This window comes from Sinohyriopsis cumingii, chromosome 9, assembly GCF_028554795.1.
Source record: "Sinohyriopsis cumingii isolate HCF-2022 chromosome 9, ASM2855479v2, whole genome shotgun sequence".
In the NCBI taxonomy this organism is placed as follows: domain Eukaryota; kingdom Metazoa; phylum Mollusca; class Bivalvia; order Unionida; family Unionidae; genus Sinohyriopsis; species Sinohyriopsis cumingii.
In genome coordinates, this window is record NC_142969.1 from 6939624 (window position 1) to 7048181 (window position 108558).

The window sequence follows — 108558 nt, forward strand, 5'->3', positions numbered from 1 at the left end:
GAAAGAAGAAGAGGAGGAAGAGAAGAAAGAAGAGAAGGAGAAAAAAAAGAAGAGAAAGAGTGTTGGAGATAAAATAAGAAGTTGGTGGAGGAAAAGAAGAAATTAGAAGCAGAAGAAGAAGAAGAAAACCCAAAGGCCCTTTTCAGGGCCAGCCATATTTCTCGAAAAGAGATAGTCTTTTGAATTGCCTACCCCTTTTTTAAATTTAAATTTAAATTTAAATTTTAAAAAAAACTTTTAAAAAAAAAAAAAATCCCATGTTAAATTTCCCTTGTACGTATAGTATCCCACGATTTATTCCCATGTTAAATTCCCTTTGTCCGTAAAGTGTCCCACGATTTATTCCCATGTTAATTCCCCTTGTCCGTAAAGTGTCCCACGATTTTTCTCCATGTTAAATTTCCATTGTCCGTAAAGTGTCCCAAGGGTGTTTTTAATGCTAATTCCCATTGTCCGTAAAGTGTCCCCCTTCACTACTCATATACAGGAAATAAATACACTCATTACTAGGGTTGCAGCGAACAAAAAAGATGTGGACACGCATATACAGGAAATAGGAACGATTAAAACTGATGTTGAAGCGATTAAAGACGGACTACCGAGAGTAGCAGAGCAATTCGAAAAAATAAAAATCCCTCATGAGAACATCATCAACACAGTATACACAATTCGGCATGGATCATTCGATTGGACTCCTACACAGAATACAGTAAATATTACCGCAACTGTTAAGGGCATTTATCGACTGACACTGGTTTCAATGATGCAGTTTAATATATTATCGTCGAGTTCATCCGGGTTTAACAATACAATATCAATAATTATAGACAGGAACGCAACTGAACAGTTTACAATTTATGCCGTTGATAGAAATCTAGCCCGGGCAAACATTACATGGTATGTGGAATTTGCAGCGAATCTAAGTAATTAAAAACATTAGCTCTTTTAAAATAAAAATGACCACCAAGGAAATTGAATCAGAGGTATCACCGACGTCACATCAATATCGATTCGATACCGCAAAAGAATTTTCCGCGAACTTGAAAACGCTTTCCGAACAATACCGTGCAAAAATAAAAAAATACCGCCGAAAAATAACCGCCATCGACGCGGTCGTGTACTCGGTGTCGGGTATAGTAGCTGGCGCCGGTGTTATTTTATCCACGGTAACCACGATAGCCCCGATCGCTGTTCCAATCGCTGTCTCCGCAATGACAATAATTGCTGGAGTCGCCAACGCAATCACTAGGAAGATATCATCGTGTTTTCAGAAAAAACTCGACGAGTACACAGTAAAACATCAAATAGTATCCGACGCGTACTCGAAATTATCCGGGTTGATCTCGTTATCGATTGATAATTTGTTCGTATCCGATGTTGAATTCTCCACGATGGTCCAGTTGTATAGCTCCGCGATGTCAAAAATCGAGGATTTTCAACTGGAAGCCGGAACCACCTCAATGGGCTCTGGTTATTAATATTAAACACTAAAGACAACAAATAATAATAATGTCGCTGAACCCCGAAGGGTTTCAATTACTTCAGCGGATCGCGGAGAACACCACTCCGGTACAAACAAATATGATATCGATAACATCAACGAAACCCGAATTCAGTGTAAACTTTCCATCACCGGTTCCAGTGAAGGAAATAGCGCTGGCAAAATTGCGAGTATATCACAGTTGGCCTAATATTCGAGCGGACGCATTTAACGGACAACAACCTAATAACTCGCTGGTTTTTGCACGGAAAAATAAACCCGATGGAACCCCAAACTGGGAGGAGGTTACAATACCAACTGGGTGATACCAAATAGAACAAATCAATAAAGAATTTCAACGCAGGATAAAATCGATCACAGGAAAAGAATCAAAAATCGCTATTACGGTTCATGAACCGACGTTATCGTCGACGATTGAAATAAGCACACCGGGGTATATGGTTGATATCTATAACAGTTCAATAAGAACCATACTAGGTTGGCCTAAGAATCCACCTTATGAAAACCCCGAGGGCAAACAATCGTATCATGAGATTAATCCCAATTATCGAGATGTTTTGTTTGTTATGAAAAACTCGTCACCCCCCGACTGGTTTACATTTCAAGACAGGAATACCATGTATTGGTATTTTAGGTACGAGAAAACTCCTGGATCGGTCGTCGAGGCCGAAGTTAATTTAAATGATATCGATAGGTTTTTTATCGAGATTAATCGTATTTACCAATCACAACTAGAACAGCTACGGGAAACAAAAGCACAAAAACACGTTGAGGTGTTAAATCAACTTATATCAGACATGGAATATATCAATGAAAGAATCATCGGGGTAATATCCACTAGCAGAATTGATAATAAACAAAAATTCCTAACCGAGTATAATATCGCAGAAGCCGATTTACCCGATTTTAAGTTTCCAAGATACAACACGCCAGAACTAAGAAAGTCTCTTAATGATTTTATCGGTCCATCAACTTATATCCTCAGACACGATAACGGGGATGATGGTAGGCATATTGCTCCATACAACGTAAATATCGCATCGGTGATAGCAATCAATCTAGTGTGTGATGTTATCGAAGGGAGTTACCAGGTAGATACCAATCAATCAAATCAAGCTCAACAGGGATATATCCTTTATTCATTTTCACCAACAGCCCCTCCGGGATTTTTAATCGTTGAGAATCCGATTAATCCGGTCTATATGCGATGCCATGATCGGTTTTTAACGAGAATTAATTTTAAACTCACCGATCAGTCAAATAACCTAATTGATCTACAGGAGGAGGAGTTAGTGATCACTCTGTTTGTAAGATCATTGTAAATAACCACTTAGCAGCAGAGGGGGCAATGACATCGACGCGGTCGTCGATGTGCTTACCGGACGCTGACGACGCTGGGGATCGGCGCGCAGAAGGTGTTAATTAAACCAAATGACGTCACCATCGTGTAGGATGGACCGTCGTCTTTTTTTTTTTACCAGGCGCTGACGACACTAGATCGTTGAGTGCAGAAAGTATTAATTAAGCAAAATAACGATTGGACAAAATGTCCGATTCGCCCCCCCTTGCTGCTACACAGCACTCCCTCTTAATGACCTTAATTATAGCATTGTCCTCTCTATAAAGAACTTCATTATAACATTGTCCTCTCTATAAAGAACTTCATTATAACACTGTCCTCAATATAAAGACCTTCATTAAGAGGTTCGTGTTAGGACTGGTCGGCCTGGTGTCAGGATAATGTGACTGGGTGGGACATGATGCTACATGTCTGCAGCATGATGCCCATGCTAGACATCACTATAAACCGCCACATTGCAGACATCGTAGCGATATGACTGTACAATTGTTAAAGCTACGTTAAAAATCCAAATCACATACATACACAGTCTCTCTCTCTCTCTCTCTATCTCTCTCTAAAAACCTTCATTATAACATTGTCCTCTCAACAAAGATCTTCATTATAGCATTGTCCTCTCTACAAAGGCCATTCATTATGAAAGTCCTCAACAAAGACCTTCATTAAAACACTGTCCTCTGGTTATGTTTAGGCTCTTACAAAATGCAACAAGAAAGGAGTGAAGACAACAAGCTTTGTAAAATTTAACAAATAATTTATTCCCTAGAAAAACAAGGTAAAAATGAGAAAAAGAATCTATGGTTCAACAAATCAAATCCAAAAATAATCCAAGAATTAAAAAATTATAAGTCCTAGTAATAAAATGTCCTAATGAAACCGAGTTCGAATCCCAATGATATCCAAAATGGAAGGTTATGACATATGCTTTGGTCAGAGTTGTACTGATGTGTCAACAGTTCTTCGTTGAATCACATTAAATAATATTTCAGTGTTTGAATTTTGTGTAAATTTTGATAACTGTCCTTGTTCAAGAATTAATTTATAGCAATAGTATTTCCTGGGAAAACATTACAATAGCATGTAATGGAATAAAAAAATTAAACAAACAAAGAATTAAGTTGAATCAAATATGCATAACACTCTTTATAAAGACCTTCATTATAACATTGTTCTCTCCAAAAGGACTTTCAATATAGTAATGTCCTCTATATAAGGACTTTCATTATAACATTATCCTCTCAATAAGGACTTTCATTATAGCATTGTCCTATAAGGACTTTCATTATAGCATTGTCCATTCTATAAAGACCTTCATTATAACATTATCCTCTCTTTAAGGACTTTCATTATAACATTGTCCTCTCTATAATGACCTCCATTATAACATTGTCCTCTCTATACAGACCTTCGTTATAACATTATCCTCTCTATAAGGACTTTCATTATAGCACTGTCATATCTATAAAGACCTTCACCGCTCCGGTGGCCTTGTGATTAGAGCGTCCGCCTCGGAAGCGGAAGGTCGTGGGTTCGATCCATGGACAAGTCATACCAAAGACTTACAAAAATGGTACTAACAGCTTCCTCGCTTGGCGCTCAGCATTAAGAGGTTAGTGTTAGGACTGGTCGGCCTGATGTCAGGATAATGTGACTGGGTGGAACATCATGCTACATGTCTGCGGCATGATGCTCCAGTGCTAGACATCTCTATAAACTGTCACACTGCAGACATCGTAGCAATATGACTGAAAAATTGTTAAAGCTACGTTAAAAATCCAAATCACATACATATAAAGACCTTCATTATAACATTGTCCTCTCCACACGGACCCGGGGCCCCGAGTGGCCCAGTGGTCTAAAGCGCTCACCGTTCCAGTTCACTGCCATCTCACCTCTGTCTGCGTATGTTCGAGTCCAAGGCTCGGCTAGCGTGGGTACGTGGGAAAGCCTGCCAGTAGCTTCTCGTGGGTCGGTGGTTCTTTCCTGGGTTTTCCAGGGTTCTTCCTCCACCAGTTATACTGGCCGCCATATTTGGCCTATCTTGTGCTGAAAAATGGCGTTAAACCCTAGAACAACAACAACAACAACAAATCTACACGGACCTTCATTATAACATTATTCTATCTACATATTTTTCCATACCATTATTATACAGGAGTCTTTCTTTCCCATTGGACCAATTTCTATCGCATCAAGGTAAGCATGCTTCTTCCACACTCAGTTTCAACAGCAATAAGTAGTAAATATTCAAATCATCACTACCCCATATAAAAGTTTGAAAATCTTCATTTTATTTCATAAGTGAACAAAGTTGCAGGACATCTGTCACAATATAAAATAGCCGATTGTAATTAAAAACTTTGCTAGCATTATTTTCATGAGGAACGTTGTGGTAATGGTATAGTCCTTTTCACTTTGTCACAAGCTTGTAAGGAACACCCTTTCTTCAAGATGGTTCATGTCAAACAACCTGGCCTGCACGGAATGGAATTTTTCTTCATTATCTGAATTGCCTCCATGTTATATACTTGTGGTACTGCTATGTCGAAAGATGTCAAACACTCCAGAATAACTAATGTCAACACGGTGTTTGCAAAGAATGAAATGCTCCACCTGATTGAGCCTTCATCTAGAAGTTCTAAAATTATTTTGCTGGACTTTGCTGATAGCTTATCCTTTCCCAATCATAACTGTATTCAACATTCTACCTTCAACAAGTAATCACACTTTTTTTAAAACTATTCCAACTATTGAAATAATCATGATTTGTGTTTTATATATGGAGCAAAATTTGACATCAAGAAAGGTTGCTACTGTCCACAAACTTGACAATAATCCATAATAATTAATCTGATACAAGGCAATGATTGTATTAACTTCAGTTCATCAACACACATCTCTTTGTTTTACCCAACTTCATAAAAAATTGGGTTGTTCCACTTTGTGTACTTACCTATACGAATGAGACTAATGGATTCCCTCACAACAATGTTAAAAGGACTTAACAAATCATCGCCTTAGCCTATGTCAGCTAATTAAATTTTGGTTGTTGATCTGGAACCAACTTACATTTTAATTGCCTCTATGACAATTACCTGTATAAACTGCCTCAAGGATACTTTTACACAAGCTTCTTGCAGGGCTGTTTACAGTATATTCTTACTAAATGTTATGGACATATACCAAGGTCATCAAGAAATTTGTTGTTTTGTTTCCTAAGATAACTGAAATTCATATTTTGCAAAACACGACCATGTAAGGTGGTCTGAGAGTTAAATTTTGTGTTTTTAGCATGGCAAGTCGTGTTTTAGCTGGCATGTAATGACTACAATATTTCTGTATAAAGGTTTTCTGTACACTGGTAAAATATGTGTGTATTAATATTTCATGGCATCCAAGCACAAAAATGCCCATACAGAGCCAACTGAAAGTTCTAACAATGTAAATCTGAAGAACTGCACAAAACATTTAGAGGGGGCCCTGAGTGGCCAAGTGGTCTAAAGCGCTCTCCGTTACAGATCACTGCCACCTCACCTCTGCATGGGTTTGACTCCTGGATTCGGCCAATGTGGGTATGTGAGAAAGCTTGCCAGTAGCTTCTCGTGTGTTGGTGGTTCTTTCTGGGTTCGTCCTCCACCATTAATACTGGCCACCATGTATAGCCTATTGTGTGCTAAAAAATGGCACTAAACCCTACAACAATAAAAAAACAACAAAACATTTAGAAGAAAAACCCTTTCCAAACAATTTAAGCATGAAGTATGCAGTAAAATATTAATGATAACTCATTTTAAATTCTGATAAATTTTTTATATAAACTGCATTCCCTCAAAGAGTCAAAGATTTTCTCTGCCAGTACATTCCACATTTCATTCAGTTCACTTCAAAATACCTGTGTCTGACAGACTGGAAATTGACATATTTGACAAGATGTATGCAGGAGTGAGGCATGCATGTCCAACAAATGAACAGCACAGTTCATCTATACCACCTCATCTGTCAATAGTTTTACAAGAGGGATTCCACTCTCCATACAGGGTTTCATTTTCTGAGCTTGTTTGTGGAATTCTGATTAGACATATTTTGCTGATGCATGAAGAAGAAGCTGATTTATATTCCATTTTAGGTCAGAATATGGAATCTTAAATTCAGAAATGGGTGACAGTATCTGCCCCTTTATTATTCTAAATGTCAATGTGATCAGGCAGCTTTGTGTATACTCTACATGGTCTTCTGGAACGTCAGTTTTTTAATGCTACCACAACAAAGTAATAGCTGTGGTTTCATACTTAGTAAAACAAAATTAAATTAAGGTTACCTTTGTATTGCAGAAAAGTTTTGAAGTCTGCACATGCGGATGATACTTATGAACTGGGTAAAAAAAAAAGAAGAGGGTTTCATGTTAACTTAAAAACCACATGCATTGTTTGAAGTGAGGTTTTCTAAAACCTGCAGCAAAGACATGTTATGGTTCTAACACTAAGTTAGATAGTGACAACCCTACAAATGAGAACTGAGTAACTTTACAAGTTTTTATTAAGGTTAGATGTATAAAATGATATCATCCAGATACTTTCTGAAACACTGCAAATGTATTGAGCACAATTACAATACTGCACACCATATTTTGCTACCCAAATGTTATGCCAGAGTATAAAAAATGTATAACAATAATCATAAAAAGGCCCACTTTATTAGCTATTTTGTTTTTCTTCACCTCTCTGCCGGTATGCTTTCAGATCTTTACCACCTTTGTATATATTTCTAATCTTATGGTAAATGAAACTGAAGAAAAATAACAAATTATCATATTCTCCATGATAATCCGCTGCGATGAATAGCTCATGATAGTCCCGCAGAAAATAGTAAATAGCTTCAATCGTAGAAAGATAGGTATCAGGAATATCTTTCTGATGACGCCAAAACCTGGACTTTCTGGACATAAGTTCCACACGTTTCAGACCTAAAAAAAAGAATCAAAGAAAACACTGTAATGATAGAATGTCTGTTTTTATTTATTTAATGTACAGCACATTTAATGTACAGCTTGTATGACAACCTATTAATGTTCAAGCTGTTATTGCAAATTTGCATTCAAAGACTATGGGTCAGTGTGCAGTTTTACAGGTATACTGTACTACAGATGCCACTGTACATTATCAGTGAATCGTTTTTGCAGTATTTCTATAACTAGTATAAGAATAGAAATTCCACTTCATCCTTCCTTAGTTTAACTGTAATTTTGTCTCCTTTAGCACTATTTGTTCTAAACCCCAAAAAGATTTCCAAAAGATACAATGTTTTAACTACACATTATATCCCACATATTGCAAAGTAATGGCCCAAATGGCAGACATGGACCATACACTATTGTATAAGTCAGTGTCTATTAAAGAGGCTGAAACACATATTTGGTTAAATTCTCCAAAAAAAGAAAGAAAATTAATTGATAAACATCCCATTTATTACTCATAAAGCAGATAGGAAGTCTGCAGGTGGAATGGCATCATCCCATCATCAAAGACCAATAAAGATGCAAATTAGACAGAAGCCTGTCTCATGCAGCTCAGACTCATCCACAAGTAAAGATATTACACACAGTTCAGTTAGTTAAAAAATGACGGTGTTCAGTTAGAGAAATTTAAAATAAATAGTTTGTTCCACACAGCATAGCAAATGACTCTCTCATTGAATATTCATGTCACACATAGCTGCCAACCTTCCAGGCTCATAATTAGTGAAAATAGGGATAAAAAGTCGTGAATTTGGACATGAATTCGTGAAAAATACCATGACAGTAACTCCATCCACTCTGAACACCCGATCCACTCCGACCGTCAATACTACACTATATCAAGTTTGCAAAATAAAAATAAAACACTACATATATGCAGAAATAGTTATTTATCAAGACATGATACTGTGGCAGACTTGAACTTCCTCAACTGCCTGACCATAAATTTGTTTTCTAAACAGTTCTGACTTCTTGCCTGCTGATTGATCTTGGGGACTAAAATTGCTGACAAATTTTCTGCAGCTAAGGAGGCCTTAAGTCTGTCTTATTTTTCCTCACTAAAGAAAATACTCTTTCGCTGTCACTTTTGCTGTGAGGAATGCACAGGATCTGCAGCATTTTTGGTTCTTCCATAGGAAAATTTGGAAGCAATTTTTGAGTCCGGGAACATTTGTCAGAACAAATGTTTAGCATGGTCTCCAGCTGATAAAGGTAGATTGTGTTCGACAGGAAACCTCACAAATAATGATTCAGCATTGGTAGCCTGCAGATCTTCTGCCAATGGTTTAAAATATTCCAGAGCTGAAATCTGCGAATTCTTAATTTTCCCAACTTCTACGTGTTTTTTGCAACCGACATTCTTCCTCACATCGTCTCTGCAATGGCACACTGAGTGCAAAAAGCATGAATGAATATCAATGTTTAATGGCAGAATGCACGACCAATTTTTGATATATTCCAAATTAAACTTCACTTTTTGAGTAATACATTTCTTTTTCCTTGGTGGTGAAGACATTTTCAACATCTTACATGCGATGCTGAACGGTAACTCAAATCAGTGTTTTGACGCATGCGCGGAGCAAATTTCCGGTTAGGCCCCAGTTTCTCTCAAAAGCATTTGTAAAACTACTCTTATACATATAGATTAAAATAGGCTAAAATGCTTGCTACCGGGCCAACTGTACTAATCGGCTGTAGATCTACTAATATCATGACCAGCAGTACCGGACCGTTTCGGCAACTGCGAATATCACGACTAGCGCTTAACGGGAAATCGGTTATTTTATTAAAGATTTAAAATAATTGAGGATTGGAAAATTCATGAATTTTTGGCTTACGGCATGAATCCATGAATCACTGAAAAAGTCATAAAATTCACACCAAATTCATGAGGGTTGGCAGCTATGGTCACATCTCAAAATGTAGCTAAAATTACAGTATTCATTTCGTGCATGAATGAATTAAACATAACTCATACTGACATACGGGGCAACACCAATCATTCAATACATGCTGATAAAGACTGGTCTATGTACATGTAATCTGCCATATTTGTCCGGAGTTTTGGACAAGTTAACTTTTGATACTGCAAAGAAATCAAGGGGAGGTAACTACATTATGATGAATAAGACATCAGATCACTCCTTAATAAACAAATCAACTCTTCCACAGGCAACATAAAAAATCTGATTTACATAGACAGACCTCTCTGTTTCTGCATGTAATGAGTAGCAAATGTTACGCTGTTTGCTGACAGAAATGGTGTTGAAATACGTGAAATGAATTAAGTAAAGATGATGACATGATAATTCAGTGAGCTTCATACACGGATATCATTTGCATATTATTTTTCACTTTACTCTGATCTTCCCAAAATATTGCAATGAGATTGAAACTGAAAAACCTGGAGAAAACAACCAACCTTCAATGAGCAGCCATATACCCTTTCAAAATTTTTAACCTTGGAACTGCATGTGCCTTAATGATAATGAAGGCATAATTTTCACTGTATTATTTCATTAAAGTTCGCAGTATGCAAAAACTAACTGAAACTGATGGGTACAAGCTGTATTCCATACTCTATTTATGAAAATACTTATGAAGGTCTGACAAACAGTTTATTTAAGCTATAGGCAAAAACAAAGTGTACCAGCTATTACTGTCCCACTGAGACTACCAGATGATTCATGCATGACATAAACTGTCCCACTGTGACTACCAGATGATTCATGCATGGCATAAACTGGTTCAACCTCAAAAAGTATTGGACTAAATCAAAAACTAAAAGTACTTTCTCAACATCAGGAAAATCAGCACAATTTTCAAAAATTCTAAATCACTGAGCATAATTAATGCTACAGTTTAGTCTGCAATAAAAGAATCAAAGAAGAACTACACAAACTTGATAGGAGGGTCATAAGACAATAATTTTAAATAGTATAAACTGCACAGAGCATTATCAGTTTAAAATCGGTTCTGAGAGGGAATATATCTATTCATATTCATTTATCACAAAACTATCAATTATGGCAATGGATTTGTTATTAGGTTGTGTGTGTGTGTGTGTGATTAAGATTTTTAATGTAGCTTTAACAATTTTCCAGTCATACTGCTATGATGTTTGAAGTGTGGCAGTTTAAGGTGATGCCTAGCACTGGGGCATCATGCCACAGACATGTAGCATGATGCCCCACCCAGCCACATTATCTTGACACTAAGCCAACCAGTCCTAAAACTAACCTCTTAATGCTGAGCGCCTAGTGAGGAAGCTGTTAGTACCATTTTTAGAAGTTTTTGGTATGACTCAGCCAGTGTTTGAACCCACGACCTCCCGCATCTGGGGCAGATGCTCTAACCACTAGGCCACTGGAGCAGTGATTAATTATTAGGTCTGTTCCATTTAAACATATATGGTACCATGGGAATACAGCTAGAGGGTTGTTCCAGCTAAACAAACATGGTGCTCTGGGAAGACAGCTAGTAGAGCTGTTCATTTAAATATACATGGTGCCCTGGAAAATCAGCTATTAGGGCTGTTCCATTTAAACATACATGGTGCCTTGGGATACATGGTGTCCTGGAAAGGCAGATCTTTAGAAATATATACCAGGGTATTATGATTACTCCGAAACGATATGAAAATGACACAACATCCGTAGGTGACTTCTCAACACTGAACATGCCTCCACTGCATCCATTTTTAGTGGAACAGCCCTTACAAAAGTCAATTCATAACTCCAAACATTTTCTTCAAAAATCAAACATGCTTTTCTTGTTCTGAAAATTGACCATCTATGATGAAATGTATATTCATATTTAGATAATGTACCCTTAAGTCTCTCATCAGAACAAATTGCACTAGTCTGGTTCCATGTACTGTCTATGAAAACAACTCTGTCAAATGACGCCTTCATATCACAGGAACCAATCTGTCTTGAATCTTTCTGGAAATGTAAATATATTTGTTATAATTAGTAAAAACCAGTGACCTTAAAATAAACATAAAACTGCAAAAAGGAATGAGGTCTCTAGTAACAATCCTTTTCTTTTTAAAATCTTCAACTGATTATGTTCTTTAGACTTTCAGCTGTGATTTAATTTTCAAGTAAATATCATTATGTATACATACATGTATGTTTAGAAAATATCAAAATGAGTAAAATATAAAGAAAATAATTTTCTGGTATCTCAGAAAATATGGAAGTATTATAGGCTATCTTGGCAGTGCCTCAATAAGATAAAAAGAACACAATTTTGTCCTGTTCATTGAATGTATTTCTTCTTTACATGCATACCAAGTATGTATCACTCAACAGATGATTCACCAAGACCTATAAATCTTTTCTGTAAAACTGAGATAAATAAAATGGTCCGATCCTTTTGTAGTTGATTAAGTGCTTGAACTGAGAAGAAAAAGACAGTTGATTTTGTAGGGGGTTAATTACTTTAACAGAAAAGAAAATGACAGCTTGTTTTGAAGGGTATTATTTGTTTTAACAGAGAAGAAAATGACAGTTGATTTGTGTGTGTGTGTGTGTCCTTTTGAATTTTTAATGTAGCTTTAACAACCTGACTCATATCACTATGTTGTCTGTGGTGTGGCAGTTTATCATGAGGTCTAGCATTGGGGCATCATGTCTCACCCAGTCACATTATCCTAACAACAGGCCAACCAGTCTTGATAATTACTGTGGATAAATACAGATATGTCTCATCACAGTGTGTCAGTCTGAAACCCAACTGGTTTCATCCTGGTCAATGACCTTTCTGGGGGCGATGTCTATACTCGGCCACCTCAGATACAAATTCTACCAGCAGCTGACGCATGCCAGTAGCTTCTCGTGGGTCGGTGGTTCTTTCCAGGGTTTTCCCGGGTTCTTCCTCCACCATTTATACTGGCCACCATGTATAGCCTATCTTGTGCTGAAAAATGGCACTAAACCCTACAACAAGAACAACAGCTGCTGACACAAGCCCCACACAACATCTACTAGCAAACACTACATTAGTAATTGAACCCTAATGTTCTCAAGATAATAGCTGAAAATGTTTATTCAATGTGTGGAGTTCTAATGTTTAATATCTCTGAAACTTAATAAACATGCATGTAAGCACACATTTGTTAAAATGAATAATTTGGGGTTATGCAAATCGTTCCATACAACAAATGCCTCATTATGTCAAAGTATTCTCTCAATGTGGGTGTACATTATATCAAGGAATTCATAGCAGCAAGGATTTACTCATTCTGTCATGATTCAAAGGATATGATATTCAAAAGGCTATATCAACAAAACTTTTTGGATAGCTGACAGTAGTAGTGCAGCCAGGCTGGCTCATGCACAAGTCTGCAGATAAAGTTGTTTTAATGCCATTATGACAAAACTATATACAAGGGTATGTCATACAAATGAATATAAAACATTTCTAGAGTTTTGATTTTGTTATAGATTAACTTTATTGTGTATTATCTTGATTCAGTGAACATGGAAAAATGGAAATTGTAATGAGAGAAGAAAAAAAAAATACTGATTTACAAGGATGACAATAAAGATAAAATCCCTACCTTATTTTTCTTTTCATTTCTTGACCATAAAACTATACAAACATTCAGCAGTGATTTTCTAAATGGGTGAAATGGATAACAGTGTTCTAGGTCAAACCTACATACATATTTAATATTTCTAGCTTTTTTATTACAAATATCATATTAGACACAATTCTCATATACATGCACACCTCTCATTTTGGTCAAAGCTTGCCAAAAATATCCAGTGATAAACATAAGTACTTTGCTCCCAGCATGTCTCATGGGAGGGAAGTTACAAAGTAGTTGCAAAAACCTGATAAAAAAAAAAAAATTTCTTTCTGGAACTGATTAACTTGCATGCCCTGTGCATAAAATCAATCTCAATAGTGAATCTTACACATGCTTTATTCCGATGACAATACTGTGTGAGAGAAAATACCTTCTCAGTGGTGAACTCCTAAAATACATAGTTGGAATAACACTTCAAGCAAGTACATACATGTGATATTATTTATGACTCAGTTTTAACCTCATTAAATTGACTCAAATAATTTATTACCATACAGGTCAAATATATACCATATTAAATTGACTCAAACAGTTAAGTACATTCGTAGTGCAGGTCAAGTATGTGCCTCATTCTATTGACTCAAATAATTTAGTAAATTCACATTGCAGGTCAAATATGTGCCCCATGACAAGGGACTCTTTAGAAATTACAAGATAATGACATTTACATATCCGAGGACCCAAGTAGTGGATTTTACCATCATATAGTGGAGTTTACCATCACTTAGTGGAGTTTACAATCACATAGTGGAGTTTACCATCACATAGTGAGTTTTACCATCACATAGTGAGTTTTACCATCACATAGTGGAGTTTACTGTCACATAGTGAAGTTTACCATCACATAGTGGAGTTTACCATCACATAGTGAGTTTACCATCACATAATGAGTTTACCATCACACAGTGAGTTTACCATCACATAGTGAGTTTCACTGGTGGTGCAATTTGGTACAGAAGCAAATGATATAACAAAAACTGTTTTGAGTGTGTAACCTGCAGGACACGCTCTAGTAAATTTCTTTGAGTGTGTAACCTGCAGGACATGCTCTAGTAAATTTCTTTGAGTGTGTAACCTGCAGGACACGCTCTAGTAAATTTCTTTGAGTGTGTAACCTGCAGGACACGCTCTAGTAAATTTCTTTGTGTAACCTGCAGGACACACTCTAGTAAATTTCTTTGAGTGTGTAACCTGCAGGACACGCTCTAGTAAATATCTTTTAGTGTGTAACCTGCAGGACACGCTCTAGTAAATTTCTTTGAGTGTCACAAATAATTCCTGAACAAATCAATAATAATTAAATTCTTAATAATTAACCTCAGCATGTAGCTTTTTACATCCATCTCTCTCTGGTTCACAATCCAAATTCTCCAACGCCCTCTTTCTTCCTCCATATTCTTTCTCTGAATCTAACGGACCAACATGCACACATTTTTCACTATTGTCCACTTCACTTTCCGTAAGAGTCTTCTGTAAGTCATTTGAAAGGTCTGAACAAGTTTCCTCCACTGCTGAATGGCAAGTCACATTATTCTGGTTGTGGACTTTCTTAGTCAAATGCACGTCTTTGGCAAGATCCTTTAAATCTGTTGAGTCAGCTCCAGGAAATATGAGTAGTACCTGACAATGACAAGTAGGAAATATGAGTAGTACCTGGCAATGACAAGTTGGAAATACGGGTAGTACCTGACCAATGACGAGAAAATCTATAGTATTCACCTACCCACCCAGCAGTTTGTACCACACCGCCAATTTTAAAAACGAAAAGCATGAAGGATATTAAAAATATGGAAATACGAGCAGTACCTGACAATGACAAGAAAATCTATAGTATTCACCAGCAGTTTGTACCACATTGACAATTTTAAAAATTAAAAGCAAGAAGGATATAAAAAATATGGAAATATGAGTAGTACCTGACAGTGACAAGTAGGAAATACGAGTAGTACCTGACAATGACAAGAAAATCTATAGCATTCACCTAGCCATCCAGCAGTTTGTACCACATTGACAACTGTAAAAATGAAAAGCATGAAGGATATAAAAAATGCAAAACTTTAGTCATTTCGTTCAATAATTTATAATGTCTAACCTTACTGCCAACAGGGGGTCCCTAACATTTACATACTGTTCATGTTTCCAACCAAATAGGAGTTTTCAGTGTAAACAAAGAGTGTGCCCCCTCTCTATTTTCAGTTGCTGGAAAAGTCTAATCTAAGTGATGTGATGAGGTTCCTAGGACTACACATGTATACCTAACCATATAGAAAGTAAAATATCTGCAATGTCTTGTTTTAATATTTTTTAAATAATCTGAACAAACTAAAAAGAGCAAGTGGCATGAGTCTGTGTACATGGGTTGAAAGGGACGTGCTTATTTGGAGCCTATCAAAGATGATAAACTACATCACTTCTGTTGTCTGAAAAAAACATTTGCCGAGTCATATATGGATGCTATGTTGGTAATGTTGTTGATGTTATTGTTGTCTGGCATTTAATGCCATATTTCAGCATGCTATAGGCTATACATGGCAGCCAGTATAGCTGGTGGAGGAAGAACCTGGGAAAAACCCTGTAAGAACCAAAGACCCTAAGGAAGACACTAGCAAACTTTCTAACATACCCAACCTGGCTAAGCCTGAGACTTGAACCCATAAGCACAGAGGTGAGATAGCAATTATCGGTAAAGGTGAGCACTTTATACCACTCATCCATCCGGCACCCCGTGTTGGTAAAGAAACTCCTGTTTCATTTGAAATACAAACTTCATGACAGTGTTTGGGATCTCCTGGTGACAATCAGGTTAAATATTATAAATGAATTGATGAGAGATTAAACTTTGTGCACATATCATTGAGGCCTTCATATTTTAAATTAGTAGTCTGGGTACAACCTGCTGGGGGGTGGTTTGAAAGTTGCAAACAAAATTGCTCAGAACTTTTTCCATTTGGTATATTTAGAATGCATTTTGGTACATATTGCTACCCGCATTCAGCTAATAAGTGAACAGGAAATTTTCTATTGAACTAAATTTCTCAAAGAATACTCACATGATCACACGATGTTAGAAAATAAATGCAGCTAATTCTTGAACTGAACCAGAATATGTTACTGCATTTGTACGGAGAAAATATGGAAAAGAAATTCAGATGGAGTACTGCACAACCTTGGGAGTGAAGTATATCCATCCGACAAAACAAGTTCATATTTTCCCATACAAATGCAGTAACCTTTTTATTATATGCTCATTTTCTTATTCTACCTAAGGCTTAATTATATAAACAAAATAAACTACAAGAAACAAAGTAACTAAATGTATGCCGTATTCTAAACTAAATACACAAGCGCAGATTCATCATTACACAACAACATTATTAATGTGCACATAACTCCACCCAGATAAATTTGAACTTAGTCGTGCACTAGACATAACTTTTGAAAGAAAATGGCGTTTGGGTCTACTTAAAATTGAAATTTGGGGTCATATTGTGAACGAATGCACATTGCAATAACTTTTCCATTTGATATGGAATTAATAGATTTTGGTATTTTTGTAGATTGTATGAAATTTTGTGAGGGAGAAGCATGTTGACATCTGCAAGTGTGTTTCTGTTCTGTCACTGAATATTTGAAATCATAATGTTGGAAAAATATGAAGTCTTTCAACTGCAATTATCAAAAAGATGCTATGGAATTTAATGTTTATTTCCTTTTTGAGTGCAGTAAAGAGGATGTAATTGCACTTGGAATATAGTCAAAATTACAGTACAATTTCGAAATGTGTAATCAAGCATGAGAACCCATGACATGGCTCAAGTAATTCACATTTGCAGAACTAAGAAAGTACATTTTGAGGAAATTCAGGATGTATAACTCTGTAACTTTATTTTTTGCCATTCTTATTTCCAGCTAAAGAAGACAGTGTATGTCTTGTCACTTGCATGTTATTTGTAGGTACCCAGCAATTTTATGAAATCTGGCATCTATTACCCAACTAAATCTGAAACATTGTATCAAAAACGTTGATATGTGGCAGTCCACGAAACATCTGCTTTAGTTCATTCAGAAACAAATTTAATCAACAAAACATAAAGGGCCTACTATGTGAGTCTACATGATTTGTATACAAATCAAAAGTGCTGGCATCTGTGTCCAGTGTTTGTTTACAATAGAAAGTAGTTCTTTTATGAGTGCAATATGAATTGTGTGCATGAGTTCAATATCGTAAAATACTGCACGATTCTGACAATGCAAAGTTAACAGAGAAAAAAATGAGCATATAATAAAGGTGCATATGTCATATAAACAACGGGAAGATACAATTCCAAACTACCTCTCCATTCACCACTGGGTGGATACCCATATAAGGATGCATTCTATTAACATAGAGAGAATAGGTAACTGGAGAAAGAAATGCATTAGCATCCAACCTCTTTCATGGATACCCTTCCAAGCAAATTTAATGTTGCTGAAATCCCTATATGAAGGATAGACCTTTCCCCTAATGTGAAGGCAGTATAAATGACTGTCATGCAATACATGACCGAAGTACACCAATAAGTAGAAATGATCAGCATTTTCTTAGAAAATTTTTTCTCCAGCAAATCTAGGAAAAAGTATAAATCAATGCTCATGAGGAAGTTGTGCTGCTGTGAATGGGGTCTACAGTACTTTCTCTGCAATGCTAGATCTTGCAAATATGAATTTGAATACTGTGTATGTCAGTTAATGACATCAATGATATCTCAAATCAGAATGATGCTTTCATTCATAGGTGTACAAGGTGCAAGCATGTTAGCTGCGAGAAGGTATATACTAGATCAGAAAAAAACATCACAAAAGTCATGGTGAAGTCTGCAAATTAATCTAGTCTGTAAAAGCCAAATTTTAAGTGAGTTGGACTTTACTTTTGTGAAATCAAACAAGCAAAATTGAGACAGATGTTGTCTTTTCTCCATGTTGGAGAAACTACCAATGTTTAGCAACTCCTGATACATAATATCCAAGTGACCCAGTAACTGAAAGAACACTGAAAATTCATAATCTTGGACCAATATTTATGTGGAGACTTGAGCTTTAGCTGTTTTATTTTGGTTTGGTGCTTTACTGAAACACAAGTAGGTTATTTATTGCTGAGGCCTTGCACAAAGACACAACATAGTAGCTGACCAAGCCTGGTCCAATGGTAGGCTTTGAACCCAAATTCTTTTGATTGTGATAATATGGTCATTTCATTAAACAGGTGTCAATTGTGTGGCATAATCAAAGGAATTTTAAAAAAGCTCCCACAGTTAACTGAATATATAACTCTGCATCAAAATGAACACATGCCAAATGTGTGGCATAATTAAAGGATAACCAAGAGGGAAGATAAAGTGAGTGCTGCCTTTACAAGCTAAGACATTAAGGTCAGAATTATCAAATTATTGGCTAAATCAAGTTTATAGGTAGCCATCAAGTGGTGGAAAGGATATATGTAGTTTTGACCCCTTGGACTTTATCCAATAGGGGTTCTACGATAGAAAATGTTTGAATTTGCCATTGCAAGTCATGGAAGTTTTAAAAACATTTCTGTACCATATATCAGCTTTTTATGGCACAGCAACACAGAAGGTTATTTAGCACACAGGCAACTGGAGTAAAGTGCCTTGACCACACACTATGATAACTCTAATGAGGACCGCTCCTGTGACCTGGCGGTTAGAACATCTGCCTCGGATGTGGGAGGTTGCAGGTTCGAGCCCCAGCCAAGTCATACCAAAGACTTATAAAAATGGTACAAACAGCTGCCTCCATAGGCGCTCAGCATTAAGAGGTTAGTGTTAGGACTGGTCAGCTGGTGTCAGGATAATATGACTAGGTGGGACATCATGCTACATGTCTGCGGCTTGATGCCCCAGTGCTAGACATCACTATAAACTGTCACACTGCAGACAACGTAGCGATATGACTGAAATTTTTTAAAAGCTATATTAAAAATCCAAATCACACACATACACACAACTCTGATGAGGACTTGATAAAGCAATCAATAAATACAGACGATCAAATGGATGAAAAATACCATATGGTGCAGATATGTGTACAAATTCATCCACATCATCAAAATAAGCCCAATAAGAAGAGAGTGGAGTCTGTAATTAAGATGACATACCATACATTCCTACTCGTTATATAAAAGGAAAATGCAAAACTGGCTGCTAAGTGGGGAAAATATGTTCTCTGTGTAAAGAGAGGTGACAATTATCGGAGACTGATTTGTACAACACATGATGAGTCTGTTAATAATTTACCCTATTTCTATCTTCATAATCTGGAATACAAGGATATGTGTAGATGGTCACATAATCAGGGGAAATAACTCCTGCATGAGCAGCTGTACTCTTTCCATCACATTCACTGGGATGCTTGATAATGTCAACCTGAAGTGGTAACTGTAAAGTAAAAATAGAACAATTAATTTTGTACGACCCTGTATGACATGAATATCAATACATGTAACTGTAGATAAATGTTTTTAGTGCTAGTAAAGTAGATCACTATGACTTCAACAGTAGGTCACTGAAGCAATTAATATTCCTACAATAAATAAACCCACAAACTTTCATGACTAACATAATCAAAGAAACTGAGCTAAATGTTAAACCTTAACATAATCAATGAAGCATGAGAAACAGGATCACTGTAACCTACTTTTGCTCATAATGACTAGTAGTTTTCAAGCTTCATCAATAGTATCAGATAAATGAAAATAAAGGCAAAAATATAATATTATTGCTGTAGCATATAAATTAGATTAGTGACCTATTTGTGCCAATGGTCAGTTGCAAGGTGAATGCACAAATTAAGTTTCATGACTGTTCATAAAACTGTGTTGCAGAAACTGAGCTAAATGCAAAATCTTAATTGAGTCACTTGAGAAAAGTAGGTCACAATGAGCATTGTTGTTGTTGTTGGGTTTAACGCCATTTTTCAGCACACGATAGGCTATACATGGCGGCCAGTATTAATGGTGGAGGAAGAACGCATGAAAACCCCGGAAAGAACCACCGAACCACAAGAAGCTACTGGTAAGCTTTCTCACATACCCACATTGGCTGAATCCGAGACTCGAACCAGCGCAGACAGAGGTGAGATGGCAGTGATCCGTAACGAAGAGCGCTTTAGACCACTCAGCCACTCGGGGCCCCCACAACGAGCCACTTTTGTTCATAGCAAATAATATCAAAGATCAACATAACTATCAGATTTCATGACTGTACATGCAGTGCCAAAGCAACTAAACTAAATGCAAAGAAGTCAATGCAATCATCTTGACCTATTTTTGTTTTAGGTGGAAAGTACCTCAAAGACTGAATAATTAATGACTATATATACAAGTGTCTAGAAAATTGAACTAAATACAAAAACAACACTGATGCCTATCAGAACAACACTGATGCCTATGACAACACCAATGACTATGACAACAAGACTGATTCTAATGGTAACAACACCAATGCCTATGATAAACACTGATGCCTATCATAACAAAACCAATGCTACTGATAACAACACTGATGACTATCATAACAACACCAATTCCAGGGGAAATGTTTTTCACATGTCTGACAAAAATCAAGGACAGTAATAAGAAAGTATTATCGTTTCTGCAGAAACTAAATAAATTTAATATCTAAATGTCTTTGTGTAAAATGAATTGCAAAATAAATCATTAATGAACAAGGAAAATAAAAACTAAAGTGGGTCATAAGGAGCAAGAAAAATACATCAGCATAAAAACAATGTTTTACAGATCTGTTGCAATGCCTGCCGTACCTAGGTGTATTGCAGTGTTATAGTGATATGACGCCACCTTGCCTAGGTGTATTTAAGTGTTATAGTGATATGATGTCACCTTACCTAGGGGTATTGCAGTGGTATAGGATATGACGTGACCTTACCTAGTTGTATTGCAATGTTTAAGAGAATCTATGTTAGGATTTGCACTGAGACATGGAAATCCCCGTGAAGGGGTTATATTATTTGTCTTCCCATGAGGCTCTGTCAAAGTGGGGGGGGGGGAGACAAAAATGTAATCCCACAACTGTGATTTCCTTGTTGTGGTACAAATACCAACATAGATTACTAGTTATAATTGTTATGTGTTACATTATGAGCATCTCAAGCCACATGCATTTATTTTTGGAAACGGGTATTAATACAATTATGTTAATGAGGGCAACTATAAATACAAATAACAATAAGTAATAAAAATCTTTTATATGGATAACTTTTAAGTTTCATCAGCTCTAGTTTGGAAAAAGTGATATGTTGGGCATTGGTAAATTTGACATCAAGTGATTTCTTAGTAAACGGAACCATCAAACTAAGTATAACCAATTTGATTTAACTTTACCTAGTACCAGTTCTGTGTATGTATTTCCCAGCAACACATTATGTTGTTTTACATCTAAATTACCCCAAGCCATATAATTGGATTTCATAATATTTGATAATACATTCATGTTAGGAACTCTGTTCTCGAGTCCTTGCACTGAGACATAATGTGTACTATTTGATAACTTCACTTTAGGAACTCTATCCTCTAGTCCTAGTACTGGGACATAATGTGTAATATTTGATAACTTAACTTTACGAACTCTATCCCCTGTACATTGAGATAACAAGTGTAACATTTGAAAATACCTTCACTTTAGAAAATCTATCTTCTAGCCTCAATATGGGGCCAAAACTTTTAACATCTGATAAAACCTTCACTTTAGGAGCTCTTTTCTTTAGTCCCTGTACTCAGACATAGCTAAAGTAAAATTTGAGAATGCATTCACTTTTGGACTCTGTCTTCTAGTACCACATATTGGACATAACAAGTGTAACATATGAAAATACCTTCACTTTAGGAACTCTATCCTCTATCCCCTGTACTGGGACATAACAAGTGTAACAATAATACTTTCTGGACTTCTGGCACTTGGGACATAAACTTCTTCCACTGAGGGAATCCAGAAAATCAGCACTAGAGATTTTTAGGTCTTTGAATGGATTTTCCTCCATGATCTGAAAAATAACAATATATGTACACATACCTCTGTTGTGAGAGATAAAGTTCTCTAAGTGAAACTACATAATCAATGGTTACTACTCTAAAATGGAAAACACTAAAAATTGAATTACTAAAAAATTATTGTTTTTATTGTTTAAATTTTCAGAAACTGACTTTTCTGAATAACTCTGATATTCACATTTTCATTTTAATTATTTGGGAAATCACTACAACATGATCACCAAATTTCTTGATAATCCAAGTGCAAAAGCTATGATTTTATCTCTCAACAGTTGAGACTAATATACTGTGTTTATGTTGGTCCTTGTCCCTGGTAGTTTTCGAGTCAAAAAATGATGGAATGGATAAATTGTTCTTATAAATAGTTGTAAGGAATTACAAATGTGAAAATGTATGATTTTCATTTATCTATTGGTTTATTGCTTCCTTCTACTTTTCAGAAGCAGCGGCATAACTTAAACACTGGATTATTCCAGAATTAATTGATAGACAATCTGGATTATTTTGTTCCTTACTAAAGACTACCTGAGGGTGTTCATACAACATCCAAATGAAAGCACATACTTCACTTTTAAATTTATGTAATCTGCATAACTTACTATTCAACAGAAAATGAAAAATTATCCTGGAAAATTTATTTTATTTACAGATTTCAATAGTTTCCCCATTTTCAATTTTTTATGCAATAAATCCAGGCTTAAGTATATGGTAAGGGAGACAACTCTTGAATGTATCTTGTAACTGAAGCAGATTCCTCTAAGTAATTGTTTTATGTCAAATTCATAATCTGTGAACCTAATAAATGACAAACCAACCTTACCCAAAGACTTCAAGCAAATGACAGAAATTGGCAAGTCTAGATGGAAAAGAACCAGTTTTTAACCCATTTTTCTTTTTTCCAGTGACAGTTACCTTGACCTTCAACCTTTAAAACTGAAAAGTGATGATAAGGTTCTTCCTTGACCCAAATGCACGCCATCCACAAAGTTTGGTAACTGTTGACAGTGAATAACAGTTATAATATGGAAACAAATTTGGTAACAGACTGGCAGATAGAGAGACTTCCTATAACCTGACTCCTCTAAAATCCACTGATTTCTTTTTTCAGTGGGTGTTTGGGGGCAGGGTTTACAGCACTTCTGACATTTTTGGACATTGTCTGCTATTATGGTACAGCAAAGCCTATATCACTGGGACTGATTAATGTGTGCTGACCTTGCCTTGGAGGCGATGCTGTTTTCCATGTATTTGTCAGCAATCCAAATCCAAGGTAAACAGCCACTATATAATACACAGGTGTTCTGTTATAAAAGTGATTAATCCTAAAAAAAGTGAGTGTTCTAATGGATTTTAAAAAATGGATCAATAAATGAGGGATTATGAATTGTGTCTTCACTAAGTTGTTCTCCGCCACCAGTCATGCCAGAAAGGAAACAAGGCAGAGAACAACTTGTTGGTCTAGATGTTTTCATATTCAAACCATTGTTTAGATTTCGTCAATACATGCATGCTCAGAACATTTGCATTTTGTAATCAATTCAGTTCTGTTTAATTAAAACTGAGAATAGTTACTCGAGTAGACTTCAATTTCCCATACTGATTCCATTTTACTATCGTATAGTGTACAATTCTAATTGTAGTTTTTAGATTGAGATTATTTACTCTGATCAAATGAACACTTTGGGAAATGTCCTTTGCTTAAATACACAGATTACTGTCTTATACGGTCAGAATAATGTAAGGAATTGTTTGGTGTTCTTTCCAATATTTGATAATTATTAACACTAATGCAACAGCCGAGTTTGGTTATTCTAGCCAACGTTGATTTACATGTGAGATGGTGCACTACAATCTGCGAATGAACTGTGGTTCCTCAAAACTATTCGTCGGCTATTTGTTGACCATGTGGAGCATCGAAAATTGGTTACAGTTCCTGAACAGCGTCAGTCCACCAAAATAAACAAATAGTTACCTCGTTGTTTATAGTTTTATATTTTATATTTTACTCTGCTCTAATCAAAGCTGTAATATATTTTGTGTTATCTCATCCGTTGTTCTCTAAGAAAATTATAAAGTGCAGTCTCTAGCGTATCGGTATTCGGGAGCACTTACACACTTCCGGAGCACTTATAAACAAGACAGAAGGCGCACCGTTCCTGACCAACCGCAATTGGCACACAAATAAATAAATTTAAAAAAAATAAAATGAAATACAAAATACCTTTGAAACAGCAACGATCACTACGACGAATACAAGGGTGATGTTTACTTGATAAAACAACATGTTGCAGAAAATAAAAAAAATAAATAGACACCCAAATAGATGCAGTAATGGAGACAATAATGTGGTGGAATCACCCATTCCTTCAATGCAGTAGCAAGAGGAGCGAGAATGGCTAAAAATACGCCTGCCTCGTGTTTAGTGTATAACCTGAAGACTATCGATTTTTTTTACCACAAAATCGATAGGGTTATCCATACCCTAAGTGCAAGCCAACTACAAAGTTTGATAACAGTAGACGGTGGATAACTCAGGAAAAAATATGCGTAAACATCATTAGTTTGAGACAGACGGGCATCATTTTAATATAATGTGCTCCACCGTATGCTGGACGTGTAACAGGCTAAGAGGCATGAAAAGAAGATCACGCTCTAACACAAACCGATGTATGTTTTTTTTAGCCCAAAATTCTTGTTTCTTGTGCCCCCCCCCCCCCCGCACTCGATCCACCTCTCATCGGTCTCGAGATCATTTATGTTAACATTTGTATCCCAAATCCGATACTCCAAATGCGATAACATTCTACAAGATCAAAATAGTGGATATATTGTTAAGAATAAACAAACCAACAGAAAGAAGATTCGAGACATAGTAAAGACTACAGCCCCTAACTCATGAGAGCTGCTTGCCTCGACCAACCCGTGTAGATGTAATATTCAGATGTAATGCACTATAATGTTATGCATCAATATCCTCATGTAGGATGATCCTTCAAATAAAATTACATTGGATACGACAACACTAAAAAAAATACGGCGCACTGTCGCTGTATAATTCTTTTGCATCAACCCATCGATTTAGCAATGCACTGTTAATATATAATTGTCAAACATAAAAACAACGAATACAACAATTCTTGCGCACTAACACAGCTAAGACACACACACACACACACACACACTTAATGTCTAATCTGTATTACACATCATAAGTAATGACACAAAGTTACACTGTATTGAATTCAACAATTTTCGAAGCAATAATATATATATATATATATATATATATATATATATATATATATATATATATATATATATATATATATATATATATATATATTCTACATTCACAATCTAGTATCAGGAGAAAACGCCTCTTTGTTTACAAGTTTGGATGGGATAAACGTGTGATCAGAGCTAGTTATAGTAGGTCGATAAATCAACCCCACACATATAATGACACTGACTGGTGCTTTTGGGAATGATATCGCCTGTTCATTCAAACCGACATAAATATGCAGATACTCTTGTCTGCACACATCGATGTACATTTTAACTAATTACCGGTATTTCTCACGGCTGTTGAGCCACCGTCGGCCTTGGGTTCTTTTGGTGATAAGTGCATACCATTTCCGGATAAAATCGTGTGTTTTGGCGACTTGTAAATCCACGTGGAATAGTACAACCCTTTGTCCTGTGGCTGTTTTGAATTTCGCGCTATGTATGTCTATTACCAAATACTGGTAAGTGTCTAAACAACACGCAGCTGTGTTCTGGAAAGATTTGTACGTAGACAAATTGCATATTTTAATAAACAGGTGACATCAGACTAACATATAGTCTATCTGTATCAAGAAAGATTTGGTTACTTGTTTTATCGGAATAGTTGTATAGATACATCAAATTAATTTAATGCAAGTGTTAATTTATTCAAAGGTTAAAATTATATACTTCAGTGTCTCCACAAAAGACGTTATTTTCACAGATTATATTTAATGATGATACTATTAAGTTAAGCCTGGTAACAATATGGCATTTTCAGGTAACAATTATGGCATTTGCTGGCAACAATATGGTATTTGCTTACAAATTAGGAAACAACCGTATTTACACCTGTATGTCTCTGCTTTCATTATATGGATGGAGTTCGACTGAGGACACACAAGTTAGATTGTTAATCTGTCTGGTCGCCTGTAAATGATCATATCCGGTTCATTAAAGGACTCCTTTAGATATGCAGTGGAGTTATTAATTTGTCAATGTTTCTCTGCATTTTTTTCCCTATATTTGGGATATCTCTGTGTATATACCCTTACCAAAAGAAAACGGTTGTTTTCAACTTAAATTAAAAATTTGAAGAGACATCGTCGATCAATAGTCATTACTTTTTTTTGTAACAAGATTTATAGTTTATTCCCTTCATTTTAAGTACCCTTGTATATCCATAAGTATGATATCCACGTTTGAGCAGATACGTTTTATAAAGACACATATACCGAACGGAAGGCTTTTGGTTGTGCGTTTACGATGGTAGATGGAAGATAAGAGATAATACTACAAGTCAGTCAGTTTGCATTACAAGGCAGTGTCTTTACTGCTATCTTGTAATTAATATTGATCGCGTGTTTATAATAATACTTAACTTGTTTAATGCTAATGTGAAACTGATGGAAATTCTTAGCATATCCAAAGAACTGTTGGAGTTGTGCATATCCAATGTACTGATGGAGTAGTGCATATCCAATGTACTGATGGAGTTGTGCATATCCAATGTACTGATGGAGTTGTGCATATCCAATGTACTGATGGAGTTGTGCATATTCAATGTACTGATGGAGTTGTACATATCCAAAGTACTGTTAGAGTTGTGCATATCCAATGTACTGTTGGAGTTTTGGAGTTGTGCATATCCAATGTACTGATGGAGTTGTGCATATCCAATGTACTGATGGAGTAGTGCATATCCAATGTACTGTTGGAGTTGTGCATATCCAAAATACTGATGGAGTTGTGCATATCCAATGTACTGATGGAGTTGTGCATATTCAATGTACTGATGGAGTTGTACATATCCAAAGTACTGTTAGAGTTGTGCATATCCAATGTACTGTTGGAGTTTTGGAGTTGTGCATATCCAATGTACTGATGGAGTTGTGCATATCCAATGTACTGATGGAGTAGTGCATATCCAATGTACTGTTGGAGTTGTGCATATCCAAAATACTGATGGAGTTGTGCATATCCAATGTACTGATGGAGTTGTGCATATCCAATGTACTGATGGAGTTGTGCATATCCAATGTACTGTTGGAGTTGTGCATATCCAATGTACTGATGGAGTTGTGCATATCCAAAGTACTGATGGAGTTGTGCATATCCAATGTACTGTTGGAGTAGTGCATATCCAATGTACTGATGGAGTTGTGCATATCCAATGTACTGTTGGAGTTGTGCATATCCAATGTACTGATGGAGTTGTGCATATCCAAAGTACTGATGGAGTTGTGCATATCCAATGTACTGTTGGAGTAGTGCATATCCAATGTACTGATGGATTTGTGCATATCCAATGTACTGTTGGAGTAGTGCATATCCAATGTACTGATGGAGTTGTGCATATCCAAAATACTGTTGGAGTTGAATAACCGTATGTAATTTTTACCCCGAATTCATAATCTATCATTGAATTTTCTTAATAGCATTGAACTGATCCGCTGTAATAGACATCATACCATTACAGTATGTTCGATCAATAAGCTCTTAATTTAGTTGCAAAGAATAGTAGCGAGAACATTTGATCATCAGTTTGCAAAACATGTTTGATTAATTCAAGTATGTTTTTGTCAGTTCCAACATAATGTTGTAGCGCCTTTCTGATGTCACTGCGCTATGGGGAATTAGTCACAAGCAAGAGGGTTTCTTCTTTTCTACCTTTAATGAAGTATGTTGCCCCTAGTTCTTCATGCTGACTCCCTGCACTATGTTTGACCTGGTTATTTAAACAATCCTAGCGGACTTCAGAGAAAACATTCCCTGAAGACCTATTCTAAACTAATATTCTGGTCTGATTGTGTTAGGTGCAGACCCTTTATCTAACTCTAATCTACATATCACAATGCACAGAATCTAAATTTTGTAATCCAAAATAAAGCCATATATGTACTCTCCATACACACTCTTTTTCCACTGATGCTGTGTGTTAGAATTTACAAAAATATTATTTTGAATATGAAATTACTTGTAAACTTTATCCTTTTGAGCAAATTACTTCAAAATTAAACTATAACTACTCAACTCTATTTTAAGCACTTTATACCTACTAAAAGAGATTCAAATTTCCCTTCAAATGGTCACTAATTTTAATGTTTAAGTATTATGGCAAACTTGCTATAATTGATTTTAATTAGCTTTACTAACACATCTTCCAACTGTCCTACTGACTCCTTTGTTTCAATTTCTCTGGACTGTAACTTGACACCATAGCATTTGAATAGCTGCTGGTAACCTAGTATTGACCCCAAATCTCTGCCTCTAAATCTAACAGTGACTGTAGAGTTACTCCTCTATCCTAGACATACTGTTATTAAATTTATGTAGAGAATTTAGAAAATTTATACACAAATATATCTTTCCTTCTAAAACTAATATAAATACCATAGCACCTGAAATAACTAAATTTAGCCCTATAATAATAATATGTTAATTCTAAAGATTTTGTGATCTTTGGCTATTATATTAAACATTTGTTAATATAATAAAACTTCTATTCATAAATCAAGTTTGAATGAATTTAAAATATGCATTAAATGAAATATTTATGTTTATTATTATATGCAAACAAGATATTCAAGGTAGAATGAAAATACAATACGTTGTTTTGCTGGTTTGAGGAACGACTCTCAAGATATACATTCTAAATAGCACTATAGGACGTTTAAATATTGTGTTACTAATCAATAACGCTTTGCACAATGTTCATTTGGAAAATATAATTCGAAGACGATATGTTTTGCATAAGAAATCAATAAAAGCCATGGTACAATTTATATGATTTAATGTTTCATAGTGTCGAATGTTGACCATACCAGCCTGATTAATGAAAGGTTTAATAGCGTTATTCAGTGATGTTAATTCAAACAACAACTTTATGTGTTCTTACTGTAAACACTAGAACTGAAGTTTTTTTGGGGGGAGGGGTTGAAGCATAATATAAATGCGATTGCTCGTATATATTTTGTTCTGATTTCGGCTATACATTTACTAAGAACTAAATTTAAAAGCTGAAAATCAACTTTATACATTCTCTTACTATGTTTGCTAAAACAGTAGTAACTGCAGACATAAATCAGGTATGTATGTTCCATTGTTTTCTTATAATATTTCACATGGTCCGAATCAACTATGGTCCGAATCAACAAGCATTCTGTTAAATATAACACATAAGTTCTAATGAGGTTTCTTTACCGGCATTAAATATCATGCACTTAAGTTTTTCGTGTGAGCAAAATTCACTGGGTGTTCGTAGCTGTAATATTTTACTTCATGCCAGGTTTACCGTCAGTCTATTAATTCTATTTTATGTATTTGACTAATGGGCATTATACAATAGTATTAACAGAGACGCATCGAAGTGGAGTGCTCCGAAGACTAAAGAGGGATTTAGTCTACAACAATAACAATGGCTGAAAATTGTAGGGGCTACTTTCTTGGATTTGATTTCAGCACACAGCAGGTTCTAAAATCATTGTCATGCATGTAAACTTTGCATACGATGAAGAGAAAGTATTAACGTTAGAATCTGCAACGAAGGATTTAATTTTAATTAAGAGATATGCACAAGCATGTGTGTACAAATTTATCGCATCATGGTTGGCGAGACAATCTTATGTGATAGTACTACAACGTAAGCCGTATCACATGATAATATTGTTTTGTAGCATGCGTTTCGTCTTACGTTGTTTCATTGATCAAATTGTAATTTCTAACCTGGTTGTTGCCAGAAAGTTAGTAACATCGCCAAACCAATCGTAGCTTTCGATGTTAACAAACGTGCAGACTGGTCTTTTTTATTTGTTTTTAGAAGTCAAAATGTTGTCTGCTTCCAACACTTGCAATGTCTAGTTTTAATATTTCTTTATATAAAATATAAAAAAACCGAACAAATAAAAGGAGGAACACTACAGTAGGGTTACTAGAAATAGCCAAATATGCTAAAAAAAACCCCCCAAATACACAAGTATTTAAAAGTTTTGGGTACCTGCAAATGTAGTGCTATGTTTTTTGTTCTAGTGATTACTTTTCAACAACTACAGTCACCCAGATCTACCGACGCATTATGTAATGGTAGATATGGGTCTATGCAGTTGTGCTAAACTTTTGAGTATATATGATAGTCTTCAAGATACACCACTTATAGGCAAAGAATTAAACTGCTTAAATGCAAAGATCTTAACAAGGTTATAAAAATATAAATGTTGAAAAGTGCTAAAATTTTATGAAGATAAACCCTTCTAAATAAAAATAATTATTTGTCTTGCAAAATAAAAGACAAAAGGTGAATGATGACAAGGTTAGGTACAAAGTATTTAAATTAAAATTGTATAATAAAGGGTAAAGATCTGTTAAATATAGAATTATAAAATTCATGGTTTATTTAATTTTGAGTAGAACTAGCCTACCTGATCCAAAACAATATGTCATCATTTGAGATTTTGAATTTATTCTCCTTTCCAGCTGAAAGCTCTTGCTGTGGATGAGTCATTAAAGGTGGTGCTTGAAGAATATGTCAAGTTTGACACAGATCTCCCCGAATTCAAGTAAGATGTTCGAGTGGAAATGTTTGGACTCTCCTTTTTCTTCCAAAACACAGGTGCAAAATGAGTGTATGCACCCTTCAGTTGAAACGTTAGTGGGAACACCAACATCTGGTCTGCTCTGAAAGAACATTTATGAACCTGTCATCAGTTTTTTTATTAACAGCTGTGCACATATTTAATACTATTTTATTTATTGTTATTTATTGTTTTGCCTAATTGACAGTTTTTGTCATAACTGCAGGAGTTTTTAAAGGGATTTTTGTATGGGTTCATAGGGACTTTGGGCCGTGTTCCCCATAAAATATGATTCAGAGTTATGCAGAATCAGGGCCTCCACTAGGCTTTGCGTTTGTCACTAAATGAGAAAAAATTTTGAAAGTGGTGCTTTTTTTTACTGACTGGCGAAAGTTGCTGGTGACAAAATTTTATAAAGTAAAATTTTTAATTTTTCATTGATATAAGCGACTTGGACCACGTAATGCCCGTTTTAACTATCTGCGGCAGCCAGTGGATCATGTCGGTGGATGATGAATAAGATGTTATTCGAACATGATTGCAGCTAACTGCAAGCTGTCAGTCGGTTTTGAGAATCGATTAAATGTGATTAGTAGGAAATAAGGAATGGCCAATGGATATACTCTTTTGTTGAACAGGTCAGCAAAAAGATTCGGTGTCATTTGCATGTGTTGTTAATTTGTGTTTATTGAAAACTGTGAGTGTAAGACACACTTGGGACCACTTAGTGTTTTAGGGATTATTTACTTACATAACACGTTTTTGTGGTCTGAACTTAACTGAGTAACAGGATTCTGCTACAAGGATGCCAGTTGTAGACTGTAAAGGGCCTGAGGTGCTTATATCAATAAAAATTTAGAATTTACTTTATGCAACAAGACTGTATCAAGAATACGGCTAATCTAGCGCTGTAAAACAAAGGTTTATATCCAGCTGCATCTGAGGCAGCTACCAGGTTACTTGTTGCCCTTATTTCTACTACAGACTGTGAGAAGGGGTTCAGTCGCCAGAATCTGATCAAAACTAACTTACAAAATTCTATGGGTATATCTACTCTGAAAAACTGAATGTGAATTTCTATTGATGGGCCCAGTGTTGAGAATTTTAATTTCAGGAAGGCATTTAAGAAATGGTCTGGGAAAAATGAGGCAGATATTGATGAAGTGTCAGTGACATTGTTCATAAAGACAAAGCAGTATTTTGTATTATCAGTAATAAAGAAACATTCTTATTCATTCTTGCTTTTCATATGCTACACATTGAACTTCACGTGTATATAATGTTATTGTTGTATTTATTATTAATTATTCTTGTCTTTGAAATGTAATAAAAACATGTAAAAACTGTTTTATTTTCATGCTTATATAGATTAAAAATAGGGTCAATATAATATTACGCATATATTTAGGTCCCTGCATCATGACATAAAATGGCTCCTTTGGCTGAAAAGTGGCACCAAATTTTTACATTTGGTGAATTTCATGGCACAAGGAAAGATATTTCCAGGCAGAGCCCTGAGAATACCCACTTATACCGATTTACTTTATAAAATTTATTCCCATCTGATCCATTTGCTTCTCAGATACTAGGCTTTTACACCATCCCCAGTCGTCCTATAAAAATCCCAGCTGATATTTTAAATTTTAGACTTTGAATCAGGGTACTGTTTTCAAGCTCTATAATGGAAGGCAAAGAAATATATTTTTTTTGCTTTTGTTTGCAGGACATATGGAGGGGTGCATATTCATGATAACAAAGTCACCATTACCTCCCCAACATCCATGTGGATAAAGGTTAGATATTCTAACATGATAAATACAGTTTATATCCTTCATCAACCATCTCTTGAGATTCTGTTAGACAATATAAAAATGAGGGTAAATCAACAAGAAACTTCTTAGAGAATATCATAGTTTTGCCTGAACACAGTTTGATAGGCTATACAAATGTATGCACTTGCTGATGATTATGTACTGGTTATTGACACATATTTTATAGATGGATCATTTAACATGTAGTCTAGGCTGCTTTTTTGGAAGATTTTCAAACATACTCACAAACATGGTCTCTTGCTATAGTAACAATGGTAAGACAGTTACCAGCATATAATGCAGTGATTTTTCCTGCAGTTACAAAAGAGGTGGATTCCCACTATGACATTGTGGGAAGGGGTAAAGGCTTTTTTGGAAGATTTTTAAACATACTCAGAAACATGGTCTCTTGCCTTATTAACATAATAAGACAGTTACCAGCATATAATGCAGTGATTTTTCCTGCAGTTACAAAATCGGTGGATTCCCACTATGACATTGTGGGAAGGGGTAATAAAAATGTCTTTATGATAAATAACTTTGAGTGAATACAGTTAAAACTTCCTATCAGTTGTTTGTCTTATTGTTTCAGTGGTAGTGATCACATCTTATGGCAGCGCACTGTGCCATATTCATTAGTACTTCACGATAGCAGAGGTATCCCCAAATAAAAGATGCTCAATTTTAAGCCTTCATACAACCTCTCCAAGTGCAACTGATAAAATCCTTGTGATAAATACATAATGAATGAAAGCATCTCATTGATAAAATCATTGCGATAAATACATGATGAATGAAAGCATCTCTTTGATAAAATCCTTGCGATAAATAGATAATGAATGAAAGCATCTCATTGATAAAATACTTGCGATAAATACATAATGAATGAAAGCATCTCTTTGATAAAATCCTTGCGATAAATACATGATGAATGAAAGCATCTCTTTGATAAAATCCTTGCGATAAATACATGATGAATAAAAGCATCTCACTGATAAAATCCTTGCGATAAATACATGATGAATGAAAGCATCTCATTGATAAAATCCTTGCGATAAATACATAATGAATGAAAGCATCTCATTGATAAAATCCTTGCAGTAAATACATGACGAATAAAAGCATCTCACTGATAAAATCCTTGCGATAAATACATGATAATTAAAGCATCTCATTGATAAAATCCTTGCGATAAATACATGAATGAAAGCATCTCACTGATAAAATCCTTGTGATAAATACGTGATGAATGAAAGCATCTCATTGATAAAATCCTTGCGATAAATGCATAATGAATGAAAGCATCTTGATAAAATCCTTGCGATAAATACATGATGAATGAAAGCATCTCATTGATAAAATCCTTGGGATAAATGCATAATGAAAGAAAGCATCTCATTGATAAAATCCTTGTGATAAATACATAATGAATGAAAGCATCTCATTGATAAAATCCTTGTGATAAATACATAATGAATGAAAGCATCTCACTGATAAAATACTTGTGATAAATACATAATGAAAGCATCTCACTGATAAAATACTTGTGATAAATACATAATGAATGAAAGAATCTCATTTATAAAATCCTTGCGATAAATACATAATGAATGAAAGCATCTCATTGATAAAATCCTTGTGATAAATACATAATGAATGAAAGCATCTCATTGATAAAATCCTTGTGATAAATACATAAGATGAATGAAGGCATCTCATTGATAAAATCGTTGCGATAAATACATGACGAATAAAAGCATCTCACTGATAAAATCCTTGCGATAAATACATGATGAATGAAAGCATCTCACTGATAAAATCATTGCAATAAATACATGATGAATGAAAGCATCTCCCTGATAAAATCATTGCAATAAATACATGATGAATGAAAGCATCTCACTGATAAAATCATTGCGATAAATACATGATGAATGAAAGCATCTCATTGATAAAACCCTTGCGATAAATACATAAGATGAATGGAAGCATCTCACTGATAAAATCGTTGCGATAAATACATGATGAATAAAAGCATCTCACTGATAAAATTCCTTGCGATAAATACATGATGAATGAAAGCATCTCACTGATAAAATCATTGCAATAAATACATGATGAATGAAAGCATCTCACTGATAAAATCATTGCAATAAATACATGATGAATGAAAGCATCTCACTGATAAAATCATTGCGATAAATACATGATGAATGAAAGCATCTCATTGATAAAATCCTTGCGATAAATACATGATGAATGAAAGCACCTCATTGATAAAATCCTTGCAATAAATACATAATGAAAGCATCTCACTGATAAAATCCTTGCGATAAATACATGATGAATGAAAGTATCTCATTGATAAAATCCTTGTGATAAATACATAATGAATGAAAGCATCTCACTGATAAAATACTTGTGATAAATACATGATGAATGAAAGCATCTCGTTTATAAAATCCTTGCGATAAATACATGATGAATGAAAGCATCTCATTGATAAAATCCTTGTGATAAATACATAATGAATGAAAGCATCTCACTGATAAAATCCTTGTGATAAATACATGATGAATGAAAGCATCTCATTTATAAAATCCTTGCGATAAATACATGATGAATGAAAGTATCTCATTGATAAAATCCTTGTGATAAATACATAATGAATGAAAGCATCTCATTTATAAAATCCTTGCAATAAATACATAATAAATGAAAGCATCTTACTGATAAAATCCTTGCGATAAATACATAATGAATGAAAGCATCTCATTGATAAAATCCTTGCGATAAATACATAATAAATGAAAGCATCTTACTGATAAAATCATTGTGATAAATACATAATGAATGAAAGCATCTCATTTATAAAATCCTTGCGATAAATACATAATAAATGAATGCATCTTACTGATAAAATCATTGTGATAAATACATAATGAATGAAAGCATCTCATTGATAAAATCCTTGCGATAAATACATGATGAATGAAAGCATCTCACTGATAAAATACTTGTGATAAATACATAATGAATGAAAGCATCTCATTTATAAAATCCTTGCGATAAATAGATAATAAATGAAAGCATCTTACTGATAAAATCATTGTGATAAATACATAATGAATGAAAGCATCTCATTGATAAAATCCTTGTGATAAATACATAATGATTGAGAGCATCTCACTGATAAAATCCTTGCGATAAATACATAATGAATGAAAGCATCTCATTGATAAAATCCTTGTGATAAATACGTAATGAAAGCATCTCACTGATAAAATACTTGTGATAAATACATAATGAATGAAAGCATCTCTTTGATAAAGTACTTGCGATAAATACATGACGAATAAAAGCATCTCACTGATAAAATTCTTGTGATAAATACATAATGAAAGCATCTCACTGATAAAATACTTGTGATAAATACATAATGAATGAAAGCATCTCTTTGATAAAGTACTTGCGATAAATACATGACGAATAAAAGCATCTCACTGATAAAATCCTTGCGATAAATGCATAATGAATGAAAGAATCTCATTTAAAAATTCCTTGCGATAAATACATAATGAATGAAAGCATCTCACTGATAAAATCCTTGCGATAAATACATAATGAATGAAAGCATCTCTTTGATAAAATCCTTGCGATAAATACATAATAAATGAAAGCATCTCTTTGATAAAACCCTTGCGATAAATACATAATGAATAAAAGTATCTCATTGATAAAACCCTTGCGATAATTACATAATGAAAGAAAGCATCTCATTGATAAAATCCTTGCGATAAATAATGAATGAAGGCATCTCATTGATAAAATACTTGCAATAAATACATAATGAATGAAAGCATCTCACTGATAAAATACTTGCAATAAATACATGATAAATGAAAGGATCGTGTTGCTCAGATGCAAAAATGTCCCTTATTAAGTGCTTGATTTTGGCAGTTAACCTAGACATAACTTGCTTACAGATGACCTAAGCTGAGATATAAGTAGAAATTTTGTTGTGATCACAGGAAATCTTCAGGGTGTGCTTTTCATGCACATGGAAATAGCAATGGGACATCACCCCACTATTACTTGAACCCTTATGGGACATAGCAATGGGACATCACCGCATTATTACTTGAACCCTTCTGGGATGTAGCAATGGGACATCACCCCATTATTACTTGAACCCTTCTGAGACATCACCCCATTATTACTTGAACCCTTCTGAGCATAAATGTAAGATTCTTATGAATGGAAATAAACAGATTTTGTTTTGATTTCTTTAAGAGCCAGTTAGTGAAGTAGTTGCTGATTATATATTTATTTTATATTAATTTTCTTGGGCATTGTTTGTCATTACTAATTACTCCAAAAATGTACATTCAGATTTCAGTAATGATGTCAAACTTACTTTATCATTTAGGAAATGATGTCACACTTACATCATGATATAGGTAATGATGTCAGACTTCATCTAGGTAACAACGTTACTATTAATTCATCATCTAGGTTAGATTGTCGTCATTTATGCACGTTATGGCTCACATTAACTTTATTGTTAATACCCACTTCACAGAAAGAGGCAGTTATTAATGTTTCATTATTTATTCAAAATAATAATGGAGACTGACTGACATTTCAGGCTTTGGATTTACTACTTGACAAGATGAAGAAGTCTGGATTTGATTTTTCCAAAGTAGTTGCTCTCTCTGGGGATGGCCAGGTAGGTTTATTCACTGTATGTATGAATAAGAATGTTAAGGGCACAAACTTTTGACCATTGTATTATCATATTTTTACTTCATACTTTAAGCCAAGTTCTATTCATTTTGCATGAAAGTAACTGCTCAATATTTTCCCACATTGAACATAGGTAAGGCCATGTTGTAGCCAAGTCACTATTCATTATTTTCTCATATTGAACATTGATAATATTATTCTGTAGGCAGACATGTGCAAGTATTGTTGTTAATTATGTGATTGCAGAAAATTTTGGTGTAGCAAGCAGCTGATGATGCAGGGAGAAGCTAATGACAGGAAAATCAAATTCAGGATATTTTGGAGTATGAAATTTTCACTGCTATGTCGATTAAGCAGCAGAGCTGTTAAAGTGGGTAGTATAGATAATAGTGCATACTGACAGTGGTAATCTTATCTTGTGCTTATTGACAGAATGGCACTTGTGTTGATTGACAGTGACAGTACTGTACTTATTGACAGTAATTTGTAGTTATTGATTGACAGTCTTGTGCTTATTAACAGAATGACAATCTTGTGGCTATTGACAGAATGACACTCTTGTGTTGATTGACAGTGACAGTGCTGTACTTATTGACAGTGATTTGTACTTATTAATTGACAGACTTGTGCTTATTAACAGAATGACAGTCTTGTGGCTATTGACAGAGTGACAAACCTTTGGATATTGACAGTGACATTATTTTGATCTTTGACAGAGTGGCAATGTTATTTTTAATTTTTCTGATAAAAAAAAATGAAATTGCAAAATCTTTAGAAGTTTTGTTTGAAAGGACAGAAGCACATTTTGTGTAGACTAGAGTTGTTTGTGAATCAACAACTAGAGAGCCCCTGTATGAAATAAAAAGAATATGTTCAAATAATGATAACACGGTTAATTCAGAAATGTGAACTCTTCGTTGACAAAACTAGAAGTAGTGCTGTTATTTTTGCTATCATGATAACTTTACCAGCAATGCCATGTAACAGTTCCATTTATATCGCCATTACTCTTGGTAGCATACAAATGGGGTGGTGGGGGCAGATGGGGCAGTTGCCCTGGGCACCAGAGCTCTTGGGGCATCAAACCACTGGTGGCTAAATGTTTTGGGGTGCCAAAATCTGTTTGGCCCATCATCATCACCATTTACTCTTAGTACAGCGCTTGTTGCTGTGGAATATCACATGGTTTATAGTATTAAATAAATGGGTTCAGTTTGTATTGAAAATATTTGTTTGGATTCTTTGATTTGGCATTGCTACACAAATATTTCAAGTACAAATTCAATAACCCATATATACCTCACTCCCAACTCCAGACAACGTAGGTTCTGGCACCATATTTATAACATACAACCCAAATTCACATCAGCATAGATCCAGATCCCATATTGTTAAAATCTTTTGAACAGGAACAAAGCCCCGATATCAGATATGATACATTGTGAGTCGGCACTTATTGCCACAGAGAACCGGTAACCATATGATCGTTAGCTGTTCTAAATTCTATTCGGTATTTTTGTTTCGGGCATAATATATACCTTGTGTTACGTGCTAACATTTCCCTTTTCTAGTTCAGAATAGACCACACTGATTTAAGAATAATAGAAAAAGGTTGCACATAGTTCCCCAAAATTTGGGAGGCTAGCAGAAGGACCCAATTTAATTCTGCTTGAAGCCACAGATGGTCAAAAGTTTAACTTTTCAGGCTTGAATTTCTTGGTTACAAATTTTATTATGCAGAGGGGGGAGGCAGATTTATTGCATAAATTGGTGCAAGTTAGGGTCTATCTTATTCTTATGATGATTTGGGCTTTTGCCTTTTTACAGTTTGGAATATAAACGGGTAAATTCGGTGGACTATTACCTATCCTGAGTCAAACCAATGCTTGTGGGAAAAAACAAAGTGAAATTAAATGTAGTCTCAACAGCATTGTGAGCACTAACAAAGGAAAATGAAAAGTATTTCTCCCAGACTGTTATCTGCGAATTTTCTGCAGAAGGCAGTCTAGATAGGCTGAGACTAACCATGATCTTACTTAGGGACCTTATATACACAGTACCATATAGTAAAATAGAACATACAAGGTACTGTATAGTAAAATAGAACATACAAGGTACTGTATAGTAAAATAGAACATACAAGGTACTGTATAGTAAAATAGAACATACAAGGTACTGTATATTACATAAAAGATACAAGGTATTGTATAATACAAAAAATATGCAAGGTTCTGTATGATACATAAAAGTTACAAGGTACACCACTCCCTCGATAACTTGTTCCCTGATAACTTGCAAACCCATTTATAATGTGGGGTCAGGTGTGGATCCCGTTTTTTAAACCAGAAAATACCCCGAAAATTGACCACTATTTGTTGAACTTGATGGAAATCATGGTCAAAATTGTTAATGGAAACTTTGATATATTGTTCGTTTTATCGTCAAAAACAGTAGATAGGACCTGAAATTTTAATCAGCATTATGAAATATCAAATTTAAAAGTAGTTCATATAATTTTGTACATTTTATTTCTAAACGACATTCCTTGTACACTGCAATTAACAATATGTAAGGAAATTTCAGTCAATGAAAATGTCACTTATGCCTAGTGGAATCAGTACTATAATAAATAAATACAAATTAAATGATTTTTTTTATCAATTGAAATTTGTGTTCTAGTTCTATCATTTAGTTCCTTTTAACTGTAATCATCATAAATGCAATGTGTCCTCTTGTAATTAAATGCAAAATGTGTCAAGCTACCATAGTAGCTATGTCCATGAACATTTCTCTGAGAACCTAATTGTGCCAACCGTGTTTTGATGACTGACTTGCAGAAGTATTTTGTTGTATTGTTGCACTGAATTAAAAGCTGGCCTACTTTGTTATATCGCATTAATTATTTCTTTTGAATCAAATAAAGGAGGTGGAATAAAAGAAAAGTTAAAAGGCACGAAAATCCTACAAACTTAAAATATAGCGGCCCCGGTTGTATGTCTAGTGAACTCACTTCATTTGATCAATCGAACACTGTTATAAATATTATTGTGTATGTAACATAAACTACCTTCAATTAACCGAATCTTTCATAACTGTGGTAAGAGATAGCAAGGCCTCCAAGCGAAGTGAATACTTTGTAAAATAAAGAGCTTGATTTCACAGATATGGACGATTGTGGGCAAGTGAGTTTCAGAGAATTCTTGAACTGGCACTTAGAGATAACCTCAAGGATGATAAGAAATTTCATTATTATTTCCAGTGAAATCAGGACATCAATATTTACTAACTGAACAATACAAAAATTGAGTTTCAGCATAGGTGATTGTATCTCTAAATAAATGTTGCGTGTTTTTGAAAGAAAGGAATCTTGTTTGCTGGTGTATCAACAGTTTGTCTAATTCCTTGTTCTGGGGACTGCTGATTTGCCAGGATACTAGGTAAGCACCACTATGGAAACCAGACTCATCAAGAAAACAAAAAATAGTGATGTAATAAACAAATTTTTCGTGTACACGTGATGGTTGTTGAAACAGTTGGAACAACCTTTCACGTGTTGGAAATTTGGATTGTAAAATGATGATTCAGTCATTAAAATTTTGGAGGACCCTTGGTTACTCATGTCCTCGCTTATATTGCAGTTTATGCTTGTGGACCCCATTGTGCGCAAGTTATCGAGGGAGAGGTGTACTGTATAATACATGAAATATACAGGTTACTGTATAATACATAAAATATACAGGGTACTGTATAGTTAATAAAATATACAAGGTGCTGTATAGTACATAAAATATACAGGGTGCTTTATAATACATAAAATATGCAAGGTGCTGTTATAGTACATGAAATATACAAGGTACCATATAGTACATGCAGTATACAAGGTACCATATAGTACATGCAATATACAAGGTATACAAGGTACCTTATAGTACATAAAATATACAGGGTACTGTATAGTACATAAAATATACAAGGTGCTGTATAGTGCATAAAATATTCAGGGTGCTGTATAATACATAAAATATGCAAGGTGCTGTATAATACATAAAATATACCAAGTGCTGTATAGTGCACAAATATACAGGGTACTGTATAGTACATAAAGGATTGATTGATATAAATTGGGCTCAACAACTGATAACTTTGACAAACCATTGTAAGGGGAAAACATAAAAATCTTTGAGTTTCATTTTAATTGGTAATTAATTTCATAAATTTAATTGGTAATGAGTTTCATGAATTTCATTGATAATGAGTTTCATAAATTTCATTGATAATGAGTTCATAAATTTAATTGGTAATGAATTTCATAAATTTCATTGATAATGAGTTCATAAATTTCATTGGTAATGAATTTCATAAATTTCATTGATAATGAGTTTCATAAATTTCATTGGTGATGAGTTTCATAAATTTCATTGATAATGAGTTCATAAATTTCATTGGTAATGAATTTCATAAATTTCATTGATAATGAGTTTCATAAATTTCATTGGTGATGAGTTTCATAAATTTCATTGATAATGAGTTTCATAAATTTCATTGGTAATGAATTTCATAAATTTCATTGATAATGAGTTTCATAAATTTAATTTGGTAATGAATTTCATAAATTTCATTGATAATGAGTTCATAAATTTCATTGGTAATGAATTTCATAAATTTCATTGATAATGAGTTTCATAAATTTCATTGGTGATGAGTTTCATAAATTTCATTGATAATGAGTTCATAAATTTAATTGGTAATGAATTTCATAACTTTCATTGATAATGAGTTTCATAAATTTCATTGGTGATGAGTTTCATAAATTTCATTGATAATGAATTCATAAATTTCATTGGTAATGAATTTCATAAATTTCATTGATAATGAGTTTCATAAATTTAATTTGGTAATGAATTTCATAAATTTCATTGGTAATGAGTTTCATAAATATCATTGGTAATGAGTTTCATAAATTTCATTGATAATGAGTTTCATAAATTTCATTGGTGATGAGTTTCATAAATTTCATTGATAATGAGTTCATAAATTTCATTGGTAATGAATTTCATAAATTTCATTGGTAATGAATTTCATAAATTTCATTGATAATGAGTTTCATAAATTTCATTGGTGATGAGTTTCATAAATTTCATTAGTAATGAATTTCATAAATTTCATTGGTAATGAATTTCATAAATTTCATTGATAATGAGTTTCATAAATTTCATTGGTGATGAGTTTCATAAATTTCATTGATAATGAGTTCATAAATTTCATTGGTAATGAATTTCATAAATTTCATTGGTAATGAGTTTCATAAATTTCATTGATAATGAGTTTCATAAATTTCATTGGTAATGAGTTCCATAACTTTCATTGATAATGAGTTCATAAATTTAATTGGTAATGAATTTCATAACTTTCATTGATAATGAGTTCATAAATTTAGTTGGTAATGAATTTCATAATTTTCATTGGTAATGAGTTTCATAAATTTCATTGATAATGTTTTGCATACATCTGATAGGTAATGAGCAGAATTTAATTTTATTGATGATTTTCTTCATCAACCAGTAAAAACTTTTTAAGAGTTGTAACTCAAATCATATGATTGTTTATGTGATTAACTTTTTCAAATCAAACTTTGTAGGTATAGTTTTCACTGTCATGGGCAATTAAGTAAAATCCAGTTTGTCTTATAAAAGTATATGGGACAAAAATGGTGAAGGGGAACTACAGTGGTGCAGATGGCCTTTCATGTGGGAGAAAAGTCTGTACTTTGGAATTGGAATATTGTCTTTATATGAAAAAGAATTTTAGTGAATGTGTATTAAGATTCAATATGTATCAGAATGTTAGCATATTATAAACAGTATTAATCAATATTGTTTGTAAATATATGCAACACACATTTCATTTGTTTGATGATAATGTTTAAACTTCAAGGTCTGTTATTAAATTGTATTTAATAAATGCATAAGATATTCTTAATGATATTTATATATATAAAAAAAGATTTGTATATAAAAAAGAAAGACACATATTTGACAAGTTTTATATATGACAGTGCCAGATTTGTTTTATCTCACAATACATAAGCATCAGTGGTGACAACTTTACCTGTCTTGTACACTTTTTTTCAGCAACATGGTAGTGTGTACTGGAAGAAAGGTGCTAGAAATAAACTGACCAGTCTTTCACCAGATAAGCCTTTGTATGACCAACTCAAGGTAAGAAACTGACCAGTCTTTCACCAGATAAGCCTTTGTATGACCAACTCAAGGTAAGAAACTGACCAGTCTTTCACCAGATAAGCCTTTGTATGACCAACTCAAGAAACCGAACAGTCTTTCACCAGATAAGCCTTTGTATGACCAACTCAAGGTAAGAAACTGACCAGTCTTTCACCAGATAAGCCTTTGTATGACCAACTTTAGTTAATGAATAATCTTCTTCAACCAGATCTCTTGTGTGGCTCCATGAGGTCTGTGCAAAATTAGGGTCTGGTAAAAGAAAAACAATAATAACTGACTTTTTGTTTTAAAACCAGAATGAGGCTTCCCCCAAAAATGTGTAAGAGTAATTTGATTGGCTTATGATCTAAGATGACATTATATATGATTGTGATGATGACATCATGTTTTGCGTAAACATGGACAGTTTCACTGGCTGATTGGGAAATGTCAAATTGAAATCTGTTAAATCATGTTTAGTGATATCCAATAAAGCTTGAAAAAGCAGAAAGTATGTCTAGGTATATTGTGAGACAAAGATAAATGTTTTTGTTTTACTTATATGGTAATTTACTAAATCACTTTCCATTAGTAACAAAGACCAGTGAAGCATTTTACCAGACCTTGGTATGACAGAGACCAATGAAGCATTTATCTAGCTCTTTGTATGAAAGAGATCAGTGAAGCATTTTACCAGACTACTGTATGACATAGATCAGTGAGGGGGCACTCACCATTTATTATGTACGTTTGAGAGAGTGACATATGTAAGGTGAAGTTGTATACATTTAAAACATGCACAGTGGAGATAATGTTGGTATACCTCTATGCTACTTTAATGTAATGTGGCTGACATTTCATTGGATATTGTACTTATGGAAATTGTACATGATCTAAGCACACTGCTAACTAAAATGACTGCTCTCTTGTGCTAAAAAATCTCCCTGAATTAATCCAAAGTACATTATCTTTAGCACCTATTAAAATAGGGAAAATTAATTTTGCCCAACAGGACAATGCCAGCTTCTGAAAATGCAATGAATAAATTATCAAATATATAAAATGTAAAAAAAGTTATCAGCTCTTTTTTCCACAATTAACCTCTGATGTCTAGGAAGTGAAAATGACCAAGTGGAGCTAGCAGTGGTTTGAAACATGCACATCTGGAGTAAGGCCAAACAGTATACTCTATAACCAATATTACATCCTTCATTGATACACCAGAGTAAAGGGAATTAAAAGTTCTTTGAACAGTACCTAAGATACACAAGGTCTTTTTTAAATAGCCATGATAACCAGTGAGGAAACCCAGGGCAATTCTTTTAAAAAAAAATTCTAACACTATGCAAATTACAGAACTTTAGAGCGCCACCTGTATGACAAATCTATTACAGAACCGTGTGAGAGTTGGGTTGAATGGGACTAGATAAGGGAAGAAACAATTAGGTATACCATTCAATGAGAGTACTTTTTACTCATGTATATCCACACACAACTTTGAACAGCTTAACGAGATTTGCCATTGCTTAATTGCTTATATTAATCATTCCAAGTAAACAACATAGACTTTGATCTGCTGGCACATTATGTGAGGTCTGATTTGAGATGATGCTGTTATGTTAATTATTTCAGCCAAACAATGTGCACTTTGAATTATTTTACGTCAGATTTGAGTTGATGTTGTTAATTATTTAAGCTGTTACAAATCCTTTTAAAATAAATACCACAAAAGAGTTACAAGTAACAGGCTTTGTAAAATTCAACAAAAAATTTATTTTCCTAAAATACAAAGTGAAAATACAAATAAAGAATATACAGTATTGCAAATTGAATCCCAAAATAATCCTAGAATTACAGACACCAATCCTAATAATTTAAAATTCTGAATAAAATTGAGTGGAAATCCAAATTAAGTCCAACACTGAAGTGTTGATGTGTCAGTGAAAACCTGTATAATGCTGATGTGCCAAACATCTTTGGTTAAAACACAATAATATAATTCCAGTTTTGAATCCAAATCTCTGTTTCTAAGAATTTTATGAGAGCACTTTTGTATTTCCAGAGAAAATTCACTTCGAAGAATTTGAAGAAATAAATTCCAGCCCAAATGAAAACTGAACACAACAGTAATACAAATTGATTCTGCTAGATGTTAAGAGCGAATAAATATTTTTTCCAGTGACAGGATTATATAGTCTTCTACTTGGCTTCAGGTCACAATTAACATTTTCTAAAAAGAAAACATTACCTTCTAGAAAGTTCTTAATGTTTACAACAAGCAATTTTTTTAAACCTATAATTAGCAGTCTCATGCAAAAATTATAATGTATACCCTGGACAATGTCAGGTACACCAGGTAAATTGTAGAGGAATCCCAGTAACCTAGACCCAGACCAAAAAAACCATTTACTTCTACTAATAATGACCCTTATAATAAACCCATACATATAGACAAAATTTGAGCTATATATTAGTTGTTTACAGAATAAAATAAAAAAATAATCAAAATTTAGGTCAACTAGAAAATAAAGTTGATTTTGGACAAGGTCAAGTCCAACATACAATGTTACATTACAATAGCATCTGATGAAATAAAGAAAAAACTTTACAAAAAACCCAAACAACTAATTAACAAACAGTGCAAATTAAATATACATATCAAAGCCCAACAATGTAGACTTTGATGTATTGGCACATACTATGAGGCCAGATCAGTTTTGTGCATGATTGCAGTTGATTATGCATTGCAGACAGGTATGTAAGCTATATAGGGAAAAAGTTAAAAACTCAGAAGCTAATACATAGAAATGGTTATTTGTGTGGAGCCTGCACAGATGGAAGATCAATATATTGCTCACTATGTCATCAGTTTATGTGTCTGTGTGTAATCTGTGCATACAGCAAACCTAAATGTTAAAACAGTTTGCATGTCTGTGTGTAATCTGTGCATACAGCCAACCTAAATTTTAAATCAGTTTGCATGTCTGTGTGTAATATGTGCATGCAGCCAACCTTAATGTTAAAACAGTTTTCATGTATGTGTTTAATCTGTGCATATGGCCAATCTAAATGTTAAAACAGTTTGTGTGTCTGTGTGTAATCTGTGCATACAGCCAACCTAAATGTTAAAACAGTTTGCATATCTGTGTGTAATCTGTGCATACAGCCAACCTAAATGTTAAAACAGTTTGCATGTCTGTGTGTAATCTGTGAATACAGCAAACCTAAATGTTAAAACAGTTTGCATGTCTGTCTGTAATTTGTGCATACAGCCTAAATTTTAAATCAGTTTGCATGTCTGTGTGTAATCTGTGCATGCAGCCAACCTTAATGTTAAAACAGTTTTCATGTATGTGTTTAATCTGTGCATACAGTCAACCTAAATGTTACAACAGTTTGCATGTCTGTGTGTAATCTGTGCATACAGCCAGTCTAGATGTTAAAACAGTTTGCATGTCTGTGTGTAATCTGTGCATACAGCCAACCTAAATGTTAAAACAGTTATCATGTCTGTGTGTAATCTGTGCATGCAATCTAAATGTTAAAACAATTTGCATGTCTGTGTGTAATCTGTGCATACAGCCAACCTAAATGTTAAAACAGTTAGCATGTCTGTGTGTAATCTGTGCATACAGCCAATCTAAATGTTAAAACAATTTGCATGACTGTGTGTAATCTGTGCATATAGCCAACCTAAATGTTAAAACAGCATGTCTGTGTGTAATCTGTGCATACAGTCAATCTAAATGTTAAAACAATTTGCATGTCTGTGTGTAATCTGTGCATACAGCCAACCTAAATGCTAAAATAGTTTGCATGTCTGTGTGTAATCTGTGAGTACAGCCAACCTAAATGTTAAAACAGTTTGCATGTCTGTGTGTAATCTGTGAATACGGCCAACCTAAATGTTAAAACAGTTTGCATGTCTGTGTGTAATCTGTGCATACAGTCAATCTAAATGTTAAAACAGTTTGCATGTCTGTGTGTAATCTGTGCATACAGCCAACCTAAATGTTAAAACAGTTAGCATGTCTGTGTGTAATCTGTGCATACAGCCAATCTAAATGATAAAACAATTTGCATGACTGTGTGTAATCTGTGCATACAGCCAACATAAATGTTAAAACAGATTACATGCCTGTGCATAATCTGTGCATGCAGCCAATCTAAATGTTAAAACAATTTGCATGACTGTGTGTAGTCTGTGAATACAGCCAACATAAGTGTTAAAACAGTTTGCATGTCTGTGTGTAATCTGTGCATACAGTCAATCTAAATGTTAAAACAATTTGCATGACTGTGTGTAATCTGTGAATACAGCCAACATAAATGTTAAAATAGTTTGCATGTCTGTGTAATCTGTGCATACAGTCAATCTAAATGTTAAAACAATTTGCATGTCTGTGTGTAATCTGTGCATACAGCCAATCTAAATGTTAAAACAATTTGCATGACTGTGTGTAATCTGTGCATACAGCCAGCATAAATGTTAAAACAGAGTACATGTCTGTGCATAATCTGTGCATGCAGCCAGTATAAATGTTAAAACAGTTTGCATGTCTGCGTAGTCTGTGAATACAGCCAATCTAAATGTTAAAACAATTTGCATGTCTGTGTGTAATCTGTGAATACAGCCAACCTAAATGTTAACAATTTGCATGACTGTGTAATCTGTGCATACAGCCAACCTAAATGTTAAAACAGTTTGCATGTCTGTGTGTAATCTGTGAATACAGCCAACCTAAATGTTAAAATAGTTTGCATGTCTGTGTGTAATCTGTGAATACAGCCAACCTAAATGTTAAAATAGTTTGCATGTCTGTGCGTAATCTGTGAATACAGCCAACCTAAATGTTAAAATAGTTTGCATGTCTGTGTGTAATCTGTGAATACAGCCAACCTAAATGTTAAAATAGTTTGCATGTCTGTGTGTAATCTGTGAATACAGCCAACCTAAATGTTAAAACAGTTTGCATGTCTGTGTGTAATCTGTGCATACAGCCAATCTAAATGTTAAAACAGTTTCAGTTTGCTTTTATTTCAGTACCATTTTATCACACCCAGCACATCAGATTTAAAATATACCTTTTGGGCAAGATTGACATAAAAACCATTGCCAGCTTATTGTTAGCACCATATTCAAATATGTTCCAAAATGTCAACAGCTGTGATCTTAATGCGATGTCATGTTATGGCAGTGGTATTCACTCCTAATCATTCATATGCCCTGATACGTACATGCATTATGTGGAGGCAAATTTACTTGTGCCATACATGTCAATACATATCGATAAAGAGCATACATACATGACTAGGGGGATAAAAGTTACAAAGTTGATGCATCAGAGTGTGTAAGTTTGACAGAATGATCACACAGTGTGCATGTACACGCCCTTCCACACCTTGATTATGGTCAGTATTAAAGTTGTTTAGATGAAGTGCCTCGGGTAAGGTCTTTTTTTCTACCTAAATAAAAGACAGACTGGATAAAAACGGAGTCCCTTTGATGATCTTTGTGAATGAGTGAAATCACCAAAAGTAACTATGGAGACATACTTTGGTTGTGGGTGTTCAGCATTTCTGGTCTGACTTTTCTATAATTTTGCAACATGTACTTGCACTTCCCTAATGCCCACCACATGCATTGTTGGGTACATAGCATAAACTTTCTTTGAACATTCACTAATTACGTCATTCTGTTTGCCTAATTAACTTTGTGTTCTAAGATTAGAAAAGGAAAGCCATTCTTTGCAAGTGTTTGCATGATAGAAACATGTAGATGGAATATCATGTCATGTCATGTTATGTAGATGTAATGTCATGTCATGTTATGTAGATGGAATGTCACGTCATGTAGATGGAATGTCATATTATATAAATGAAATGTCATGTCATGTTATGTAGATGGAATGTCATGTCATGTAGATGGAATCTCTCATTATGTAGCTGGAATCTCGTGTCATGTCATGTAATTGAATGTCATGTCATTTATGTCATGTCATGTAGATCGAATATCATAAGAATAGTTTAATTCATCACTGTGCACATGTTGTATGAATTATTGTCAAATGGTATAAGAAATCCATGGGACAGTTTGTTTACATTTTTCATCTAAAAAAATGCGGACCATACAGAAATTACTCAAATCTCACCAGTCAGAATCTCCAGCAAGTAAACAGGGCCTCAAAATGCTACTGGTTGTGTCCATAACCAACCAGTTGTGTATTTAATTATACAAGAGGACAAAACGAAATCAACGACTCAGTGTTAAATGCAAGTAGACATGAACATCAGCCCTTAATAAGATTATTTATATGAAAGAAAAAAATTGCAAAAAAAGAAAAACACAAAATAAGAAATTTATATATCAAATTCATGAAATTTTATTAAATTCAACATAATGTGGCCACTGTTTATTGCTAGGATAGCTCTGCTAACTGTCCAGCTGACTGAGATTGAGTCAATAACTCATCTAGAGGCAGGGCATCAGAATCTGATGGTGCCATTGATGACCAGTATGAATCATAGTAACAAACAGGAATCAGCTTCCTCATCCATTGACTGGTCATCAGTGACAGGGCTAGGCACTTCAGAGATGATGCTGTTGTATCCAAGTAACTGGTGTCCATGAAATTTGGTCAGTAGAAAAACGAGTTCCAACAGTGAATTAAGCAAGCATCTGTTGTGTAAAGATTATATGAGAGTTATTTCCCTTTTCATCTCACCCAGCATGACTTGGATCACAATTATTTTTCCTATATAGTACCTGCATTTGCTTGTCGGTACTGAACTTTCCACTGTGTCCAAATGCTGTCAAATCTTATGTTAATTTATCTTCAAAGAAGATCTTGTGATGAAGTTCTTGTCATAGGTTATATTTTTGGAGAGGCTGGACAATAAACAAAGCAATGTGTATTGTGTCACATATTTCATTTCCAGACCAGCAAAATTGTCTCATTACTCACTGTGCACTGTTGCAAAAATTCACACAGACAACCAGACCATAACACTCGTATTCTAAAGTAAAGACAGTTTACTTTAAATCAAAATCTATGTAATTCCTAAATCTAACACCTGTATCACCACCAGAAAGAGAGAGGAAGAAAATGATGTAAGATTAGACTGGGACTATATTCATTGGTACTGTCCAGGAAGTGATAACTATGTGTCAGTCCATGATGAAATCAGCTGGTATCATACTGATGGGCAGGCAGCAGTTTTGCACATCAGATCTCAGACTGAGCAGTACTCTGAAAATATCACAAGAATGTAATTGTTTTCATTATAAAAAAGTAATGAGTACATTGGTCCTTATTTTTATGACACCATTGTGTCTGTATTTAAAAGATTGCTGTATGTAATACCACTCAAATGTAAAAATATACTTTACTTGTGTTGGGCAAGATGGCCTCAGATGAGGGGTATGGGTGGGAGTGAGAGAGGTCTCTCAAGGTTTTTGGCCACCAAGGTGTACTAATATTAGATTTAGTTTTTATCTCATTCTTATCTTTTAAACAGGATGAATTTAGTATTCCTGAGTCTCCTATCTGGATGGATGCCAGTACTACCAGACAGTGTCGGGAAGTGGAAGCTGCATTGGGTGGGGCCATGGTGAGTTACTAATCATGTATTTAAAGATCCAGTGAACAGCGATCCTTCAATAGAAACAAGGGAACCACTTTAGCAGTCAACAGATTTAAATACAGACAAAAGATGTAATTTTGCTTTCTGAAACCACATCAGTTAATACAAATAATAATTTGACTACCCACCCCCAGTTTTAGTACTAAAAATAATAAGTTGAGTAGTTAGATCAGTATTTCTTACTGCAGACAAGCAACTGGATTCTGATAGCCCTCCTTGATAGGACAAGTCCGTGGTCCAGTGTACTTTTTAAGTTCCAAAAGATCAGATATGCCTGTTTAGAGTAATGTCTGCAAGCCTAGCGTTCAGATGTAGCATTTTGATCTCAGACATAATAGAAGCTGTTGGCTGTCATGCAGGGTCAGCGTTCTCAAATTTATGTCAGGGATTTAGGTCCACAGACAAATTTATATCTGGTAGATCCAGTGGTGGTGGTGCAGATGACAACCAGACTTAGTTAAAGTCAGTAGAGCATGATAGCTTTTCTGGATTTGCCACTGAAATTTTGTTGGTTGTGTATTCAGTAATCACCTTAGCTGGATATAGGTGTCACAGATCATGTGACCATAGGCTGTGTTACTTTCAAGTTTTGAGAGGGTTATTGTTCATATAGAGAATCCAGCCTATTCCTTTGGGTTATTGTTCATATATAGAATCCAGCCTATTCCTTTGGGTTATTGTTCATATAGAGAATCCAGCCTATTTGGGTTATTGTTCATATAGAGAATCCAGCCTATTCCTTTGGGTTTTTGTTCATATAGAGAATCCAGCCTATTCATTTGGGTTATTGTTCATATATAGAGAACCCAGCCTATTCCTTTGGGTTATTGTTCATATAGAGAATCCATCCTAACATATATCATGCCAAGTGCCGTCAAATGCCATATATCATGCTCAGTCCAGCAAATAACATATCATTCCCAGTCCAGAAAATGCTGTATATCGTGCTCATTGCCAGCAAATGCCATATATGAAGCACAATCCAGCAATGCCATATATCATGCACAGTCCAGCAAATGCCATATATTGTGTCCAGTGCCAGCAAATGTCATATATCATGCACAATCCAGCAAGGGCCATATGTCATGCACAGTCCAGCAAATGCCATATATCATGCCCAGAGCCAGCAAATGCCATATGTTATGTCCAGTGGCAGCAAATGTCATATATCATGCGCAATCCAGCAAGGGCTATATGTCATGCACAGTCTAGCAAATGCCATATATCATGCCCAGAGCCAGCAAGGGCCATATATCATGCCCAGTCCAGCAGATGTCATAGATCATGCCCAGTGCCAGCAAATGTCATACATCACATGCAGTCCAGCAAGGGATATATATGATGCCCAGTCCAGTAAATGCCATATATGATGCCCAGTTTAACAAATGCCATATATGATGCTAAGTCCAGCAAATGTCATTTATCAATCCCAGTCCAGCGCCATATATCATGTCCAGTGCCAGCAAATGTCATATATCGCACACACTCCAGCAAGGGCCATATATCATGCCCAGTACAGCAATTGTCATATATCGTGTGCAGTCCAGCAAATGCCAAATATCATGCCCAATACCAGCAAATGCGATATATCATTCCCAGTGCCAGCAATTGTCATATATCATGTGCAGTCCAGCAAATACCATATATGGTGCCCAGTGCCAGCAAGTGCAAATGTGATGCCCAGTCCAGCAAATGTCACATATCATGCCCAGTGCCAGCAAATGTCATACCTCACATGCAGTCCAGCAAGGGACATATGTGATACCCAGATCAGCAAATGCCATATATGATGCCCAGTTCAGCAAATGCCTTATATCATGCACAGTCCAGCAAATGTCATATATCAATCCCAGTCCAGCGACATATATCATGTCCAGTGCCATCAAATGTCATATATCATTCACAGTCCAGCAAGGGCCATATATCATGCCTAGTCCAGCAAATGCCACATAGCATGCCCATTGCCAGCAAATGCCATATATCAAGCCACATATCATGTCCAGTGCCAACAAATGCTATATATCATGCCCAGTCCAGCAAATGGCATATATCATGCCCAGTCCAGCAAATGCCACATAGCATGCCCAGTGCCAGCAAATGCCATATTTCAAGCCATATATCATGTCCAGTGCCAGCAAATGATGCCATAAATCATCATCATCATTATAGTCACCACTCCCATAATCATCATGCCCAGTCCAGCAAATGTCATATATCATGCCCAGTCCAGCAAATGTCATCTATCAATCCCAATCCAGCAAATGCCATATATTATGTCCAGTGCCAGCAAATGTCATATATCACACACAGTCCAGCAAGGGCCATATATCATGCTCATTCCAGCAAATGCTATTAATCATGCCCAGTGCCAGCAAGGGCCATATATAAAGCCATATATCATGCCTTGTGCCAGCAAATGCCATATATCATGTCCAGTCAAGTAAATGTCATGTCATGCCCAGTCCAGCAAATGCCATCTATCATGCCCAGTGCCAGCAAATGCAATAAACAGCATTCATACAACAGTTGGCTATGACACCTTAGAAAAAGCTGTGGATGGAGTATTTCTTCCTCACAGCTCTGTGACCATTGCAGAGGAGAAAGAAAAATGTTCTAGAGCAGAGAAATGCCACAGACTATTGATGAAAAAAGTACATTACTTTAAAAAAGGGAGAAAAAGCATGTGAAAAGATGCAAATGAAATTGAAGAAATCAGTTGAACTTGGTAAGAAAATATGCCGATTTCTTTATAAAGAAAATATATTAAATAATTTTCAGATTTTTGCATTTGTTTTTTTTACAACAAATTATTAAATGGTTATATCAGTCATAAATATTTTCATAGTTTGAGCTGCCTTTTGATTCTTTAATCCATAATTTCATTTGCAATAATGATATTTTAATAAACTGTTGATTCTGGTTCATGATATGTGTGACTTTTTGGATATTATAGTTACAAGAGAAAGACGTTCACACAAAATTCACACTTGTGCTTGCATTGCACTCAAATGCAAAGTATTGCAGGCAGTACACATACACACACAGTATACCACACACAGAATACCACACACAGTATACCACACAGTATACCACACAGAGTATACCACACACAGTATACCACACAGAGTATACCACACAGAGTATACCACACACAGTATACCACACACAATATACCACACAGAGTATACCACACACAGTATACCACACACAGTATACCACACACAGTATACCACACAGTATACCACACACAGTATACCACACAGAGTATACCACACACAGTATACCACACGCAGTATACCACACACACAGTATACCACACACAGTATACCACACACAGTACACAGTATACCACACAGTATACCACACACAATATACTACACAGAGTATACCACAGAGTATACCACACACAGTATACCACACAGAGTATACCACACACAGTATACCACACAGTGTACCACACACAGTATACCACACACAGTGTACCACAGAGTATACCACACACAGTATACCACACAGAGTATACCACACAGAGTATACCACACACAGTATACCACACACAGTATACCACACACAATATACCACACACAGTATACCACCAAGATATGAACTATTAGGTAATGGTAAATGCTTTTCTTTCTCAGTCGGAAGAGTGTCAGACTCTTAATCCAAGGGTTGTATGTTCGATACCCACCCTGGCTAGCACCGGTAAACGTCCTTGGTCTTGGTGTATCCATGTGCAAGGTGTTTTGCTCTCATTGCCTCATAATGATTTGACCTTCATATTCCAATATAACATAAGTGCCAAAGGAGCAAATCCTTTCCCTCTCTCTCTTGTTTTCTTCTCTCTCTCACTCATTTAAATATTGTTTAAATTTGAGAGACTTTAGTCGGGATTCATGTATCCTATAATTATTCTTCTGCTTATTCAGTCAGTATCATCACCACTCTCATAATCATCATCCTTATAGTCACCACTCCCATAATCATCATCCTTATAGTCACCACTCCCATAATCATCATCCTTATAGTCACCACTCCCATAATCATCATCCTTATAGTCACCACTCCCATAATCATCATCCTTATAGTCACCACTCCCATAATCATCATCCTTAATCATCATCCTTATAGTCACCACTCCCATAATCATCATCCTTATAGTCACCACTCCCATAATCATCATCCTTATAGTCACCACTCTCATAATCATCATCCTTATAGTCACCACTCTCATAATCATCATCCTTATAGTCACCACTCCCATAATCATCATCCTTATAGTCACCACTCCCATAATCATCATCCTTATAGTCACCACTCCCATAATCATCATCCTTATAGTCACCACTCCCATAATCATCATCCTTATAGTCACCACTCCCATAATCATCATCCTTAATCATCATCCTTATAGTCACCACTCCCATAATCATCATCCTTATAGTCACCACTCCCATAATCATCATCCTTAATCATCATCCTTATAGTCACCACTCCCATAATCATCATCCTTATAGTCACCACTCCCATAATCATCATCCTTATAGTCACCACTCTCATAATCATCATCCTTATAGTCACCACTCTCATAATCATCATCCTTATAGTCACCACTTCCATAATCATCATCCTTATAGTCACCACTCCCATAATCATCATCCTTATAGTCACCACTCCCATAATCATCATCCTTATAGTCACCACTCCCATAATCATCATCCTTATAGTCACCACTCCCATAAACATCATCCTTAATCATCATCCTTATAGTCACCACTCCCATAATCATCATCCTTATAGTCACCACTCCCATAATCATCATCCTTATAGTCACCACTCCCATAATCATCATCCTTATAGTCACCACTCCCATAATCATCATCCTTATAGTCACCACTCCCATAATCATCATCCTTATAGTCACCACTCCCATAATCATCATCCTTAATCATCATCCTTATAGTCACCACTCCCATAATCATCATCCTTATAGTCACCACTCCCATAATCATCATCCTTATAGTCACCAATCCCATAATCATCATCCTTATAGTCACCACTCCCATAATCATCATCCTTATAGTCACCACTCCCATAATCATCATCCTTATAGTCACCACTCCCATAATCATCATCCTTATAGTCACCACTCCCATAATCATCATCCTTATAATCACCACTCCCATAATCATCATCCTTATAGTCATCACTCCCATAATCATCATCATTCCTATGTTGTTGTTATAATTAGTAGGATTAATGGTAGGATAACTGTTGCACATCTTTGAAATGGCCCCTCACTTGTCTGATGTCACCCTGCATCAGTCCAGAGTAGTTCTACTGCTGTCCGAATTTACCTGTTTTGTATATAGCATTTAAATTTTTGTTTTGAAATAATTCCTTATTAGAATAACAGACCCATTGTTGAAAATGGCATGTTTAACAGCCCTTCCACATTGAGTATTGTAATTCTGCTTAGGAGTATTTATTTTGAACACATTTAAGAAGCGTCCAAAATAACCTGGATTTTCCCTAGTACAACAGTTAGACAAAGCAAAGCTTTGCAGTCCAGGTAGCGTTTTTGTTGTACTTATGGAACATAAATCATATTTCCTCTTTATTATTTCTTTTTGCAGATACTTGCAGAGATAACTGGCTCACGAGGATTTGAAAGGTTCACAGGAATTCAAATTCGTAAAATTTACCAAACCAAACGAGAGGCCTATGAAGACACTGAAGTATGTTTTGTTAGAATATGGTTTCTTAATTAGACACATACAGGGTTCCCATGCTACAGGGAAATTGGGAAAAAGTCGTGAAAAGTGCTTGAATTTTGCAAATATTGATTAAAGTCAGGAAAAACCCAGGAATTTTCTGCCACCACTTGACGCCCAAAACAATCATGTAATTGAGTTGTAACTAAGCTGATCACGAGTTAAATTTATCGAGTTCTAACCAGAATATTTGGAGGGTGCATTATGGATCATTTGGGTGCTTGCAATAAACATATATGCTGAGTCAACCCAAATGCTCAGTGGATTAGATTTGTCTTATAGACTTATTTTTTCAAAGTCAGCTTGATATCCGTATCTTTCGTTACATAGACGGTATGAATACCAGTCTAGCATCACAAGAGGACAACATGGTCGTGGCAAAGCATAGCCGCTTACCAGATGGCCAAGCAAACTTAAACATTATTAGATTGAGTGATACATGCATGAAATCAGTATAAAAATTACTTATTTTCTCAGAATTTGTGAGTATTAAAATTGTTATTTCTTTAATCTGCTGAAAGACAGGAGAAAACTATGGCATTGATGAAATGTTACCTGGTACTGGTGATTTTCATTACTAGTGGCATGAGTACACAAATCTAACAACCCACATTTTTAAATGTTATAGCGAAAGAAAATAAAATATTAAATGAAAGTTGTATGATGGTTGTAATAAAAATGCAAAAATGAAACCACACAAAATTCAACATATTTATATATTCCTTGAACAACTTCTATAGTTTTGTTGCATCATGTGACTACCACGTTGACATGTGCCCTCTGCTTGATAAATCAGACTGGCCAGATTGCTGGTTTTTACAAAAAGTATCTGACGTTCATTTAATATAATTGAATTTCTGTACAACAACATTAAAAAGTAGTTTGTTGTTGATATCATGTGACTATTGGAGTTCCGATGTTGTCATCTGAGATTTGTGAAGTCATATGACTAGTAATGCAAATGGTGAGTACAGGGTCAGGTTTCATCTATGCCATAGTTTCATCTAGTCTGTTAGTGGATTAAAGACATAATGTTTCTAATACTTGCCATTTCTGAGAAAATATATCATTTTCCTATCGATTTCATGCAGGTATGAGTTGATATAACATAAGTTTAAAATTAAAACAGGGTGAGAATATTCGGAGGAAACCCGGATTAGAAAACAGACCGCTATTCGTTTTAAGCCAATTTTGAAGTCCAAATTGTTGAATCTCAGAGCTGAAATGAGAAATTGTTGTCACTTGTATTATATATTAAAAAGTGATATGAGCCCCTTTTTCAATAGAGGCTTGGGGACTGGTTTAGCGAATTACAAGAAGACAAGTTGATTTTACAGAAAATTCAGTCCTTGTTTATACAACAGTATATAATTTTGAAGGTCTTTTGTCAAAATTTAAATCAACCGTTTGAAAATGTTTTTTTTTTAAATAATAAATTTTTAACCAGATCGTCTTAAAGAGATTAGGTTGTTTGAAAAATCTTGTTTGGGATTTTATTGGCACAGATAAATTTAGGGTTAAACTCTTTTCGTTACAAGACAAGATATTAATTATTTGTGTTTATTCTTTTTTATATTTTTATACTGTAATCGGAAATGTTTACTTTCTATAAGATGCATATATACATACATATATATATATATATATATATATATATATATATATATATATATATATATATATATATATATATATATTGCTAAAGAATTCTTTAGAATGAAAGGTTTGAATGGAAACAAAACTAGTTTATGTTCTTTATGTTGTTCCCACTTGGCAACATAATGCAGGTCAGCAAAATAAAGTTAGAATTTTTATTTTGTACATTGAAATGACTTTACGTGCCAATTTATAGGAATATAATCAAACTTGTTTTGTGTGATACATTTTTTGGTTTTGTACATGATCATCTTTTCTGACTTAGAAGTTTTGGAGAGTCTTGAAAGAGAAACCTCTTTAGATTTAGAAAATGCATGTTTTGCAATCTAAATGTTCTTTAATTCCATTCAATAATGGTCATATGGGAACCTTGAAAAAATTAATTTCACCTTTATATTGATGAGCTCTTGAACGAGGTGGATTTTCAGCATTTCACTTTATCATTTACAAGTGTTTAGCCCCTAAAAACACATCTTTTCAAACTTCAGTTTTGCAACAAAAGTCCTGTTTAAGACCCTTCCATGCAAATTATAGGGAGCTTTCATCACTTCCAAATCATTTTGTTTTTGCAAGTCCTTAAAAACGGAACATTACAAATTTTTTTAAAATTACATGTAAAATTTAAAATAACAGAATTACATTTTCAAGTTTGTTACTTCTATTGTACATTCATTTATTCTTGAGTTAATTGTCGGTACCTATTTTGCTGTTTGACAGAAGTATTTTTCTTGTTCTGTTGGAACAAAATTTCAGTGGAGGAGTCATGGCTCAACATATGAAATAGAAAGACTAAGTCCTACAATATTTATTTTGTTTCATTTATTTTCTACAGAGAATATCTTTAGTCAGCAGTTTTGCAGCATCACTGTTTATTGGAGACTATGCACCGATTGACTTTAGTGATGGGTCTGGAATGAATTTGTTGGATATAAGGACAAAATCCTGGTCAGCTGAGGTTTTGGAGGTAAGTTTAAGTTACATTTTTAACACTGTAGTTTTAGAGTCATAATATATTTGCAAATATTGTTGTAAATATGATTTACTCAATAAAAATGGAGGATGTTACACAAGTATTTATTTGAGTGTTTGAGTGTGTCCGTATATATGTGTGATTTGGATTTATATGGTAGCTTTAACAATTTTTTGGTCATATTGCTACAATGTCTGCAGTGTGGCAGTTTATTGTGATGTCTAGCACTAGGGTGTCGGGCTGCAGATCTCTAGCATGATGTCCCACCCAGTCATATTATCCTGACACCAGGCCACCAGTCCTAACACTAACCTCTTAATGCTGAGCACCTAGTGAGGCAGCTGCTAGTAACATTTTTTAAAAGTCTTTGGGATGACTTGGCTGGGTTTTGAACCCACGACCTCCTGCATCCAAGGCAGATGCTCTAACCATAGGCTACCAGAGTGGTCAAAGTAGTATTTGATATGAAATTTATGAATCCATTTTAATAATATTATATGTCACAAGTGTCTTGCAGCAGATTAGTGATTTTATTATTCAAAGAGTGTCATAAATGTCATGTCAGTTTAATACAAACTTTAAAATCTTTCTATGCAGTAAATGCAACTTTTATAAATCCAAGTTGGTTTCAAATTCCACTCATACTGTAATGCTAATAATCTTTTGAAAGTGCAAAAGAGGTGCTAGGTATGATACATAGTTGTATTCATGTTTTACTCTGAGCTATGGGAAAGAAATTTTTGTTCAGTATGGCATAAAAATACATCTCAATCTAATGGCCAGATTTATCCCAACAGCAAATAAAACTCGTTCTCTCCTTTGACTCGGAAACAAAACACGTATATAGTTTTGTGCATATCTTACCTCAGTCACACGTACAGTTATTTGGCTTGACATCATGAGACTTATTAAGGTTAGTATGATTGGATACTATTATTGAATGTGAATTATATTTCAGTAGCATGATGATTTTTTCATAGTTATAAAATATATAAAAATGGAATGTTTTCTGCATAATTTGAGTGTGCAGATTCAAAAATGAACCCATCTTTATGATATCTTTTCAAACAAATTCAAAGGAAGCATTCAAACACATGTACCGTCCACCATTTTTAATATTGGTCTTTGGCAGTTTTTGAAAATTCTTGACCTCATGTTATTTCAAGCTGAAATTTGCATATTTCTTTTTATCACCCCCCCGCCAACATTTTTGTATGAAATACTGTATTTTTGAGTCATACTCAAGTTGAAATTATATGTTGCTTTTAAAATGGAATATTTTCTGCTTAATTTGAGTGTGCAGATGTAAAAAATGAGCCCATCTGTATGATATCTTTCACAAATAAATTCAAAGGAAGCATTCGAACACATGTACCATCCACCATTTTTAATATTGGTCTTTGGTCACTTTTTGAAAATTCTTGACCTCATGTTACTGCATGCTGAAATTTGCATATTTCTTACATATATTTACATATAAATGTGTTGTGAACATTCAGCTTCAAGAATAAATTCACTTTTTCTATGTTTCAGGTACTTCTGAAGACTTTCTGTGCCTTTTTATCACATGCCCCCTAACATTTTTGCATGAAATAACATATTAATCATGAGTCATACCAAGTTGAAATTGTATGTTACTCTTAAAACCAACAGTACATATTCATTACAGTGTTCTTGTACATATACACATTTATCTGAAATCACAGTTTAGTAAATAACAATTGCTATTTTAAAATTTAGTTATTATAAGATTTATTTGGTCAGTTTTTAATTTTGGATGTCCTAACTTTGCGATATTTTCATAATAATTCTGACCATTGTTTTGAGCAATATTACATAGTTCATGAAGTAAAGACAATTGTGGTATCAGAGATAGAGAAGAAACTGGCACTGAGTTGGTTCTCAAGAAATATTTATGATTATGTATTTGTTTAAATGGAGAAATACTACAAATCGATTCTCTATTCCTTGGCTTATGATGATAATATTCATATTGATATTAACAAAAAATGGCATGACAATCTTAAATGAATTTATTTTCATTCTTCAAAATTCTGAAAATAGTTGAGCTTTTACCTCTTTGCCATCCCTAATAAACATGAACATTTTAATACCAGTGTCTCTAGATAAGAATCGTACGTAGAACAGATGACGTGACATTGATAATATCTCAGTGATCACAATTACATACATATTATCAATACGTCTTGTATCACTGAGTCGGTGAGTGATGCTCCTGTCGAGTCTCTAACCTCGAAATATATTACACAACAAAAGTTGTTCAAATATTTTGTAATAAGTTTGGTATAATGAATGACAGTAAGTCTGTATAATCTGATTCCTTGCTATAAACGTCTGCCTTTTCATACAGTCAAGTTTTCATGTGTTTTTGAACCCAAATTATGTCGTATTGTTGTCATTGTTTACATTTTGTATGTACCCATGTGCCGGGAAGAGTTACTGTTCTTGCTGGCATGGGTGACCTTTGAAAAGGACATAATTTGTGGGTTTTCCGCAAATATTTGCACACATTTTACCATTATTCTCGTAAAAAGAACTCCAGAGTATTTAAAAAGTAAGTGTAGGTGAGCGTATATTTTGTTTATTTAGTTTTTCGACATTTTGAAAAATTCGGTTTTCGTTTTTTTTCACTGAATAAGTTGTAGAAATGACCCAGTATCATATACACTAAATATAGACATTTGACCTTTCAACCATGAATACATTCGGATGTAATAATGTCAGCTTTTTACATATTAAAGCGGAGAAAGTACCGGGTGTAATGAGGTTGACATTTTAAGAAAACATTAATCTTGATCGCCAGTGCCCTCTAGCGGCGTCCCGTGTTGCTAATTTCAGGAATTTTGGTTTGTTTTAGCTAAATGGCTACCAATTTTATGCTCATGATAGCATTGTGGTATACACAGAACTGCCCCTGTGAAATGATCATGAACAATTCATGAACTAACATGAACTGTTCAAGAATTATTCATGAACTGGGTTCATGAACCATTCACGAAAGTTCATATAATGGTTCATGAACTATTCATGAATATGCATGAACTGAAAAAGGTCAATTCATGTAATTTTGAAGTCATGAACTGTTCATGAACCAACACTTCACAAACTGTTCATGAACACTTCATGAAATATTCATGAACTGAATTCATGAACAGTTCATAAAAGTTCACAAATTGGGTTATCATCATTCATGAAGAAGTGCATGAACATATTCATAAACTATGATGAATAATTGTTGTTGTTGTTGTTCTAGGGTTTAACGCCATTTTTCAGCACAAGATAGGCCATATATGGCGGCCAGTATAACTGGTGGAGGAAGAACCCTGGAAAACCCAGAAAAGAACCACCGACCCACGAGAAGCTACTGGCAGGCTTTCCCACGTACCCACGCTAGTATGATGAATAAAGTTGCTCATGAATGATTCATGTCTGTTCCTGAACATGTCCTAAAACAAATATGATTATCTGGCAAACTCACAAATACCCATAGTAACATTTCATCCAGAATGATGAAATAACATTGGAGGTGGGTTTTTAAAACAGTAAAAAATGCAACATTTTATCTTGAAAATGGTATTTAGTTTCAGATGAATTTCTAATATGCAACAAAGAACATGTAAATTGACAAGCAATATTCTTTTTTTTAACTCTTGGCAACACTTTTTGTATGTTCTGTAATTTTTCTTTGAAAATTTTTCAAGAGATATTGGTGCAGTTGTGTTCAATCAACTGTGCAAGCATATTTATCTTTCATCATCATGGGGCTGTCTTTGGGGTTTAACCTGACTTTACCAATCTTTTTCCCTGAGATTGACCTGTCAGATAACTCTTCTTTTGTGAAGATGTTCAGTGCCAATAATTTAATCAAATCCCGCCCGTTGTCACTACTGAACGTCTCCATCTGCAACTTGATCTGCTCCGTCCGATTACTGTTTGGATCTTTAACATTGCTGCAGAAGTCACTATTTAATGTCTCATCCATCTTGGCCATAGGATCGTCCAGTTTCTAAATTTTCTTCCTTAACCTACAAAATTCATCCTCTAATAATTTTACTTTTCTACTGTCTGATCTGAAAGATATAGTTAGTTAATTACAGATAACCTCTGATCAACATAGTCTTCAGCTTTTAGCACATTAATATTGTACCCCACTTTATTTATTGGAACAATTTTGATCCAACTCATAATTATTTAATCCCTTAGACTTAATACACAACTTACTGAGCATTTATATTATTTGGAGAATTTTGTCACTGGTCATATTTTAACTGAAGCTGACCTAGCCATAGGTATAGTCACAGGAGTCATATGTTTTGTCAATGATATATGACAAAAAATTTTGACAACATCATTACACTAAATAACCTTATCAGTATATATATATTTTTAGTACAGATACGGTTATTTCATGCTTTCAAAATTTTCTATTGATAAAACATCAGACCCTAATGTTGCTAATGTATCTACCGTATTTTCGCGCATTTAAGACGCACCTAATTATAAGACGCACCCATATATAAGACGCGGGTTTTGACGATTTGTGTAAAAAATATTTTACATAAGACGCCCACAAATATAAGACGCACGCAGTCTAGCCATCTGCCGCACTGAGCAATTTATCTCCAGTGGTTTTCTTTCCTTTATCATAAATGAAAATTTGTCCAATGTTTCATCACCCGTCGGATGTAAACAAGGCTTCATTACCATTTTTAGTTGAGATCAAAGAATTGTCTGAGGCAGGACCGGAACGGTTATCATTTATTCTTATCTCCCGCATGGCCAATAGCGGATGGGTTGAGTACCTGGTATCTAGAGTCTAGAACAATAAACGCCAGATGTAAAGGCGGCTTCATTGATCTGCTAGGCCAAGTCTTCAGCAGGTGGGATTAGTATCGTACATAGACCAATAAATGCCCAATGTATGCGGTTAGCATATATACCGGTAAACATGGGAACAGTCTCTTATTACCGGTATATATAAATGAGTGATCAATTTGCTTAGCATTTTTAAAATTTATAAAATTGTCACGATGCCGAAGCGAAAATCATATACGGCCGACTTTAAATTAGACGTCATCAAGTTTGCCAAGGAGCATGTCAACAGAGCTGCTGGAAGAGAATTTAGCTGCAGCGAGAAGAATGTACGTGATTGGAGGTTGGAGGAAGAGGAGATTAAGAAGATGAATCCAAGGAAACGAGCTCGTAGAGGTAGAAAGGCAAGATGGCCAAACTCGGAAGAAAATCTAGCCAACTGGGTGCATTCGCAACGTGACAGTAACCGTGCCATTTCAACGATAGCGATCAAACTGAAGGCTCGAATTATTGCTACAGAAATGAAGATCACAGACTTTCGTGGTGGCAGTGTCAACTGGGTGTACAAGTTCATGAAACGGAACAATCTTGCAGTCCGGTCACGTACAACTGTTGGACAGAAGCTTCCGGACGATTGGGAGAATAAATTGGATGTTTTCCATACCTTTGTTCAGAAGGAAATAAGTGAACTGAAGTTGGCAGATGATGACATCATCAATATGGATGAGATTCCAGTGTCATTTGATGTTCCAGCTACTAGATCAGTGGCAGAGAAAGGAGTGAAGACAGTCGCGATTGATACCACTGGACATGAACGAACCAACTTCACTGTTGTATTGGCCTGCACTGTTCGTTCGTGTTAAAAAATACTTAGATAAGACGCCCATTAATATAAGACACACCCTGGGTGCAGGGTAAGTAAAATTTTGTATAAGACGCGTCTTATATACGCGAAAATACAGTACTCTGACTCCACATTACACGTATCGCTTACGGTTTCATGACATTGTTTGCATCTGTATTCTTGTTTACATTTTGACACATTGGCTAGTTTATTTTTTTAATTTACCAAATTACATCAAATCATTGAAATAATAAAACAGAAAACAATACCAAACATCTAAATTCCTATCATAGATGCAGTACCGTGTCTTGCATTGAGACTGAAAGGGGGGGGGGTGATTTAGAATAAGGAAGCAGAATAATGTTAAGTGATTTTCAAAATTCGAAGAGCAACTCTTAATTGGGTCTGAAAAAAATATTTATCATTAGTTTGGTTAAAACTAATATGATGACATATAAAAGCCAATAAAATATCCATATAACTTCCACTGAAATAATCATGATTGACTAAGATACTCACTGTAATTTTGATGATCCTGGCTGGGTACGCCTTGGGACTCTCTCCAGATCATTTCCTTCATATTATTCATAATCTCTTCTCTGCACTTCTACTTACTTTAAAAAAATGATGTTGAAAATATTCTCATTTGCATTTCCACGGGAGCCCACATTTGTTGTGCGAGGTTTTTACTTGTTGCAGAACCCTTTGCATGCTCTATTGTTTGTGGGGAAAAGGAAGTCTTGCACGTATATTAACCAATCATATCACGTCTTTCACAATCATCCAATCAGACTAATCATTGTTTACATATTTCAGTTTTTATGGCAAATTGTCAAACAGTGCAAAGTCAAAAGAATATGTAGCTTACAACAGTAAGGGACAAAAACATTTGAACAAAGTCATTGAAAGCTTTTATAGCAAGTACATTTTGTTCATGCTGGCCAGAAAATATTTTCCAATATTAAATCCAAAACTACTCGGGTTAAGTACAGAATTATTGAATAAAATATATCTTTGGACATTTATACAGTATTATTATAATTTTAAAAAAGTTTTTTTTCACCTTTATTTTTATTTCACAAATATTGTGAGGAAGTTTGTATAATGAATTTTCATGAACATTTTATAAATACAATGGTATAGAAATGTCATTAACATTTTGAAGAAATATCTTAGTGATGCATCAGAGTACTTGAATTGTTCATGACATTTCAGAAACTTTAAAGATAATAATAATAATAATAATAATAATAATAATGAGGACATTGTATAGCACCTAATCTTTAGAAGCTCTAAGCGCTTTACAACATTAGACAACACCTATAACATAAAAAACATATAATGATATGATTACATAAACAAACACCATGAAATTAGAAAACATTTTTAAAAAAAACATGCTGAGAATATTTCAGGTACGAAACATTATTAGGTCTTTAAGTTTGTTCTTGCAGTCGAAATAAGTGAGTTTTGAGAGCACTCTTGAATGTGATCACTGTGTCTTTGTGTCCAAGTTCAGTGGGCAATTCACTCCACATTGCTGGGCCCTGGTATGCAAAAGAATGCTGTCCATATGACTTTGTTTTCATAGTGGGAATAATGAGAATATGATTGTCAGAAGAGGAGCGTAATTTTCTTCCTGGTGTGTACACATGGGTGAGGTTGGATAGGTATGTTGGACTAGAGTCCAACAGTGAAACATAGCACAGAGAACAAATTTTGTGTTTGATTCTGGATCGAATGGATAGCCAGTGTAGGGTACAGAGCAGCGGGGAGGTGTGCTATGATCATGGTACTCTAAGTATGATCTGAGCAGCTGTGTTTTGAACTTTTTGAAGTTTCTGGAGCAGATATTGAGATTAATCAGTCAGAATTGAGTTACAATAGTCCAGTCTTGAAAGTACTAATGAACATAAAAGTGATATTATAATAGTTCATAAAAGTTCATCAGTGTGTTCATGAACTTCATGTATGATGAAGTGTTCATGGACTTAGCAGGGTTTGTACAGTCTTTGAAGGTCCTTGAAAGTTTGGGAAAATTGAGCAGATTACCTTGAGGTCTTTAAAAGTCTTGAAAATTGAAATAAACCCAAAACTTGTAATTTCATTCCATAATCACAAATAACATTATCCAGGGTTGTTAGATTCAGATAGTCTGACTATACCAACCCATTTGTTTGTACCCTACCCACCAATTTCAATAATGAAAACCTTTAATGTGATAAAAAGTGCAAGGAACTTAGTCAAATCATTCATTGATTTGTAATTTCTAACATGGCTGAATAGAGTAGCCCTAACACCATCATCTGCGCATTTCTTGCTTAAAGGATGTTTTCAGTATAATAGACGTACATGCTAGAGATCCATTTCCAGTTTCTGGACTAGTCCATTTTCAGCAAAGGGGTGTGTGCACGACTACAGATGTACATACATATGTTGTCTGCTTCTGATATTTACAGTGTCGAATCAAGCAAAGGAAAAGAATGACAACAAGTCTTTCACATGGATTTAACAAGCGGTTTAATTTCTATGTTTTTGTATGTGCAAAGGGATATAATTCCAAACTCTCAACATTATGGTAATTTACGGAGTTATCTGGCAGTTACCAAATAGAATGAACTACGTCATTATGTTGTCTGAGGGAAATAAATTAGCCAGTAGTGTACTCTATATAGCGCCATGTTAGTATGGAAAGTCCGTTAAGCATGAAGGGTGCAAGGGGTGCCAGTATTAGTGCCATTCTGGTCACAGTCAGGTTATAAATTAAAACTCATTGATTCAATTGACTTAGTTCTGTGCACTTTTTATCACATTAAACATTTTTGTTATTGAAATCGGTAGGGGGGTACAAACAGAGGGATGTATAGTCCGACTATAGTTGAGTTTTCCTGGTTTCTTTCTTTTGATGACCCATTCAGTTTCATTGCCTTTGCAATAACAAACGAGCATTTGTTTGGCCATCCAAAGTTGGGCTTGGTGGCGACTTCAATAAGACATGCACTCTTAATCAAAGCAAGTCGGCTACAATCTTCAATAAAAACAATGCACCCTTCATCAAAGGAAGTCGGCACCATAACTATTTTCAGCACGTTTTTTGTTTTCTAATTTTGTGGTGTTTGTTTTTCATAATCTTGTTTTTAGGTGTTATCTAATGTTGTAGAGCTTCTAAAGATTAAGAGCTATACAAAGTCCTCATTATTATTATCATTATTATAATCACAAATAAAATTGCCTAAGGTCGTTAGATTCAGATGTAGTCGGTTTTCCTTTCTTTTTCCTTTGGATGAATCGTTCAATTTGATTGGACGAGTCCATCAGCTTTGGCCAATCAAAATGTTCATTGCACTAATTCACGATCTTTTTAAAACAAGACTGTTCAGCCAATTTGTTATATTGAACAAGCATTCACTTTATGTAGAAAGTACACAAAAGTAACACACACTCAAGGATTAAAAACTTGTTCTGTCGATATACATCTTCAGTTTTGTTTCACCTCGTGTTTAAAAATGCCAGGTCTTTGCTCTTTCAATGGTGTCTGGCATGAACAAGAGAAATACAAAGGAATGGCCGAAAAAGAAAAAAGGTACACAAAAGGTGTTTTGTACATTGTGTAAAAAGATGATCAACTTGGCTTCGATGGAAGAAGGTATCTGTTGAGAACCTCAGCAGAGAAAGCCTCAAACGCTAATCATTGACATAGTGAAAAAAGCAGGTGGACCTTTGGAAATCGTCATTAGCAGTGAAATGATGACATATGCCTCCTCTGCAAGACATAAGTACCATGCCTATCTGGATAAGAAGAAACAGGAGGAGCATGAGAAGAAAATCAGAAAAGGAAAGAAACGGGAGTTAGCATGGATGAAGTGGAAGAACTTAAAGACAAAAATCTGCATCTTGAAGCTGACATTGCCAGCCTACATGCTTCCTCTGTTCAGAAGGCAGAAGAAGCAAAGTTAGAAGGACTCATTGTGCTTGTCAGAGAGTCAAATACTCTTAGGAGAAGAGCAGAGGAAAAGATGACAGTGGTGGCTTCTCTTTCCAATATGATTGAAGAGAAAAAGCAGCTACTATAATAATGTGTTTAAAGCAGTGCTGATGTCTTTTAAGATAACAATTTATTTTTGTATTAAATCTGATGCATAAGATACATATTTCTGAAATAACAATGAATTTTAACCTATCTTCCAGATCATTATAAAGCAGTTTTAGGAAGTTAATTATAGTTTAAATTTCATCATTAAGCAATATTGTAGTATTTTTCATTTGTTGTTTTCTCATATAACCTGTATACAAAATGTTAGCGAAAATAGGTCTTGGAAATCTATGTTTGTTATCTTTGAAAGTTTGGGAAAAGTCTTTGAATTTATCATTCAGAGTTCAGTATGAACCCTGACTTAATTATGGAACTTTCATGACCATTTGTTCATGAACTCAAATGATGAACTAATCAAGAACATTTAAAGAACAATTCATGCACTTTCATGAACAGTTATGAGCATTCATGAAGTTATGAATTTGTTCTCACAGGGGTGTTTACTGTTTTGATGTTACCATCGTTTTCTTATGACTTTACTTTCAATTGGTGCCATATAACCTGCTTTGTGCTGACATGTTTCTAAACTCTACTAATACTGCTTTGTAGGCTTGTGCTCCAGAACTTGCCAGTAAACTAGGAGATCCAGTTCCTTCCCATCAAGTGATTGTAAGTATGATTCATTTATAAAATAAGAAATGTTTACTTGTTTGGTAAGTCTAATATAGTACTGTCGAACCTGTTGATTAGGATCCCACATTATGATGTTTCCTTTTCTGTCCATGTGTCTGTTTAATCACACATCTAGCAACCTATATTACTAAGTAACTTGCTCTCAATCTGCTGAATCTTCAGTCATTTTCCCACAACGTAATGATGCAGGCAAATGAAACTTTTCTATCCATTCAACTTATAAACACTATAACTCAAATTCTGTTGTGAAAACATTCCCCAGTCACATTAATGTTAGGAACATAAGCTCTACAACCTCTCAAATCCAGCAATTCCAGAAAGATTGAAATGTTGTTTTCATGTCTATATACCACATTAAACAAAGGGGAAAAAACTCTTGACCATTACCTACCCTTTGCTCCCACTAGCTATTTGTGTAACATTGTCTTGAGTTTTCACCCCTACAATTATCTTCTCTCATCAGTGTAGTGGAAATGCCTTATTGGCACACACACCCCCAGCCAAAGATACATAGGAAAGGGCTGTCAGCTACCATCACATCCGGTCAGCTGGAGATGATTATAATGCAACATCTCCAATATAATGCACATAACTCCATCAAACCTTATGTTGTTGATTGAAAAGGCACATAACTCCATCAAAAGTTATATTATTGATTGACAAGGCACATAACTCCATCAAAAGTTTTATTATAATTGACAAGACACATAACTTATCAAAAGTTATATTATGATTGACAAGGCACATAACTCCATCAAAAGTTATATTATTGATTGACAAGGCACATAACTCCATCAAAAGTTTTATTATAATTAACAAGACACATAACTCATCAAAAGTTATGTTATTGATTGACAAGGCACATAACTCCATCAAAAGTTTTATTATAATTGACAAGGCACATAACTCATCAAAAGTTATATTATGATTGACAAGGCACATAACTCCATCAAAAGTTATATTATTGATTGACAAGGCACATAACTCCATCAAAAGTTTTATTATAATTGACAAGACACATAACTCGTCAAAAGTTATATTATTGATTGACAAGGCACATAACTCCATCAAAAGTTATATTATAAATGACAGGGCACATAACTCATGAAAAGTTATATTATGATTGACAAGGCACATAACTCCATCGAAAGTTATATTATTGATTGACAGGGCACATAACTCAAAAGTTATATTATGATTGACAAGGCACATAACTCCATCAAAATGTATAATGTGATTAACAAGTCACATCACTCCAACAAAAGTTATATTATTGATTGAGAAGGCAATTTTGATGGAGTTATGTGCCGTGTCAGTCATAACATAACTTTTGATGGAGTTAAATGTCTTGTCAGTCATAATATCACTTTTGATGGAGTTGTGTGCCTTTTCAGTCATTATTGATACCTTCTCTATTGGAAGATGCTTGTGACTATCATGGAAGTTCAAGGAATCATTTCTGTCTTTTTCTTGTTATGAATCTGGATATGACACATTTCTGAATATAACAATTTTTCTAATTATGTCTGACTCTAAATTGACCTGGGTTTTACCTCCTGGTCATAGAAATAAATCATATTAGATGGTAACAAATAATGAAGGTTTTAGATATGGCAATGAGAGAGTAATGATTATTATATATATCAATGTCTGTCTGACTTAAAACCAGTTATCATTATTGGCTTCAACCTTGAGGCAGACATTCTGATTAATTGTTTGGAATTCTCTCCGCATGTTACTTGGTTTCTTATTCAATTATAACACCCTTTAAGTTGCAATAGACCACAAAACCCTTCTAAGTTTCATTTTCATCAAGTATAGGTCCATTTTGCCCTTAAGTTTCATTTTTTTTAAGTATAGTACGACAGTGTTCCCTATTAAATCCATGCATAGTTCATTATAGCCAGGTTTCAATGAATTCCTTGTTTTTTTTTACATGTAAATCTACAAACATTGCTTAAAACTTAAGTTATACATTGAAATAAAGAAGACAGCATTTGTATGAGTGTTTAAAAAATGGTTCCAATGTTCTGTGAGCATTAGTATTATTCATCTACAGACAGATCCTAACATTTGGCAGCATTTCACTGTTTAGAGGTGAGATCAGGTTATTCTTATTCAAGGTCTAAAATTAATGGAGAATTGTTTGTGGCATATTTATTTAAATTGTTGTCAGTTTTATTTTTATTTTTATCTCTGTGGTATCATATAGTGAAAGTCATTTTCTGCAGAGTGTATCTAAAAAGTGCTACCAATGCATGGATAATATTATTTTATATACTTCATTAAAAAACCCTGACCTGTGTTGATTTTGACAATGCATGCTGCTGTAATAGCAATGTACTGATGGTATTTTCAGGGTAACATATCTTCCTACTTGGTATCAAGGTATCATTTTTCACCTGACTGTAAGGTTGTGGCCTTTACAGGGGACAATCCTGCATCCCTTGCAGGACTTGCAGCTCGGCAGGGGGACATAATTGTAAGTATTTAACAGCTGAATTGGTCAGCGCTATAAATCATGATGTGATAGTGTGTTAATATGTATGTATTTGTATAATGGATATTTTGATACCCTCCATTTGTCCATCCATCAGAGCATATATTAACATTTTATTGTCTTCAGCTACTAGGTGGAATTTGGTTATATGTATATCAACCATCTGTTAGAGGGGTAAATTTTTGGTCCACTCACATGGGGTCCCTGAGGAAATTGCAATACCATTTTTAAATAGTTTTTACCAGACTTTATGCATGCTGTCTTGGCATATGTAACAGGATGGCTTGTTGTTTTCCTGAGACACATGTTAGAGACTGAGTTTAAATCTGGACTGAGCTTGGCAACTCAAAATAATCTGTTTGTATACAGACAGCTAACAGGGATAGTTTACTGTTTATTTGGAATTTATCAAACTGCAGATACAAAACATACCATTGTTTTATGCCCTATATTTTAACATTATAGTTGTAAACTGTGCATAAATATCTTCAGGAGAAATGAGAAACAAGCCATGTCTTTTGCCCCATGAACCAGTCCCCTTAACTATCTCAAATCTGAGGGCATATATATATATATATATATATATATATATATATATATATATATATATATATATATAATAATAATAATAATGACTTTATTTAAAAAGGGTAACACAATTAGCTAAAAACTAATCTACCTTGAGGCCCTCATACAAAGGAATTTATTTATTTAAGCTGCATCTCTGAAGCCACTGGATATATTGGGTTTGGAAGAAGGAAATAGAGTGGGCATTTCTAATCTCAACTGGAATACTATTCCAGAGCAGAGTTCCAGAGTATTGGAAACTTTTTTTAAATAACTCCTTATTTGGTTTGGGAATTTTATACTGTTTGGTAGACATGGATCGCAGGTGGGGAGTATTACCAGGTAGCCTATACTGGAATAGTGATTGTAAATATTCAGGAGCACTATTCTGAATATTTACAATCACTATTCCAGTATAGGCTACCTGGTAATATATATATATATATATATATATATATATATATATATATATATATATATATATATATATATATATATAAATGAATGAGAAATAAGTGATAAACCACCTGACCAAATTAAGAATGTTGTTCCCTAACCAGTAACTTGAAAAAGAAAATAAAAGCCACCACCCATTTTTGTATTGTGGCCTAAAAATAGGGTGAAGAAGGAACAAATATCCAAGGGCTAGTGTTGTTCTTCTGCAGTCAGGTTGATCAAACTTACTACTGGTGCTGCCTTAATACCCACCCTGAGTAGTAGACTTGATATATCTACTAGACTGTCTACTTGACACAACTACTAGACTGTCTACTTGACACATCTACTAGACTGTCTACTTGACACAACTACTAGACTGTCTACTTGACACATCTACTAGACTATCTAATTGACACATCTACTAGAGTGTCTACTTGACACATCTACTAGACTATCTACTTGACACATCTACTAGACTTCATTGGACAAGTAGACTTGACACATTTACACATCTGCTGAACTGCATCAAACTGGTAGACTTGATACATCTGCTGGACTTCATCAAAGTAGTAGGCTTGACACATCTGCTGGACTTCATCAAAGTAGTAGACTTGACACATCTGCTGGACTTCATCAAAGTAGTAGGCTTGATATATCTGCTGGACTTCATCAAAGTAGTAGACTTGATACATCTGCTGGACTTCATTCAACAAGTAGACTCGACACATCTACTGGACGTCATTGGACAAGCAGACTTGACACATTGACATATCTGCTGAACTTCATCAAACTAGTAGACTTGACACATCTGCTGGACTTCATCAAAGTAGTAGGCTTGACACATCTGCTGGACTTCATCAAAGTAGTAGACTTGAAACATCTGCTGGACTTCATCAAAGTAGTAGACTTGATGCATCTGCTGGACTTCATCAAAGTAGTAGGCTTGACACATCTGCTGGACTTCATCAAAGTAGTAGACTTGAAACATCTGCTGGACTTCATCAAAGTAGTAGACTTGATGCATCTGCTGGACTTCATTCAGCAAGTAGACTTGACACATCTACTGGACTTCCTCAGACATTGTAGAATTGACACATCTACTAGACTTCATTGGACAAGTAGACTTGACACATTGACATACATGCTGAACTTCATCAAACTAGTAGACTTGACACATCTGCTGGACTTCATCAAAGTAGTAGGCTTGACACATCTGCTGGACTTCATTGAACAAGTAGACTTGACACATCTGCTAGACTTCATTGGACAAGTAGACTTGACACATTGACATATCTTCTGGACTTCATCAAAGTAGTAGACTTGATACATCTGCTGGACTTCATTCAACAAGTAGACTTGATAAATCTGCTTGACTTAAAATGAACTAGGGATGAATCAAAAGATACAACAAGGAGAACAGAAAATCAAGGGATTGAAATTCAGACTTTACAAATGAAGTTATAAGAATGAATGCATGTCAAGCAAATGAAAGAGGACTGCAGTGTTTAGGATATGATTTACAGGATGGGACAGGTTTGTGGGAAGTAATTGAATTGTATGACACTTGATAACTGGGTTATTCCCACTACACATAATTCGACACATGCAGTAATATTAGGTTGTGGAGTGGTGAATGTTTGTGGTGGGAAATATGGGGTACTTTTTAATTAAAGGCTTGGATATTTGCTAAAGTAAGAAATGGAATTCTTAATTCATTTAGTTAAATAAGAGCAGTATATTTGATACGTAAAAGTTATGCATATTAACTACCAAATATTGTGAATAACCTTTGCCAGTAAAAATTTAATTACTCAGTGTATTTGACCTTTTTTATGTTTGAAAGATGTAAGACTTTCAGATGATAATGATATCTTTTATCTGGCTTCTCTTGTTCAATACAGCATACATTGCTTTTCCTTTATGTAGTATATGGTACAGCATAAATTGCTTTCCCTTGAATAAAGTATACATTGCTTTTCCTTGATGTAGTTGACTTGTTTATATGGTACAGTATACATTGCTTTTCCTTGATGTAGTTTACTTGTTTATATGGTACAGTATACATTGCTTTTCCTTGATGTAGTTTACTTGTTTATACGGTACAGTATACATTGCTTTTCCTTTATGTAGTTTACTTGTTTATATGGTACAGTATACATTGCTTTTCCTTGATGTAGTTTACTTGTTTATATGGTACAGTATACATTGCTTTTCCTTGATGTAGTTTACTTGTTTATATGGTACAGTATACATTGCTTTTCCTTGATGTAGTTTACTTGTTTATATGGTACAGTATACATTGCTTTTCCTTGATGTAGTTTACTTGTTTATACGGTACAGTATACATTGCTTTTCCTTGATGTAGTTTACTTGTTTATATGGTACAGTATACATTGTTTTTCCTTGATGTAGTTTACTTGTTTATACGGTACAGTATACATTGCTTTTCCTTGATGTAGTTTACTTGTTTATACGGTACAGTATACATTGCTTTTCCTTTATGTAGTTTACTTGTTTATATGGTACAGTGTACATTGCTTTTCCTTGATGTAGTTTACTTGTTTATACGGTACAGTATACATTGCTTTTCCTTGATGTAGTTTACTTGTTTATACAGTACAGTATACATTGCTTTTCCTTTATGTAGTTGACTTGTTTATACGGTACAGTATACATTGCTTTTCCTTGATGTGGTTTACTTGTTTATACGGTACAGTATACATTGCTTTTCCTTGATGTAGTTTACTTGTTTATGCAGTACAGTATACATTGCTTTTCCTTTATGTAGTTGACTTGTTTATACGGTACAGTATACATTGCTTTTCCTTGATGTAGTTTACTTGTTTATATGGTACAGTATACATTGCTTTTCCTTTATGTAGTTTACTTGTTTATACGGTACAGTATACATTGCTTTTCCTTGATGTAGTTTACTTGTTTATATGGTACAGTATACATTGCTTTTCCTTGATGTAGTTTACTTGTTTATATGGTACAGTATACATTGCTTTTCCTTTATGTAGTTGACTTGTTTATATGGTACAGTATACATTGCTTTTCCTTGATGTGGTTTACTTGTTTATACGGTACAGTATACATTGCTTTTCCTTGATGTAGTTTACTTGTTTATGCAGTACAGTATACATTGCTTTTCCTTGATGTAGTTGACTTGTTTATACGGTACAGTATACATTGCTTTTCCTTGATGTAGTTGACTTGTTTATATGGTACAGTATACATTGCTTTTGCTTGATGTAGTTGACTTGTTTATATGGTACAGTATACATTGCTTTTCCTTTATGTAGTTGACTTGTTTATATGGTACAGTATACATTGCTTTTCCTTGATGTAGTTGACTTGTTTATATGGTACAGTATACATTGCTTTTCCTTGATGTAGTTGACTTGTTTTATATGGTACAGTATATATTGCTTTTCCTTGATGTAGTTGACTTGTTTATATGGTACAGTATACATTGCTTTTCCTTGATGTAGTTGACTTGTTTATATGGTACAGTATACATTGCTTTTCCTTGATGTAGTTTACTTGTTTATATGGTACAGTATACATTGCTTTTCCTTGATGTAGTTGACTTGTTTTATATGGTACAGTATACATTGCTTTTCCTTGATGTAGTTGACTTGTTTATACGGTACAGTATACATTGCTTTTCCTTGATGTAGTTTACTTGTTTATACGGTACAGTATACATTGCTTTTCCTTTATGTAGTTGACTTGTTTATATGGTACAGTATACATTGCTTTTCCTTGATGTAGTTGACTTGTTTATACGGTACAGTATACATTGCTTTTCCTTGATGTAGTTGACTTGTTTATACGGTACAGTATACATTGCTTTTCCTTGATGTAGTTTACTTGTTTATACGGTACAGTATACATTGCTTTTCCTTGATGTAGTTTGCTTGTTTATACAGTACAGTATACATTGCTTTTCCTTGATGTAGTTGACTTGTTTATACGGTACAGTATACATTGCTTTTCCTTTATGTAGTTGACTTGTTTATATGGTACAGTATACATTGCTTTTCCTTGATGTAGTTGACTTGTTTATATGGTACAGTATACATTGCTTTTCCTTGATGTAGTTGACTTGTTTTATATGGTACAGTATATATTGCTTTTCCTTGATGTAGTTTACTTGTTTATACGGTACAGTATACATTGCTTTTCCTTTATGTAGTTTACTTGTTTATACAGTACAGTATACATTGCTTTTCCTTTTTGTAGTTTACTTGTTTTATAAAGTACAGTATACATCGCTTTTCTTTGATATAGTTTACTTGTTTTATAAAGTAGAGTATACATTGCTTTTCCTTTATGTAGTTAACTTGTTTTATACTGTACAGTAGTACAGTATAGATTGCTTTTTCTTGATGTAGTTGACTTGTTTTATATGGTACATAATACATTGCTTTACCTTGATGTGGTTGACTTGTTTTATACAGTGATATGTTTCTATACTGGCCATTACATTGACCAAATTTAGAGTGTTTCAGAGACCAATCCAGTTTAATGAGGTTGGATTAATTTGTCACTGGCTCCATTGAGATAAAACCATGTGGTCAGTCTATAAAGAATGTCACTTATCAAAGGAACTCATATGATGAAATTTATCAGAAAGTACCTTAAATCCAGGAATGTTTACTTTCATTTCTTTCAGGTCAGTTTGGGTTCTAGTGATGTCATATTTTTATGGCTACCATCCGCAACTCCAGGACTTACAGGTCATATATTGGTGAACCCCTTAGATCCAGAAAGCTATATGGGACTTATTTGGTATTAAAGTTTCCTCTGTAATTGTTCATATACTTGTTAGGTGTCACATAAATGAAAATACTATAAATTATTAGTAATTGTTCATCCACTTACTGGGTGTCACATAATTAATAATATATTAAATTAATAATAATTGTTCATCCACTTACTCTGTGTCACATAAATAATAATAGGTGTCAAATAAATATTAATAGTGGCACATAAATAATAATATGTGTCACATAGTTGATAATAGTTGTCACATAAATAATAATAGGTGTCACATAAATAATAATAGGTGTCACATAAATGAAAATAGTGTAAATTATTAGTAATTGTTCATATACTTACTATGTGTCACATAAATCATAATAGTGTCACATAAATAATAATGTCACATAAATCATAATAGTGTCACATAAATAATAATGGTGTCACATAAATAATAGTGTCACATAAATATTAGTAGTGGCACATAAATAATAATAGTGTCACATAAATAATAGTGTCACATAAATAATAGTGTCACATAAATAATAATGTCACATAAATCATAATAGTGTCACATAAATAATAATGGTGTCACATAAATAATAGTGTCACATAAATATTAGTAGTGTCACATAAATATTAGTAGTGGCACATAAATAATAGTGTCACATAAATAATAGTGTCACGTAAATAATAGTTCCACATTAAAATAATAGTATCACATAAATAATGAAAATAACAATAGTGTCACATAAAAAATAATATTGTTACATAAAAAATAATGATGTCACATAAATAATAATAGGTGTATAAATTATTATAGATTAAATTATTATGATCTTCAGCAGTTTAATAATTTTCTATATTTTCACTTTTAGATATTGAAAAAGTGTCATTTCTTGAAAATTGAATCTAATGTCTGGAGACTCAAGAAAAAACAATCCAGACAAGTTAATGTTTCACTATGAAAATTGGAAAAATATGTGCAGCTTGTATCCTGACATTGACCTGGAATGTAACAATTTTCTCTGACCTTTTGACCTTGAGAACAAGTTGAAGACAAACATTTTGATTATCTTGTACAAGATAGTTGAGCAGAAGCTTCATCAAAATCTAAGAGAAAATAGCTTTATTTATCTGTGAATGGCAGTTACACTGCATGTGTTATTCCCTTTAATGTGTTTGTTGATAGATTTTCTCTGTAAGACATGTCTGTTAGAAACCATTATATTGGTAAATGCTTCCCAGAAACAATATCACATCATACCTCACATATTACTTCTAAGATTTGTCATTAATCACTATCACAGTGTTCGTTTTAAGGCTCTCCATCTAGATGATTTCAGGTTTGTTTAAGGGACAAGTAGTTTTTCCAGTGAACTTGTCCATTTTGACAAGTTGCTTTTAAAATGCATTCTTCTGAGTGAGCAGACTAACTTTAAGTGTAAAGTACCATTTCATTTAGAGGTTTGAAAACAGAAGTCCAGAGAAAAAATTGAGTGATTTATGACATACCTGATATTGAAGTATTAAGACAATTATTAGTGACATTATTTTTAAGTTTTTTTCTTTCCTCATTCCTTCATTTTTCACATATAAATATACATTCTTTTTGCTTGAGTTGTCCTGGCAGCAAGACAAATGAACATTTTTTTAAACTTGTGCAGTGAACTATTACCTTTTAGGCATGAAATAATTTTGCTGAAGATACTATTTATTTTTTAGTGGTTATGTCCCTTGTCAGGAATATCAAAATGCAAAATGTTTTTATGCTTTTATTTGACTTGATGTTGTAGTCAGATATGGTAAAATATTCTATACAATGTAAAAGAATGAAACATATAGGAACATGATTTTTATATAATGAAACACACACTATCATTTCATGCATTGAAACTTCATATATTTCAGTTTGTGTTACAGAAATAACATATTTTACCTTGTGACTTTACCACTTGGTAAAACATCACTTTTTTGTATTATATGATAAATATACTTGGTATTAATGAATTACAAAAAAGTAGCCTCTTACTGTTGATTTTGTTTTTCTTCTGTTTTATTTTAAAAAAATTAAAAATTGTTTATGGAGGTTTTAGAGTGTGTTGTTTACTTTTAAATGTCACTACTCTATGGCACAAGTGCTTTCCAAAAGTCAGTATTCTATGGAACAAGTACTTTCCAAAATCCACTAGTCTGTGGAACAGGTACTTTCCAAAAGCCACTAGTCTATGGAACAAGTACTTTCCAAAATCCACTAGTTTATGGAACAGGTATTTTCCAAAAGACACTAGTCTACGGAACAAGTACTTTCCAAAAGCCACTAGTCTATGGAACAAGTACTTTCCAAAAACCACTAGTCCATGGCACAAATACTTTCCAAGAGCCACTAGTCCATGGCACAAGTACTTTCCAAGAGCACTAGTCCATGGGACAGTTACTTTCCCAAACCGCTAGTCTATGGGACAAGTACTTTCCAAATGCCACTAGTCAGTGGGACCAGTTCTTTTAAATTTAAAAATGTGACCCTGATATAAGGATATAAAGATGTTAAAATTGTAATGGTTTCTTGGATACCTTTATATTAAGTGGGGTACTCACCAATAGATGCAATTTAGAATTTTCTTGTCATTTTAATCTCTGGGAAATTGAACTACCCTGGAACATTTTTTATATAAAAACTGCCTCCCCTGGGTACCATGTATGTTTAAATAGAACAGCCCTCATCTAGTAATTCATTGTTCCAAAGACTTCAGACAAGCTATTTTGATATCTTTCAGTTTTAAAAATAGCTCATTAACCAGAGAGAAAATGCGAGACCTCTATGCTGAGGGATCATGGGAAAAGTTTGAAGAGCTTCTTAAGGCAGCACCTAAGGGAAATCATGGGAACATTGGTTAGTTTTTCTTAGGTTGTCTTATTCCTGTGACATTGCACCTCCAACTCAGCTTGGGTGGTCTTCTAGCTTTCAAAGTTTTTGTTTTACTCCATATCTTTATATATGTATATATATATATATATATATATGTGTGTATGTGTGTGTGTGTGTGTGTGTTAGTAGTAATCTGATATTTGTTAGATTGTCCTTTAAAACTGTGGTCTGCATTGTGTTGAAATATGATTGAAATGTCATTAATATACACTGGAGTATCAAACAAATAGTGGGTTACTGTACCTCATATTTTGAGTTCTTTATATTTGTTAAGTGTAATTTGTTAGGTTTAGAATGACTTTATTCCCCGCATTTATAGTTTCATGAAAAAACTTTTAAAGGAAAAGGAAAATATTTTTGAAATTTGTAAGCATGGGAAATGAAGTTTTACGTAAGGTTATACAGGATGTAAGAAGCATGGGAAATTAAGTTTTACATAAGGTTATACAGGATGTATTAAGCATGGGAAATTAAGTTTTACACAAGGTTATACAGGATGTAATAAGCCTTGTTCTCAGAGCTGTAGGGCTCCTGCAGATCTTTTGTATGTATATGTTCATTTTAAGTAACCCAGTTAACTTCTCTGTACTTTAGTTTTACTTTTTTGTTCTCATAAGATGACTATATGAATTATTTGCAGTGTTGAATAGTATTGGAAAGGGAAAGTCTCAGATGCTAATATCCTTAATTTTCAGTGTGACTGAATTAATTACCAATAATTAATGAGTAAGCTAATTACAGTTAACTTTGATAGCCCACTGGAATACATGTTGTAAATTGTTTCAGTCACAGCACCAGCACTTTTTTTGTTACATAACATGAGAGTTTAACTTGAAAACATTACTGCTTTTGTTTGGCAGTGTAATGTAGTAGCTGAAATATTTGTACTACCTTTAAGGCTACCATTAGTTGTTGTGGGACTATAGTTGTATGGCACTGTAACTTTAATATATAGCAACAATAATGTAGCATAGTTCTCTTGACATTTAACTGCCCATTATATGTAGGTCAACAATAAAAGACTTTTATAAAACCATTAATTGTACTTGGAACGAATGGTCTTAAGTAAGGTTGGAGTGGAATCTTATTTCAGAGCAGTTGTCACCCAGATACAAAACACCTGGCCTCTCTCCACTTGTGTTTGCCCCAAACTGCTTCCACATTGCCTTTAATCTTCTTCACTCTGCCATTTATATCTTAAGATGGCTGTAGATGCAGATTACATAGAGTGATGTGTCAATACAACTGTCATTTGATTACACTCCATACATATTTACATGTATGTTGCTATATGTATAACTGATTTTAGTGGAGTTTTTTTATCAGTTTCATATCATGAACAGTTTGATATAAATATTAGTGGAAGCTGTGCAATTTGACCTTGAAGAACACACTATATACATAGTAAAATGTCATACTGTATGGGTGCCATTAAGTACTCGCATTTGGACAAAGTGCCCTTTGTTTCATCTCCTATTCTCTAAGAAATTTTTATTATTCCTGACTCGGGTAATAAAAAAATAAAGATAAAATTTCAAACTGTATATATGGAAAGGAACAAATGTACTACATTTAATTGATAAGTGTTCCATATTAGGGACATTTTCAAAACAAAAATTTCCACTTTTATCTTATCATGCTAAATTCATATCCCTTTATTTCCAGGAATATATTTTGACACAGCTGAAGTCCAACCTGTTGTCATGGGAACCTTCCGGTTTAATGAGAATGATGAACAGGTAGATACATTATAGATCGCCCTAATGTGAAAATGATGAACAGCTATGTACATTACTCACCTTCAACTGACAAATCAAAATTTTGTAAGTTTTAAGCAGGAGCCTGTCAATCATGTCCTTAAAATATGACCAAATGTTCACTTGTGTAAAGTGTGCATAAATAGAGGTATTCCATGGCAAATTGTCAAGTGTGACTGGCCGTAAATATTTTAGGTTACAGGCATGGTGAATATGAGTGTCCTTAGAGGTTTATAGGCTACAGGCCTATTGAGTATGAGTGTCTGTAGAGGTTTATAGGCTACAGGCCTATTGAGTATGAGTGTCTGTAGAGGTTTATAGGCTACAGGCCTATTGAGTATGAGTGTCTGTAGAGGTTTATAGGCTACAGGCCTATTGAGTATGAGTGTCCTTAGAGGTTTATAGGCTACAGGCCTATTGAGTATGAGTGTCTGTAGAGGTTTATAGGCTACAGGCCTATTGAGTATGAGTGTTCTTAGAGGTTTATAGGCTACAGGCCTATTGAGTATGAGTGTCCTTAGAGGTTTATAGGCTACAGGCCTATTGAGTATGAGTGTCCTTAGAGGTTTATAGGCTACAGGCCTATTGAGTATGAGTGCCTGTAGAGGTTTATAGGCTATAGACCTGGTAAAGCAGTAAAACCTGTCTTCAGAGATGATTCCTTTTGCAAATAAAAGTATTCTTACAAGATAGTTATCAAACAATGGTTTATACATGATGACCAGTTTTCAAGGTCACATTTCAGCAGGAAATCTATGTATTTTTTATTCATAGTTCATACTGCATTCATATAACCTCAGAATAATTTGATATAGTAATTAAGTTCTTCCTTTTATATTTAAAGATCGGTTGTATGTGCATTAGCATATGAATTGCAGAATTAACTGTTACCTGGTAATATTTATTCTGCCCATAAATTAACTTCAGTGTTCATAAATTTGAGCTACTTCAAATGTAGCATCATAATTGTAGTTAGCATAGTTTGCTATGATAACACTTGCTCATCCTGTGAATGAATTGCACAGAAGTAGTTTTGATCAGGCTTTGGGTAAATATGGAATATACATGTACATATGAACGAAATAATAATAAAAAGAATTATTCAATCTAGAAGCAAAATTAATTTATTAAGAGACAGAAGCTTAATTCACAGATGACATCAAGATATTAACTTTCTAAACAAACTGGCTGCACTATTGTGAGCCAATGATGTCCTGATATGTGGGTTTAATAAACCATAACATGTAACAAATGACCCAGACATTTTATAGTGAGTGTTGAATCAAAAAAAATAATAGTCACTAATTAAAGAAAAGACAATCATCGATCCTAGACAAAAAGGATTGACTGCGAAGATAGACAATATACTTGACTGCTACACTGAAACCCTTGAATAAAGTATCTTGTGACAGTATTAACATTGTGTGGTTTTTGCCAGAGACGAAGAAACAATGTGAACCATTAATTTTACTTTAACTGCTCCCTTTGAAGAATGAATGGTTCATCGCAAAGAGGATTTTGGCACTGTTGTGGAAGTTAGTGTCATGTATTTATTCTGGCTTGCTGTCCATAGCATATGATACTACCTGCATGGATTGTAGAGTTTTAAAAACTACCTGTACGAAATTTTCCACATGGAATGGTTATGGAATCCATACGTACTTTTACAGAAATATCCATATGGAAATGTTATGGACTCCGTACGTACTCTGTATGGAAAATCTTATGGAATATGCTAATTAGTCCATGAGATTTGTAGGTTGTCCATATGGAATAAAATTAAAATTCCATATGGAATTTGGCAATAATCTATTTGGAATTTGTGAATAATCCATATGGAATTTGGCAATACTCCATATGGAATTTGTGAATAGTCCATATGGAGTTGGCAAATATACCATATGGAATTTGTAAATGTTCCATATGGAATTTGTAAATAGTTCATATGGAATTTGGTAATAGTTCATCCCGTACAAAAATTTCCAGGCATACTTAAGGCGGATTTCAGACGGGTTTTTTAAGTACTTTCTGTCTAAACCATAAAAAAATCTGCTTCAGATTTCTATTAAACTGCCTAATGATTCTTAGACATTATTGGGAATCAATGATGAATATTTCACCATAATTTTTAAAATGGATATAAATTTTATTTTGACAGACATTATCAAATAAGATTTAGGTTTTTCTTGTCCTCATTATCTTTCTTGCATACAAAGCCTAATCCATGATGGCATCACTTAAGTCTTTTTCATTTCACTGAAAAGTCTGGTGAGATTTCACAAATATTTAACTAAAACGTTTGTGAGATTTCACTACAATTTTGATCATTGTATAGTATTTTACTGAAGTTTCAGAAGTTTTTCATACATTTCAGAAGGTTTCAGATTAATAATGAATATGACTTAAACAGGACTTTATTAACCAAGGTGATATTAAGTTTGCATGATTTTTTTTACAGATGTTGTAATTATATGACATCCAAGGCAAGAGATATGGGAGTTAATAATAATAACAAAATTAATAATAATAATGACTTTATTTAGAGAAGGTAACTTAATTGCAGAACTAATCTACCTTGAGGCCTATCTGTTATGTACAATATTTATAGTATATACAACATGATGTGAAGAATCTGGCTTGACACTAAATAATTAAGTGATTTTAAAAATCAAAGTGTCAAGCCTAGAATATATGCACAGGCATCTGTGAACACATAAACATATATAAAATATTAATCTGCATTGAAAAATTCAACTGTGAAAATAATGCAAAATTACTGAAAAGCATCGATTTGAGACATGAAAAGAAGAAATGCTAAAAGCCTTCTATGTCACTTGTACTGCAACTTGATTTTTGATTAATGTACAAACTATGATGCTGTTGTGGTCTCTTGAATTAGTCCTTGTTCAATAAGCAGCGTGACAAACATTTATCATGATAGAAGTACTCTTATTTTACACTGAATTCCAACACACCTAGAATATTTAGATAATATACACAATAATGCCTCACGATATTGAACGACGATTCTACATAGGCCAAGAAAATTCCGCAAAGATATGACCATCTTTGATAGACATGGGTATTTCGCAAGAATTCCACCACTGATCTATACTCTGTCCTCCTTAAATTCATCCTGGAAGTTAATCAGTTTTGAGTTATATAACTTCGAAATCATCCTGGTTCAATTCCTTGTCCTATTTAGCACGTTAGCCGCTACTGTAGAGCTGTTATGGCACAAAAAGCGAAATGCTAATCCTGGCATTCAGTTTTCATACACACTGACCAATTACGCTCCCATCGGCTTTGATTCAAGCTATTCTCTTAGCCTCACAAAGATTATTCAAACTCGTATCCCGCTTGAATCGCCATGTTTAGCATTCCCGTCAGTTTCCGTTACGCAATGACTCATTGGACAAATACAAACTTTTGACCAATCAGAAAGCTCTTTACATTGATATTCCTTTAAATAATAAACGGAACAAATACTTATTAGAAAGCCCGTTGTGGAATGGGACCGGATAGAGCATTATTTAAAAAAAGTTTCGGAGACGATATTAAAAAAGGGTCCATATCGAGGAAAATCAGATTCAGGTCAGGAGAAAAGTGAAATTCTGATTCAAAACAGAAAACAAGAAAACTTGTTTGAGGGTAGTTAAATCCAGTTTAAGTTTGAAAACGTACAACAACAACAATAACAAAATTTGATAAAGAAATATAATACAGAAAGATGTGGAAAGAAGTTGTTGTTCCCAAAATAAACAATACAATTACAGCTATCAGAAACAGGGAATATAAATGCTGCTGAAAATCAATCAAATTGTACAAGAAACAAAAAAAATTTTTATTGTATCTTATTTATATTTTTTTAAACTAAAATTTCAGTGATTTTGCAATCACAAAATATCACTATATTTTTAGAATTTTTGACAAACTCTTAGTGAAATTTCAATAAAAAATTCCCACTAATATTTTCAGAAATGTTGTCAGAATCAGTGAAATTTCAATCACAAAATTTCACTGATATTTTCTTAAATTTTGGTAAAATCTCCTAAAATACCATGATTTTAGTGAAAATGGACATTTGAGTGAATGTCAAGAAATGTTCATTGATTTTGCTGAAATTTAAGTCACATTTTCACTAGGGCATGATTTATGTAGAGCATATTTTAATAGGAAGCCAAAAAAATTACTTTTCAGAATAAACATTGGATCAAGCCCAAAATCCACCTTGCACCAAAGATTCATCTATGATTGTATTTTAATATTAAATTTCTGATCATGCTTACATTTTCCCTACTATTTTGGTCATGTCTTTGTTTTTAAACATCTGTGGAAATAAATTAAAGAAAACTGACATACATGTGTTTCTTAAAATTTATGAGTATATATTCATCCTTCCACATCAGCTACACTGACATATACAGGTACACAAACTCCCACCAACATTTCTATTTTAATCAGATAGTTTAGTTATTAAGTCTTCAGAGAGAATTTTCCATGATGCTATAACACACGAGCCTGATTTCCATATGGAAAAAAGTGCTTATGGATTAAAGTTGCAACTTTATTCCATATGGAATTTTCACTTGCTGTGAAGTACTTATGGAATTGATATGGAATAAATTGTCTGATTCCATAAGTTTTTCAGTCCATATCTATTCCATACGGATTCCATAAGTATTCCATATGGAATCCATAAGAAATTTCTGTACGGGTAGTTGCAAGACTTGACATTTTGTTTGGGTTATAACCTGCCCCCACAAAGAGGTCGTATTTGCAGATGATTAAATGAAGATCAGTGGTGTTTATTTAAGTCATTGTGATGCAGTAATTTATAGCAGTACCTTTTAGGACAATCTGCACTTAAACAAAAGTCAGCAAGGATTATGTCTGCTTTTGCGATGTGATTATTCATAGCAGTGTCAGAATACTTATTTTGCTAAAAAATAATGGTTGCTCGCTCTGTTATGCAGGTACTTGCTCATGGCAGTGCATTTATATAATAAAATTGATCCATGTATGACATTTATGGTAATAAATAACAGGTGGTCACCCAAGACATTTACTCAGTACTCACTCAGTACCATCTTTTATTAAGTCACAGAGAAAAACATTTCTGAATGTAACCCAAAGATGACCATATTTTTTCTATCCATTCCTTTGCATGTGCCCACAAACATGCATTAATCCTGTCAGGGTTATTGCTCTTTTCTAATTACACCACTTATTTAGCAATGATATTTTGTTATATTCTGGACACACTTCTATATGCATTTTGTAAGTTTACATGCACTGTGTCTCAATAACTTGTGCACAGCATGGTCCAAAAACACAGACCATTGCATAAGTGAGGGTGTGAATTAACAAGGGACCTTTGAAGAACGAAGAAATTGATGGACATCAACGGATTATATTTTAAGCAGTTGAATACATGTTTGATAATTGCTTTAGGAATAGTTGTCAGTAAAATGCTTTATCTAATGAAGTACTTTGCTTTTTCTTTATAAATTACTTTTATTTTCCATATACCCAATTTCTTAAAGGTCATTTGAAACATTACTCCAGGCAGTTTCAACACACAGCACATGTTTTTTGTTTGCGAATCTGGATACATTTTTGTGTTACTGTCGACTCAGGATAAAGTAAGATTCTTTATTTAAAAATGGGTGATGTTTATGAAATGAGAAATAACGTCAAAAAGCACTTTTTATATTAGTAAAGTACTGATACTGTGATTTCACTGCAAGTCAAAGTGAAATTTCTGCTCATCCTTGAGCAAGCCTCTGAGTGCCATTTTGGGACTGTTAATTTCATTGTGAACTTTGTAACTTGCTTCCCCAAAATGAACCCATTCAGTCAAACTAAGATTTTCATGAACCTTGTACACCTTTTACTAGGTTTCTTTCCTATCATCCTTGAACGAATGTGATAAACAACTAATTAATGTAAGATAATTTACATTACATATATTTACAATCTTTTCACTTGTCAAATAGTCAGTTGAAATGAGTTGAGTATGACCATTAGCTCTTATGCAGGCATCATTTGCATGTCCTGTTACCTTTTTCTACCCTTGTCACCTTTATCTACCCCTCCACCCCCGCTTGACTTGATACAGAAGACTACCTAAAATGATAATACAGTGCAGGTCAACTTTTAATTGATTGTAACAATGCAACCAACACTTCTACAACTCCAAGACCAGAACACAGTCAGAACTTAATTGAGCGATGTCATCAGTTGCTTTGATAGCTGATTAAACTTTTCATGTGTGGATACATATGATGATTAATTACACTGAAATTGAATTAAACAATTAGCTAAAACACAAATTACACTTGACAAGACTTATTTAATTGGTATTTATTTCTTAAAGAATTGTGACCAGTAGCTCTTACTGACATTTTAATTCACTCATATATTCATCATGTATTCTTATTTACAGTATACTGAATTTGTTTTAAAGAAAATTTAAAAGATTGATTTTTACTAAAAGTTACACATTTCACGATTTTCAAATTTCAGAGCTTTAACTGCTGTTTTTTTTGTGTGTGTGGTGAAATGATAGATATAAGTTTCATTTACCAAATTTGAACACAATTTTATTTGCATTCAGCAAATAGTGGCCTATTTTGGTGGTATATTTTATAATCAAAACAAGGGATCCACACTTACCTTCACATTATAAGCATGTTTTTGAGTTATTCATGTGCACAAAGGAGCAGTGTTATACATGGCTGGTAAATCATAGCCTGGTTTTCAGGCTAGATAATATGTTCTGGTTTACCTTTACTTGTAGGTGGAACGGTTTTCTAATGAGGGAGAAGTGAGAGCAGTCCTGGAAAGCCAGTTTATGGCTAGGTTGGTGTATGCCAGGAAGTGTGGATTGCAGATAGGTAGGTTTGCACATTTTTTAACAGAACAACACAGCTGACTTCTTTTTATTGATATTGATAATTATATACTGTGATCACCAATTGTACGCTGATGACACCCAGATATTCAAATCTAGACACCCAACTGAAGTTGATGCTACCAAGACGTAGAGAGGTGCATTTCTGATGTGAAATCATCGATGACATGTAACAAGCTGCAGATGAATGATGATAAAACTGGGGCCATTCTGATGACAACACAAAGACTTTCTCATTCACATCCTTTGCCTCAAACAATAAATATCAGCAACACCAACATTAAATTCACACAGTCATGTTACTCTGGACAGTACTCTCACATTGCACCAGCATGTCATGAACATATGCAAGACTGCATATCTTGAGCTGAGACGCATCAGCTCAATTCGCAAATATCATTCAGTTGATGTCACTAAAACACTTGTGTGTTCATTAGTACTTTCAAGACTGGACTATTGTAACTCAATTCTGTCTGGTTAATCTCATTATCTGCTCCAGAAACTTCAAAAAGTTCAAAACAGAGCTGCTCAGATCATAATTAGAGTACCACGATCAGAGCACACCTCCCCGCTGCTCTGTACCCTACGCTGGCTATCATTCGATCCAGAATAAAACACAAAATTTGTTCTCTGTGCTACGTTTCACTGTCGGACTCTAGTCCAACATACCTATCTGACCTCACCCATGTGTACACACCAGCAAGATACTTACGCTCCTCTTCTGACAATCATATACTCATTATTCCAAGTATGAAAACAAAGTCACATGGACAGCGTTCTTTTGCATACCAGGGCCCAGCAATGTGGAATGAATTGCCCACTGAACTTAGACACAAAGACACTTTGATCACATTCAAGAGGGCTCGCAAAACTCACTTATTTCGACTGCAAGAACAAACATAAAGACCTAATAATGTTTCCTACCTTAAATATTCTCAGCATGTTTTTTAATGTTTTCTAATTTCATGGTATTTGTTTTTGTAATCATATCATTATATGTTTTTCATCTTATAGGTGTTGTCTAATTGTTGTAAAGTGCTTAGAGCTTCTAAAGATCAGGCGCTATACAAAGTCCTCATTATTATTATTTATTTAGTATCTGTTTATTTAGTATCTGTTTCAGAATGACAGGTTTGCTTCATTTTAATATAATATTGCTCTCTAGGAATTGTTGAAAAATATTTTGTTGTTTAACTGCATGATGAACAACACAAAACAAGTTGGAACCTTGAAAATTTCCATAATTTTTGTATGATTTTTTTTCTTTTTCTAAACTTTAAGGAGTTTGCGTATGTTAAAAGGCAACATTTGGTCATCCTGAATTATCTTTCTTCATGAGCTTTGTAGCATTTGGTCATCTTAAATTGCCTTTTTTCGCTGCTGCTAAATATAAAGTCATATTTACATGGAGTTTTCACCCGAATACTTATTGTGCCTGCTTGGTCCTAAAGAGAATCTTGCTGATGTTACAGCCAACATTGGTCACAACAACAGTTATCTTGAAAATGCAGCTATTACTAGTCCTCATGGATGACGGTTATATTGACATCGGGTTTTCACCTAAAAACATTTATGATATCTCTCCTGTCTTAAATGAGGATGCTCTGTTTACATTTGATATGGACACTATGATGGGCTACTTCTTCTGAATAGATGGTCATTTTGAGAGGGGTGATGGTCATTTTGACAGGGGTGATCCAAGTCTATCAATGATAATTTCACTGCTCAACACTTGAAAAGATGAAATTGTCTTATCTTGGATTCCTGGCAATTATTTCTGGTCAGCAGAGTATCTGTCCCCTTGAGGGTCTTTTGCAGTTTATGATATGAGATATATATATAGAGAGTGAAAAAAAAATGTTGGCAAAAGAAAAACAGGGGAAAAAAATTGTGCTTTACAAAATACTTTCTGTACTACTAAGTTTTCTACCAAATAATACTCATAATACATTTCAGGACCAGATGCCAGGGTCATTGCAACAGGTGGGGCCTCTGTTAATAAAGCAATATTACAGGTTAGTAAAATTAAAATATTTTTAAGAATTATTAATATATTTTACATTTAAGTGTTAGTAACTTTCTTAAATTATTGAATGCTTATTTTGGTCAACACTAATTGGATTTCAGGATTTTAGGATGCTGCTTTATATTGATGAGATGATGAATGAGTTTAACATTCAGCTTTCACAACATCATTTGTAGGAGTTAAGCCAGACTTTAACATCCAGCTTTCACAACATCATTTGTAGGAGTTATGCCAGACTTTAACATCCAGCTTTCACAACATCATTTGTAGGAGTTAAGCCAGACTTTAACATCCAGCTTTCACAACATCATTTGTTGGAGTTAAGCCAGACTTTAACATCCAGCTTTCACAACATCATTTGTAGGAGTTAAGCCAGACTTTAACATCCAGCTTTCACAACATCATTTGTAGGAGTTAAGCCAGACTTTAACATCCAGCTTTCACAGCATCATTTGTAGGAGTTAAGCCAGACTTTGTTGTTTTTTTACAAGATAAATTTTAAAAAATTTGGTTGATATTAACCAAATTCTGTATGCAACTTTACATTGATAAGCCCTGAAATGAGTTGGATTTCCAGCTTTCAACTCCATTTACAGGAGTCATGTCCACAATAGTCTGTCCTCCTGACTGATTTCCACAGTACATCTTGATCAAAGTTTGTTTGTTGGATTTCAGCCAAACTTGTTATCGGGCTCAGAAGTGATGAGACCTTATAAAAGTTTAATTCCAACCTTTCCACAACATCATTTGCAAGTGTTATGTTTCTGACTTGGGTTACTGCAGCATAACTTTGACAAGGTTGTTGGTTTTTGGAACAAATTTGGCATTTGGTTTCAATATTGAAGAGATGCCTTATTTTTTTTACAAGAGTTATGGACCCTGATTTCCTGTCCCCACCATTCCACATCATTTACTGAATAGGCTTTATTTCCACCATTCCACACCATTTACTAAATAGGCTTTATTTCCCCCATTCCACATGATTTACCTGAGTTAGTGCCCAATCTTTTACAGCAATATCAGTAAATTCTTGGACTTCCTCCAGATTTGTATTTTAGCTTTATACTAATGAGACATTAAATGAATAAAAACAAATGCATTTCTTACTGTCACTTACAAGAGTTATGGACCCTGATTTCCTGTTCTACTTTGGTTTCCAACAGCATAACTTCATTTAGAATTGTTGGATTTCAAACAAGTCGTCATCTTTATACTTGTACCTTTATGCTGAATAGACATTGAATAAGATTTTGTAGCATTCCTTGTCATCATTTTGAGGAGTTATTTCCCTTGATCGCTTAATCCTAATTTTGTCTGCAAATTTCTGTGTTCAAGCCCATGCAGAGCAAACTGTAGCGAGCGATGCCTTTTTTGATGCACCTATTGCCATCTGTAGTCACTAATATTAATAGGAAATATCCTATATCAACATGCAGAACATGATGTGTTGCACAAAAATAAAATGATTTTTACCCCAGACATGGGTGTATTTAAAAAATGTACTGTTTTCAGTAATCTAGTTTTTTCAAGCAAGAGAGTTAGACATTTCTTGACACCACAGTATGCCTCTAAACTGTAGAAGTAGTCTTGTTTAATGCTCTTGGAAGACTTTCCTCAAGGCAGTTTATACACTTGATTACCACAGAGGTGATTAAATGGTAAATCAATCAGAGATAAACAGTCACCCTTGCACAGATTACTTAATTGACTGACAATTGGTAGGGTGATTTTGTGTTAAGAATCCTTTGTGGGGGTACACATAAGGCCAATTTGATCAGGTAAAATACATGAAGTGGATCAATCCAGTTCATTTGAAGTGAGGTAAAAATAACTGCATGTTGAAGAAACAGAAGTTAATACTCTGTGTTTGTGATGAGGGGCAACATTTCTTTAAAGTCAAAATTTACTACACATTTTGTTTTGGTAGCTGGAATAGCATGGAAGTATGATTCATTTAATTTATGAGATCAAAATGTCAATGCAGCTGTGATTGAGGGTAGAATGAGCTATCGTTGAAGCATGCACAGTTCAGGAAAGCTAAATTTGAGAACTTCTTATCGGTGGATTTTTAATTTGTGAAGTGCAGATTCCATGGAAGCATTTTATTCTTTGCACATACTGCAAACACCATATTGACTATAACTATTCTGGAGTGTACAGCATCCATCAATGTAGTAACACCTCTCAGCTCAGTACCTTAAGTAACTAATAAGTGTAAACATTCTAACTAGGGTGGCTGATCATAACACTTCCTCAGAGCAATGGAGATGCAGAAATATCATTTTCTCTGCTGAGAAAAATTTAGCTAGACCTTTGAATGATTTCTGATAGCAGTATGTACGTCTTGCAAAAAAATTATTGCTTCATTGGGTATTTATAGTCATTACTCAAGGTGCCCAATGCTTACTAAGGAAGTGAGCTTGTCATGTGATCAACTTTTTTTTCTTATCTTTGTTTTTTATATCTGATAAACTTGCAGGTACGTTTTGTGATATATGAGGGAGAACATACTATTTTAGTGTTCGGTGATTGGATGCTACACTGACATGAGCTGAACAATATTGTGTTTCTTATCAGTTATCCTTTGTCATGTTGATAATTATCAGTTGTAATAATAGTAATTATCAGTTATCCTTTGTCATGTTGATAATTATCAGTTGTAATAATAGTAATTATCAGTTAGCCTTTGTCATGTTGATAATTATCAGTTGTAATAATAGTAATTATCAGTTAGCCTTTGTCATCTTTATAATTATCAGTGGTAATAATAGTAATTATCAAAGTGACAAAACCTAACAACTAAGGAACACACAGCATTAGGACTAATCATATTACTTAGCATGATGAATAGACAAAGTTATTTTATAACATCATGTTGGACCAGATGTCAGTGGGTTGAATTTTGACGTCAACAAATTTAAAGAGATTTCTGTCTGTCAGTATTATGTGGTTAATTACGTAAATTAATTGTGGATTTTACAGCACACCATCAATGTAAGGCTATATGGTGCCACAAATAAGGTTATTTGATAAAAAGGTTTATTACCAACGAGCAATAAAAGTACAAAAACAAAGATGATATAGTGAAAGTAGGTTTTCGATCAATATGTGAATGGTGTAGTATAATAATAATGAGGACTTTGTACAGCGCCTAATCTTTAGAAGCTCTAAGCGCTTTACATTAGACAACACCTATAATATACAAAAAACATATAACAATATTATTACAAAAACAAACACCATGAAATCTGAAAAACATTAAAAAAATAATAAACATGCTGATAATATTTCAGGTAGGAAACATTATTAGGTCTTTAAGTTTGTTCTTGCAGTCAAAATAAGTGAGTTTTGAGAGCCCTCTTGAATGTGATCACTGTGTCTTTGTGTCTAAGTTCAGTGGGCAATTCATTCCCCGTTGCTTTGCCTTGGTATGCAAAAGAACGCTGTCCATATGACTTTGTTTTCATAGTGGGAATAATGAGTATATGATTGTCAGAAGAGGAGCGTAAGTATCTTGCTGGTGTGTACACATGGGTGAGATCAGATAGGTATGTTGGGCTAGAGTCCGACAGTGAAACGTAGCACAGATTGCAAATTTTGTGTTTGATTCTGGATCGAATGGATAGACAGTGTAGGGTACAGAGCAGCGGGGAGGTGTGCTCTGATCGTGGTACTCTAAGTATGATCGGAGCAGCTGTGTTTTGAACTTTTGAAGTTTCTGGAGTAGATATTGAGATGAACCAGACATAATTGAGTTACAATAGTCCAGTCTTGAAAGTACTAATGAACACACAAGTGTTTTAGTGGCATCAACTGAAAGATATTTGCGAACTGAGCTGATGCGTCTCAGCTCAAGATATGCAGCCTTGCATATGTTCATGACATGTTGGTGCAATGTGAGAGTACTGTCCAGAGTAACATGATTGTGTGAATTTAATGTTGGTGTTGCTGATATTTATTGTTTGAGGTAAAGGATGTGAATGAGAAAGTCTTTGTGTTGTGATCAGAATGGCCTCAGTTTTATCATCATTCACCTGCAAGTTGTGCCATGTCATCCATGATTTCACATCAGAATTGCACCTCTCTACACCTTGGATGGTAGCATTAACTTCAGTTGGGTGGCTAGATTTGTATGTTTGGGTGTCATCAGCGTACAATTCGTGAGACACTGGATGATGATCTATGGCACTTGAGAGCAACTGAGTGTACAGAATGAAGAGAACAGGTCCAGGAACAGACCCCTGTGGAACACCACAACATAGATCAACTGGGCTGGAGTGTATTCCATTTGCAGACACAATTTGTGTCCTGTTGTCCAAGTAGGACTTAACCACAGTACGGCTGTATCGTGAATGCCAAATACATGCTGGAGACGGTGAAGTAATATACCATGGTCTATCGTGTCAAATGCTGCAGACAAATCAAGGAGGGTGAGGACTGTAATCTTTCCGCTATTCAACGCAGAGAGAATGTCATTAACTACTTTTAGAAGAGTAGTTTCAGTACTGTGGCAATGGCAATATGCAGATTGTACATTGCTAAAAAGACTTTGAATTTAGATGAGATACCAGCTGGGATAGAACAACCTTTTCTAAGATTTTTGATATGAATGGCAAATTAGAAACTGGGCAGTAGTTCTTTAAATTGTTATGTCTAGTGTTGGTTTCTTCAGCAGAGGCTTTACAATGGCAGTTTTGAAAAATGATGGGAATTCCCCAAATGAGAGAGAGGTATTAATAACATCAGTTAGTGAAGGCAATACTGGACCTAAGCACTCAAGCAGCAGTGATGTTGGAATTGGATCAAGTTCACATGACTTTGGTGCACTCTTCATCACGATTGTACTTACAAAATCCATAGAGACAGGTTCAAATGCTGCTAATGGTTGCCACTCAAATTCTGTATCCCAACTGTCTGGTGATGATGAGTCAATTGAAATTGTGGTGTCAAGCTTGTCTCTAATGGTTTGTACTTTGTCATGGAAGTAATTTGCAAACATGTCCGGAAGGACGACTGGAGAGAAGGTAGTTGGAAGTGGTGTTGATTTGTTCCTTGACATTAGCTTATTAGTAATCTCGAAGAGCTCTTTGCATATAAAGGGTAATTAGATAATAAAAGATAAATTAGGTTGATTAATAGTGGAGATGTTGATTAAAAATACTCAAAGTAAATGGGGTTGTAAATTAGCTTTAGTTTAGAATAAATGTTAACTTCCTTTAGGAAATTTAAAATGCAAGTCATTTACTATATGAGAAAGCTCTTTCCAAGTTTGGTATATGTTTGCACAAAAATGACTGCTGCTGGTCATGTGAGAAGGGTGGCCTTTCTTGAGAGTTTGGCATTCTGGCAGATGGTATTTCAAAATGTATGCATGTGTAAGGTTTAAAGGCACATCAACATGATCCATTCTGTATTGTGCCAAATATTTTTATGTATTCTAAGAAAAGACCAAATGATTAAGTCCAGAAATATAAAGTCAGAGCATGTATATAAACTACACTCTTTTAAATAACTCTAAGACCTTCTTTGCTGGAACATAATAACAGGATGCAAAAAAGGAATTATTTAAAAAAAGTAGTAATTATTAATAATTTTTGAAATTACAAGTTCAAAAGATTTGGATTTATCAGTCAAAGATATTTTTTATATAAATTCAGTCATGAACTGATGTACCTTCATGTAAGGTACCATGAGATCAGGGTACTCTATTTACTCACTTGTACATCAGTTTGAAAAATATATACTATGATCTCCCATTGGATATTGCACTTGCTCTGGGTCTATGCAATGTTCAGCCGGATCTGACCTACATGTGAGTATAGACAGTATAATTATCTTCTTTGTTCACCATTTGATTTCAAACAAATGCCATAGACCATGGCACAAGTTCCTCTATAAATCTCAAAATCTATTATTTATTATAATTATCTTTCTTCATGTTTGTTAGTAACTATAAACATTTCACAGAACGTTCGGTAAGCATTAGGAGTAAAAATGAAGTCTTTAATTTTTCTTAAAAGAGTCTTCTGTTATCTCAAAACCTGATACATTTTGGATTATTTATAAAAAGGAATTAAGATTCTTTTCTCTGGAATGGCCTCCACCAAATAATACTGGCCGCCATGTATAGCCTATCGTGCTGAAAAATGGCGTTAAACCCCACAACAACAACAACAACAATTTCTCTGGAATGGTGAGTTCCACGTGTTTCTGATCAGCTGGCAATAGAAACTTTATTTCAAGCTCAAGCCCCGAGTTTTACGATCTCAAGACCTTTAGTCATGAAACTGGCTGAGGACAACAAGTGAAGAGGTATTCAGATTTTAAAAAATATAGATATTCAGCAACTTCTTTTTAGCGCTGTTCAGGTTATTGCAAAAAAGTAAATTGGATTGATTTTATCCTTTGGATCCTTTTATATTTGCAAAATTTAAATGATAATGAGAAATTCTTTCTTTGATTTACTTTTTTGCATTCAGTTTTTAGTTGTATTTTAATATCTTTTTTTTTCTTAGGGAAGCAAAGGAAGTTGTGCAATGGCAGGTCAATGAAAGCCAAACCTTTATAGTGTGTTTGATTGTGGATAAAATTATATTTATCTTACATGTTCCTTTTTAAATTGCATCCAACTACAAACAGTATAGACCCTGATCTACCATCATATAATGCATTGGACGATGTTTGTTCTTTAATATGATTACTCTGTCAGACTGCATATACCCTGATCTGTTGGAGCATTATTCAATGGTAGATCAGGGTATGTGATGTGTGCATTGGATCTGACTTATAAGTTAAACCTAGTATATTTGTTAGATTAAATCCTTAATACAACAATATTTTTATAATCTTTTCATCATTCTCTTTCTAGGTCATAGCAGATATTTTCAACTCCTCAGTTTATGTGACAGATGTGCCTAATTCTGCTGCTCTTGGTGGATGTTATAGAGCCAAGCATGGTAATGTATCCTGTCAGTAAAATTCATTAATGTTAAGCTCTTGACCCAGGCATGGTAATATATCTTATCAGTAAAATTCATTAATATTAAGTTATTGACACAAGCATGGTAATGTATCCTGTCAGTAAAATTCATAAAGTTATTGACCAAAGCATGGTAATGTATCCTGTCAGTAAAATTCAATAATATTAAGTTATTAACACAAGCATGGTAATGTATCCTGTCAGTAAAATTCATTAAGTTATTGACCAAAGCATGGTATTGTATCTTGTCAGTAAAATTCATTAATATTAAGTTATTGACCCAAGCACAGTATGTATCCTGTCGGTAAAACTCATTAAGTTATTGACCAAAGCATGGCATTGTATCCTGTTAGTAAAGTTCATTAATATTAAGTTATTAACACAAGCATGGTAATTTATCCTGTCAGTAAAATTCATTAAGTTATTGACCAAAGTATGGTAATGTATCTTGTTAGTAAAATTCATCAATATTTAGTTATTGACCCAAGCACAGTATGTATCCTGTCAGTAAAATTCATTAATATTAAGTTATTGATTCAAGCTTGGTAATGTATCTTGTCAGTAAAATTCATTAATATTAAGCTATTGACCCAAGTACAGTAATGTATCCTGTCAGTAAAATTCATTGATATTAAGTTATTGACCCATGAACAGTTATGTATCTTGTCAGTAAAGTTCATTAATGTTAAGCTATTTACCCAAGTATGGTAATGTATCGTGTCAGTAAAATTTATTAATATTAAGTTATTGACCCAAGCATGGTATGTATCCTGTCAGTAAAACTCATTTAGTTATTGACCAAAGCATGGCATTGTATCCTGTCAGTAAAATTCATTAATATTAAGTTATTAACACAAGCATGGTAATTTATCCTGTCAGTAAAATTCATTAAGTTATTGACCAAAGTATGGTAATGTATCTTGTTAGTAAAATTCATTAATATTTAGTTATTGACCCAAGCACAGTATGTATCCTGTCAGTAAAATTCATTAATATTAAGTTATTGACCCATGAACAGTTATGTATCTTGTCAGTAAAATTCATTAATATTAAGTTATTGACCCATGAACAGTTATGTATCTTGTCAGTAAAATTCATTAATGTTAAGCTATTGACCCAAGTTTGGTAATGTATCGTGTCAGTAAAATTCATTAATATTAAGTTATTGAATCAAGCATGGTAATGTATCCTCTCAGTAAAATTCATTAATGTTCAGTTATTGATCCAAGTACAGTAATGTATCCTGTCAGTAAAATTCATTAATATTAAGTTACTGACCCATGAACAGTAATGTATCATGTCAGTAAAATTCATTAATATTAAGTTATTGATCCAAGTACAGTAATGTATCCTGTCAGTAAAATTCATAAATATTAAGTTATTGACCCATGAACAGTTATGTATCTTGTCAGTAAAATTCATTAATGTTAAGCTATTGACCCAAGTTTGGTAATGTATCGTGTCAGTAAAATTCATTGATATTAATTTATTGAATCAAGCATGGTAATGTATCCTCTCAGTAAAATTCATTAATGTTAAGCTAATGACCCAAGCACGGAAATGTATATTGTCAGAAAAATTCATTGATATTAGGCTATTTATGCAAGTACAGTTATGTATCTTATCAGTAAAATTCATTGATATAAGTTATTGACCCAAGCACAGTAATGTATCCTGTCAGTAAAATTTGTTAACATTAAGTAAAATTCACCTCCCTGATGCATTTGAATTTTTATTTCCAAATTAATACTGCAATAAGATTTGGATGTGTTTATGTTTAATACCCAATTCCATGATCCTTATTACTACTGCAATAAGATTTGGATGTGTTTATGTTTAATATCCAATTCCATGATCCGTATTACTACTGCAATAAGATTTGGAGGTGTTTATGTTTAATACCCAATTCCATGATCCTTATTACTACTGCAATAAGATTTGGATGTGTTTATGTTTAATACCCAATTCCATGATCCGTATTACTACTGCAATAAGATTTGGATGTGTTTATGTTTAATACCCAATTCCATGATCCGTATTACTACTGCAATAAGATTTGGATGTGTTTATGTTTAATACCCAATTCCATGATCCATATTACTACTCCAATAAGACTTGGATGTGTTTATGTTTAATACCCAATTCCATGATCCGTACAGATAAATATACCATATACTCCCATGTAAGTAAGGTCTAGGTGCAAACAACATAGATTCTGATTTACCAGTGCATAATTCTTTAATGGGTTAGGTTCGTTGTTGTTTGTTCTGCTGATTACTCCTAACAAATTGCATAAACCCAGAATGACTGGCAGATTATTTGATCACAGATCTGAGTCTAATTGGTTTGCATTTGGATCCAATTTGTGTATGCACATATACAGTAACTTCTAACAGTGGTATGCATGAAAAGACCATAGAATATTCCTAGTCCAGTGAATGGGTTATCTTGTTTTGGGGTTATTGCATTTTAAAAAGTCATCAGAGTTGTTTCATTGTATGGTAGCTTTTAGTCAGTTTTGTTGGGATTTTGTTATTGTTGTTTTATTTGTGATAATCACTTTTCAGCAAAGCAGAGAAAATTTCTGAATATCTAAAATAATAAAATATAATCAAGAATAGTACTAAACAGACAGAGACAAAAAGCCAAAATACTACAGCAAAACTTTGAATCATCAGAAATGCCCAATTTTTGATCAGGAGACATTACCTGCTAAACAGTTTATAGTGTAATGATCTGACATACTGTTGTATACAAGTAGGTCTGTCATTTTTCTTACATGACACACATTTTATCCTAAAATGATGTAATCAATATTTAAGTGAAAAAGTTTGGGATATATTCACTAACTGATATCATTTTATTACCTTTACACAGTGCAGATCACAAGGTCTTATGTGATAATCTTTTGTCCATTGTCCTTCATCCATTTGCACGTTTGTTATTGCTACTCCGTATAAACTACTGGGAGAATTGCTATAAAGGGTCTAGTTGGTTCTAAATTAAAATGGTCAATAGTGCAACCATAGCTGGCATCTTAAAACTTTTGTTATCGCTACTTTTTCTGAACAGGTGATCATATTGACTTGGGATTTTTGTTAAGAGACCTCTCATGGTATCTGTTGGTCCTTAGTGAAGGTGGTGCCAATCTGACAGTCCGAATAGCTGGCCTTTCGAACAGTTGGCTGTAATTGATGCTCCTTCAGAATAGATGGTCATATTAACTGGAAGTTTTTCTAATACAATTCTTCTGTTGTCTAGTTGGTCCTAATTGGAAATGATGCTTCTCAGATCTCCAACAAGGCAGCCATTTTTAAAATTTTTGTTATCACTGTTTCTTCAGACAGGATGGTACTATTGAGATTAGGTTTCACTAAAAGACTTCTTATGATCTTTTTTTGTTCCTGAAGGAAAGTGGTACTATTATGATATCTAATACAGCCACCATAGCAGTCATCTTGAAAATCATGTTATTATTACTTCTGTTGTATGGTCTTATTAACATGGACTTTTCACTAAAAAATCCCAGTTATTATAATGTTTACTTGATCCTAAGTGAAAAGTGTTGATTTTACATCCAATATGGCCATTATGATGGTCATCTTTGAAATCCAGTTCTTGCTACTCTTCCTAAATGGATGGTCTTATTGACATGGGCTTTTCACTAAAAAATCACAGTTATTATTCCCAGTTATTATAATGTTTACTTGATCCTAAGTGAAAAGTGTTGATGTAACATCCAATATGGCCATTATGATGTTCTTGCTACTCTTCTTAAATGGATGGTCGTTTTGACATCAGTTTTTAACTAAAAAGACTGAATGTAGTGTTGATTTAGCATCCAGTATGGCCAGTTTGATGTACAACATAAAAATATTTTTGTTGCTACTCCTCATGAACAGATGGTTCTATTGACATGGAGATTCACCCAAAAACTTATTATAATGTCTTGTTGGTCCCATATATAAAGAAATTGTGCTGATCTAGCATGATGGTCATGGTGGCCATCTTTGAAATCTTTTCACTAATTCTCTGATGACGTGGATTTAGTCTTAACTGATTTTATGATCATGGTCTTGATGTAATTAGCTTTACTGGCATGAAAGCCAATATCAAAAGAAGATTTTTTAAAATGGATTTGTCAAATTTTACTCAGCTGTGGATATTACCTGAAGCATATCTTGAATGATATGACTTCAATAACTTGGGTTTTCTTTGGTTTCTAAATAATACTGACAGATTTAAGCAGTCTTAACACATCATCATATCTTGACATTGAGATAGGTTCAGCTGTCTTCTACCTGAGATATCAGGTTAAAGGTCAAAGGTTATAATAACAAATTCATATTGTACATACAGGTATGTTGCGAACATGTTAAGTCAAATAAAAGAAACTAGTTTTGTTACTAAATATGGTATCCTGAAGTTTCTCAAGAATATCAGAGATTGTTTCTTTACCCAGCAGTTAAAAGAAGAAATGGTCTTATCTTGGATTCCTTGCTAATTCTATTTGACCAATAGAGCATCAGTTCCTTTGAGAGACTTTATTTCAGCATTAATCATCTTTGATACATTTTTAGCATGGCAAGGTCTAGAGACACCCTTTACCGATGTTGTGAAGAACCATCCAGATCCTGTGTGTGTGGCTAGCCACACGCCTGGTGTGGAGAAGGTGAGAATGAATCTCCTTAGCTCTTTTATTGTTATCCCCACATTTTTTGAGCTCTTTTATTGTTATCCCCACATTTTTGGAGCTCTTTTATTGTTATCCCCACATTTTTGGAGCTCTTTTATTGTTATCCCTACATTTTGGAGCTCTTTTATTGTTATCCCCCCAGTTTTCAGTACAAAGGTTAAAATTATTTGATCCTACATGTCAGCAATTGTGTGCATTTTACGGATTCTAGAATGGCTTACTTTACCAGTGAAATGATAATGAACTAAAATGGAATACAGAAAAAACGTAGAATGAGAAGAAATTAAATGATGAATGCATTGTTGGAGAAAATTGAGAATGCAGATACAAAAATACACAATGTAGAATGATAATGTATGAGCAAATATGGAACAAAACATGAATTCAGTTCAGGAATATATCTAAAAACTGACCCCGGTTATTTACTTTGGCTCTTGTCACTCCTTACAAGTCATGACATTGTTCTTTTGGAGGCAGACATAGCAACCACAGTTGTTTTGTCAATAAACATTGACTGCAGCATAGGTGGGGCATGAGATACAGTGATGTAAATAAATTTACATTGGAAATGGATGAAGGTGTGATCCAGAATGATTCTGTCAATCTATAAAAATGTGTGATCCAGAATGATTCTGTCAATCTATAAAAATGTGTGATCCAGAATGATTCTGTCAATCTTTAAAAATGTGTGATACAGAATGATTCTGTCAATCTATAAAAATGTGTGATCCAGAATGATTCTGTCAGTCTATAAAAATGTGTGATTCAGAATGATTCTGTCAGTCTATAAAAATGTGTATCATATATATAACAAATGACTTTAGATCATTTACATTTTCTGTACTCATATTTTTGTTGGCAATTTAAAGTTACCGTTTTACAGTTTTTTTACATAAATCTCCATAACACACAATTGCTTTTACTATCACACAACTTCATGGACACATGGATTTATAATGAAGTGTTCCAGCTATCAGAATCAAAATAGGTCATAGTGTCCTAATTGTAATGCTTGATTTTGCTGTGTTGGATTTTAAGCTGATAATGTGTCATCAGAATGATTTCATGCACATGTGAATGTTGTTTTGGAGTAATGTTGTTGATCTTTCAGAGAGGTTGAGTACTTGTAAATGAAGGTAATTTACACAGAAAAACCAACAAATTTTTACAAAAAACTCTTTATTGACAGTTGTTCCTAGCACAATTATAAAACATATTTTAATCTTTTAAACAGCCCCATTACCCTCTTCCCCAGTTTTCTCAGTGCGCAGAAGAGGTGACATCCCCTTCACAATTTTTTTTTAGGTCCCTCAGTAACTCATGTTTTTGGACGAGTTCTTGAGGAAGAGGTGTATATAAAGTACCTTACTGTTCATATTAATCCTGTTTACTTGATATAGTGTGGAAGCCTTCTCATGCCCATTGAACCAGTACCATTCATTGAAGACAGTTAAAGACTGAATGACATTTTATAGTTCATGGCTGTGACATTTTTTGCGTCCATGGATTGATTCATCTCCAAGGTCATTTTTGATATCGGCAAAATTTCGAGAAGAAATTTTAAGGTGTGTGGAAGGCCATTGATCCACAAAGATGATGTATTCATTCATATGTAATTTAGACAGCTTATTGCTTGGCAAGGCATGTTTAGTAACATTGTAATTATTAACCAATAGTCAGGCATGTTTAGTAACATTCTGCTAATCAAACATTTTGCATTCATCTTTGTGAGAAAAAAAGTGGATAAGTTGGCATCTGAAGAAATTTTAATGATTTAAATTACATTAAAAAAGGAGTATTTAAATGGAAAGCAAGTAATCTAGAGTGAAGGAAATTGACAAAGATGTGAACACTAAATTTTCCTTCAGATGGTTTGAACATGTAGAACTGAAGACAGCTTAACTAAAACAGGTATTTTGATTAAACTAGGTGTGACTTACTGGACAGTTTTATGCAGTTTACTTACAAAGTAAATGAATTGCAGCAATCATGGTTTTGTTGTTTTTGAAGATCACATCAAATGTGTCACTTTTAAAACAGAAACGCTCACGCTACATTATTGATAAGTTGTTTACACAGTTCAGTGATGAAACTGAACCATTTGGAGAAGTTGCTAGTATTGTTACCTCTGACACTGAGGCAGCAGCTGTCACATTTCCACAAAGTGTTTTGATGTGATACGATATCAGATGCTGAGGTATGTTTGTTAATGCTTTTATAGAATGAATTTCTCATGAACGTGCAATTCTTTTAGGATAAGGGGAATCTGATCCAAAATCCCCTCAACTCTGACGTATATTTTTCTCATGTTTTTCGTAATGTTGTTCACGACTCTGATAGACTTACCTTTGCAAACACTTCCAAATAAAAAACACCTGCTTATCAAGGACACCTAAATTTCACTTGCCTATAATATTTGCATCTGTATGTGAAGGACACTTGTATACAAAGAACATAACTTGCATTTCATTTTGTGTGCTTTATCAACAGGTTTCACATAATTTTTAAGAGTGAATCATTTTTGTTTTTTTCATCCTGACTTTAGATATATGACCTACTGCAGGCAAGATATGAGAAGCTAGAGGAGATGATAGCGGCCAATCATGAGAATAAAATGCGGCTTGGCAAGATATCAGAATGGAGGAGATGATGGCGGCCAAGTATAAGAATAAAATTGATTAATGCAGCTTGGTTGGTGTAGTTGTTGAATCTGAAGTGAATTTGCAAGCTGCATGTTCCCTTATACCCAATGAAAACTGTATGTACCCTGATCTGCCATGATATAATGCACTGACATATTAAGGTCTGTGTTGTTTGTTATACTAATTATTCCTAAGAAACTGCATGGACGCAGATTTGCTGGCACGTTATGCGATGGCAGTTCTGGATCTATCAAGTTTGCAGTCAGATCAGTTGTATATGTGAGTGTATATGGTAGTTCACTTGGAACTTGGTTTGTGATTAGACAGGTGCTTTGTGAATTAATAATTGCACAGTTGATGTTTGTTTTATAAAGGGGATTGATTTTTTGACAATAAAATGTAATATCACTTATCATGAAGAGCTTCTTGTATAATGTGTTAAAATACACTTTATTACATTTGACTGCCATACATGTTTGATCTGTCATTTCATTTGGATGTTCGGTCTTTATTTCCATATCACATCCAAAATATGTTTTCAGTTTTAAGTAGAATCAGTGACAGATTTGTACTGACTCGTGGAGTAATAGTAGATCAGACTTTTGATTGCTTTCAAGTTATAAAGATAATAGGATACACTTGTACAATCAAAGCTAACAGATGATGAACATTATTTTGTAGTCATGGTAACCGAAATCCTGTTTTCAAAACATCAATGTTGAACTTTTCTGATATGTTGACTATGACAGATGTGTTATTTTTTTAAATATTTGTTTTCGATCAAGTCTTAAACAATGCATGTAATTTTTTACACTAATTGCAGATTGTTTAAATATCTTTGAATATGAAATTTTACAGTAATTGCAGATTGTTTAAATATCTTTGAATATGTAATTTTACAGTAATTACTGATTACATGACTTAAAAGTGCAATAAATAAAGTTGTTTACTTAATTGTAATAACAGAAATCTTTGGACTGATTAAAGTATGGATAGGTGCATTGCTGTAATTTGGACTGATTAAGTGTGGATAATTGTTAAATGCATAGCTGTAATTTGGACTGATTAAAGTATGGATAGGTACATTGTTAAATGCATAGCTGTAATTTGGACTGATTAAAGTATGGATAGGTACATTGTTAAATGCATAGCTGTAATTTGGACTGATTAAAGTATGTATAGCTACATTGTTAAATGCATAGCTGTAATTTTATCCATGCAGAATCAAGTGTTAGATTTATGATTAAACCCAAGATATATGAATAAATATTTTTGATAAACAGATCATAGAGCTTTCATTGTTTGTCTAATTTGTATTTATTCATGGATGAATGCATCTTTTTACAAATAAAATCTGTTTTGATTTTTGAAAGGAATAGATGGCTATTAGTTTTTATTTCTGTTATTTCTCTTTTCAAATTCTTGAAGGGGCATTTTCTATTACCCATGATGCTGTATGTATTTTAGAGAGACCTGTCAAGTTCAATAAAACATGACACAACCAACAACACTAAAACAATACTATTACCTCTATGAGCACCCATGTCATGATCATTCACTTACAACGTGGCTTCAACATCAAAGGTACCTGACACCAACAAAGTGCACAGATGCTAACTAATTTAAAAGACAGTGGAACCACTCTTTTCTTTGTACCATTTCTATGTACAGAACAACTTCAAACACTAAACTTGACAATAAATTAAGACTACAAAAAATAACTAAAATTGCATTGCCACAGCTG

At 34.1% G+C, this 108558-nt stretch overlaps 2 protein-coding genes across 4 annotated transcripts; one reads left to right on the top strand and one right to left on the bottom strand.

Annotated features, from left to right (window-relative positions):
* Positions 1-5129: 5129 nt before the first annotated feature.
* Positions 5130-24659, bottom strand: LOC149791220 (tRNA-uridine aminocarboxypropyltransferase 1-like). Of its 3 annotated transcripts, none has more exons than XM_089969692.1 (6): positions 24511-24659; positions 22364-22531; positions 19768-19908; positions 14792-15094; positions 11705-11819; positions 5130-7824 (listed from the first exon to the last, which is right to left on the bottom strand). In XM_089969692.1, the coding sequence occupies exons 2-6, from the start codon at positions 22526-22528 to the stop codon at positions 7556-7558; spliced, it is 993 nt and encodes a 330-aa protein (XP_089825818.1). In that variant the 5' UTR covers positions 22529-22531; positions 24511-24659; the 3' UTR covers positions 5130-7555. The 3 variants fall into 3 exon arrangements, with proteins under 3 accessions (XP_089825818.1, XP_089825819.1, XP_089825820.1); XM_089969693.1 differs by lacking the exon at positions 24511-24659 and adding an exon at positions 24369-24504; XM_089969694.1 differs by lacking the exon at positions 24511-24659 and adding an exon at positions 23451-23854.
* Positions 24660-30209: 5550 nt separating this feature from the next.
* LOC149791221 (xylulose kinase-like) lies at positions 30210-108190 on the top strand. Its single transcript, XM_089969695.1, has 18 exons — positions 30210-30273; positions 31275-31357; positions 33096-33165; positions 37832-37912; positions 44061-44147; positions 51669-51761; positions 57431-57532; positions 60057-60188; positions 70514-70573; positions 72957-73079; positions 78784-78899; positions 81647-81762; positions 83464-83537; positions 90358-90454; positions 92428-92486; positions 99366-99453; positions 104057-104148; positions 106718-108190. Exons 1-18 carry the CDS (start codon positions 30220-30222, stop codon positions 106820-106822), a joined length of 1632 nt encoding a protein of 543 aa, XP_089825821.1. The 5' UTR covers positions 30210-30219; the 3' UTR covers positions 106823-108190.
* Positions 108191-108558: the final 368 nt, after the last annotated feature.

Coding starts and splice junctions, on each gene's coding strand:
- LOC149791220 (XM_089969692.1), bottom strand. CDS start 22,528: ATGGAGGAAAATCCATTCAAAGACCTAAAAATCTCTAGTGCTGATTTT. Junction 19,909..22,363: donor ATAGAGTTCCTAAAGTGAAG/GTATTTTCATAT, acceptor TTTACTTTACAG/TTACCACTTCAGGTTGACAT. Junction 15,095..19,767: donor ATTATGAAGATAGAAATAGG/GTAAATTATTAA, acceptor TGTCATTGTCAG/GTACTACTCATATTTCCTGG.
- LOC149791221 (XM_089969695.1), top strand. CDS start 30,220: ATGGCTGAAAATTGTAGGGGCTACTTTCTTGGATTTGATTTCAGCACA. Junction 33,166..37,831: donor CAACATCCATGTGGATAAAG/GTTAGATATTCT, acceptor CTGACATTTCAG/GCTTTGGATTTACTACTTGA. Junction 37,913..44,060: donor CTCTCTCTGGGGATGGCCAG/GTAGGTTTATTC, acceptor ACTTTTTTTCAG/CAACATGGTAGTGTGTACTG.